Here is a 144,179-nt window from a genome sequence, read left to right as displayed (position 1 = left end):
CTAAGTACGGGATAATCTACATTTAACTTATTTACACTTTGGTTTGTTCATCTGTGAAATGGGTTTATGAAGACTCAAGGAGATAATCCACACAAAATGCTTAGCGCATGGCCTGGCACACACTAAGTGCTTAATAAATGTTAGCTATTTTTAAAGATGATGTGTTATGTTTGTCTTCCCCTCAACTGAAGCTGTAGAATGTCTCTTCTTCAGAGATCCAATTCTACTTAAGTGTTTTGTAGTTTTGAATCCAGGACTGGCAAACTAAAATAGCTTTCGATGTTTGCCAGTAACAAATGATTGAAGCCAATCAGGTCTACATGAGTCAGAACTCTGGAGTGTGTGTTATGCCACCTACACTGAGGGGACTTGCTGTTATTTTCAATGAAAGCAAATCTTCCGATTTTATGAGAGTAGCAGGCGATCAGATTTTTATGTAAACTCTCCTAAATATTGTTGATCCCAACTTTTTAATCAGGGCTATAAATACACACACATATATAATATATACACATATATAAATACATATACATATACATATATCAGGCTATATTTTGAGATCACTGTGTGAGGCCTTCCAAGAAGTGAAGCTACTTTGAGACAGCTGCTGAGTGGGCACCTTCCCCATCTGTCTCCACCAGACTCAAACACATCCTGTCCCAAGACAATGCCTCATCCTTAATGCCATCCACATTCCAATTGCATCCTCACACCTCGCTCCATCAAGTCCTTCCCCCATGTCCACCCAATACAGAGCAACAGAGACCCAGGATCCTTCCCTTCTTCACCATAAGGTACGACGACACAGACAACTAGATGTGTAAAGAGTTGGGGGCTGGGTGCAGTAATCCCTGCACTTTGGGAGGCCAAGGTGTGTGGATCACAATGTCAGGAGTTCAAGACCAGCCTGACCAACATGGTGAAACCCTGTATCTACTAAAAATACAAAAATTAGCCGGGCATGGTGGCGCGCACCTGTAATCCCAGCTACTCAGGAGGCTGAGGCAGGAGAATCACTTGAACCTGGGAGGCGGAGGTTGCAGTGAGCCAAGATCACACCACTGCACTCCTGCCTGGGTGACAGAGCGAGACTCTGTCTCAAAAAATATAAATAATAAATAAATAAGAGTTGGGAAGAAATACATGAGACCATGCACCTTCTTTTGCTTAGTAAAACAGCCAAGCAACTCATCACAATGTAGAATGTGATAGCTGAGGTTTCTGGCCAGAAATGGGTCTCATTTATATTCGGGTGACAACAGTCTAGGTGACAAACTTGCCAATGTTTTTAGTCAGCTGTGGGTAGAGGAGCTAAAGGCTACACTTCCAGGGCTATTTTTCTGGGTAGTTTATGTTCAGCACATATTTTAACACACACCTTGACTGCAGCCAGTGAGCAGGGCATCCCCATGATCACATACTTTAGTACTTTAGGTCCTGCCTTCATCAAGGCACCCTGCTGAAGTAGGGGCCCCATTTGGTAATTCATCTGAGGGAGAAGAAAGGGGATTAGTAACTGGAACAAAGGCACTATATGTGCTAGTGGCAGCTCTAAAACTGAAATTCTCCTATTTAAAAAGAAAGTAAAACTGAAAAACCCTTTAGGTATTCAAACTGCTATATGCAGGCATACTGGAGGAAAGGCTGGAGTGAGAAAAAAAAAACCTGAAAGAGACATGCTCTTTACAAGTTTTATTAAAAAAAAAATCTAAAGACAAATTAAGCCAAAATGTCCAATTCCATTATTTTCCACTTGGCTCTGACAAGCAGTAAGAGAAAAGAACTCAAAAAATCATTTGCCACTTAAATCTGGAGGACATGAAGAGCAAACTGGAATTACTACTTTAGCCTTCTATCATCTCCCTTGTCCAGGAATATGTGATCTTCAAGGACATTTTGTGGGATCTACTCTTGTCAAGTAAATTAAATTCCTACAGAACAATGTTCGCAGGGCCTCTTTACAAGACGATGGCAACTATGCAAAGCTTTCTCCAAGTTTTAAGAAAATGTCACTGACACAAAGTTCACATTTGCTGCCAGCTGGATTTATCCTTTATACAGAATTGCACAAAAAAGGTCTCAATGTGATGATGAAGCAGTGCTAACTAGTAAGTATTAAAAGTGCTTTAGAATTTTTATGCATTCAAACTTCACCTAGACAGGCATGAAGAAAATAGTTGTGGCTAACGTGAGCTCTTAGAAAGGTAGGAAATTTTGTGTCAACTGTCATCAGTTATCTTGGCATCTTGCTGGTTATCTTTGTTGTTGGTTAAGAGCAAGCCTAGCTAATCTATTTCCTGACTTCTAGTGCCTCTAGTTACAGACTGATTTAACGAAATGAGGGGGAAAGAGAAAATACACTTTTGGTGGGCCATAACACAAGCCATGTCCAGCCACCATGTTCACCTTCCCAAAGCTTCACCATCTCACCAGACCATTTGGAAGATTCAGAATACCAGACAAATCCCTGTCAGGTAGGTAATCCTTTCAATACACCCCAAATTATTCATGAAAATATTTTTTACTACTCTATTTCCATAATGCAGACTACTTCTGCCTTCCTCATTTGTCCTAAATCCACACTAAAAATAATTCCTCTCACAGAACCTGCTTACCCAGAACACTACACATGACCTCCCTCCCAAGGTAGAACAACGGTCATCGTACACCTACATCTGAATTTTCTAATACTGTAGAAACTTCAGAACGTCTGAAAATAAAAAATAAGAAGTAATAACCGACTCTTGGTTGCTTTAGTGAAGTGGGTCTGCCCACACCCTCCTGGTCAGGCGAGAGCACCATGCCTGAATAGCAAACAATTTACCATCTTCACTTTAAAACCTGTCCTCAGATGAACTTGGTCCTAGCTTCAGGATCATTAACTACCCAGAGCCTGGAAGCATCCATCTAGTTCTCCTGGGTCAGTGATGATCGTTCTACCAGGCACAATAGCCCTTTGAGATTCTTACACTAAAAGGATGTAAGAAATATGCATGCACACATAGAAGTCTGCACAAAAGTCCAGGGGGTTCAAAGGCCTCTAAAGTTGAACCGTGCTGGATCAAGATTCTATTCCAGGAGATCCCGCACTTCATGCACGACCTTCTGAGTGAATCACCCTCCCCCAAGAAGCCACTGAAAGGCTCAGAGGCCAGGAATTTAAGAGACTATTGTCATTCCTTTCTGCATTGTGGTTAATTCTTCTCCTTGGAGGGGATTCAGCCAGAGCCCATGCAATTAGGCACAGTAAACAGGCCCGGCGACATCGCCATATTAATACAGGGTGTTTGGGTTTGGGCAGGCCGCCCTTCCCGTGGAGGACTGGCTCTAAGCCAGCAGGGTGATGGCTGAGTGACAGGGCTACGTGCGCTGCGTGAGGGTGGCAGCCAGCCCACACCCGAGCACACCGCCAGGCAGCCTAAGCTGGGAACGGACATTGGGAACCATCCCCCTCCCCCATCGCTACCCCAGTCACCAGAGAAATGTTTTCAACCAGGCTTCCTCACAATTATAAAATCAGCAAAGGTCAGTCCAGCCCAGGGATAAGGACATCGAGACGCATTTAACCATTTCCTTTCTGATGCCTTTCCCCAAATATTAACAGCTGCTGTTTCCTGAGAATTCATGTAGCCGGGTGGCATTTTGCACATACCTTGTTTAATTTCCTGGTTACTGGGAAGGTGAGCAGCAGTGTGTGCCCTGAGTCACACTGCTCACAAGTCCTTGGTAGAAGTCATTAACCCTAGAACTTACCCTATGGACCTAGAAGTTATCACAGGTGTTTCTTTAGAGAAACACAATATTCAACTTCCTTTGATATGAGAAAACAGCCTTATCAGAACAATAAAACATCACCTACGGCTCTCTAAAGGCTTTGAGCATAACAGAGACAAGGAATACTTGTGACTGCAGGCCCATCAGAGAATGGAGTATTTGAAATTTTCATCTGAACTTAATCCTAAAATACTTAAAGAAGCCATAACTCAAAATAATTGGTAAGACAAGACTTTATTAATGGATAATGTACCAAAAAATGAAGTTACCAATCAAAACATCATGAAAAATGCCTTGAAACAATCATCTTAAAACAAGAGAAACCTACATATGCATTTCAGCACTTGGAAAAACAGATCTGCTGAATGAAAGAAATGACACACAGCAAGTCAGCGTAGATTAGAACTCATGAAATTCAGTGGCTGTATTTATTTACTAAACAAACATTTGTATAGAGTTTACTATGTGCCCGACACTGTTCTGTGTGCTTCACAAATCGGACCCTCCTTCACACTTCCTAACAACCGCATGAGGTAGGAACATTATCTCCATTTTACAGATGAGGAAATGGAGGCACAGAGAGCTTGGGTAAGTTGCCTTTTTGAACCCAGTCGGTCTGGCTGAAGAGTGTGAGGTCTTAAGAAATGCTTTACCAACTCAGTTTATCTAATGTCTAACATTAGCAAATTCACCCCCACCTCATTTTTGAGGGAACTAAGATCTTTGGTTCTACTTGAAATATTTGACTCCATCTACCTCATCCTTGCCTATCACCCTTCCAGAGTGATAGAAAAATCACAAAATACAAAAAATTGCAAGAATATTTTTTAAAAGAGTATCCTTGGTATTCAGTCTGTAAACTCAAAGGTCCAAAAGGGGGAATTTTAACAAAGGCAAGAGGCCAAGAAAATTGACCCTACTTGTACAAGTTGTCTTGTCTTTGCTTTGGTTACTCCCAGTGCAGATCAACCTCAAGCCCACCAAAAACTCTCTGTAGCCCCTGCAGGGCCCACATGGGCCTCAAATGCAGTTGTCTTGCCAAAGGCCAGACATTCACCTCCATTCACCATAACAGGAGGGAATTGGTTCTAAAATTTGCTTCAATTCTAGTTCTGGAAAATTAAATATATTGGTACAAATAATAGGCTATAAATGTGTGTGTTTCAACATGTAGATTTTTCTCAAAGATTTCCCAAGTGAACTAAAAATCTGTTTTTTGTTTTTTTAGTTTTAGCAATAAATAATCTAAAGTCTGATCAACTGACGTCTGACTTTCTTGTTAACAAGGAAACTGTAGGAAATCCCTATCTAATCTCTTCTTAACGCATTAACTTTACTCAATGGTTTTCAAACTTTAGCATGTATGAGATCAGCTGGAGAACGTGTGAATTTCTAACTCAGGAGGTTTGGGGAGAAGCTGAAGAATTTGATTTTGCTGCATGTTTCCAGATAATGGTGATGCTTCTTATCCAGGGACCACAGAGAACAACGACCCTATATGGCAAAGTCAAGAGTTTTTGTGCAGTGCCTCACCCTAAATGATAAAGGTAAAGAGGAATTAGTCAACTGCACTAATTAATTTGGGGAGCTGAAAGTGGGTGGGTAGAGCAGTAATGAGGAGAATTACTCTGGCAGTTTCTGGCACCAGCTTTGCAGTGTCATTCCTGAAGCTGGCAGGAAACTTTCCAATTGTAACTTTCTAGCATTGCTGTTTTGTGTGGGCCTCTGCCTCTGAGGATTACTGTCATATCAGCGCTGGGGTTGAATGTTGGTACGAGTCTGCTCTCTCCAGGAATCAAATAAGAGGCACTGAAAGCAACTATTTTCCTTCTCAAATGGAAATGTCATCTCAATTTTAATGCCTTATAATCCTAGAGGCAGACATACAGTATTATTGTGCCTATGTCTAGATGATGAAAGTGGGCTCAGAGAACTGACTTGCCCAAGATCATAGGAAGATGAAATAAAATCTGAAGTGTCCATCCTAGTGTCAAGTGGTAGGTGCTGACCAAATTTAAGTTCAAACATGAAAACAGGTATCTAACTCATCCATAAAGAAGTAGAAATGGAAGACCATGAAACTTGCCAGGGGCTGAGCTAGGACCAGAATCTGGGGCCCTAAGCCTCATGGCCCTGGCATCTCCGAGCCAGACCTGTAGGTATGAGCTGCCAGGATCCAGGTGTGACTCAGGTATTTCTAGGGTGAAGCCTAGGATTTTGAAACTGAGGAAAAAAAACTTAACAAAGGTAAGGTCCTCCTTTGAGATGGTCTCATATAACATGTCACTCTAATAAAATATTTAAATACTTAGGCATCAAATTAGAGACCGAGCTGCAGCCACCCATCTTCCCCCATCATTCCCCCCACCACCCCCCCAAAAAAATTCTAGCTTTTTTTTTTAACACTCAAATATCCATCAAAATCAAAGTTCCTTTTGAAGATGAAATTAAGCCAACAAACACTTATGAAGTATAAGGGACTGTTCTAGGCACTAAAAGTATATACAAAGCTTAACAGTCTCTGCATTCAAGGAATTTCTGAGCACACGGTGGGCAGCATAAACAGCCCAACAAACCCGGAACTGGGCAGCCTGGATTGAGCCACCAGAGTTCTGGGGAGCAGAAGGGAAGACTTCAGGGAACAGGTACTAGAAAGCGGTAGAGATGGATTTTTGATGAGTGGGAGACAATGGGGAAGCTCATTATGCCTGGCAAGTTAGTTTCTGGCATTTCAGGGACTGGGAGGAAAGGAAGGCAGTGGTAGGAAAGTAAGTGTAGAAAGGTCAGATGTGGTCAGATATAGAGGGCTGTCAATGCTGGCTAAGTTTACAGTCTTTACAGTGTTGTACAGTAGATAATGAAGAAAGAACATGATTGGATTTTTGGATTATTTTGTTTTAAGCACGGAGACTGCATGCTTAGAATTGGGTTTGGGACTACTACACTCTAGCGAAAGTACATAAAATGGATTACAGGGAGAACAAGAACCAACAGCAAATGATTTATGGTTACAGTAAGTTACTTAAAAAAACTTCCCCCCTCAAGGATTTTTCTACTAAGAAAGGGAAGAAAATTTAGTTTAAAAAAAAAAAAAAGACAACTTGAGGTTCTGTGGTGAACCTAAAAAGCAAAACTAAACAAAAAAAGCACAATAGGCCCTTCACTAGCAATACTGCATGTTCTTGCCTGAGTCTTCAATATTTTGTGTTTAAAAGGGGTTTTGTTGGCCTGGCCTGGTGGCTCGCACCTGTAGTTTCAGCACTTTAGGAGGCCTGGGCAACATGGCAAAACCCCATCTCTATAAAAATAAATAAAAGGGGTTTTATTTATTCCACTCCAGTCATTCAATTTAACCTGCAAAACAATATGAACATTAAAGAAGTCATTTCCCTTCCCAAAAAAAGGACTCATCAGTCATGTGGGTGGCATTGAGATTTCTGAATGATGGTGCCTCAGGTATGACCAGATAGACAAGTAGAAATGAGAAGGAAACTGGAGGGAGGGCATGGGCTGAATCTTTGTTCTCAGTGTCCGGAGAACACAGAGCAAGCTCTTTAAGATGTACAAACTGTCCCAAACAGTATATCCTTACAGCTTCCAAGCAATGCTCAAATGCAATTATCCTGACAACTCAAAAACAACTTCAGGTTCTCATATTAGAATAAAAAAGAGATGTTACTGACACCTGGAATTGAGTTTTTCATTTTGTCTTCTTCCCACCGACAAAGAATTGAGGTTACTATCATATTATTTGATTCTTTGTATTCTGGAATTATTTTTGTATGGCAACAGTAAGTATATTGGCCTCATTTTGGAAAGAAAAAATAATGTTTAATATGAGATAGGCACATGTACTCCAGAACTTGAGAATCATTCATTGTACCTTCTAAAGAATCAAAAATTAGCTTGATCTAATAAGGCGGTATTGACACTGTACTGAACACGGAGAACACTAAGTAACAAGGTACCAAATGAATCCAATACAAGATCTGAAAGCCTGCATTATACACCAGCAAACCCAGGGTCTGTAAGGCTGGGATTGTGTTGGGACCAGGGCAGGAAAACATGTAGTCACTACAGACTCACCAAAAACAGGGACAGAAACTCACTCACAAATCAATATCGAAACAAGATGCAAAATTAAAGTTAGTGTCATACTGGTTTAAGATGGAAATAATGGAGAGAAAGGGGGTACAAATTCTATGTATAATTAACCAAGACAACTAATCTTGCTTGGCAAACAGACACATAGCACTGAATCTGAGCCAAATCAACGGCTCTTGGCAATCTGCCAAAGCTGAACTCCTTCGTCTGGCATCATAAAATGATTTGTCTGTTGTATTTACAATTCCAGTGCCTCTGGATTCAGCTACCCGCTGGGCACCCCTGGCAGATGCCCAGCAAAATACATCTGAACTATCATTACTGTCAGAACATGTGCATTTGACAAACACTAGAGAAAAGCGACATCCGTTTCTTAGAGCAATATTAGTTAACAGCTACAAAGTGCTGCTACCAAGGAATTGTCGAGTCTGTTGCCGTAATAATTAACAAAAAATTAATAACCTTCTCCATAATGTTAACCTGCAAGCTACTCCTTGGTCTTCAGTGGGCACAGATCAAAATGTAATTTAATTTACCTACGGCTGCAAAGTTGGGTCAAAAGCAGAGGCCTTGCCAAACCAAACACGGCCCACAGGTGAGCAACCTTCCAAGCTTTATCCTGAAATGCACAAGATGCTGAGGGTGCTTAAACTCTGCTCATTAGAGGTTGGGTAGAACTGCACCCTGACCTTTAAGCTTCCTCAGTGAAGTCTTTCACACATGGTGTGTTCTTGGGATAGGGTCATAAAATGGAGGGCTATTGTTACTTATGAAGTTACAAGTTTTTCCAGCCAGATTCAGGAATCAGGAAAAATTTTACCAATTTTGCTTAAGCTGAAGCAGAAAGGTTAGAAAGGGAAATAATTCATGATACTCCAAAACCTAATGCAGAGACAGGCTTGCATAAACTCCACCTAAGGGTGTTTATCGATTTGCAGTCAGAATTATATTTAAAATTCCCAAATAAAATGGTGATGCCACTGAATTAACCTACTGACCCTGGGCCCAGTCTATCTGACTCATGGACCAACCCCAGCCAGTGTAGCCCCTTCTCTATTTTTTTAAAATTATTATTATTATTATTATTATTTTTTTTTTTTTTTTTGAGACAGAGTCTTGCTCTGTCACAGAGGCTGGAGTGCAATGGTGCAATCTCGGCTCACTACAAGCTCCACCTCCCGGGTTCAAGCACTTCTCCTGCCTCAGTCTCCTGAGTAGCTGAGATTACAGGCACAAACCACCATGCCTGGCTAGTTTTTGTATTTTCAGTAGAAATGGGGTTTCACCACGTTGGTCAGGCTGGTCTGGAACTCCTGACCTTGTGATCTGCCCGCCTTGACCTCCCAAAGTGCTGGGATTACAGGCATGAGCCACCACACCGGGCCACCCCTTCTCTATTAAAGTACATTTTACCCATCCCTTCCCAAGGACCTGCTCAAGATATCATCTCTCCAAATATGAAAACAACTGCTGAATGACTGAGACATTGGATAGATGTGATTTCCAATATCTCACTAGCCCTAAAATCCCATATTATTAACGTCCTGTATAGTTTTGATCACTTGTTCTGGTTGCTTCATTTTAAGTTAACAGAGAAATTGGAGAAAACCCAAAGAAAAACAATGACTAATGAGTGTAAACGTGCACTTTCTAACCAGAAAAAGAGAAAGAGTTGGTGACAACCACTGCACCCTACACTCAACTCTCAGCTTAGTTCTTCAGGTGGTTTTATAATCACTCGGCACCTCCCTTCCCCCATCCACGGACAGGTCTCCCGCAGTGCACAGCACTGAGCCATCTGGGAATGAATTAAATCGATATCCCTGATTATCCACTTCACTGAAGCAGATAAGGTTATAGTGAAGTGGCCAGTGGCCCAAAATTGAGCAAAAGAAATTACAAATTAAACACACACACCCTCCTGCCTTGTTTCCAATTGTCATTCACAAAGTAGACAAAAAACCCCATGAAAACTTGCCCATTGGAGAGACTTGTTTCACTGTCACTGGGGCTGTATTCTGTAAATTACTGTGGAGTAATTTCCTTCCTCCAGGAGCTAAGTTATTTTTAATACAAAAGCTTTTATAGGAATCCCTTACATCCTTACAGAAAGATGATCCAGAGCTTCAAACTCAGCACTCCTTCTCCCCAAAATACCTTATTCACAGATAGATTTTTAAGATTCGAATTACAGAGATACCATTTATGGTATCCAGCTCTCAAACTCTGTGCTCTAACAACTATAACTCTCATTGGCCCTGGCAACCATCTTTGTGACACATGGTTTCCACATGCCTCCCACCGTGCCTGACCACGGCTGATAGGTCCCTTGAGCCAAGGTGAGACAATCCGACTTTCTCCCAGGCAATGAAAATAGGGATTCGGGAATGTTACTCAAGTCTCTGCTCATCTGGAACTAAAGGCTGAGGTGGCCATTGTGTGGCAGCCATCTTGAGCCCATATGCATGGGAGGGCAGCAAAAGCTGGATTGAAAAGAGGGGAAGAAATGAAGAGCAAAAGCAGGGAAGCAAAGATGGAGGTCATGAGGCTCCTGAGAAAAGAACACACCAGCTGTCCTGGATGTTAAGGGCTTTTTGGTTCCTAGTTCATACCTCTAAGCTTGTGAGAACCCTGGCTGCATTTCTTGCACTTGGGTCCTGAGAGATCACTTCATAGTACATTATCTCATTTTTCCCTTAAAGTAGCTTGCAACCATGATCAGCTCCATTAAATAATGTATATTCCTGACCTCACATGAGAAGGGTGGGCCAAAACTGTTATTGCTCAACAGCAAGGAATAAACATACCACCTTGCAACACATCTTCTTTTATTCATAAATGTTTTGCTGTTTCATCATTCCTCTTTATTGTTTCCAGGGGAGGACCAATCTGTCTGTTCACAATGCAGTCCTTACAATGCCACCTTCCAGAGCTAGTCTGGTCAGGAATCCTACAAACAAACCCTATCAATAAATGTTTTTCTAAAAATAACAGTAGGGGCCGGGCGCGGTGGCTCACACCTGTAATCCCAGCATGTTGGGAGGCACCAAGGCAGGCGGATCACCTGAGGTCGGGAGTTAGAGAACAGCCTGATCAACATGGTGAAACCCCATCTCTACTAAAAATACAAAATTAGCCAGGCATGGTGGTACACGCCTGTAATCCCAGCTACTCAGGAGGCTGAGGCAGGAGAATCGCTTGAACCTGGGAGGCGGAGGTTACGGTGGGCCAAGATTGCACCATTGGACTCCAGCATGTGCAACAGGAGCAAAACTCTGTCTCAAAAAATAAATAAAAATAACAGTAGGAAAACATCAGCACAGCACTCCATTTTCTCTTCAGATGTACTCAACTGACCCACTTCAATGTTTGAGGGTTTTCTTAAGCCTGAGAATTAGTCAAGTGTGAATGAGACGATCCTACAATTCGAAGTATACAAAAGTATAAATTCGTTCATCATTGCACCACCACCCTGCACAGTACCCCACACAGGGTGAACACTCCATAAACATTTGCTGAATAAATGAAAAGTCAGAAGTAGGAGAGAATAAAAGGAAAGAACACAGTCTGTGGAGTTAGACAAATCTAGGTTAGGATCCCTAATTTCCCCTCTGGAGACTTAAAACACTGATGAAGGCTCAGAATGCTGCCAAAAATTTCATATACATCATCTTATTTAATGCTTCTTCCCCCAACAGCTTTAAGGCATTATTTCCCCTCATTTTACACCTGGTGTAAACCAAGCAACTTGCCTAAAGCCACAAGGTTAGTAATACTGAGCCTAAGCTGGTAGCCCCCACTTAAACTGTTTCTTACCACTGACTTTGAAACTTTGGGCAAAGTATTTAATCACTCAATGTGCTTAAGACTGTGTTTCTGAAGATTAAGCAAGATAACATCTGTAAAGTGCTTAGCACAGTGCCAGACAATACAAACTGCTCAATAAAAGGTAGTTCTTATTAGTGTCACTAACTAGTGAGTCTACAGTGAACTGTTTGAAGCAGAGGGACTTTTGGTTCTAAAAATTATACATTCTCTGGAAAACAGCCATTTTTCAAGATCTAGGTAGCCAAAGAAAAAGGAGCAAAATATGACCAATATTTATCTTGGACATGGTCTAAAATCTCCAAAAGGGAGTAGCAGATAAATCCATTGCTAGCCTGAAAGCAATGATCATGCGTGAAGTTAGGGGGCGCCATACTGCTGTACATTACAGCAACCACTTCCCAAGGGGTCTTCAACACCCTTGGAATTTTCTCCAGCAAAGACGAGGTACATAAATTCTGACCATTAACCACTTTCTTGGCAGGAAGCGGAACCATCTAATATTTCTTTCTATATTCTTCCACAATTTCAATTTTAGGTCCAGTGTGTCTTTCTGTTTTACTCCCAATGCCTTTGCTATTGCTTCATTGAGATAAAGGACAACATTACATTATTCAATGACCTTTCGAAATCCAGCAAAAAACCAAAAAAATAAACCAAATTTGGGTAAGTGCATGAATAAGCAAAAACCTCAAGAAATTTAAAGTAGCTAAAAACAATTGGTCTAAAATAAATGTACATATTGGCAATTGTTGAAATTGGATGATGGGAGCTTATTAGCCTCTTATATTTATGTGTGTTTGAAAATATCCTTAATTAAAACTTAAAAATAAAGTTAAGGACCAGGCACAGTGGCTCACACTTGTAATCCCAGAACTTTGGGAGGCCGAGGTGGGCAGATCATGAGGTCAAGAGATGGAGACCAGCCTGGCCAACACGGTGAAACCCCATCTCTACTAAAAATACAAAAACTAGCTGGGTGTGGTGGCGTTCCTGTAGTCGCAGCTATGCGGGAGGCTGAGGCAGGAGAATCGCTTCAACCCAGGAGACGGAGGTTGCGGTGAGCCGAGATCACGCCACTGCACAACATCCTTGGGACAGAGCAAGACTCTGTCTCAAAAAAATAATAATAATAAATAAATTTAAAACTTTAGTTTTTCTTGAAAACATGTGTGAAGGATGCACCAGTAAACTGGGTCTCTGTCACTGCTCTGGAAAGCAGCACAAAATAAGGAGCTCAGTTGAGGGATAAAAAGTGAGTGAAGAAAAAGAAGGAATAAATTAAGGTGAAACCAATATAAATCATGTAGAAACGGAAAGTGTTTCTATGATGACTTTAATAATGAACTTCAAACAAGAAACCCAAGACCACAAGACATCACTAAGGAGACTTCAAGCAAAGCACACTTAAAAAACATTTAGCTACACTAATTGTTTGCTCAAGCCTGGTTTGCATTTGGTTCTAATTGGCCAGGGAATATTCCAATCGAAAAGTGATTTATCTAAAGGGCAGGGAGCTTTGTGACAAACCAGCCAAAGTAAACCTGGAAATCTGGGTGTGGGACAGGATAAATTTTCTTTTCAACTCATGATCACCTTCTGACAGGGTCACCTGAAAAGTTTTTCATTCCACCCAAAAGATAACCTAAAATTGATGAATTATACCTACAAGATCTTTCTTTCCCTTACCCTTACACAGTGTTTTTCATTCCACTTGAGTTAAATTCTAGTCTGAAATCCTATCCCTATCCATTAAGTCAAAGCTAAATAAAAATATTTAACTTTCAATGTCAGTGGCCTCTTTCTATACCAATTAATTCTGACGTCCCTCAGAGCAAATTTGGCTCCTAGAATGATGAAGAAAAAAATTCCTAACACCTGAGTTTACAAGAGATATTCAAAAACCCGGTAAGTCGTCTGCTCTTCAGGTAAAACTACCAGCACCTCAGCAACACTGAGGCTGACCCTTCCCCTCCCCCACCCAGCCTCACCACAGAAGACAGCAAGGTCATTTAATGCAAAAACCAAACTAGTCAAAGACACATGACTAGTCCACCACCAACACAATGGAAGAAGAGTGAAGAAACACTTTAACATCAATCTTCTACAGAGTTCAGCTGACACGTAATTTTTTTCCCCAAAGGAAAATTTAGAAAGCAGTATCTTCTAAGATGTACTTTAGTTGGGTGCATTAATAACGATGCTTTCAGATATTCTATTCATGGCCTCTTGGCTTGGAAGTTGTACAACAAACTATGACTCCCCACTGCACTCATCCATCTCCACCCCTTCACTCCCACACGTTTCCAATTCTCACCACTTAGCTTTTATTCAGAGTGTTCCTCTCCGTGTATTAGAGAAAGGAGACAACAATGGTCTGTTTTGAGACAGGATCAGTCTTGAGACTGATTTGAGAAATACTATATTTATTGTCAAAGAGTGGTACATAGGTGTCAGAGAGTGGTACCTCTCATGCCATGGTATACTCTGCTTCGCGTTTCAGTAAAAGTTTTCCATAGTTCTGAATGTCCCTTGACCACACCATAAGACAAGCGCAAGTCACTCAAAATTGCCACTGGAAAACTGGCTCAACTATCCTTTGAGGAAAGAGGGAGAAAGCCTATCCCAAAGTAATGTACATGCACCAACATCGCGGTACCTACATGTTCCCGTTTTTCTGCCAATCTACTTGTGTTTCCAAGATAAATTACCACCCAGGGAGTCACTTCCTGCTATGTGAACAAAAACACTGTTTCTTTCCGGAGGTGCTTGATTACTCTACTCTCTCGTGAGCACTTAACTGGTTGTTTTGAGTGGACTTTGCCGTCAATTGATAGTTAGGAAAAGGAAGGTGGTGGTGTGGGGCTCAGCACCAGGAGAGAATTTTCAGTCAAGAAGATGGTCTAACAATGTGCTGGGTCCCAGAGGGCAGAAGCAGCATTCAAAAGTAGAGTTTTACCCTTTCACACCTGCCCAACTCCACAAACCAACTGCCACATGGCAAAATCACAACTGCCTCCAGAATTCTGAGTGCTGTTGTAGAAATCTCTTCTGACCACAATGAAGGGCAGTATTAGGTGGCCTTAAAGTACGTATTTAAGATCATAAGGACTCTCAGATGATCCACAGTGTTTCTAATACCCTTTCCCTCCTTTGGATTTTTGAGAACCTCTTGTTTTAAAAGCGGACCAAAGCCACAGCTTGTCTGGCTTTTGTCACCCACAAGAGCCAATATTTCAAAGTCAACAGAAGGTCATCATCATGATTCACCTGAGCCCCTTAACGTGGACTTTCGCTCAGAGGAGCTGGGGCGAGGGCTGGGGGGAAGCAGCAAGTAGAGACAAACCAGGCTGACTTCTTGGTTAAAAAACAAAGTTCGCTTGCAGCCCTGGGAAGGCGACACACAACGGACTCCGAGTGCCTCCCGTCCCCGCGGGGGCAGCTGCGGCAGGGCGCCGAGCGCGTCCTACCTTAGACCTCTCCTTGACGTAGTAGTTGCCCAGCCGGCTCCCGCAGTAGAGGACCAGCCTGTCGATGAGGGACAAGAGGAAGCTGATGGCCTCACAGCCCTCCTCGTTGCCCCCGATCCACGTGATCTGGTCGCCCCGCAGGTGTCGCTTGGAGACGCCGGCGCGTGGCCCCGCCAGCTGGCCGTCCCGCAGGGCCCCGGTGCAGTGCAGCTGCTTGACGCGCTCCAGGACGCAGTCGCCCACCACCTCGCCCAGGAAGTTGTCCAGGTAGCAGAAGCCCACCTCGTGCAGACAGGGCACGATGTACTCCAGGGCAATTTTCTCCAGGTCCAGCCTCATGATGTGTCCCAGGGGCATCTCGCCCGCAGAATCGAGGTCCGGGATCCCCAGCGTGCAACCAGACAGGGAACGATCTACACAAGCGCGAAGCCGAGGCACGGGGAGAGTGGCCCGGGGTTCAGAAACCTGCGGTTGCCACGGTCCCCCAGCCGCTGCAGCGCCAGGGACAAGGGAAAGTTGCTCGCAACTCTCAGAAGAAGGGATCCGCGTTCGGGAACCAGCGGGAGTGGTGCGGGGCTCCACGACCTGTTTCCGGACTGGCCCGGCGAGCAGCGCCGCACGAGGAGTCGGAGGGCGCCTTTTGGAAATGGGAAGCCACCACTGCCGTGACTGCGGCCAGACTCCGGGAGACGCTGAGGTCCGGCCCTTAAGCCGGCCGAGTCAGCGCGTCACGGGCCCCGCCCCGGGACCGCCTCCCAGACCGCCCTTTCCCCCGCCCCCCGGCCCGTCACCCCCGCCTGCTCTGCCCCTCCGCGAAGGATCCCAAAGAGACCGGCGCCAACCTTAGTTGTTTGTGACCAGGGGAACGGCTGGAGAACAGACTGAATTTTTAGAATGCGCTGGATTTGCATGTTGTTTTGCATAAAATCACATAACAAACTTGAAAACCTGGATCCCACACTGAAAATGTAAATGGAATTAACCGCCACATTCTGGGCTGGTCATCTCATAGACTTTTGAGCAAAATAATAACCCCAAAAACAAATATTTATTAAGCAGTGGTCTTGTTCTACCTTTACCTGGTGTCTTTCCTGTTTTACCCCATTCCTCTGCTGTTTGACCCAGTTCAAGCCACTGAGAGATTAGGAGTTATCTACTTTTAACTAAAATTAATGCATTAACAAATATTTCCCTCAGCCCCTACTGTGTGCAAGGCACTATGTGCTTGAGGAGCTGGGGATGAGCACGATGAAGAAATGCTGAGTCATATCTGATTGAACTCTGCAAATGGTGTATTTTGCTTTGCTTGATGTTTTCCTCTACTTATCTTTCAAGCTTCCTATTAAAATATGATGTTCCGAAATTCTACCTTCAAAATTAATCACATGCTTCTGTAACAGAGGTATGTCCCCAAAAAGGTACACTGTATTCTAGGTCTCTTACTTTTCCCACAAGCAGCTGTACTTTCACAAGAGGGACAGACACCACTGAAAAGACTTTGGTTATCTACAGATAAGTCCATTTGCTTTATGGAGTTTTGATTCCCTTTCCTACTGAACACCAGCAATCAGAATCAGGAAAAAAAAGAAAAGAAAAATTCATAAATTGCATGCAAAGCTATTTGCACCTTAAAAAAAAAAAAAAAAGGACCTTTAATTAATTAATTTATTTATTCTGCGACGGAGTTTTGCTCTTGTTGCCCAGGCTGGAGTACAGTGGTGTGATCTCTGCTAACCGCAACCTCCGCCTCCCGTGTTCAAGCGATTCTCCTGCCTGAGCCTCCCAAGTAGCTGGGATTACAGGCATGCGCCACCATGCCCGGCTAATTTTGTATTTTTAGTAGAGATGAGGTTTCTCCATATTGGTCAGGCTGGTCTTGAACTCCTGACTTCAGGTGATCCGCCCACTTGGCCTCCCCAAGTGCTGGGATTATAGGCGTGAGCCACTGTGCCCGGCCTATTTGCACCTTTTTTACTTCATATTAGTGTACACTCGGGTTCTTCATTTAAATTGAAGAAAAGGATGTACAGGTTTTTCGGATATTGTTTATTGTGGACACAAATTTCTACAGCTTTTTCACTTTTCTTCTTCCTCCAGCAGCCCTCTCCTCTCTGCCTCTGAGGGGAGAAAGGGAATGATACCCAGGACAAGAACAAAGAGTAGAAGAGGAAAGGTACTGCTACAAGTTGGAAAGGAGACAGAGGCACATGGTTGAGTAAGAACCTGGGGGATGTTGAGGGGGACAGTCAATGGTGGAGTGCTTGAGAAACTTTGATGAAACATCTAGTTATATTGAGAGAGGTTCTCTGCCAAGTCAGTGATTAGTTGGCACCTTTGGTATTACCTTTGAGCAGGAGGTACCCCTCCTTGGGGTAAAGGCTTGAATAGGCCATCACTGCTCAAAGAGCTCTTGTCTAAATTCCCAAGGCAGCTCCATGATGAGAGGAGACCATCATCCTTGGAACCCCAGTGTTTAGCACATAGTGGATGGCTAATAAATAGTTACTGGGAACTCAATGTCTGACCCTGAGCCATAGCAGCCTCCACTTGGGATTCAGTATGTCTGGGCTTATCTGGAAGGATCTATTTGCAAAAGGGGCTGGGAGCCTCCCCAAAGAGAAGTCACTGGAAAAGAGTCAGGCAAATTAGCCTGGCCCAGCACAAAACAGAGGCTAGTGGAGGGAGCAGTTAGGAGTTCTACAGGGCATTTGTCTCTCGGCTTTGTCTGTCTGAGCGGTGGACATTTGAGTGGTGGGAGCCAGAGACGTAAAGTGAAAGCTGGAGGACTGTTCAATTGCAGCAAGAGGCCAGGTGCAGTGGCTCACGCCTGTAATCCCAGCACTTTGGGAGGCCGAGGCGGGCAGATCGCCTGAGGTCAGGAACTTGAGACCAGCCTAGCTAACGTGGTGAAACCCCGCCTCTACTAAAAATACAAAAATTAGCCACACGTGGTGGCGGGCATCTGTAATCCCAGCTACTCAGGAGGCTGAGGCAGGAGAATCACTTGAACGCGGGAGATGGAGCTTGCAGTGAGCTGAGATTATGCCACTACACTCCAGCCTGGGCAACAAAAGTGAAATTGACCTCAAAAAAAAAGTTGCAGCAAGGAGTGAAATGGAGTGCAGTACCAAAAAGGAGGAAAGCCCTCCTCTCCACTTCTGCTTGAACCCTGCACAGAAGGAACAGATTTGCCTCATGCAGTGATCTCCTCCAGGGGCACTATGGATAATAGGGTGACCAGGAGAAACCTGGTCTAAGGCAGCCTGAATGTAGACCCTGGTTGGCATTGGGTTGTGCGTTTTGCAGCTTTGGGGACTGTGTAAATCTCAGAAGTAGATATCCCTGAAGAGGGATAGAATCAAAAAGGGGGAAGGTGAGAGATAATCCTTAGTAACTGGCTGAAATGTTTCTAGCTGAAGGTTTTTTGTAGATACACCTTATATTCCTAGGAATGAGAAGGAGGGAATTTACAAAGGAATGGAAGCCTACAATCACTGGTAGAGGGGTGGTGGTCAATAAAATACAGAAAATCATACACTCACCTTCCAGAATGAACATGTTGACCCAAGACTTCAAAGTAAAATTGTAACTAGTTATAACTAGAGCAATAGTCTAAGCGAGTTCTAGTGACAACTGTTCTAGATTACATTGGTTGTAAAGCATGGGCAGTTTAGAGAGGAATTCAGTCCCTTGGCACCATCCCTGCTTGGCAAGGGCACTCATTAATCAATCAAGGACCTCCCGATCAGCTCAGGGCTGCCAGCACTGCATTTGGCAGAGGAATCAGAGATACTGTGACTGGCAAAAATCAGAGTGTGTGATTGCACGGAGGAACACAGACAGGCTGGAGCCAGGCACAGGCTCTGGATCTGAGCATCAGAGAGGGAAAACCCAAGCTAATTGTTAAAGTGCATTTGCTTTATTTATTTGTCCACTAATTTGTGTCATAATAATGAATATTAAAATACCTTTCCATAATAACTAAAACAAATTAATTTCCCTGTAATTTAATTATAGCAACATTGTCTTCCAGTGTGCATCTGCAGTACAGATGCAGTCATTTTCAAGCATGTGGAGGAGTAGGCGAGAAAGAAAAATGTTGAGTTTCCTTACCTTTGAATTTGAACTGGAAGGGATATTAGTGGTCACCAAATACAACTTCATTTTCCTACAGATGAGGAAACCGAAGAGTCTCAGTTGAGTGGAAGAGGAAGCCTGGGACGCTTCTGCTTTCTCAACTATAACACTGTCCTATATATGTATGTATGTATGTATGTATGTATGTATGTATGTATTCTTACTTTAATGAGGTAAAATTCACAAAGCATAAAATTTATGATTTTATAATGAACAATCATTAGCATTTAGTACATTCACAATGTTATGCAACCACCACCTCTCTCTAGTTCCAAAACATTTTCACCACCCCAAAAGAAAACTGTACCTATTAAGCGGTTATTCCCCATTGCCTCCTCTCCCAAGCCCCTAGCAACCACCAATCTGCTTTCTCTATGGATTTGCCCATTCTAGATAGTTCCTAATTATGGAATCATATAATCTGCAACCGTTTGTGACTGGCTTCTTTCACTTAGCATGATGTTTTTGTACCATTTACCAGGACTTTCTTTCTTTTTATGACTGAGTGATAATTCCATTGTGTAGATAGACCACAATTGGTTTATCCACTCATCCACTGATGAGTATTTGGGTTGTTTCCATTTTTTGGCTATTATAATAGTGCTGTTATTAACAGGCATGCATAAGTATTTTGAGTACTTGTTTTCAATTCTTTGGGGAATATAACTAGGAGTACAGTTTTGGGGACATACGGCAATTTTATAACTTTTTTTTTTGTAATGGAGGTTTGCTCTTGTCGCCCAGGCTACAGTGCAATGGCGCAATCTTGGCTCACTGCAACCTCCACCTCCTGGATTCAAGCGATTCTCCTGCCTCAGCCTCCCAAGTAGCTGGGATTACAGGCACATACCACCACACCCAGCCAATTGTTTGTTTGTTTGTTTGTTTGTTTTGAGACAGAGTTTCACTCCTGTTGCCCAGGCTGGAGTGCAATTGGTGCCATCTCGGCTCACTGCAACCTCCACCTCCTGGGTTCAAGCAATTCTCCTGCCTCGGCCTCCCAAGTAGCTGGGATTACAGGTGCCTGCCACCATGTCCACCTAATTTTTGTATTCTTAGTAGAGACGAACTTTCACCATGTTGGCTAGGCTGGTCTCAAACTCCTGACCTCAAGTGATCCACCCACCTTGGGCTCTCAAAGTGCTGGGATTACAGGCATGAGCTACTGTGCCCAGCCAATGTTTAACTTTTTAGGAACCACCAAACTGTTTTTCACAATAGGTGTACCATTTTACATTTCCAACAGAAATACGGGAAGGTTCCATCATGTCCTTTTTTATTTCTAATGAATACTGTCTACATATCTTCTTTTCCATCAAAGTACTGCCATACCTGAGGTTCTCTTCCTCCTAGCTGGTACCTGAATATTTTTTGTGTGTGTTTTTGCCATCCTATATCATCAGAAGGTTTATCATTATTTTGCATGACTTCATTGTGAGCAAAGGCAATCTTATTTATTGATCCATTAAACATTTTTGCAACACTTGGTACTGTGCTAAAAGTTTACAAACATTACTTCAATTAATTCTTATAACACCACCAAGAAATGGGTACTATTATTCTTCTCCATTGTGAAGATGACAAAAATGGGAAATAAAGAGGCTAAGGAACTTGCCCAAGGTCACACTGCAAGGGTATAACAATGTAGGGCAAAATTTGAGAGATTCCAAGGTAGTAACATGGGGGTGCGGAGGGAGAATCATTTTGAGCCACCTGTCTGGCATAAAAATGTTTCTGCCCTTAAGTACTCTCTTTCTTGTTGTAACTCCAGTTAGAACACTTTCACCTGTATGACTAGTTTAATTATCGGTTTCTTTACTGATATTTGGTGCAGAAGGGAGACAAGCAAAACTTCCCATAAATTATATAGTACACTACATTAAGAGTCATTTTCCAAACTACAAATTAGGTGTTGCTCCTTGCTCCATTCCAATTATGGCCCAGAATTTCCAGGAATCAACATAGATTTAGTGATGCGCAGGTCTGTGGAGAACAGTTGGTAATGAGCTGCCCCTCAGTGTGGTGGAGTGTGTGGTCCACCCCTCAGGACGCAGGAGTGAATTTATTTTAGAGGAGCTGATGAAATAAGAAGAAAGTGCCTGAAGTAAATTTATGGTCTGGAGCTCACTGGTATAAAGTGGGTTTAGAGAAGGAAGGATCTGATTATGTCCCTCTCTGTCTGAGGAGTTGAGCTATCCTACCCCTTCCCAACTCTAAGAGGATGGCAAAGAAAGTTACTTTATCAGTTCTTGTTTCTCAGCACATAGACAAGTTTCAGCCTCTCTCATCTGCTCTTTGATCATTCTGGCCATGTGCAGATTCTGGGAAGTGTGACAGTATCAGGAATGTTCATTAATATTTTCCAACTCAGCTCTCATTTAAGCTGAAAGTGTCTAAAAAGCCTTTGCATAGATCATTAAAATACTGTCCAAATTGTGTCTTTGTACAGTGTTCATTGTATCTTTTTTGGAGTAATCTTTTTATTTTAGAATACTTTTAGACTTACAGGCAAGTCGGGAAGGTTGATAGACAGAGTGCCTGTCTACCCCACTTCCCCTGTTGTTACCATCTGACATTAGTATAGTACATGTCATAATTTATGAACCAATACTGATACATTGTTAACCAAAGTCCTGATTTTGTTCAGATTTCTTTGTTTTTTACCTAGTGGCCTTTTTCTTTTCCTGGATCCTGTTGAAGTTTGCAGAGGTAGAAATAAGTTTGTAGGGTTTTTAGGGAAGTGTATACCAAATTCTTCTTAGCCCTTTAGCCCTACAGAAACGGTTCCCAAAATCCCCAGCGTCAAAATGAATCGTTACCTACAGAATGTGGCTTCTTCCTTTCCTAACAGTTCATATCAGTGGCTGGAGGTCAGTGGCACCATTGCTGTGGGGCCCTCTTTCTACAGCCAGGGGTCTCTGGGGTTCAGGTAGCTGATCCCGCCCTTTCCTGCTCCTGGCCTGGAAGTGGGAGTAGGCAATGCTAGGCTCCACTGGCCCTGGACTTCCCAGTTCCGACAGAGCTCTCCGCTTTTGGCCATATATTTACCTTCTCCCTCCTTCCAGAGAAAGAGCCTGATTGCTCTAAGGCAGTGGGTCTCAAACTCTAGTGGTCATTAGAATCACCTGGCCAGCTTGTTAAACCACAAAGCGCTATGCCTTACCCCTAGTTTCTGATTCAGTAGATCTGGGATGGGGCCTGATAATTTGCATTTCTGACAAGTTTCCAGGAGCTGCTTCCGCTGGCCTGAGACCGTATTTTGAAAACCACCATTCCAAGCCAATCAGTTTATGTCATTACCCTGGTAACTGTTAGTGGTCTAGAGGTGGGCAGGTGACCTGCACCAGCCAAATCCAGTGACTGAAAACCCTGGTTGTACCCTAGAATCACTTAGGAGCTGCTGAAAAATGACTCTCAGCTGGGCCCCACCCCAGATTAATAAATTAATGTTTTTGAAGATAAAGCTTTAGGTATCTGCAGTTTGAAAAGAAAAAATAAATAATGCTACATACTACGTTATTAAATAAACAAAATAAAAATAAAATAATAGCAATAAACAAGTGCAGTCATGCATTACTTAACAAAGGAGATACATTTGGAGAAATGCATCACTAAGCAATTTCCTTGTTGAGAACATCACAGAGCACTTACACAAACCTAGATGGCATAGCCCACTATATCCCAGGCTCTGTGGTATGGCCTAATGCTCCTAGGCTACCAACCTGTACAGCATGTTACTGTACTGAATACTGTAGGCAACTGTAACACAATAGTACTTGTGTATCTAAACATATGTAAACAGAGAAAAGGTACAGTAACAATACAGTACTATATTATAATCTTATGGGACCACCATCCTACATGTGGTTCGTCGTTGACCAAAATGTCATTTTGTAGAGCATGACTGTAACGAATACAGCTTTAGCACTTTGGTGACTTCAATGTGCAACAGTGCTGAGAACTACTGGCCTGCTTGAACTGAAGAGAATCGATACAAAGGGAGAGGTCTCTCCCTTTCTTTCTCTTTCTTGCTGCACATGAAGAAGGGAAACAGCCCAGTGGCCTCTGGCAGCCGCCACATCCCCGTGAAGGGAGCCAGTCTCCGGATGCAGCCAACATGGAGGAAGGCAGAGCAGAGTACTGAAAGAACTTGGGACCTTGGTGACATCACTGAGCTGCCTATCTTACTGTCCCTGGAGCCTCTCCTACCTCTGGACTTCCAGTTATGTGAGATAATACATTTCCTTATTTGTAAAGCCAAATTAAGTTGTGGCTTTCAGCTACTAGCACTCAAAAGCATTCTAACAGATAACAGCAAAGAAATCTGTGGTCACCCCATAGCCATAATAAACAGTCCCTACCCTTAAAGACACTTTGCCTGGGTGTCTTGCGTTCTGCACATTCCAGAGGACCAGCTTCCCCATCAGAAGTCTGACTCCATGGAAACCAGATGAGGCAATGGGGTGGTTCTAGTGCAGACTATAGCTGCAGCTCCTCTCCACCTCTAGCCTGCTCATTTCCAGCTCAGAAATTCTACTAATGGCGTTTTTTCTTCCTCAAAAAGGAAATGAACAGGATAAGACCTGACGTTTTACCTTATAGTTCAAATAAATAATTTTCTTTCTTTTACCTAAGCAAACAATCACATAATAGTCAAATTGGAGGTTACAATTGTATCAGTCACAAATGGCTTCCTTAAATGGCAAATTTGTTTTCAGACAATTCCTTTCTTAATATTTATATTTAGATAGGAAATTTTTATATTTATAAAATATATTTTTAATAGGAAAATATTTATAATTTATAATAGGAAAATGTTGGTAGAACATAAATAACACTGGAAGCTAGATGGAACAAAGCCAATGTTTTATTGAATGTATCTAGTATAATGGGTTATGAGATGGAATATAAGGTAAGAGTCCATGTGTGAGAGACAGAGAGAGAGAGGTGCCAAGATATTATTAATGATTGTTTCTGAGTAAGTGGGAATATGGACTTTCCTATGTTCTGTTGTTTATGTTTTCTAATATTTGCTAATGGGCACATATTGCTTTTGTAGAAAGAAAGAAAAAGAACTTTTTTAAGGATATGAGATTGTTTTGCTACTTAAAAACAAATCTTTCATTCCTCCATGGGTCATTGGCTTATTTGAGCTAAGTACCATTCCCAACATCCTGTGCACTGCTTTGCTGGAGGTGGCTGAATCCTGTGAACTACATTTCCCAGATTCCCTTGCCAGTCGGCCCAGTTAGATGCTCCAATGGGAAGCACTGGTGAGAAGATACATGAAATGAGAGACTCATTTTTCTTGGTGTTGTTGTTTTGCTTTCAGGCTCTTCTGGAAAGGGGTGCCGCAGTGACTGGCAGCTGCAGGGGCTCCAGTAGCCTTTAGCAGTTCCAGCAGCCGCATAGGTGTCAGTCAGTGGCCAGCTCCAGCAGCATCAGTAGCTTCCTACACTGTCAGATGCCAGACACTCCTGGGCTCTGATAACATCACCCCCTCCCTGGTATTCCTCCTGCCTTTCAAGTGGCAGTGATTTTCTGCAGATACTTATCTCTAGGTTAACACATCTTCCCCTTTTGGTTCCTCCAAACTTCCCAACACTTCTAAGACTGATTTCTTATGTTAAATTCCTTCTGTTTAAAAATACTAGAATGAGGCCAGGCGCAGTGGCTCACACCTGTAATCCCAGCACTTTGGGAGGCCCAGGCAGGTGGATCACGAGGTCAGGAGATCGAGACCATCCTAGCTAACACAGTGAAACCCCGTCTCTACTAAAAATACAAAAAAATTAGCCAGGCTTGATGGCGGGCGCCTGCAGTCCCAGCTACTTGGGAGGCTGAGGCAAGAGAATGCCGTGAACCTGGGAGGCAGAGGTTGCAGTGAGCCGAGATCGCGCCACTGCACTCCAGCCTGGGCAACAGAGCAAGACTCCATCTCAAAAAAAAAGAAAAGAAAAGAAAAAAGTAATGGCAAAAACAGCAACTACTTTTGCACCAACCTAATAGGATGTCAACATTGTCCAGCTCAGCTCCTTGTTTATTTCCTATGTAGTCCCTACTAAAACATGACATTTTTGTTTGTCTGTTTGTTTAAATGGATCTTTTTATGTTTCTCTCCCACAGGAGTATGAGGGCAGGGACCTGTTCACCACAGTATTTCCAGTGCCCAACACAGTGCCTGACGCAAATCAGCTGTTCACTATATGCTGAATGAATGCTCTGCATATTTCTTTACATATTCATGCATAGAAATGAAGAAAATGTGATTTAATTTCAGTACATTCTGTATTTGTTAGATGCTTCGATTGCTGTGCTTCTCTAGAGAATAAGCCACAAGTTAATTAAAATCTTAAAAAGCAGGAATTAAAAAAATAAACATTTTTGGAAAATAGACCAAATGGATAAAAGATAAATAAAGAGCTGAAAACATTTTCTGAAGATGTCATAGCAAAATTTTCTACCAAGTGTAATTTGGCCTAAATCCAAATTCTTCTGTTGACAAATTTGCTTTGACCTAAATTGACTTAATTATATTAGTTAAAGTTGATGCAGTTCTCTAAACTGGTTTCTAAGTCACTTTTAAGGCTCTATGAAGGACAACCAGAGATTTTCACTTATAATCAGATCAAGTTCTAGAAGCAGTTTTAGCTGTTGCTTTCTTCAGTTAGGCATCTGTCCCATTCATTCAGTCAACAAATGTTTTCTTTCATCCTTTCCGTGTGCCAGGCACCGTACTCAGTGCCAGATGCACACACAAAGAAGACAGACAAGATCCCTGTGCTTCTGAGAACCACATGCAAAAGAAAGACAATAAACAAGGAAGGGGCCGGGCATGGTGGCTCACGCCTATAATCCCAGCACTTCGGGAGGCCAAGGCTGGCAGATTATCTGAGGTCAGGAGTTTGAGACCAGAATGACCAACATGGAGAAACCCCGTCTCTACTAAAAATACAAAATGAGCCGGGCATGGTGGCACATGCCTGTCATCCCAGCTACTCGGGAGACTGAGGCAGGAGAATCGCTGGAACCTGGGAGGCGGATGTTGCAGTAAGCCAAGATCATGATGTTGCACTCCAGCCTGGGCAATAAGAGCAAAACTCCATCTCAAATAAATAAATAAATAAATAAACAAGGAAGTACATGAATGAACACAACAATTTCAAGTTTGATTGAATGCTGTGAAAAAGTGAAACAGCTAAATGCAATAGGTGTGGAGGGATACCACCAAGTCTGTAGTGGGAAAAACTTTGCTTGAGAAGGCAACACTTGCTGTGAGGCCAGAGTTACCAGAAGGAGCCAGCAGGGCCACATTGAGACTTTAGAGGTCTTACATGCACACAAATGTTCATTGCAACACTATTCACAATAGCAAGGACATGGAATCAACCTAATTGCCCATCAATGACAGATTGGATAAAGAAAGTGTGGTACATATACACCATGGAATACATATATACCATGATAATGTCTTTTGTGGGAACATGGTTGGAGCTGAAGGCTATTATCCTTAGCAAACTAATGCAGCAACAGAAAACCAAATACCACATGTTCTCACTTATATGTGAGAGCTAAATGATAAGAACTTATGAACACAAGAAGGAAACAACAGACACTGGGGTCTGCTTGATGGGGGAGTGTGGGAGAAGGGAGAGGAGGAGAAAAGACAACTACTGGGTACTGGGCTTAATACCTGGGTATTAAGGACATAATACGTACAACAAATTCCTGTGACATGTGTTTACCTATGTAAAAAAACTTTCACATGTACCTCTAAACCTAAAATAAAAGTTTAAAACAATTATTTTTAAAGAGAGACTTTAGATGTCTTAAACATTGTGATATAGGGTCTTCTCTCTCTTCTACACCAAGTAATTCAAAATAAAAATAATAAACCAAGCCTTAAAATAAACACAAACAGCCGTGCATGGTGGCTCACACCTGTAATCCCAGCACTTTGGGAGGCCAAGGCTGGTGCATCATTTGAGTTCAGGAGTTTAAGACCAGCCTGGCCAACATGGTAGAGAAACCCCATCTCTACCAAAAATACAAAAATTAGCCAGGCGTAGTGGCGTGCCCCTGTAATGCCAATTATTCCGAGGCAGGAGAATCGCTTGAGTCTGGGAGGCAGAGGTTGTGGTGAGCCAAGATTGCACCACTGCACTCCAGTCTGGGTGACAGAGTGAGATCCTGTTTCAAAAAAAAAAAATTGCAAACAAGGTCAACACAGTTCTGCTTTCTTCCCAATGGCAGCTACTTGAATACTTCTATGGTAATATCTAAAAACTCTTTTTAAAATTATTTTCTTGTTTTAGGACCCCGCTGATTCTCCAAATATATGTCTAATCTGTTTACTGAGTTATCTAGCACTTGGAGTCATCCATGCAAAAATCTGTAGAAGAGCATCCAGGAAGAGGGAAGAGCAAATGCAAAGATGGACGCGAGAGCTTGGTGCATACAGCCATGGGCCAAATAAAGTTTCCTTGAAATAGCCTTGCCTGTTCTTTCACATGTTGTCTGTGGCTACTTTCTCACTTGCATGACCCTGAGAGTGATTGATTGCCTCAAACTTTGTTTCTTTTATGGCCTCACTCTACTGTAGTCAATCGCTGCAGCACAACAGTACAGTAGACACGGTATCAGGCAAAACCTAAAATATGTGGTCCATTACAGAAAATATTTGCTTGCTTATTTATGTATTTATGAAGTGGGATTAGGAGCTGTTGGAGACTTTTCAGTTGTGGAGGATGCAGGACTTCATTTTTATTGTTTAAAAAGTGGCATTGGTCGTGGTGTAGAGAATGGATTTGGGGGTAGGCACCACAGAGGCAAAGAGAACAGGATGAAGGTTTGGTGCTAGCTGCTGGGGCTTGGAGTTGAGTGAGAGCTATAAGCATCAAATCTCCTGAAGGGATCAACCCTTATGTAGCTACAACATGGGCTCATTTTTCTCTTGAAAGAGCTCTCAGAGTCCTTCACACAGTGTCCAGCTCTTCTCAGTAGAGGGCTCAGTCCCACAGGACTGCTCCCACTTTGCAAGCAATTGGTTGTCACCTATACTTCTGATCAACTGGCTATAAATCGGGGTTCCCACCAGCCACTCCTCTGGTTTGATTAATTTGCTAGGATGAGCTCACAGAACTCAATGAAGCACACTTTGTGAATAGCCAGAGGAAGAGGTGGAGGGGGCAGGGTATGGGGGAGGTGCTACCAAGCTCCCAAGTGCTCTCCAGGAACACCACCCTCCCAGCACCTATGCATGTTCAGTGACCCGGAAGCTCATTGAGGATTGTTCAAGCGTTTCTACAGAGCTTAATCTCCATCGCCCCTCTCCCTTTCCAGGAAGCTGGAGGGTGGGGCCGAAATATCCTACTCTCTAATCCTCTCCACACTTGGTCTTTCTGGTGACTGGCCCCACCCTGACTTATCTCATCTCAGGTATGATCAAAAGGGGCTCATTATGAATAACAAAAGATGCTCTTATCATTCAGGAAATTCCAAGGGTTTTAGGAGCCTATGATAGGTACTGGGGACAAGGATCAAATATATATACTTTTTCTTTGTACTTGGTATTAGTAAGCAACTTTTATTTGGTGTTCTATAAGAATTTATTTCTTACTATGCCACAAATACCTTTTAAATCTTCCCATTGATTAGCCCTCTTATTTTAGAGGCCTTTGACAGTGTTTCTGCCGACTTCAGGCCTTAGGAAAAGCCTCTGAAACTTTGGTATCCCATTCAGGTACCAGATGTCTTGAAAAGCCCCCTAGAGCCTCTATAAGCCCTCAGAGCCACAAGGAACACACCGTGGCTGCTGGTACTTGTTCTTCAGCTTCTCATGGGGACAAGCTGGTTAAAACTCTGGGGGCTGGTGCTGAGACTACTCCTTGCCACCCCAACCCCACCCCAACCCACACTATGCCCCTGTTCCAAGGTCCTCATGGCAGAGCACACAGCCTTCTGGGCTTGACAGATGCACCTACCCGTGTGGGCTTCCCTGCTCGAGCACTGAGTCCTGATGCGAGGCAGGCCTGTGCCCCTTTAGTGTGATCCCCAGCAACGCAGCCTCTTTTCTCTAACTTGAGTCGACTGCCTTTCTGGTAGCTGGCACCTCATTCTGCCTCTACTTTTTTCTGTCAGTACAGTTGGCCCTCCATACCTGTGGGTTCCACATCCTCAGATTCGACTCATCACAGATCAAAAATGTAGTTACACTTGCAATGGTTGCTACTGTCCTGAACATATGCAGGCTTTTTTCTTGTCATCATTCCCAAAACAATACAACAACTATATACATAGCATTCACTCTGTATTAGGTGTTATAAGTAATCTAGAGGTGACTTAAAGTGTACAGCAGGATGTGCGTAGGTTATGTGAACCCAAAAGTATCTGAGAGAGGTCTCAATCAATTTAGAACATTTACTTTGCCAAGGTTAAAGACACGCCCGTGACAGCCTCAGGAGGTCCTGAGGACATGTGCCCAAGGTGGTGGGGGCACAGCTTGGTTGTATACATTTTAGGAAGACATGAGCCATCAATCAGTACGTGTGAGATGCATTTTGGTCCAGTCTAAAAAGATGGGACATCTCAAAGTGAGGGCTTCTAGGTCATAGGTAGATAAGGGACAAAAGGTTGCAGTCTTTTGAGTCTTTGGTCAGCCTTGCACTGAATACGCAATTTATATTTGAGAGGGGGGTGGCGGAATAGTCACTTATGCCTTAGTCTGGCTCAGTGAATCTGCATTTTTACATAAACAATAGGGAGGAGGAATCAATCAGATATGCAGATATCCGGTGAGCAGAGAAATGACTTTTTAGTTCTGTCCTTTGTCTGTGCCTGTTGAGATAAGTTATCAATTTACATTGCCAGGGTAAAATTCAACAGAACCATTTTAGGGAAAAGAACTTGACTCCCACAAGGAATTTCCTTGTGAAGAAATTGTGAGGGAGGTGTGTAGCTCTTTTATCTTTGTAGCGATCTTATTTAGGAATAAAATGAGAGGCAGGTTTGCCTGACTTCATTTGGCTTTAGTGATTTTGGAGTCCTGAGATATATTTTCCTTTCACAATTATATGCAAATCCTACATGATTTTATAACAGGGTGTATTAGTCTATTCTCATGCTACTATGAAGAAATACCCGAGACTGCATAATTTCTAAAGAAAAGAAGTTTAGCCAGGCGTGATGGCTCACACCTGTAATCCCAGCACTTTGGGAGGCCGACGATGGCAGATCACCTGAGGTCAGGAGTTCAAGAGCCCAGCCAACATAGTGAAACCTCGTCTCTACTAAAAATACAAAAATTAGCCAGGTGTGGTGGCATGTGCCTGTAGTCCCAGCTACTAGGGAGGCTGAGGCAGGAGAATTGCTTGAACAGGGCAGGCGGAGGTTGCAGTGAGTTGAGATCGTGCCCCCGCACTCTGGCCTGGGCGATAGACTGAGACTCCATCTCAAAAAAAAAAAAAAAAAAAGAAAGAAAGAAAGAAAAAGAAAAGAGGCTTAATTGACTCACAGTTCCACATGCCTGGGGAGGGATCAAGACATTTAAAATCATGGCAGAAGACACCCCTTCACAGGGCAGCAGGAGACAAAATGAGTGCCAGCAGGGGAAATGCCAGACCTTTCGAAAACCATCGGATCTCATGAGAAATCACTCACTATCACAAGACCAGCATGGGGAAAACTGCCCCCGGGAATCACTTACCTCCCATTGTGTCCCTCCCACATTATGTGAAGATAATGGGGATTACAATGCAAGATGAAATTTGGGTGGGGACACAGCCAAACCATAGCACAGGGACCTGAGCATCCTCAGAGTTTGGTATCTGCAGGGGTCCTGGAACCAACACCCCACAGATGAAGAGGGAAGACAATTGGGAAAAAAAGTGGAGGGGGCTGCAGAGGGTGATAGAGGTTGAAGGGTCTGACAAAATTCCTTCACTGATCAGGAGTGGCTGGTTTCTGCCATATTTCTTTTGTTCACGCTCAATATAACTATATTCAAGGTGGAATTCAATTTTAAAGGAATAAATCGTTTTCTCCCAAATCATTGTGGATTTGAATTGGAATCTTTAGTGTGGGCACCCCCTGAAGTTGCCTTCACTTTGTAAGTCTGAAGGCAAATCAGATGAAGGCAGAGCCTCAGAAGCACCACAAAATCATATTAATAACAAAGAAAACTTATATAAAACATTTTTAGATATTTTTATTCATTAAAGGTAAGTCAGGAAGGAAGGAAAGCAGGCAGGCAGGAAGGAAGGAAAGAAGGAAGGGCGCTGGGGAGGAAGGAAGGAAGGACTAAAACAAATTTAGCCTAAAGCTGTATCCTTACATATTTAAGTTCGGCCTAAAGGTTTTTCTGTATATCATAAACTATAACAAGAAGAGGTGTAAACAGACTGTAGCCTACATTTGTGCCAATCACCGAGTTTTGGCCAATCAAATGTAGCCAACTGCTCTGACTGTGTTCAAAGAAAGCAAACACTGAACTGTAACCAATTCAGCTGTTTCTGTACCTCACTTCCATTTTCTGTATGTCACTTTACCTTTTTTTGTCCACAATTCTTCTTCCACCACTGGCTGTGCTGGAGTCTCTGAGTCTATTCTGGCTTGGAAGGCTTCCTGATTTGCAAATCGTTCATTGCTCAATTAACATCTTTAAATTGCATTTGGCTGAAGTTTGTTTTGTCTTGTTTTGTTTTGAGATGAAGTCTTGCTCTGTTGCCCAGGCTGGAGTGCAGGGGCGTGATCTTGGCTCACCACAACCTCCACCTCCCAGGTTCAAAAATTCTCTTGCCTCAGCCTCCCAAGTAGCTGGAATTACAGGCACCTGCCACCACACCCAGCTAATTTTTGTATTTTTGTTGGCCAGGCTGGTCTGGAACTCCTGGCTTCAGGTGATCCACCTGCCTTGGCCCCCCAAAGTGCTGGGATTACAGGAGTGAGCCACTGCACCTGAGCAAGCTGAGTTGAAGTTTTTGTTTCATCAGAAGAAAGGAAAGAAGGAAAGAAGGAGGCCGGGCGCGGTGGCTCAAGCCTGTAATCCCAGCACTTTGGGAGGCCGAGACGGGCGGATCACGAGGTCAGGAGATCGAGACCATCCTGGCCAACATGGTGAAACCCCGTCTCTACTAAATATACAAAAAAAAATTAGCCGGGCGATGTGGCGGGCGTCTGTAGTCCCAGCTACTCGGGAGGCTGAGGCAGGAGAATGGCGTAAACCCGGAAGGCGGAGCTTGCAGTGAGCCGAGATCGCGCCACTGCACTCCAGCCTGGGCGACAGAGCAAAGACTCCGTCTCAATTAAAAAAAAAAAAAAAAAAAAAGAAGGAAAGAAGGAAAATTAGAAAAGTAAATGGAATCATGTCTTACTAAACACAGTGGCACTACTCTTAAGCCTGCCTCTCCATTTTTCAAATGTTCCATGCCTCACCTCCCTTGCTTTTTAAAAAAATTGTGGTTAAAAGAACCCGGCATAACTTCACTTCTTGATTTACATGACTGTGATGCTTCCTGCTAGCCTGCTTACTCCCCATTTGGCCTCCTCAACATTTCTCCAAACCTTCCCAGCAGCAGCATCAGTTTTGTCAGACAACTGGCAAAAAGGAAACACATAAAAAGTGAATACTCAGGCCATTTTTAAAACATAAGAACTGTTTAGAGGCTGCTTGCCTCCAAGAAGACTGAGGAGCTTAAAGAATGATCTGGGAATGTCTTCAGCGTATTGCTGTCTTCTTGATAAACATGAGATGAAGAAGAGTAGCTGCATTTCAAATCAGAGATCAGAAAACCCAGGGAAAGGAAACGACTCTGGAGTTAGGATCCACTAGTCTGAGCTCCTTAGGGGCACTTCAAGGGCTGGAAGAACTAGGCTGATAAAGGCAGGGAGTTGTGATTAAATGGATGAAGGACACCTGGACTTTACCTGCAGCGTTTAGTCTTCATGTGAAAATGAGAGTGGTTTTGAAGCCTTAAGGAGAATGGGGTGGAGGGCTATGCAGGATTGGGGACTCATGCATTGAACAGAGAAGTAGTGGATTTCAAAGTGGTGGAGCATATCATAATCACCTGTGGTACGTTTTTCAAACTCTCAGTTTTGTTCCATCCCTGTTCTCTATTGCACCCCACTGCCCATGTTGTCTTTTTTAGTTTTAAACAGATCAGTTTTCCTCAGAAAACTAAAAATAGTACTACCATATCCCCTTCCTATCACTGTGCAATGGAGCCTCTGTTACCCATAGGAGATTATCTATCTCCCAGTTGTGTTAAGGTTAGGAGTGTATCCAAGCTTTGTGGGTCCTGAAACTGATACAATTGTAGGGAGCCACTGTAAGAAAATAAATACAATTTCTATAAAAATTATAAAACATTGATGTGAGAAACTAAAGAGGACACACAGAAATGAAGAAATTTCATGTTCATGGATTGGAAGAATCAATATTATTAAAATGTTCATACTACCAAAGCAATCTAGACATTACAATCCCTATCTAAATACAAATGACATTCTTCACAGAAATAGAAAAAAAAAATCCTGAACTTGATATGGAACCACAAAAGATCCAAAATAGCCAAAACTATCCTAAGCAAAAAGAACAAAACTGGAGGAATCACATTATCTGACTTCAAATTATGGTACAGAATTATAGTAACCAAAACAGCATGGTACTGGCATAAAAACAGACACATAGACCAATGGAACACAATATAGAACACAGAAACGAATTCACACATCTACCGTGAACTCATTTTCAACAAAGGTGCCAAGAACTTACATCAGGGAAAAGACAGTCTCTCAATCAGCAGTGCTGAAAAACTGGATATCCATATTCTGAAGAATGAAGCTAGCCCCCATCTCTTGCCATATGCAAAATCAAATCAAAATGGATTAAATAATTAAATCTAAGACTTTAAACTATGAAACTATTCAAAACAACATTGGGGAAACTCTACAAGACATTGGACTGAGTGAAGATTTCTTAAGTAACACCCCACAAGCACAGGCAAACAAAGCAAAAGTGGACAAATGGGATTACACCAAGTTAAAAAACTTCTGCACAGCAAAGGAAACAATCAACAAAGCAAGCAGACAAGCCACAGAATGGGAGAAAACATTTGCAAACTATCCATTTGACAAGGGATTAATAACCAGAATATATAAGGTGCTCAAATAACTCTATAGGGAAAAACCAAAAATCAGATTTAAAATGGGAAAAAGATCTGAATAGACATTTGTCAAAAGAAGATTTACAAATGCCAAACAGGTATATGAAAAGGTGCTCAACATCACTGACCATCAGAGAAATGCAAATCCAAACTACAATGAGATATCATCTCACTCCAGTTAGAATGGCTTTTATGCAAAAGGTAGACAATGATGAATACTGGTGAAGATGTGGAGTAAAAGGAAACCTTGTACACTGTTGGTGGGAATGTAAATTAGAATAACCACTATGGAGAACAGTTTGGAACAGTTCAGTTTTCTTTTTAGTTTTAGTTAAACAATTTAGTTTTCCTCAGAAAACTAAAAATAGAACTACTATAGGATCCAGCAATCTCATTGTTAGGTATATACCCAAAAGAAAGGAAATCAGTATATTAAGGGATATCTACACCCCCAAATTTATTGAAGCACTATTCACAATAGCCAGGTTTGGAAGCAACCTAAGTGTTGCCTACGGTTGAATGGATAAAGTAAATGTGGTACATAATGGAGTACTATTCAGTCATAAAGAATGAGAGCCCATCATTTGCAACAACATGTATGGAACTGGAACTCCTCATGTTAAGTGAAATAAGCCAGGCACAGAATAACAAACTTTTTATGTTCTCACTTATTCGTGGGAGCTAAACAAAAAAAATTAAAAAAACAATTGAACTCATGGAGACAGAGAGTAGAGTGGGGTAGGGAGAGTCAGAATGGTTAGTGAGTACAAAAATATAGTTAGATGAACAAACCAGAGCTAGTAATTTCATAGCACAACAGGGTGACAGCAGTCAACAATAGCTTATTGTAGATTTTAAAATAGCTAAAAGACTATAATTGTTTGTAACACAAAGAAAGTATAAATGCTTGGCGTGATGGATACCCCATTTACCCTTATGTTTATTATTATACATTGTACGACTATATCAAAATATCTTATGTACCCTGTAAATATATACACCTATATACTTAATGACGTCCAGTTCCATCCATGTTGTTGCAGATGACAGGATCTCATTCTTCTTTATGGCTGAATAGTACTCCACTGTGTACTATTTACCCACAAAAGTTAAAAATAAAAAAAAACTTTAAAAATTAAAAAGAAGATAAATACAATAAATGCCTATAGTCGACATAAAACTCATTCAGAGCACTTCGGGGCCACATAAAGATCTGCATCATTCGTTTTAGTAATGGCATGATGTTTCATCATGTAAATACACTATAATTTACTTGCCCACTCCCGCTGATAGATCTGTATATTGTTTCCAGTTTCTTGCTATTACTGTACATCCAAGGCTGCCATGAGTACTTTGGTACATACATCAATTCCCATACTTAGGAGCATATCTGAAAGGCAAATTTTAGAAGTGAAATCACTGCGTTAAAGGGTTTGTGTATTTCTAATTTTGGTAAATATTACTAAATCACTCTCTATAGAAATTGTTCCAGTTTAAGGCCCGGTGCGGTGGCTCACGCCTGTAATCCCAAGCACTTTGGGAGGCCAAGGCCGGAGGTCAGGAGATTGACACCATCCTGACTAACACGGTAAAACCCCGTCTCTACTAAAAACACAGAAAAATTAGCCAGGCTTGGTGGCGGGCACCTGTAGTCCCAGCTACTCGGGAGGCTGAGGCAGGAGAATGGCGTGAACCCGGGAGGCGGAGCTTGCAGTGAGCCGAGATCGCGCCACTGCACTTCAGCCTGGGAGACAGAGTGAGACTCCGTCTCAAAAAAAAAAAGAAAAGAAATTGTTCCAGTTTATAGTCCCATCAGCATAATATAAGGGAAGCTGTTTCCCACACCCTTGTTGATACAACGTTATTATCAATGTTGTTTTATCTTTGTCACTTTGACAGGTTAAATAAATTATTTCTTTCTCCTTTGTTTTTCACCATCAGTGAGTCTGAGCACTTTTCCTTACGTCTGAGCCGCATATGTAAGGTTCTTCTTGATGTTTTTGTTTTGATGATCCGTTCATACCCTTTGCCGGGTTTTTTTCTATTGGGTTATTGAACTTTTTCTTACTGATTTGCAGAAATCCTTTATATTTTAGGGAATTTAGTCCTTTGCCTATTATGTGAGTTTGAAGTATTTTCCCCAGACTTTCATTGGTCTTTTGAGTTGGCTTATAGGGCCTTTGCCATAAATATATTTTTTTAATGTCATTAAATTTAGCATTCCAGGAGTGGGCTTATTTTAGCTTTGGTGGTCAGTGAAGGCTCCTCTGAAAAGGTAGCATTTGAGTGAAAACCTAAATTTCACGCCACAGGCAGGAGACAAGTGCTCTAGTCAGGAGGCTCTGGGGCAAGAATGTGCTGGGTGTGTGGGGGGACCTGAAAGAGCCCTGGAGAGCACAATACACAATGAAGCAGCGAGTCACACCAGGCCCAAATAGGGAGGTTTGAAAGCCAGGGACAGACATGAGCTAGCTTTTGGACCCCAGAGAGAAACCAAAATCAATGGGGAAAAAAAAATGACGTTAAGGCAATTTTAGGTTCTATGTAACTTTTAGATGAACATTCCAATAATTATCACAGTCCAGTGTGGAGTGGGCTCCAGGGGTATTTGTCAGCTTATTTCCTGTCCCTGAAACTTGTCAGGCAGAAGTGTAAAACACACCTGTGTGGAAGCACTGAAGAGGAACTCAAGCATTACTTGGGGGTTTGACTAGTTGACATCTATCTCCAGTCTAAGCTTACCAAGATTCTGAGATTTTCTGTGATGTGTATGCCCCTGCATTTGTCTTTCCTTGTGGTTTCTCTCATTTTCTCTTCTTAAATATACTTTCTTTCTTTCCATTATCCTCCCCCATGTGATAGTACTGCCAATGGTTTATTCTTGGCTCCACCGATACCACTAACGGCCAAGTTTATATACTGTTTACATGGAAATATCTTTCTATTTTCAGTGACACCTGTTTATATCTATGGCTTTCACATCTTGCACATACCTGACACAGGAACCTTCTTTGACCAGGAGTTTCTGAGGACAGGAACCACATCATTTCCCTCCTGTGTTGTATCCAGGTACAGAGATATGGATCCACTAGGCGCTCAATAATCAGGTGATGCTAATATGCATTTACAGGCTGTTTTTGAAAAATTGCTAATTATAGACAGTATGGTTTCCTCTTAACAGTTGAGATCTAGGAATGGTGAGGCTAAAGAATGCCCTAAGGAATCAGGATAGGAAACTGATTTGGAAGCCTTCCCTACAGATAAGTTAAAGTCACAATTATGGGTGGAATCACTAAGGCAGGATGCAATAGAGAGGATACAAGAAGGCATAAAAATAAAGAAAACATCCACGAGATGTTAGATGCTAGAGAGCACAGGAACAGCTTAAAAACTGGGAGATGCCCAATAAGAAAACAAGTCCTAAAATGCTTTTTAAAAATCCACCCCAGGCCGGGCGCAGTGGCTCACGCCTGTAATCCCAGCACTTTGGGAGGCTGAGGCAGGCGGATCACGAGGTCAGGAAATCGAGACCATCCTGGCTAACACGGTGAAACCTCGTCTCTGCTAAAAACACAAAAATTACCCGGGCGTGGTGGCGGTGCCTGTAGTCCCAGCCGCTTGGGAGGCTGAGGCAGGAGAATGGCGGGAACCCGGGAGGCGGAGCTTGCAGTGAGCCGAGATTGAGCCACTCACTCCAGCCTGGGTGACTGAGCGAGACTCTGTCTCAAAAAATCAATCAATAAATAAATAATCCACCCTGGATTTTGTGGGAGATGGGAGTTGTCCTGCCTCAGACACATTTAGTACAATTAGATACACAAACATAAGAATCCTACGTTTTATGATTTGCTCACTGTTTATGTTTTACAATTTTTTGCATACACGAGCAAAGGAAAACATTAGCAAATGGGGAGGAGGGGTAAGCAGCCCAAAATATCAACAAACAGGAGTTGATTTTCTGCTTTTAAAAAAAATCTGAAAATTCGTTCCACATGACAGCTAATTCATTTTACTCCTTGCTTACCATATATTCTTATCAATGGGTACATTAAAAAATAAGTACAAAATTGTTATTACAGAACAAGGTCAAAGAAAAAGAAAAAAATACAGAACATAATGAATATTTCCTATGTAAATCCTGAATTTAGAGTACCAAAACCCAGTTGAGATCTGACTTATGCTAGGCCCTTGAAAAAGTTTCTACTTTCTTTTTTTTCTTTTTGAGACAGACTTTTGCTCTTGTTGCCCAGGCTGGAGTGCAATGGCATGATCTCGGCTCACTGCAGCCTCTGCTTCCCGGGTTCAAGTGATTCTCCTGCCTCAGCCTCCCAAGTAGCTCAAGTAGCTGGGATTACAGGGATGTGCCACCACACCCGGCTAATTTTTTTTTTTTTTTTTTTTTTTTGTATTTTTGGTAGAGACAGGGTTTCTCCATATTGGTCAGACTGGTCTCAAACTCCTGACCTTAGGTGATCCACCCACCTCAGCCTCCAAAAGTGCTGGGATTACAGGCATGAGCCACCGCACCCGGCCAAAAGTTTCTACTTTCTAAGGCTTTGAATTTAAGACTTCTTTTATTCACTATTTGCCAACAGGACCCCAGTTCTGACTCTCAGTTGGTGAGTATGTGAGACTTGGAGCAAATCACTTCCCCTCTCTGGGTCTCGGGATCCTCTGCTATTGAGGGACACAGGATTTGACGGATTCTCCCAGACCCTGTCTCCTATGGTTCTTTGAAAACTTTACTTTCCACTGCCTTTTTCCATTCATTTCATGGCTTTGGAAAGAGCTGCTGAATTTTCAAGCAATGCTAGGATTCTGTAGAAGGAGATACATCTGGTCTGCTGGTGCTTCTCCGAAAGTAATATACATATGTTCTGTCCATAAAACATCCCAGCAGTACCCAAGCGGTGTCTTTCTGCACCTTCTCCTAGAAGTAGGCACAAATGCTGTCTCTGTGATAAGATCACACAACTCTCCCAGCACTTTGGGAGGCCGAGACGGGTGGATCACGAGGTCAGGAGATCGAGACCATCCTGGCTAACACGGTGAAACCCCGTCTCTACTAAAAAAATACAAAAAATTAGCCGGGCGAGATGGCGGGCGCCCGTAGTCCCAGCTACTCGGGAGGCTGAGGCAGGAGAATGGCGTAAACCCGGGAGGCGGAGCTTGCAGTGAGCCGAGATCGCGCCACTGCACTCCAGCCTGCGTGACAGAGCGAGACTCCGTCTCAAAAAAAAAAAAAAAAAAAAAAGATCACACAACTCAAGAAGCATAAAAGTCATTTATGTTGTGAACCAAAAGGCCATGGCTTGACTTTATTTGCAATCTAATCTAGCCTGATCATAAATGAATCATTTGGAGCAACTAGATTTTGAGTTGCTCCAAATGTTTTTTAGCTCACAATTATTTTTATTTGTTCTTTGACACTAATGGTAATAATAACAGTAAACCATTCACAGAACCTACATTTGTGTAACTTATGTGGTGCTTGTCCATTTGATGAACCTTGATACTTAGGAAATGTGGAATCCCATATGAGCAGGTTTCCTCAAGGCAAACCACTCATGAAGAAAGTCAGAAGTTTGTTTCTAATTCCTGTTTTAGAAATGTTATAAACTTGCAAATTTATTTTCCAGTTGATTCAATCTGCCATCTCTAAATCTTTAGGGAGAATTACAGAAACGGAGATAAAATCTTGGTAATTTATTCAATTTTATCACTTCTACTGATCCCATAAAAAGACTCCATCTGTCAAATTATCTTTTCTCAAAAAAAAAAAAACCTTTTCATAATTTTCTTCACATGGGTATGTTGAAATGAGTAGTTTAAGTATCTGTGTCATGAAAACTATTGACGTTCCAATAAAATCTGTTCTTTCTAAATTATCTGTTCTTTAGCCTCTTTTGAGAGAAAACTTCAGCTTCTATCATTTGTTTATAATTTGCTTGTGCAGCATGGGATTTATTGCTTTGGGTGAATATATTATGGCATATTTGAATAGTGTAGAATAAAATATTCTTATGTTAACATATTCTGTGATTTGGATTCCAATCCATAATCAGTACATCTTTCTTTTTAAAATTTCTGCCTTGGTTTTCTTGAAAGTTAAATTGTAAGAATAAATGGTAAGAATAAAAAGAAGAGAAACCTAGTTGAATCATATCTTCAATCATATATTTTATTTGTTTTCTTATTTATTTATTGTTGCTGTGGTTGTTGTTGTTGTTGTTTTAAAACAGGGCAGGCTGGAATGCAGTGGCTCGACCTCAGCTCACTACAACCTCCACCTCCCAGGCTCAAGCGATCCTCCCACCTCGGGGCTACAGGCACACACTACCACACTTGGCTATTTTTTAAATTTTTTATAGAGATAGGTTCTCACTATATTGTCCAGGCTGGTCTCAAACTCCTGGACTCAAGCAATCCTCCCGCCTCAGCTTTCCAAAGTGCTGGAATTACAAGTGTAAGCTACTACGCCCAGCCTGATCATATGTTTTAAACCTTGTTTCTGTAATCACAGGCTATGTTAATGTCGAGCTACCTGAACATCTAAGCTCCATTGGAGAAACACGCCCACCTGCCCTGAGTTTTCTGATTTCTACTCTTAAGTAGGCCTTCATGATACTAATCTTTGATTAGCTCTTTTATTCTCTCAATGACTATGCCAGAGCTTCTGTTTTCTCTTCAAGGTCCCATCTACAATTGTGAAACAAAATATGGGACACCCAGTTAAATGTGAATTTCTGATAAGTAATAAATAATTTTTAGTGTAAGTATGTCCTATGCAATATTGACCATGTCCTGTATTTATATTTGCTATATCTGGCCACTCTACCTCTAACCTCTCTTCCTCTCATAACTAACTTTATCTTGTAGTAAAATTTGAAGTCATTACCCGGAACTTCCTCATCTTCCCGCCATCTCCTCTACAGCTTTACCTACCTGAAGGCATATCTTCATCTGTCCCTCTCCCACTCTAGTTACTGGCCTGTTCAGGACCACCCACTCCCTGCCTATCTCCTGCATTAGATGTCCTGACACAAAAGTGCAGAGCCAAAGGCTGTATTGCAATATGAATAGATCCTACAGAACTCGGCACTGAATACATGTCTTTAGTGGAGGAGAAAGAGAATTGAAATGTATGAAACCAAAAGCTAGTTTATGGAAAACTCTTCAGAATTTTACAACTCATGTAGAAAGAAACCTCATGCTTTCCCAGGTTTGACAACAATCACTTCCCCAGCTTTGACAACAATCTTAAACAAATTTCATGGCACTGCCAATAATTGTGATGCTGAAAGAAACTTCTTAATTATCCATTTTTAAGTTTAAATAACCATATGGGAGAAAAGACTAAATCACCCTTTTGTTTATTCTATGAAAAATATTATCATTGTCATATGAAGAAGTGATTAACGACTATAAAGTCAAAAATTTAAGGGGAAAAAGTATTTTAGGGATAGTTTTTTAAATTAATGTGATTTTCTAGATTTTGTGATGTTTGTGGTATTTGTTAACTTTTAAAATTTTGTAATTATTATCAATTATTTTCTCATTCTGAATAAATACTTATCTTTGTGCCTAATTTTGTATTTATAAGTTTGTATTCTTTTTCTTAAACGGAGTCCCCACCATTGTGCAAACTCAAGGTCCCATCCAAACCCTGATTCATCCCCATCTGGAAGGAATATCAAAATGAGAAGCACAAACGGAGGCATCAGTCAAAGTGGAAAATGGATAGAGCCCACACCACGTGAGAAGGGGAGTGGACAAAGACGTAGAAAATCTTTTGGAGGAAACAAGAAGCAAACTTGATAAATTCCAGAGATGAAAAACAAATGGGTTTGGCAGTTCTTCACATACTTTTGGAGTTCTCTTGACTGACAAGTCAGTTTCATTTGGGGATAAATGGCTTCTCCGCCTTTGCTCCGTCTTCATATCATATTCTTTAGGATTCTGTCCATGTCCTTCCCTCCTACTTGGCACAACTGAAAATTAACTACATGTAACTTCAATTAGAGACTTAAGCAATTGACTACATGATCTCATCTACTTCCATGTTAATCGACCCCTATAATCTAATGACTTTTAACTATATTTTTAGGACTAACTCTCTCTCAAGCTTCATCTCACAGGGAACTCTCATGAAGCATTTCCCAGCACACACTGATCACTCTAACTGCTTTCCTCCACTACCTTCCACCACCACCCTTTGGCAGAGAGGGCCAAAGTTTCATTGATTTACCTTCTTCAGACAGCTGGGCATGTAAAGGGTGAGGCTGAGCTTTGCGGTGTCGCTATCCCAAAGTGGAGCAGGGAAGCCAGGGTGCACGGAAAGGAAAGAACAAGCAGATGTGCAAGCAGAAGCAGAGACGACCTATAGCCAGAAAGGGCACCCAGCTATCCCATCTTTGTGTCAGAACCTCCCCAAGACCCCAGTGACAAGACACCTCTGTACTCTCATAACAAATTTTTCCTTTGAGTTCAAGTTGGTGTAAGGTGATTTCTGATACTTGTACCCAGAAAAATACTTCTAACTGTTAGATGAAGCCACTAGGTCATATTGCAAACTCAGATAAATCAATCCAAAAGCAGAACAAAGAGAATTCTCTTTTGCAAACAGAGGAAATGTTACAATTAGAACACATTTGGGGAGCATCTGAGAATTTTTTACTAGGTAGAATTTTTGGAGCTCACTTCAACTTAATAATAGAAAACTTTTTTGTTCAGTATCATATCAGCTTCATTACAGTCACTTGGATCACAGTCCAGCTGCTTTTTTATGGATATATAACTTGACATAATTGGGTTTCTTTATAGGAGATTAAGACTATTCCACATTTCCTGAGTGGTAGAATGAGCTGCAAATTGATTAAAAATATATACTTACGGAGTTTACCAACAATAATTGTGAGAAATGTTTTCTAACATAGCATATTATATTGGACTGTATGCAAATAAAGTCTTTATTTAAATATTAAAGCTGCCTTAACCTAATGATCCAAGAACACATTATTGGTTTGTTATTATTTTCTGAAATGACTGTACAACTGCATCTTAAAGAACTTACAAATGTGGAGAAAAATTTCAATAAGTGTAAAATGTATGGTAAAGTTTCAAAAATTCAGGAAAATGAAACTTTTAAAACTCTCTTTACAAGATATATGTGCTAGTATACTCTGCAGCATTATCTAAAGAGTAGAAACAACATAAATGTCCAACAATATAATGTTTTAAAATAAATTACAAGATTCTACGAAGCTATTAAAAATGATGATGTATGTTCTCACTTACAAGTGGGAGACAATCTTTGGTGCACACAGACATAAAAAAATGGGAACAAGAGACACTAGGGACTTCAAAAAGAGGGAGTGGAGCAAGGGCTGAAAAACTTCCCACTGGGTGCTGTGTTCACTATTTTGGTGACAAGATCAAATAGAAGCCCAAACCTCAGCATCGCTAAATACACCCTTGTAACAAACTTGCACACGTGGAAAGCAGCACATTTCAATCCTGTTCTCAGAAAACAAGTAAAATAAATACTATATGAATCTGAGATTTCAAATGATGTATGCCAATTGTAAATACTGGTACTTTTCTTGGGTAAACTATTTGAATTTCTATATTAGCTTGGATAATATAGAAGTTATTTTTATTTTTGGATACTTTTATTATCTGATTTTTAAATAATGCTGAAAAATATCTACTTACAAAGGGTAGAGTCAAAGAGTTTTGAAATAGAAGGGAAAGTAGAAGATTCCCTAATCCAAGTCCCCCACCCCTCCCCTCCAATCCCCTGCAACTAGTACTGCAATGGATTCTAGTACTAGAATCCATTCTGAGGGTTTTTAACAGACTTATTTACTAGGGAACACCCAGACTTAATTAATGAGGAACACGCAGCTTTCAAGTGTAACAATATAATTCTGATGGCAGTAGAATTGCATTTAGAAAAAGAATATAGAATACTTTGTAGTACTCTGGGTATGGTAAGACCCCAAGAGCATGGGTGTAAACCCACGCTAAAGTGCTATGTAAGGGATAAGGAGAATAATGTGTGTTCTTTTGAAATTATTTTTGCACCAACCACTATTTAGGTTAGTGCAAAAGCAATTGTGGTTTTTGCTATTGAAAGTAAGGACGAAAACCGAAATTACTTTTGTACCAGCCTAAAGTGGGAACAAGGCTTGCAGAGGAAGATGAGTGAAGTGGGCATTTAGCAAGATGGAGAGAGGCAGGCTCCAATTCTGCCATCTCTGAGTGAAGCTGGCTGGAAGTCTTTCCACCTAGTGCTCCATGAAACTGCTTTGTTTTGTTTTGTTTCTTTTCTTCGATGCTAACAGCTCCTTGTCTCCTTTGCTTTGTTCTCTCCCACTCTAATGCTTTTTGTGAAAATCAAAATTGGAGATAAGTTTTACATCTGGATTGATGTGCTGCAAAATGGCACAATTGAAATCAGGCACCTGGAATCAGCATTAACCACAAGAAAATAACTTGCCAAACTCTTAGGGACAGCTCTGGACTTTCATCTTGTGAAAACTGAGGGATAGGCTGGGTCTGGTGGCTCACGCCCGTAATCCCAACACTCTGGGAGGCCAGGGGGCATGGATCACTTGAAGTCAGGAGTTTGAGAGCATCCTGGCCAACATAGTGAAACCCCGTCTCTACTAAAAATACAAAAATTAGCCGTTCATGGTGGCACGTGCCTGTAATCTCAGCTACACTGGAGGCTGAGGCAGGAGAATCACTTGAACCCTGGGAGGTGGAGGTTGCAGTGAGTCGAGATTGTGCCACTGCACTGTGGCCTGGGCAACAGAGTAAGACTCCATCAAGAAAGGAAGGAAGGAAGGAAGGAAGGAAGGAAGGAGGGAGGGAGGGAGGGAGGGAAGGAAGGAAGGAAGGAAGGAAGGGAAAGAAAGAAAAGGGAGGGAGGGAGGAAAGAAGGAAGGAAAGGAGGGAACGAAAGAAAGAAAACTGCGGGATAAAAGTGAGTCAATCTGACTTAGGTGTCAATAGACAGAGGCCCCGGGTGACATGTGGGTCACAGAAGACAGATCCCATCATTGTTTCACAGCTCTGCTTCTTCCTCCCTCCCACCAACTCAAAATCGGCTTCTGTATATCCCCATTTCTTTGGTCCTACAGCACAGAATCAGTTTAATCCCTGTTCCAAATGAAAGATAAAAGAAGGATGAGACTCTTGAAATATTAAACCAAAGTAATTTTCATTCCCCTTAAGTGGTGGTGTCCTATGACCCCTCGCTCGTTGAATCAATGAGTTTCACTACTTCAGGGGGAGGCTGAATACCTAACTAGAACAAAGTCATTACTCAGCTTACAGTGTCAAACTAAATTTCTTAAGTTCACAGCAAGATCATTCCAAGCTTTGTTCAGAGAAAAAAGGGTTTTGCTGAAATTCAAAAACCTTTCTTTTCCAACGTTTAGAGCAAAGCTCTGGGGTCTGAGCACAGAGCTTCACTAGAAGGCTGTGGTCTTCCTGTGGTGTGTGCGTGCACCCCTGGAAGTACACGAAGACTTCCTCAGGACTTCTTGGGCACTGGTAGTTTTAAGAAAAAAGTTTTTGACATTGTCAACTTCCATGTGTATTCTTTCCTAAAATTAATTAATTTGCCTTTAGAATTGACTGTGATTGGCTGGTCCTCTTTACCCAACCGGTCTTTTCAAATGGTTTGCTCTCCTAGTTTACAAAAGAAAAATATGCCCCTCACCATCCAGAATCCTAAAATAGTACATGTTCCCAGGGTACAAAAACCTCCAGGGCACCAAATGACAGGACAATTGAAGAATGCATGCCTCTGAAGGAGGTTGTTTCTGAGCAGTGCCAGGTGAGCTCATAGGAAAATCCTGAGGGCCCCAGGGCCTCATTTCATCCAGGTTGCAGAGCCATATGCAGCCCTATGCCTCATCTGCTTATCTTCGGTTCTATGTATTAGAATTCAGAAGTGATATGGTTGCCATGAGGAATGGCAATGGATATGGTTGCATATGGAAACATTAACTTAAATCGAAAAATTAAATCAAGACCTGTCCTGACAGAAAGTACAACTGATTTGGCTAGACGACAAAAACTGACTTTGCCCGTTAGGATCTGTGCAGACATTTTCCGTAATTGAATGAGCAAAATCTAATGTTCTAACAAAAAACATATTTATATAACAGTGAAACAGCAGAAGAACTGACATAACTAACTCCATTTTTGTTTAAAGGGCCTTTACCCGTTCATGCACATAGGCTAGGATAATTTTATGTTATTTATGTATTTATTTTAGTTTTGTTTTCCTTTGTTTTGAGACAGGGACTCACTCTGTCACCCAGGTTGGAGTGTAGTGGTGCAATGACAGCTCACTGCAGCCTCGACCTCCTGGACTCAAGGAATGCTCCCACCTCAGCCCCCATTAGCTGAAACTATAGGCACATGCCAACGCACTCAGCTAAGTTTCTAAAAACTATGTGTAGACACGGGGTCTCCCTATGTTGTCCAGGCTTGTCTCAAACTCCTAGGCTCAAGCAATCCTCCCGCCTCAGCCTCCTAAAGTGCTGAGATTACAGGCCTGAGCCACCATGCCCAGCTTGGGATAATTTTTAAGAGCACTGAGCTAATACACTGAAGCAGCAATCATGTAGTTTTTGAAACTAACTCTGGGATTAAAGAAGTATGTAAACAATAACTATGTTTTGTTAAAGATTTATAGGAGGATTGTGACCTGACCAAGAACAAAGAAGTCCCCAATCTCCTGGGACCCTTGCTGGTACCCAGATGTCTGTGGCCATCAATTACCTCGATTCCAACCATTTCCTCTTCCCCCAGCCCTAAATGTAAAAAGAGCCCGAAATTTGTACTGACTTAAGATGTACCTTAGAATGCTAGTTCACTACCTTCTTGGTTTTGCTGGCTTTCCAAATGAACCTACTTTTCCTCCCACCAACCCTCATCTCTTGTGTCTGGTTTTCGAGCAGCCAGCAGCTGCACCTGGATTTGGTTACATTTACAGGACATATACAATATAAAATACAGCAGAGATTATGTCTTTTGCAACTACTAAACTTATGATAAAAAATTTTTAGATGTCAACCTAAAAAAAGTGCACATGTTTCAGAATTCCTTAAGAGAGAAGGAAAAGAAAACGTGCTAAAAACCAGTATAGACAGGTGCGGTGGCTCATGCCTGTAATCCTAGCACTTTGGGAGGCCAAGGTGGGTGGGTCACCTGAGGTCAGGAGTCTGAGACCCGCCTGACCAACATGAAGAAACCCCGTCTCTACTAAAAATATAAAACTGGCCAGGCGTGGTGGTGCATGCCTGTAATCCCAGCTACTAGGGAGGCTGAGGCAGGAGAATCACTGGAACCCAGGAGGTGGAGGTTGTAGTGAGCTGAGATCGCGCCATTGTACTCTAGCCTGGGCAACGAGAGCAAAGCTCCATCTCAAAAAAAAAACAAAACAAAAAAACCCCACAAAAACCAGTATAGGGAAGCAGGTTAGGGTGGAGAGGCATTTGGGGTTAAACATGAAAGTGAAGTAGGAAGGGGAGAAGTGGAGGGCAACAGATTTCCCCACTCTCGGGAAAGCTTAAGGGTCAAAAAGCCAGTGGGGAGTAGGGAATATTAGGAAGGAACAGATATACTTGGGAGAATCCAGAGCACAGGAACTTGTTTCTTGCCCTCTAGGAGCTCTGGAAAATTTCAAGCCACTGCAATATGGGCTTAACCAAAAGGCAGTGGAAATTGTGCCAAAATATTGTCAGGTACAGAAAGCACTGAGAGACCACCAGGCCTGACTCCCCACGGCTGCCCTGTGGTGGAGGGGAAATTTCCAAGAGCCCAAGTGACCTGAGGAGTGTCACAGTCCACAATCAAGAAATAAATCTGGTTGGGCGCAGTGGTTCACGCCTGTAATCCCAGAACTCTGGGAGCCTGAGGCAGGTGGATTGCTTCAGGCCAGGAGTTTGAGACCAGCTTGGCCAACATGGCAAAACCTTGTCTCTACTAAAAATACGAAAATTAGCTGGGCGTAGTGGTAGGCATGTGGAATCGGGAGGCTGAGGCAGGAGAATCTCTTGAACCTGGGAGGTGGAGGTTGCAGTGAGCTGAGATGGCGCCATTGCACTCCAGCCTGTGCGACAGAGCACAGGACTCTGCCAAAAATAAACAAACAAATAAATAAAAAGAAATTCTTATCTCACAGTTTTTTAAATCATATGCTAATGGCTAATTTTCAGGAACAATCCAGGAAGTATCATAATTTCTCATTATACAGAAGGCTGCCAAGGATTTCACAGGACAGAGTGTGGATAGTCTAAAAGACTCTGCCATTGTTAGCATGTTCTAATTCCAGGTAAACCATCATTTAAGACAGCTTCTTGGGGAGGTGAAAGAGTAGTACTACCCAACCACAGGACCCCTACCCTGCATCAGAGAGTCGTAAGTAATTTAGACATGCAACAACTCTTTCATCAGAGTAACATATAGAGAAGGTCATTGAGTTTTAGAGCTTGAAAGTACCTAAAAGATTGTTTGGCCCTCTGCCCCCATTTGACAAATATGGAAACTGAAGTCCAGGGCAGTAAAGGGAGTTGGCCTATGTTGGGAGCTGGTATCAGAAGCAGTGATTGCCACTGGCTCACTTTAAGACTGGGTTCTTTGTAGTGCTTTCTGGTACCAGCCTTCTCATACTTTAGATTCTCCCCTCTCAGTGAGGATGCTCTGCAATGTGCTCAGAATATCTTTAGGTTCACTGAGCTGTTGATGTCTACAACGTATTCAGGAGTACTTGCCTTTTTTTTTTTTTTTTTTTGAGATGGAGACTTGCTCTGTTGCCAGGTTGGAGTGCAGTGGCGCGACCTTGGCTCACTGCAACCTCCGCTTCCCAGGTTCAAGTGATTCTCCTGCCTCAGCCTCCCGAGTAGCTGGGACTACAGGCACGTGCCACCACGCCCAGCTAATTTTTGGATTTTTAGTAGAGATGGGGTTTCACCATGTTGGCCAGGATGGTCTCGAGCTCTTGACCTCGTGATCCACCCACCTCAGCCTCCCAAAGTGCTGGGATTACAGGCGTGAGCCACCACGCCTGGCCAAGCACTTGCCATTTTAAACTGGTTGTATATGAAAGAACAGCAGAAGGAGACAACAGGGTTAGAAATTGTGGAAATGCTTTATAGGGGGCTGCCCAATAGGACCTTGTGCAATTTTGGAAATGTTCTATATCTGCTATCGTGACCACTAGTGAGTAAGGCTATTGAGTACTTGAAATATAGCTAATGTGATTGAGGAACTGAATTTTAAATTTTGTTTAATTTTCATTAATTTTACCTTAAATTTAAATCACCACATGTGGCTAATAGCTACTGCACTGGATAGCACCGCTGTATCATACTCACAAAAAGGAAGTTTCTCTTCTTTTTCATCACCGCTGTTAGGAAATTGGTTCAAACTGACCATTTTCTGCCTACACACCAATGTTTTCTTCAGTTCTTTTACCTTCCAGTTCTTGAGGAGACAGGCTTTTATACTGTGCCAATACAATCATTCTCTGGAAAACCAAATGTGCTCCTTTGCAGGCGGAAGTTTGAGAATCAATCTTAGTCTTTTGGGTATTTGTTTTTTCTTCAACTCTTAAGTTTCAGGGTACATGTGTAGGATGTGCAGGTTTGTTACATAGGGAAATGTGTGCCATGATGGTTTGCTGCACAGATCAACCCATCACCTAGGTATTAAGCTAATAATAATTAACTATTAATAATAATTAATGGTAATAATAGCTAATTAATGTGTAAGTTATTCTTCCTGATGCTTTCCCTCCTCCCACCTCCTGACAGGCCCCAGTGTGTGTTGTGTCCCAACCTGTGTCCATGTGCTCTTGTCTTTCAGCTCCCACTTACAAGTGAGAACATGTGGCATTTGGTTTTCTGTTCCTGTGTTAGTTTGCTGAGGATAATGGCTTCCAGCTCTATCCATGTCCCTGCAAAGGACATGATCTCATTCCTTTTTATGGCTGCACAGTATTTCCTGGTGTATATATACCACATTTTATTTATTTAGTCTATCATTGATGGGCATTTGGGTTGATTCCATGTCTGGGCATTATTTATTTAAACCTTTAATTTTCTTTTATTGTACATGTGATTTTCCAAACTAAATTCAGTTCAGAAGTCACCTTCTCAGCTTTAATAGCTTTAACTTCTAAATAATATTTTCCTTAAGGTCCCTCCTTTTCAGATGGTGTTTGATCTTTAGCACTTCTGTACTTGTTATCTATTGCTGTGTAACAAATTATCCCAAAATGTAGTGGCTTAAAACATCGACATTTATTGCCTCACAGTTTCTGCTGGTCAGGAAGCTGGGCAGCTTAGCTGGGTCCCCCACCTCAGGATCTCCCAGAAGGCAACACTCAAGGTGTCAGCCAGACTGCAGTCATCTCAAGGCTCCACTGGGAGAAGATCTGCTTCCAAGCTTCCTCATGTGGCTATTGGCGGCCATTAAGTCCTCACCGGCTGTTGACCAAGGATGTCAGTTCCTTGCTCTGTGGGCCCCTCCACAGGGCTACTCACAACATGGCAGCTGGCTGTTGCCTGCTGGCTACCCTCAGTTCCTTGCCACAGGTCCCTCTCCACAGAGCAACTCACAACATGGCATCTTGCCTCATTAGGGAGAGAGCAAGAAGGGCCAGAAAGAGAGAATGTGAGCAAAAAGCCTAGTCTTTTGCAACCTAATCTCAGAGGTGACATCCCATCACTTTTGCTGTATTTTATTTGTTAGAAGCCAGTCACTACATGCAGTTCACACTCAAGGTGAGGGGATTATGCAAGACCAGAGGGCAAACACCAGGAGATGGGCACCACTGAGGGTTATCAGAGGAGCTGCTTTCCACAACTACTCTAAGCGGCCTTCCTTAAGCTCCTCTCTTAGCTGGTCTGTCTGGAACCTTAGCTTCAGGGCCAGCTCTACTCAAAGTCAGAATGTGGAGGAGTCCAATGTGCCCCAACTAGACAGTGGCAGGATGAGAACTAGAATCCAAGACTCCTGGGTTCCTGGTCAGCCCTGTTTTCTGCTGCATGTGATGCTTGGTTAGCCTCCAGCACAGGCACAAGGAGCCTCACAATCCCAAGAAAAGCATTTTAACTTCAAATAATAGGTACTAAGGTTTTTGAGCAGAACAATGCTGTGACAAAAGTGATTTATTTTTTATTTTTTTGAAACAGTTTCACTCTTGTTACCCAGGCTGGAGTGCAATGGCACGACCTTGGCTCACTGCAACCTCCACCTCCCAGGTTCAAGTGATTCTCCTACCGCAGTCTCCCAAGTAGCTGGAATTACAGGTGTGCACCACCACGCCTGGCTAATTTTTGTATTTTTAGTAGAGATGGTGTGTCACCATGCTGGTCAGGCTGGTCTCAAACTCCTGACCTCAGGTGATCCACCCACCTCGGCCTCCCGAAGTTTTAGGATTACAGGCGTGAGCAACCGTGCCCAGCCTCACAAAAGTGATTTTTAAGAAAGATTAATGTGATGACTATGTGTAAAATGACTAGAAATTATATTAACTCCTATTTATTTATAATTAGCATATGTTTGTAGCCTAGAGTTTTGTATTCTGTTGTTATAAAAATATCCAATGTATTTTTTTAAGTACTAATAAAATGATCTGTGAAAACATTACTTGGGCCAAAGATATATTTAGTAATATATTACAAGGTCTGTGACCAGATTCTCTGTTTAACACATGATATTTTCAGGTATATGTTGAATTAAACTCTCAAACCTATTTCTAACGAATATATAGGGATTTCCAGAAAAGGATATTTTCTACTAACATAGGAGGCTCCTGGAAACTCAGGACCCATAAGCCCTGAGAAACCACTGTAGACTGAAAAATGTTTTAAAGTATCAGACTGTGAAGTCTCCACCCCTAGTGATATCGACACACAAACTTGCATCTAAATGAGTAAGATGGTGTGGCAGTCTTCTAGTTCCATCAGTACTCACCCTCACCTCATTTTCGTAATACATTTACTAAAGTTTAGCTGGGCACATTGCCCCATAAAGACTACCTTTCCCAGCAACCTTTACAGTTGGGTCAGCCACAAGACTAAAGTCTGGTCAACTGGGTAATAATGGAAGTGATGTGAGTCATACCTAGTTGTGTCCTTTAAAGGAAAGGTATGTGCTCCCCTTGCTCCTTCTCCTCTTCTTACTGGTTGGTATGCAGATATGAAGACTGGAGCTGGGAGTAGCAACCTGGTAGTCAGTGATGGACGCTCCCATATCAGCCTTGTATCATTTATCTCTGGAAATTTCCATGAGAGTTTTAAACTTATTTATTGAATAAACCACTCAACCTTGGAGTCCGTATATCAGAACAGACTTTATACTACTATAATAACATGTCCACCTTTCCTTTTTCTTGGTTCTCTAGTGCCCCTACCCCCCAAAAATAATGGGCAGGTGCCTAGGCAAAGTGACAAGAGGGATGTATCAGTCCATATTAAATTCATATTGTCTTCTCCTGCTTACCTGTAATATCACCAGGATCATAATATCAGCAGCAAACTTCTATTGTTTTCTTGTTTTTGTTTTGTTTTGTTTTTGCTATTTGGCTTTATTCCCCCTCTTTATTTGCCAATAATTAGATAAGCAATAGTATCTTTTTTTTTTTTTTTTTTTTTTTTTTGAGATGGAGTCTTGTTCATCATCCAGGCTGGAGTGCAGTGGCGCGATCTTGGCTCACTGCAAGCTCCGCCTCCCGGGTTCACGCCATTCTCCTGCCTCAGCCTCCCGAGTAGCTGGGACTACTGGCACCCGTCACCGCGCCCGGCTAAATTTTTACATTTTTCGTAGAGACGGGGTTTTACCGTGTTAGCCAGGATGGTCTCGATCTCCTGAGTTCGTGATCCACCCACCTCGGCCCCCCAAAGTACTGGGATTATAGGTGTGAGCCACCGCGCCGGCCAGCAATAGTATCTGAAGTTCAGACTTGCTAATAATGAGCCAAGAGCGATTTTACATTTTCCTCTCTCAAGTTCCACCAGGGTCAGGGTCTAGGGATCCATCCAGTAATGTGCCAATGAATGTTTAACAATTGACTCTCTAGGGGAAAACCAGCCCTGATTTGTACTGTTTGCCAGTTTCTATAATGTAAATACTCCTGCCAGTGGTCAATTTCCGGCCAGCAATATCATGTCACTGAACATAAAGTCGGAAAGAAATGTTCACAATCACCTCTTGCAAGCTAGTACTATTTAGCTACCAAACATCACTGAGATCTAGCTATCTATCTCAGCCTGGGACTGCTTCCGATTTCTCTCTTGGTTATACTCCAAGAGGAGGATGCTAAGTTTACTGTGATGTGCAGCAGGAACAGTAAAGACAATGTTTGGGATGGCTCTGATGATCTTTGAACTACCCCTGTGGCCTTACCGTCATCTGATCTATGATGCTCTTGTAATAACATTTCATCCTTTTGGTTAAAGGTAGTGGTTGAAAAATTACCTGCATATTGGAAACACCTGTGTAGTTTTAAAAACTAGCAATCCCTGAATTCCAGCACCAGCAATTCTGATTCCACTGACCTGGGTTTGAGAGTGTTGAAAGCAGATGATTTTAATGTGTAGCCAAAGTCGAGAACTATTGGCTTAAAGTAATACATCTCTTATTTATGTGACAGATGGTTGGTGTTATTATTTTTGCTTTAAGCATAAAGAAGTAAAAATGTACATGGCCTGGTGAAAAGTGAACAAGTAAAATGAATGGCAACGCTAGGATGATTCCCTTAGTGAAAGGGAAGGTCGAAAAGAAGAGGTCTGTATTCTGCCATGTCTATGGGTCCTGAAAAGAACTTTAAATATTATTTTTTGAATCCTTAGAAAGCACTAGTGATTCTTCCTTTTTTTTTTTTTTTTTTTTTTGAGACAGAGTCTCGCTCTGTCGCCCAGGCTGGAGTGCAGTGGCCAGATCTCAGCTCTGCAAGCTCCGCCTCCCGGTTTACGCCATTCTCCTGCCTCAGCCTCCCAAGTAGCTGGGACTACAGGCGCCCGCCACCTCGCCCGGCTAGTTTTTTGTAATTTTTAGCAGAGACGGGGTTTCACCGTATTAGCCAGGATGGTCTCGATCTCCTGACCTCGTGCTCCGCCCGTCTCGGCCTCCCAAAGTGCTGGGATTACAGGCTTGAGCCACGGTGCCCGGCCGATTCTTCCTTTTTAATTAGAAAGTTTAGCGAGCATAGGAAATGCTGAAATTCTAGAAAACGGTCACAGACAATTTAATCATCTCTGCTATATTTTGCATCTATATAAACTGGTATTATTCATTGTGAAATCTAGTTCAATTTCTTTCCCTCTCTATTAAACTTGCATTTATTCTTAGAGGCAGATGCTAAATTTTACTTTATTCAAAAATCTCTAGACAACTACCTCTTGTATTTTTTGAACATTAAGTTAACCTCTGAGGTTGTGACTTGAATTTTCCATATTGATAAAGGTCCTAGTTTACTAGTGAATCATTTTCATGTAGTAACATTTCATACAGTACTCCATATGTCTATATGCAGAAACACAGATGATATAATCAAGATGATAAAGATTTGTTGAGCCTAGCGTATGATCAGTAGAGCAGAAGAGGGTCAGCATGGACGAATATCGGAGCAGGAAGACCTGGAAGCCTAGGTTCTAAGCTTGACAATGTATATAAGTCTGAAGCAGTTTCCTGACCTATAAAACGAGGGCATAGAACAAGATGAGTCTCGTCCCTTTAACTTTAATATCTTGATAAAGTGTCTCAAGACTGAAACCATTAGTAGTGTCAATGAACCCAATATCTAATGGGTTATTTCCTCGAGTTATGGCAGATATTGACAAACTCTGAGGATGAGTGTGTATTTCTAGACTATCTTTTTCTGAGTTTATATTCCTTCTAGATCAGAGGTTGCAAATAAGTTTCATTTTCAGGTAGTAGCCTCCCAAAGCACTGTGTTGAGGTTTCTGAAGCCAGGACCAAGCTTGATGGGAGTTAATAGTGCCATGATAAATAAGTGGTGATTGTCTTGGGCCTGAAAAGATGGAAAAACAGTATGTGTGTCCTGTACCTCATCCCTGTTGCCAACCTTTTCATTTAGGTCAATATTTCCTTTATCACCTATTAGGTAGTTTGGAGCTGAAGGAATTTGGGGGGGTTCTGTATTCTGCTACTTTCCACCAGGAAAATTGAATTCATTGTCAAAGTGGTATTGGATCTGAATGTAGTTCAGCAAAGAAAATTTAGTTACTGCATCTTTGATAAGCAGCTTCACTTTAGGTTACAAGTTTATAATGTTTAAAACAACCATCAGTGGATTCACTTAAACAACTTAATATATTTAAAGATTTTAAAACCCTGTTATTTAATATTGTTTTGGCTAAAACAACAACAACAAAAAATGCTTTTTGATTCTTTTGCTTTTAAGCCAGTCCCATCAGACACAGCCTAAAAGATAGAAATCGTGACCTTCCTTTACTTCCACCTCCTTAGGTCTGGATGGCTGCAGTTTTCTCTTTAGGCCATGTGACACCACAGCATGATCTGGAAAGTAATTAACTACTTTAGAAGTTAATCCAGCATATACTTTGAAGCACAAGCAATTCCATCCCCAATCGTTGCTTGGCAGATTGATTCTTCCTTCTGGCTCTTGAAACTGTACGTAGTAATTGCCCTGGAATTTAAAAATCATCTGGGGAATTCCTTGTTCCACATTTAGGGCACAAACAGCTAATGACTTAGACACGTTGCAGTCTGTGTGTGTGTGTGTGTGTGTGTGTGTGTGTGTGTGTGTGAGAGAGAGAGAGAGAGAATATATTTTCAGGGGGTGGAAAGGCAATGTCACTGTGTGAATAGAAAATGTGTCTCTTCCTCTCACTGTAAGATCTGAAAATCTCTTACCTGACCAGATTGTAACACTGAGTTGCCAAACTAGCAAATTGATAGTGTTGGAATGTGTTTGCAGAGAGGAATCTCTACAGGAAGGGCTTCTTAGTTGCTCTTGTACATAGGAGCTCTGGTTGCAGAACTGCCTACTTTCACGTTGGTTCTGATGATGCTGTTATGTTTGCAAAACAGTGCTGTGACTACTGTCTTCAGATCAGCAGTTAGCCAGCTTGTGAACTAACCATTCATTTTCTTTCTTTCTGTCCTCCATTTTTTTTTTTTTTTACAATATCTTTGTGACACTCAAACATTCTTTTTTTTTTTTTAATCAGAAGATTTTACTTTCACTCTGTCTTCATATGATTGATTTCCTTTTGTGTCTGTTATCTTGGTTTGATTGTTTGACTGTGTTGGGCACACCATCCTCCCTAAACTTACCAAGTTCCCTGACATTGAGGGTGTGGGTCAGGTCCTCTTCCATTTTCTCCCATCTTCTCCAAATTGACAGTCTCATCTAGCACTTGATTCACAAAGAAGTCCTCGCTAAATGGTGTGCGAATTGACTATCATAATGGTTGTGTTTTGTTTAGATTAGTTATTTATACCGCATCTCTTCAAAAATTGGGGTTTTCAACTGGGGTTTTCAGTTACCAGCTCTCTGTCAATCAATATAAATCCCTGAATTGTCAAGCAGACCTCAATGTTTTACTAGTTTGAAATAATTAAAGGTAATTGAACCAGTAAATTACTCCCAAACCAGAATTGAGCCTCCATTTTTTAAAATGTAAACTTAGCATAATAAGCACCAGTGCAAAGAGAATATGTTGTAGTAACATCTCAATGTTTGCTTCCAAAGGTGTTTCTCTGTCAAACACTTCCACTCACTGAAAGAAAATAGCTTATCTTTAAGAGAGTACGCTTGCATTTGCCTTATTTATTTATTTAATTTGAGACAGAGTCTCACTCTGTTGCAAACTCCTCCTGGGTTCAAGCCATCCTCATGAACCTGAGTAGCTGGGATTACACGCATGTTCCACCATACCCAGATAATTTTTGTATTTTTAGTAGAGATGGAGTTTCACCATGTTGGCCAGGCTCATCTCAAACTCCTGACCTCAAGTGATCCACCTGCCTTGGCCTCCCAAGATTCTAGGATTACAGGTGTGAGCCACTGCTCCTGGCTGCATTTGCCTTTTAAATCTGTATATGCAAACTTGCCATAATATGTACCAATGCAGAAAGAAATATGATTTGGGAATAATTCAAGAAATCAGTCAAGAAGAATTTATTATTTACTTGTAGTAAGAAGAAAACAGAAAACTTGAGCTTTGCTCTCAAGTTGGTTGTGGTTTAGTTGGAGGAGACAACACTAAGGTGCATGAAACAACGCTTACAACGTGAGCATTTTATTATGAGGCCCTAACCATGCTCTGTAATTTCAGAGAGGAATAGGAACCCTAAGGACTGGTTGAAGGATTCAGTGATGACGGTATTGAACCAGGTTAAAGGAGAACAAGGTTTGGAAAGGCAGATGTGGGATGGTAAGCATTCTCAGTGAGGCATCTACAGGGACACAGCCATGGAAGGAATAACCAGAGTGGTGGTCAGTGGGGCAGCCAGCCCACCCAGAGCATGAGGCTGGAAAACTGTGGGAATTATGTAAACTTCATAGGAAGGGATCAAATTATGGAGGGCCCTTAAAGCCACACAGAGAGGCTCCAGGTTGATGTAACGGAAAATAAGGAGCCACTAAAGGATTTTGACCTAGGGAGTGATTATATAAAAGTGGTTTACACACTCTATTTTGGGCAGTGATACATAGGATGAAGTAAGATGTGGGAAAGGCAGCTGAACTGACCTAGCAGTGAGATAAAATAGGACATTTTGGCTATGCAGGGGACTGTGAGGACGGCAGCAAGAACTAGGAGGTCAAAAGAAATTCAGCCAGTCTTGGTGTCTGGCTAGATGTGAGGATAGGGATAGAGTAAATCAACAGTAAATTTGAAGGTGGGTGAAGGGGGTGGGGAGGAGACTGATGACAGGACCAGTAAGTTATAGGAAGATCTGTCTCTGAACATGTGGAATTTGAAATGACAGTGAGCACTGTAACGAGGTAACGCTGAAGGAGACTAATTTAAGGAGGTAATGAGACCTTTTTTCAAAACCTGAGTCTGCAGTTCAAGGCTGCAGTGAGCTATGATTACACCATTGCACTCCAGCCTGCAACAGAATGAGACTTGTCTCTAAACACAAAAATCACCTGAGTCTAAGTTGTCTAACCTCACTAAGTAGGATAATAGTACCTGGTTCACATGGCTATGGAGCTGATTAACTGTGGTAAGAATGTAAAGATGTTTCATAATATGCTATGCAAATGCAAGCCTTTGGTATTGTACTGTGTGTGTATCTCCTCCCCAGTTGCATATGCTACTGAGTAGATATTAAAAACATAAACCTCTTGATCATAAATTTCACACTAGTGTGTTTTGAGCTGTATCTCTTCCAGTAGCAGGTAGACTGGTAGCAGTAAAATAGGTAAGAGACAATGATGAGGGTCTGGCCCAGAGCAGTGACCACGTAAGTAGAGCTAAGTAGACTTATTTGCTTTTTAGGAGGTTAAAAAAAAAAAAGACAGATTTTAATGATTAATTAGATGTGGGAAATGTGTAAGAGGGAGGATTCTAGGATGATGTCCAGGCTTCTTGTGTGGGCAACTGATGGATTGTAGTTTAAATCTTTGAGACAGAAAAGACTGGAGAAAGAGCAAATTTGAACAGGGAGGAATATCAGGAATTTAGTTTTGGACATTGTGGTAGGCAGAATAATGAACCCCTCCCAAAGTTATTCACATCCTAATTCCCAGAACTTGTGAATATGTTCCTTACAGAAAAAGTGACTCTGCAGACCCGATTACATTAAGTTTTTTGAGATGAGGAGATTATCCTGGACTGTCCAGGTGGGCGCAATGTAACCACATACATCCTAAGTGAAATAGGAGGCAGGAGAGTAAGATTCAGAGTCATGTGATATAAGAAGGAAGGCCGGGCGCGGTGGCTCAAGCCTGTAATCCCAGCACTTTGGGAGGCCGAGACGGGCGGATCACGAGGTCAGGAGATCGAGACCATCCTGGCTAACATGGTGAAACCCCGTCTCTACTAAAAAAAATACAAAAAACTAGCCGGACGAGGTGGCGGGCGCCTGTAGTCCCAGCTACTCGGGAGGCTGAGGCAGGAGAATGGCGTAAACCCAGGAGGCGGAGCTTGCAGTGAGCTGAGATCCGGCCACTGCACTCCAGCCCGGGCGACAGAGTGAGACTCCGTCTCAAAAAAAAAAAAAAAAAAAAAAGAAAGAGAGGCCATTGCTGGCTTTGAAGATGGAAGAAGTCACAAGGTAGTGCAGGCAGCCCCTACAAACTGGAAAAGACAAGAAAATGGATTCTACCCTAGAGCTTCCAGGAGGAATGTAGCCCTGTTGATCCCTTGATTTTAGTCTAGTGAAACCTATATTGGACTCCTAACCTCCAAAACTTTCAGACAATACATTTACATTGTTTTAAGTCACTACATTTCTGGAAAGGTTTCTAACAGCAACAGGAAGCTGTTTGAGGTATGTGGGCATTGCCCAAATAGAGATCTGGAGGACAGTTTACATAGCAGTCTGGAATAGAATTATAGATTTTGGAATCATTGGCACATGTTATCCATCTATTATATCTATATCTATATATGTTGCAAGACACATTCTGATTTCAGAGATGTTAAAATGCAATATATATAATACATTATATATTATATATAATGTAATACATATATAACGCAATACACATATATTATATATATTATATATATATATTGTATTTTAACATCTCTGAAATCAGAATGTATCTTGCAACTGATAAGGATTATAATCATTACAGGCAACTTACACATAGTTATGTATGTCCAGGTGACTGGACCGGACAAATGTAACACTTTGCACATTTCAGTCAACAAAACACTTAAGCACTATTCGAGAAAGCCACCTGAGTCCTGGTTGTCTGAAGACTTTCTATTAGTAAGTTTTAGAAAGATCAAACAAGAGCCAACATCAAAACTTTCAGAGTGGGTGTCAATGACTTGGAAGAAACTCTTTTGGACATTAGTAGAGGTCTCTTGCCCTGTTGCCCAGCCTAGAATGCAGTGGCAAGATCATAGCTCACTGAAACCTTGACTGCTAGGCTCAAGGGATCCTCCCACCTCAGCCTCCCAAGGAACTGGGACTGCAGGTGCACATCACCACACCTGGCTAATTTTTACTTTTTCGTTTCTTGTAAAGACAAGGTCTCGCTATATTGCTCAGGCTTGGTCTTGAACTCCTGGACTCAAGCGATCCTCCCACCTCAGCCTCCCAAAGTGTTGGGATTACAGGTGAGAATTCTTTTAAGAATTCTCACACCCAGCTGAGAATTCTTTTAAGTAATGGTGATTTATCAATACTTTAGATGGAATAAGACACAATACTGTGATGGGAAAATAAGGATAAAGATAGTTTGAGTTAAAAGGTAACTCTGAAAAGTTAAACTCTGAAAAATGTCAGATATATAGTATTTTGCTTGTATTTCCTTTTCTATATGCACAAAAGTCTAAAAGAACTTTTTCAATAATTATGAAATAAACATTTTAAGTGATAAGAAAGCATTATGTCAACCTCATTGACCACATGTTTTCCTCTGTCATTCATAAAATAATGGTGCATTTTACAATTGAATGGTGTCTCAAATTCGATGGTCTTTGTAGCTGTGGAGAAGGGCGAGATGATTAAAAGAGCATAGAACAAGTGGAGCAAAAGATCCAGAGGAAAATCTTTAGAAACATTACCAGGTAATTTGAAAATAAATACCTGAACCATAAAAATATTTATACTTCTTTACCCTGTTTTGGGTAATTCATTCCAAGGAAGTCATCTAAGAGGAGAAAAGAAAATAATTATATTAGGGGATGGTGGCTTACTTCCACGGGGAAGTAAGATGGGCAGGGACAGCAGTCTCAGAAGCTGGACTATGACCCTGAGTCTCAGCCCTCCACCACTGGCAAGGACACAAGGCTTGTGCCAAACTAGAGACATGGTCCATTGTCATTCAGAATGTAGTAGCAGCTCTGGTGAGCCAACAGCTTTGGTGTCCTGGTCATCTTTTTCTCTCTCCAAAAGAGTATGCAGAGCATCCTGACTGCTCTGTGTATTTCGCATTTATTCTCACTGAGAGAGAGGAGGAAACTGGATCCGTTTGATACCATCCAATGTGGTGCTCTGCTATTGGGCAGTCTCCTGTAGAACCTCTGCATGGGCCTTTCTCATGGACATGGCTGCCCTTTGGCCCAGGCACAGACCCCCTGGCTCAGTAGTCATCATAGGAATGGCAGAGTCACATGCATGGAGCATAACTGACTACGAAGAAAGACTTGGCTTCTTTCCCCAGAAACAGGTTATGGGCATGGTGGGCACTTTGAATTTAGGGATTACCCAAACTACACAATTTGAGAAGAAGGGAAAGTGTGTGCTTTTTATTGTAAAAAAAGAAAGAAAGAAAGAAAGGAGTCTAAATATCTGAAAATAGTGAAATGGTTATTCCATTACTTTAGCACATTCACTCAATAGAATTGTATTCACATTTTAGAAGGGATAATTACAATTAACAATAATAACAAGTAGCAAAATGGAAAAAGGAGACTATGGTATTGAACATAGCTATGACTGAAATTTTATAAAAATATACATTATATGGAAAACTATAATCATTGTGAAGCAAATGGGATTATGAGTGACTATTTTCTCTATAGTTTGAATTTTGTGCAAGATTATTACATTATTTGATAATCATGATAGAAGTAGGAGAAAGCATGATTTAAACAATTGTAGTTCATGAAATAAAGCCATTAGTCCAACTTCCTAAAAGATGGACAACCCAGAGTTGCAAATTGCTAAAATATGAAATGATTGATAGAAACTATAGACAAGTGACCAATCAAAAGGTCTGACCTAAGTAAGTGGTGCTTACAAATGGACTAAAAAAGATTCAAGGCAAAATAATTCATTTCCCCTCATGTTTCTTTCATTAAAAGCAAATTTGTTTCCAGTGCAATCGTTCTTACAAAAACCAAAATAGATTTTAATATCACTAATACTTTAAAACACCTCGACTTCTTCAAAGATCTCAAAGGATTTTCACACATAGTGGGCTTTTCTACCCTGGCAATTGGGTACAATTATCAGTCCCATTTTACAGAGAAGAAATTGACAAAGACCTGTCTAAGATCTAGCATTGCCGAACAATGATTTTCCAGCTAGCTAAAAACTCATCAGGTTTTATCAATAATTTTCCAGCTAGCTAAAGCTTAGATATCAAGTATCCCTGTACTTCTACCTTTACCATTACTCTCTTTCATCAATGCATTAAAATTTTCTCTGTCTTCTTAAACAGGATATATTCAACATAATTTCACTTTTAAAATGGAGGGTTCTGGTTATTAAAATAAATATCAATAATTATATGCTAACTTACTTTATTACTTCACAGGTTATTTACATTTCTAATAATTGGCATGGAAAAATGGCCCCCGATATGATTTTTGCCTTTTGCATTGCTGAATCATTATTCCTGAATTTACGTATCAGGGTGTGTGTGTGTGTGTGTGTGTGTGTGTGTGTATGAAACTATATACCCACTTCACCCATGTGGTCAGAATGGAAAAAGCCATAATTGGGAAATACGGTCTGCTCCTGCATAGGACCATCAATGTTTGTTTGGTACAGGAGTGGGCACATAACTGAAGATGTGCACGCATGAGCGCTCACACACACACACTCACATACACACTCACACACACTCATACACACACACTCACACACACGCTCACATACACACACACACTCACACACACACACTCACACACACACTCTTACACTCATATGCCATCCAGGCTCAGTGAGCCTGACTTTCTTACCCCTCCTCCTTAATTCTACTTCTGATTTGCCTTGGACGTAGAGCCTAATAAACAAGTTATGTAAAATAAGAGTTTAAAACTTTTGTGTTAGGTGCTTTTCTATGTGCAATTCTTTACGCAAAATTATAAGCTTTGGTATATGGCCATTCAGAGACTCTTTCATGGAGAGTTAAGATTGTTGGATAAAGAAGCCCCAATTAAAGGAAGGTTGAGGGATAGCTACGTGCTAGGCAGAGACATAATTATATTTGTGCTCCACTCCATAATTTCTGGACAAGCTCCCTCATTTTATGTGGAATTATTCACCCCACCCCGCATTCGTATGATTAAAATTGGAAAAGCCATGGTTGGGCAATGTGATCCCCTCTTCCCATAGGGTCATAGAGTTTTGGTACAGGGATGGACACATGACTGGCATTCAGTTTCTTCCTTGGACATTTGAAATAGGAAGGGAGGGAGGGAAGAAGAGCGAGAGATCATTCTTTCTCTAAGTGGCCAGATCTGTCGAATGGCAATTCTGAGAGCTGTAAGTCATATTTCTGTCATGTGAACTTCAAGGCAGAGAAGGCAGTAAGAGAGGATGGAGCAGACGCACAGGGATGAGAAATAGGGAGAAGCCTGACAGCCACCGAGAGTCTGGGTCTAGTCCCTTCAGGAGGCCCAGCTAAATCTTTGCCCTTGGATTCCATGAGATACCCATGTATTCTGAGGGTGATATTCAAAATAGTTAATATGAAACTGGGGGAGAAAATTAGAACAGACAGGGTCAGACACCTGGTACATGGTTCTGGAAGTCCACTGCCATTCCACACATTCCCTCTTTTGCTGTGAAGTACAGAGAATCCTGAGAAATCCCCAAGTGACTGAGGCAGACAGGAGGCATTTGGGGGTGTCAGAGTAATAGGAACGGAGGTATTTTACAATATAAACAGCCAGTGTCCCCAGGCAAGTGCAACCAGCCAACTATCAGCCCTGTCTGTATTCTTATAAGAAATGTTGCTAAGCTAGTTTTAGTGATTTCTGATACAATTTTAAGAATCCTAAAGAATATGATTTTTGCTGTGTCATGGTTTGCCCTCTATTTTGCTGACCAAATTTGATGGCAACCTCATAAAGCCTCAGGAGCTGGAACAAACCTTGAAATAATTGTCTAGTTTCTGACCCAAATTTATTCTTCATTTTAATAATTTATTGCAAGGTAGAAAAAAAACTGTCTTGTAATTCTGTATCAGAAATACAACTTACAAATTAACTTTTTCTTATTATAATGTAATACATGTTCATTGTAGAAAAAAGTTAAAATATAGGTGAAGAAAGCAAAAAAACTGACACTCACTTATTCAACCACCAGTTAAGGAATAAAAATCACTACTAACTCCTTTGTGTGTATATATTCTGATTTCATGTATTTATATAATTCCTAGTTTTTGAAAGAATAATTTTACATGGGAACCATATTTTACTTAATGTATTATGATCTTTCTTTCTACAAAATCCAGGTTATTTTAGAAAATCTCTAGTCCTATATTTCATTTATTGGGTGTTTAGGCATTAGAGGGAACAAGGAGGACAGAGCTTCAGAGTTATTTGAGGTGCAAGGTTTATGTAGCTCTTTGCTCCTTGCTCACAGCCCAGATCTCATGAGAAAAGGCTGAAAAGGTTGACCTTATTTCCCGGCAGAATTATTCATGTTATCACTTTTACTTAGGATGCTACCAGCTAGTCATGTCTGACTATCTGAGAAAGGATGAATTAATACATTCAGCAGCAGATACACTGAAATCAAAAAAGTCCATTATTTAATCTCCAATATTAGCTCCTCATTGCAGAATGAGAGGAAGATGAATGAGTTATGGAATTTCCTATATTGCTTAGCTTCCTTCACTTTTATCCATTGGGAAGTCAAGTTTTTTCAATAAGAAAAGCAGTTTGCATTTAATCACCAAGACATATATCGAGAGTATTGTGAAAATGATACAAATTGCTGGCGTTACAGAGGATCTGCCAGGTCAAAGGAAGTGGTGGAATGGAGAAGAAATGGAGATGCCTGAGGATTCCGATGGAGAGGTCACAAACCAAGAGTCACAGTCACAGTAACAAACGTTGGTGAAGATGTTGAGAAATTGGAACCTTCATAGACTGCTGGTGGGAATGTAAAATGATGCAACCACTCTAGAAAATAGTCTGGCAGTTCCTCAAAGTGTTAAACATGGGGTTATCATATGGCCTGGCTATTCCACTCCTAGGTATATACCCAAAAGAAGGAAAGCTTACATCTATACAAAAGCATGTACACAAGTATTCATAGTACCATTATTCATATAGCCAAACAGTAGAAATAATCCAAATGTTCATCAACTGATCAATGGATAAACAAAAATGTAATTTAAACAGTGAAATATTATTAAGCTACAAAAAGGAATGAAGTGGCCAGGCACAGTGGCTCACACTTGTAATCCCAGTACTTTGGGAGGCTGAGGCGGGTAGATCACCTGAGGTTGGGAGGTTGAGACCAACCTGACCAACATGCAAAAACCCCGTCTCTACTAAAAATACAAAATTAGCCAGGCATAGTGGCACATGCCTGTAATCCCAGCTATACTCAGGAGGCTGAGGCAGGAGAATCATTTGAACCCAGGAAGCAGAGGTTGCAGTGAGCTGAGATCGCGCCATTGCACTCCAGCCTGGGCAACAAGAGCAAAACTCCGTCTCAAAGAGAAAAAAAAAAAAAAGGAAAGAAGTGTTGACACAGGCTACAATATGGATGAACCTTGAAAACATTATGCAAGTGAAAAAAGTCACGAAAAACTGCATGACTTCATTTATATGAAATGCCCAGAATGGGCAAATTTATAGAGATAGAAAATAGATTAATGGGCTGGGAAAATAGAAGAGGGGAAGTGGGATTGACTGCTAGTAGGTACAAGATTTATTTTGGGGATAATGAAATGTTCTAAAATTAATCGTGGTGATAATTACACGACTCTTATCTGTTGTATTGTATACCCTAAACAGGTGAATTGTATGGCATGTAAATTTATTTCAATAAAGATTTTTTAAAACAAGAGAGAAAATTATACTTCCACAAGTCCATTTCACCTTCCTCAACTTCTCTGGCTGAAATCAAGCCTGTTGTACCAAGATACCACTATAGAAATAGTGTGTGGTCTTTCAGTACAATGTTCAACTGTAAGTCAGGGCTTTAAAACAAAGCCCAGATGATAGACCAATATAGCAAACCAAATTTAGGCCTTGTTAAAAAACACCACAAATGGAAATGTTAGCTTTAGGGCCTCATGAGCTATTGCAACATAGTTAAAATTACTATAGATAGGAGATCTGTCAAATGGATCAAATGACAGTCCCTGATTTGAGTTAAACTCTTCCAAAGATCGTAAGAGAATACAAGAGTAATTTTTTAAGGCCTCAGAAAACAAAAGAAAGGAAGGAAGAAAGGAATGAACGAGAGAAGGAAAGACAAATGAAGATGTTCACTAAAAAAATAAGTTCATCAAAGAGCTCAAATCCCTTCTTCTTCCTCCTCCTCCTCCTCCTCCTCCTCTTCTTCTTCTTCTTCTTCTTCTTCTTCCTCTTCTTCCTCTTCTTCCTCTTCTTCTTCTTCTCTCCTCCTCCTCCTCTTCTTCTTCTTCCTTTTTTCTGCTTGCCTTGTCTTTCTAAAAGGATTGAATGGTTCTGGTGTTCAGGGTCCATGGGCCCCCTTTTGAGTTCTTCCACAGCATTTATACAGCCCTATGCGAGTGAATTCGAATGACCCAAGGCCCTGCATAATCCAGCTTGTGCTCACAACTTGCTTCATCTCACTCTACAGCTGCCTGTGCACACCCCGCTCCCACACAGTGGCTCCTTCCATTCCTCACATCTGCCAGGATCCCCTGACCTCAGGGTCTCTGACCACACTGGTCCCTCTGCCTGAATGCTCTTCCACACTCTTTTTTATGGTTCTCTTGTTTTCATCCTTTAGGTCTTAGCTTAAATGTTATCTGTCAGAGAGGCCCTCCCTCACCACTGCATATGAATTAAGTAGGTTCCCTTGAGACTCTATCACCTCATCCAATCAGCTTACCTCACAGTATTTATTGCAACAACATTCCACAAATAATCATGCAGTCCCTGCTTATGCACTGGGTACTGTTTTAGGTGTTGGGGATACAGCAGTGTACAAAACAACTCAATTCTAATGTGTTGTTTCTTGCTTCTTCGTTGTCTTCCCCATGAATCTAGAACTTCTTTGTAAGCAGGCACTGGCTGCAAGGGGAGGCAACATGGTGAAGTAATCTTGAGCAACAACTCCAAGCCGGAGACTTGGTTAGAATCCTGGCTCTTATTATTTGGCCAAATGAATTAATTGCTCTGGACCTCAGTTTCCCCATCTGTAAAACAGGCATAGTGACAGTACCTTCTTCTTGGGGTTGTTACGAGGACTGCACAAGTTAGCATGGTTTAGTCACTTGGAATAATACTTGTTAATGTTTTTTGATTGTTGGACCAATATAGTACCTAACAAATAGTTGCTTTTTAGTTAAATGAATTAATAAATTGTGGTGTCTACAGTTAAGCCTATGTTTATAAACAAGCCAAAACAAGAAGACAGAGCAGATCAGCAAAAATAAAAGGCTCCCTTTCATCTTGGAACTATTTGTTGGAAGAAAGCCTTTGGTTTTATAGATAGAATTGACATTTTTGGTCAATTCCAAAGCAGTGGCAGGATTTTCTTTGGAATCTGCTGGAAATATTGTGGTTGTTTTCTACTGAAAGAGGTTCTGGGGCTTTCCAGGGAGGAAGGGCTGTCAGCATCCAGCTGAGTCTGTCGTCTGGCTTCCATTGTCACATGAAAGAAACTCTCTGTCTCCAGGAGCTGGTGGAAGAATCACAAAGACACTTCCGTACTTATCCTCCATTTCTCCCGTCCTCTTCTCACTGCATACATCTACAATGTCTAATTTGATATATTTATCCACTAGAAAATCAAAGTTGAGTTGTGAAGGCGCTAAATGCAAACTATTCTGATGGCATTCCCAGTAGCTCCTTCCAATGAACGTTAGCTATCACATATATGAAATGCAGCGCGTCAGCACCTGAATGTTCTGCATGTGCAAACTGCCAGGAAACACAAAATAAAATAAAAGAATGATGATTCAAGCAATCAAAGCCATTGGGAGCCATTGGCAGGTATTTACCAGGATCCTACTAAGCTCTGGCCATTTTTGAAGATGCCATGGGAAAGACCAAAAATACAAGAAAACAACACATTTTGTCACATATTTGCCTTGGAGAAGTCAACAGTCTGTTTGGATCAAAATTTTCATACATCAAAATGGGGGAAACTTTATAAAGACATATATATATGTGTGTGATAGGCAGAATAATGCCCCTCCCACCCCCGCAATCCTAAGGACCTGTGAATATGTTAGGTTACATGGCAAAGGGGAAATTAAAGTTGCAAATGCAGTTAAAATTTCTGCATCTGGCTTCCATTGACCGTAACATGGGGAGATTATCATGGATTATCCAGTGAGCCCACTCTAATCACAAGAATCCTTAAAAGTGGAAGAGGGAGGCAGAGGAAGAGAGCTAGAGAAAGAGATATGACAGTGGAAGTGGGATAGAGACGTTATGTTGCTGGCTTTGAAGATGGAGGAAGGGGACCTCAGCAAAGGAGACCAGGCCACCTCCAAAAAGCAGAGAAAGAAAGGAAACAGATTCTTCTTTAGAGCTTCCGGAGGGAACGAAGGCCTGCCATCTGGATTTTAGCCCTGTTCAACTTCTGACCTGCAGAACTGCAAGATAATAAATTTGTGTTGTTTTGAGCTACAAAGTTTGTGACAATTTGTTAAAGCAGCAATAAAAAACTAATACAACATATCATAAAATCCTAAATTGAGTAGTATGACAAAATAAATTAGGAAGCAGAAAGAGAGCAATGCTGACTATAGTTAAAGAAAATGACGGTGAGTGGGGTTTGAGATTGTTGTTTTCACAGCTTGTAGGACAAATGTGGAAAGACAAAAGCTGAGAAGGGATATGTATCAAATCCACAGTATCATGAAGGGAGCAGAGATTTTTTTTTTTTTCTTGCTAAACCCCAGATTATCAGAATCAGGAAGCACTTCCCTGAAACTTGAAAGAGGGAGCTTTAGGATGGTTGGAGAGGAGGGAAAGAGAAAGGAAGAGAGTGGGGAAGGAAAGAAGCAAGGAGAGAAAAAAAAGAGAGAGAGAGAGAAGGGAGGAAGGAAGGAATTGCTTTGTGCAATTTAAGACCCTTTTATCCTTTAACAGAACAGAAGCTGAAAATATTAAAAGCTTTAAACTTTTCAGATAAATGTAGGGATACCAGATCCAAAATGAATTCTGGGAAACCAAAATGTTTGGGGTAAAAATCAATCCTTTGTTGGATAATTTGCCCTCCCCTGGCCTGAGACACTAAATCCTGTCAGAGACAGACCCAGCTTTGAGCGACTTAGAGCTGACACAGTGTGACCATTTTTGTTCTTATCTCTGGTTCAAAGATTCCTGGGAAAATAACAAAGTTGGCTTAAGTGTTCCTCTGCCTCCAACCTATAATGTGCCTGTTTTTCTGGTCTAAAAAAAGCAAACAAGAAAGGTCCTCATGTGCTCTTTTAGGGATGAAATTGAAACCTGAGGTCTTGACCAGCTCAGAGCTTCTTTCATAACTGTGGGGGCGTTAGTCACACAGTTGTTCTCTTGCTGCACAGATACATAATTACTCTTCTACAGAAATTCTTCTTCCCCCTCAGACTGTATTCTCTGCTTCTTACTGGAGTGCCTTCCTCTGAGCTATTGAACAGCATTCTACTCTTCAGGATGCTACAAAATAACGGGAGGTGAAGTGATGCTGTGGAACTTGCCAGGCCTCAATGGTTGTTGCCTCCTGCAGCACAACCCACATTTGCACAGATGGAATATGTGGGATTGGTTTGGATGCGTTGCAGGAGAAAACTGACCCTGCCAGCCCATGAAGCTGGACACTTGGGCGTTGAGGAAGGAAGCATTGGTGGGGGCATTACTGCAACTGTTTTCACAGTCATGGGACGAGACCCAGAGGCCAGACGCTCAGCATTACTCACCCTTGGAGTCTCCTGGGCTGACAGGTGATAATTTCCTAAAAGCCTGTGAGTCCAGTTAGGTCTTCAAACCAGTAAGGTTTGGGAACTGGATATGGTGGACACCTTCTGATCCATAGTTTGACAAGACTCAAAAAAAAAAAAAAAAAAAGAAGAACTTAACTTACCAGTCTCATCCATTTGCTTTCCCATGGAAAGGGTCACAGTGACTACAAAATCAGCTATAATTCATTTTTAAAGCCAAGTATGTACCTGTCATGTTTCCTTCTAAAATGATGGACTTAAAAATGTTTTAGGTTCCCAGCAGTTGTTCAAAACCAGATAGGAACTATAACTGATACACATAGACTGCTAAAATAAAACCATTTAAACCATGACGTGACCATTAGATAAGGCAGGTCTGCCTCTTTTCACTTAAAGATGTCACTGGACATTTATAAAATTTGGGAAGTGGAGGGCTTCTTTGACCAACATTATTGACTGTCACTCTTGCAGGAAGTAGCCTTATTAACACCAAAGGAAAACCTTGGAACTAGTTCAGTACATATTTTATTTTATTCTATTTTTTTGAGACAGAGCCGTTCTCTGTCATGCAGGTGGGAGTGCAAGTGGCTCAATCTCAGTTCACTGCAGCCTCCATCTCCCAGGTTCAAGTGATTCTTGTGCCTCAGCCTCCCTGGTAGCTGGAATTATAGGCACAAGCCACCACGCCCAGATAATTTTCGTGTTTTCAGTAGAAATGGGGGTTTCTCCATGTTGCCCAGGCTGGTCTCGAACTCTTGACCTCAGGTGATTTGCCTGCTGGCCTCCCAAAGTGCTGGGATTACAGGCATGAGCCACCACACCCGACCTAGCAGGCATTTTAAATGGACTGCGTTATCAACTGAAGGCCAAAAGAGCAGTCGGAAACAAATGACCTTAAAGTGAATTTTCTGCTGTTGAAAAAAAAAGCCCTAGGAATTAGCATCTCTGCCCTGCTATTCCATTGATAGAGATTTCCGCTGATATTCAAAGAACTTTGCTTTTTTATCCCTGCCACACCTCTTGTTCTTTCCAATGTTTATTTCTATATCAACCGCCAATATATGAGGTGATTTTGTGCATAAGGTCTTTCCTAAAGCTCGGTTCAGTTCTATTAACCTTTATGCAGTCATTTATAGTTAAGGTCTAAATGGCACTGGTGCATGTAAATAGTGTCTGCGGGCTCTGCCGCCGTGAGGAAAGTACTGTGCTTAAGTGGCTCCAACACATTTGCTCAGAAAATTGTGGAAGGCACTGCTGCGATCTCTGTAGGAAATTCTTTAGTGAAATTCTACAGGAGATTAATGTTGCCTTGTAACAGATTCTTTGATGTGTTGAGTCTACAAGTTTTAGTGTGGAATCTAAGGCTTTTTTTTTTTTTTTTTCTCCTTAACATCAGTCTCTGAGCTGCATCTAAAAAGAAGAAATTTTGGAAAACAGAAATCTGAGGGACTTTCACATTTCCTTGTGATTTGTCTTCAAGGATGAGTGGATTTGAGAACTCTTTCTACATTTTAATAGTGCATGCACAGAAAGTAGAGATCCCCTTGGCCAAGCTGATAGCATGGAACAGATTCTTCAAATTTCTTTACAACCTTCCTTTTACCTCTCTCATCCGAAAGCAGTCTCTGTCTCTGGCCATTCTCCAGACCTGACTCTGCAGACTTATGGAGACCCTACAATATTCACCTGGCCCAGTGAATCCACTGCTCAAAGGTCCTCAGCACAGCCAACAAGGGCCAGAAGGTCAGTATGGCCAGAGCATGGCAAATGGGGTAGGGAAGTGGAAGATCAGGCCAAACTCCACCCTTGGAAGGGCTTAGGAAGAAAGAATTGGGTCATCTCAGCTTGTCTGCAGAGCAGCCAAAATTCTGAACCTGTGGCCCTCTTGGGGGGGCCTCAGCCTGGGTGTGCCCTGAACGCTGCCAGACCTGCATTCCTGGGACCTGGCTAAACAACACTGTTCCAAAGTATGAGTGATGTACAGTCAATGAGGAGCATCAACACCGAATACAGTGTGTGGACCTGGCTTGAATCCTCATTTGAATAAACCAACTTCAAGTAGACATTCTTGGGACCTTGAGGAAATAGGACTCAGACTAAGTAAAGATGAAATAAAGAAATTACTGTTAATTTGTAGGTTAAAATGGTATTGTAATTAAGTAAGGAAAGTTCATCATTTTCTGAGTATTTACGAGGGAAATATCATCATATCTATGATTCAAATTAAGTTAATTCAGCAAAATGTACAAGAGACATGGCAAAATGTACTAATTGTTCTGCTAGATGATATGTATATGGAAGCTTATTATACTATTTATTTTTACAGTGTTTGGAAATACTCATAATAAAAAGTTTAGAACATAAAAAGAAAAAAAAATGCCATTAGTTATTAAACTACATACTTCAAGCCAGGGAGGAAGGACTGAGGGTTTGTAACCAAAGAAGTAAAAACATGAGGTGGTTCTTTGTGAACAGAGGGAGGCTTCCTCCATCATTTTCTCCCTGAGGCACTGGTTTCTAATTATTAATGTATTAAACATTAGTTAGAAACTACTGGGAGTGAGTCCCTGGGGAGATAAAAACATGAAGGATAAGACACCCCCACCGCCCTCAAAGAGTAAGAGTCTAGGAGCAGAGCAAGTATGCAGATTCCATAGTTGCACTCTGGAGCCCGACCACCTGGGTTCAGTTTCCAGCTATGACACATACTAGGTGTTTATCCGTACCAGTTATTTAAGCTTTCTGTGAATACTAAGTGGATTTATCTTGTAGGCTATCATAATCATTAAATGAACTAATGTATGAAAAGTTCTTAAAATTAGTACTTTGTTTATATTTTTAAAAAAACAAGCAATATACAAAATATACAGTGAAAGTTTTTCTAGAAAGAGATTTTGATATAATCCCAATGGGGAGAATTCATTCCAGGATCCAGGGCACAATATGAGCAAAGATTCAGAGAGTAAAGCATAAAGAGTGCTTTGGAAATAGCAACCAATCCATTGCAGCTAAGACTTCTGGGTCTGTTAAAAGGAGTGCTGAGAAATGAAACCAGAAAGGCAAGATGGGCCCAGATCCCCAAAGGGCCAGGAATACCAAGACAAAGAGTTGTTGCTCTGTCCTGCAGGCACCAGAGGACCACCAAGAGTGTTTGAGCCGGGGAGAAGCATGAATGTTGGAGAAACACTAATTATTCCCTGTGTTTTAAATAAACACTGTGTTCATAGCAAGTGCCAGACATTGTGGGCCAAATGGTCCCTGCCTTCATGGAAGCTTCAGTTTAGAGGAGGAAGGAGATGTTAAACAACCGAACAAATAAGAGTTATGAAGGAAAAGTGCAGAGTGTTCTGAGAGCTCCTAAGAAACCTAATGTAGCTGGAGGGGTGAGGAAGTCAGGTTGAAGAGGTGACACCTGGCTGAGATCTAAAGATATGCAGGAGTGGGCCAAGTGGACTTGGAGAGAAGAGCTTGCTGGGCAGAAGAACAGGACAAGCATGGGCTCTGTGGCAAGAGGGGAAATGACACTCCAGACCTTCTGGAAAAAGGCCAGTGGAGGTAGAACCAGGGGCCTGGGAGATTGTGGTTTGAGATAAGAAAGTGTTAGGCAGGGTTAAATTACCCACCACCTTGGCCACACTGATTGAGCCAGGTATCAACACCTGACCAAAAGACAGGCTCCTTTAGACTCCTCCACCAAGTCACCATGAGGTGACCTCAAGTGACACCAGATAGTTATTGCCGGAACCAATCAATGTCTCTCTCTTGGGGAGTTTGAATGTGAGACAGAGAGGGAGAAAAAGACTCAGAAATAGAGAAAAACAGACTGACAGATAAATAGAATACAGTGGCAATGCAGAAACAGAAATGACATGAACCCCATAGGCCATATTAAGGATCTTGGTCTTTATGTTAAGCACAAATACTGGTAAGAAATAATGGGGACTGGATGAGGATTACAGAAGCAGATACGAAGAAGAGGAGGTGGTAGTTTCAAAAATATGTCCACAATGACACTTCTGCCTTAATTCCTTCCTCTTGAGTGTGGGCTGGACTTAGTTGTTTGCTTTTAACAAACAGAATATGGTAAAAGTAATAGTATGTGACTTCCAAGACTAGGTTCTAAAGAGGACTGCAGCTACCACCTTGAGCACATACATTCTCCCCCAACCCACTCCTCCTCTTCTCCCGCAACCCCTCCCCAAGTTGGGGAAGTAAACTGTCATGTGGTGAGAAGCCCTGTAGAGAAGTCCATGGTGAGGAACTGAAACCTCCAGCCAATAGCCAGCAAGGAACTGAGATCTGCTTATAATAATGAGTGACTTTTTTTTAAATTTCCATTTTAACTTTAGATTCAGAGGGTACACGTGCAGATTTGTTACAAGGATATATTGCTTGGTGCTGAGGTTTGGGCTTCTACTAGTCTTGTCACCCAAATAGCAAACATAGTACCTAATAGAAAGTTTTTCAGCCCTTACCCCCCAACGTTTGAAGTCCCCAGTGTCTATTGTTGCCATCTTACGTCTGCGTGTAACCAAGATTTAGCTCCCACTTATGAGCAAAGACATGAGATATTTCGTTTTCTGTTTCTATGTTAATTCGCTTAGGATAATGGCCTCCAACTGCATCCATATTGCTGCAGAGGACATCATTTCATTATTTTTATGGCTGTGTAGTTTTCCATGATGTATATGTACCATATTTTCTTCATCTAATCTGCCATTGATTGGCACCTAGGTTGATTCCACGTCTTTGCTATTGTGGATAGTGCCATGATGAACATACGAGTACATGTGTCTTTTTGGTAGAACGATTTGTTTTCTTTGGGGTATATACCCAGTAATGGGATTGCACAGTTGAATGGTAGTTTAGTTTTAAGTTCTGTGAGAAATCTCCAAACTGCTTTCCACAGTGGCTGAAGTAATTTATGTTCCCATTCGGCAGCCTCACCAGAATCTGCTGGGGTTTGTTTGTTTTTGTTTTTTGTTTTTTTTTTTTACTTTTTTATAATAGCCATTCTGGCTAATGTGAGATGGTATCTCATTGTGGTTTTGATCTGCATTTATCTGATAATTAGTGATGTTGAGCCTTTTTTCATATTTTTTGGTCACTTGTACATCTTCTTTAGAGAAGTGTCTGCTCATGACCTTTGCTCACTTCTTTTTTTTTTTTTTTTTTTTTTAATTAAACAGGGTCTTGCTCTGTCATCCAGGCTGGAATGCAGTGGTATGATCATGGCTCACTGCAACCTCAAACTCCCGATTTGCCCACTTTGTAATGGAGTTATTTATTCCTTGTTGATTTGTTTAAGTTCCTCATAGATTCTGGATATTAATTCTTGGTCAGATGCATAGTTTATGAATATTTTCTTCCATTCTATAGGTTCTCTATTTACTCTGTTGATGGTTTATTTTGCTGTGCAGAAGCTTTAGTTTAATTAGGTCCCACTTGTCAATTTTTGTTTTTGTTGCAATTGGCTTTTGAGAACTTGATCATAAATTCTTTGCCAAGGCCAATGTCCAGAAGAGTATTTCTTAGGTTTTCTTCTAGGATTTTAATAGTTTGAGGTCTTACAAAGTCTTTAATCCATTTGAGTTAATTTTGTATATGGTGAAACATAAGGGTTCCAGTATCATTCTTCTGCATGTGGCTAGCCAGTTTTCCCATCACTATTTCTTGACTAGGAGTCCTTTCCTCATTGCTTTTTCTTGTGGACTTTGTTGAAGATCAGTTGGTTGCAGGTATGCTGCATTATTTCTAGCTTCTCTATTCTGATCCATTGGTCTATGTCTCTATTTTTCTACCAGTACCATGCTGTTTTGGTTACTGTGGCCTTGTAGTGTAGCCTAAAGTTGAATAATGTGATGCCGCTGGCTTTGTTCTTTCTGTTTAGGATTGCTTTGACTATCTGGGCTCTTGTTGTTGTTGTTGTTGTTGTTGTTGTTGTTGTTGTTCCATATGAATTTTAAGACAGTTTTTAAAATTTTTAAAATAATATTAGAGATAGGGTCTTGCCATGTTGCCCAGGTTGGTCTTAAACTCCTGGGCTCAAGCAATCCACTCACCTCAGCCTCCCAAAGTGCTGAGATTACAGGCATGAGCCACCAGGCCTGGCCAGTTTTTCTAATTCTATAAAAAATGACATTGAGGCCGGGCGCGGTGGCTCAAGCCTGTAATCCCAGCACTTTGGGAGGCCGAGACCGGCGGATCACGAGGTCAGGAGCTCGAGACCATCCTGGCTAACACGGTGAAACCCCGTCTCTACTAAAAAAATACAAAAAAATTAGCCGGGCATGGTGGCGGGCGCCTGTAGTCCCAGCTGCTCGGGAGGCTGAGGCAGGAGAATGGCATGAACCTGGGAGGTGGAGCTTGCAGTGAGCCAAGATCCAGCCACTGCACTCCAGCCTGGGCGACAGAGCAAGACCCCGTCTCAAAAAAAAAATAAAATAAAATAAAAATGACATTGATCACGAGTGATCTTAAAAGTGGCTCTGGGCCGGGCGCGGTGGCTCAAGCCTGTAATCCCAGCACTTTGGGAGGCCGAGATGGGCGGATCACGAGGTCAGGAGATCAAGACCATCCTGGCTAACACGGTGAAACCCCGTCTCTACTAAAAATACAAAAACTAGCCGGGCGAGGTGGCGGGCGCCTGTAGTCCCAGCTACTCGGGAGGCTGAGGCAGGAGAATGGCGTGAACCCGGGAGGCGGAGCTTGCAGTGAGCTGAGATCTGGCCACTGCACTCCAGTCCGGGCGACAGAGCGAGACTCCGCCTCAAAAAAAAAAAAAAAAAAAGTGGCTCTCCTTCCATAATCAACCTTCGAGATGACTGCAGCCCCAGATAACAACTTGCCTACAACTTCATGAGAGATCAGCTAAGCTAAGCCACTCTCAGATTCCCAGCCTTCACAAACTGCATGAAATAATGAGCATATTTTAAGCTGCTAAGTTTTGGCACAATTTGCTATGCACATTGTGTAATGAATACAGAGGGAGATGAGTGAAATTCATATTACATAGGTGGAATTGCTAGGACTTTCCGATCATAGCTATTGGGTATGGAGGTGCAAAACAAGTAAAAATAATTCGAAGCTTTGGACCTAGCTCACTGAGGTTCTATTTTTAAAGAAGGGATTGGAACACAGGAGGAAGAATTTTGGGGGAGAAAGAAAATAATTTCCATTTTGAACTCATTAAATCTGAGAGGCTGATGAGATTTTCAGGTGAATATGTTCCCTGAAAATTTGAAAATATGGCAGGGTGTTAGAGTGGAGAGGGCTATATGGATAGAAATCATTGGGGTATAAGAGAACCATGGCAGTGGAGGGCATTTCCAAGGAGAACAAGGAGATAATAAAGGCAGATGAAGGACAAACAGCAAGAATTAGATGCATTTTTGGTCCCAAAAGTGGAAAAAGAGAAGTAATGCTAAAAAAAAAGAAAAAGGGTAAAAACTCTAAAGAGAGTTTTGATAAAGAGATATTCAACAGTATCAAAAACTATAGAAAGAGATCCCTATCTCTGGAAAGTTCGACCTCACATACGTCTGCATATTAGATTATCTATAAATCTTCTAGTTGGGGTAAGTCAACACTGGCTGTACGGATTAAATCAAATTTCAACAGCTACAATATAAAAAATAAGAACTGAATTGTGGTCACCCCAGCAAAGCACTGGCCACCATGTGAAGCTCCCCACAGGTGGTCTATGTGTCTTTTTACAACACTCGTCTCAAATTGCAACAGAAGGGATGCTCATGGTTCTCTCTAGACAACCTGCTCTTTTTACAATGGGGGTTTTTCAAGTTGCAAAATATGGAGACCTTCTCATTTACCTCAGGATAAGGATACTTAGGAGGCTTGAGGAAGCAAATAAAATGGTTTCCAGGGCTGCATGCAAGACCTCATGGAGAACTGGAACATGGTTCAGGATGAAGCACCAGTTTCTCCAGCAGCTTGCCATTCCTGAAGCATCTCCTGCACTGATTCCTGTCTCTACTTGCTTCTTCTTGTTAATCTTCTGCTAGCAGATGCCTTTCTATGCTTCCATTCATATTCTCCTCTACTGAAGTCATTACTTGCTTCGTAGTGTCTGCTCACTGCCTTCTTTCCACGTCTCTCGGTTTCTGTGTCAACACTGACCTGGTGTCTGTTTATCAGTCATCTGCTTTTCTCCAACTCTCTGTTCATCTGTCTCTAGTTCAAATTCCCCCAAGAGAGGCTTTGATTGATTCGGAAAGTCCCTATCCAGTGCCACCCTAGGCCACCTCCTAGGGGCTTTAGCTTTTAAGCCTAAAGCAGTGTGTCTTTTAGTCAGTTGTTAACTCCCGGTTCAACCATTCGTCGCCAAAATGGTGGGGGAAGTGGATATTGAAGGCTAGAGAATTCCCTGTGGTCCCTTTTCCCCAAAAGGAGGCAGTGGGCCTGGAAGCTACTTTGTCTTAATGCCGTTTCAAGTAGCATCCCCCAGTGAGCTAATGGTTTAAAACTTCCTCTTCTGAGTACAGATTCCTTCTAGAAGGGTTTTCATCTTTAACATTAGCTCAATTTATAACAACTACTACTTGTGGTACTAACCCTCAAAGCAGCACATGCTGGCTGCTTACTGATTAAAAATCACAGGTAAAGACAGAAAATACCAGCTTAACAAAGCTTTGATAAACTGAAAAAGCCTAAAATTATTTCCATGAACTCTACTAACAGTAGCCAGTTAGTTCCTGCTCTTCATTTATATTCATTCATTCGGCACCACCTAGTTAGTAGGTATTCTAGTGTGAAGAAGAAGCTGGTTAAGATAGAAACCCTACCCTCAAGGAGCTGACTCCCCAAGACAGAAGAAAGCAGGTACGTCTTTCTTCTCATCTCTCTCTTCCCCAGTTCAGCTCTCTCTTTCCTCCCTTCCCCTTTACTTCATGAATTTTTTTTTGGAAATGTGCCCATTCATAGTCAGTTCCTTCCTTACCTGTGTTTCTTTTATTTATTTATTTATTTATTTTTTATGTTTTAGAAACAGGGTCTCACTCTGTCACCCAGGCTAGAGATTACTTATTATACTAGAAAAGTAAGTTAGAAGTAAAAATTTTCTATTAAAAAAAGGAAAAGAAATGAGAAGGAATGAGCAACTATGAACAAATGAAGTGGGTAAAATTTCCATGGCCCAACTGTCAAGGTTGTTTTGGTTTCTTTTTTGTTTTTTGACAATCTCTAAGGAAGCTCTGTGGAGTGAAGGACGAACATAATAATCTGCAAGTGACTAAAAAAAAATTTCTTTTGATTTGCTTGATTCATGTAAATTGCTTTCTTATTCTTGAAATTCAAGTGACCATATTCTTACTTTACTATAGAAAAGCAATTGACATGATAAAAATAAGCAAGTCATTTGGGAAGTTGGGACTTTTGAGGTAGGTGATGGAAGATTTGGTGGTGAGGGGCCAAGAAGGGATGATTTTTCCTAGACGTGGGAGCTTCCTGTCTATGTGGAATGTGTACGTGTGAAATCACCAGTCTCTATATTTGCAATAACTTAATAACATGACGGCTCCTCCACCCGTCCTCTTTCCCCACACTGAGTTCCAGTTTCACGCCGGGATACTCATTGTGAAGCTTTACAAAGAAAGGAGGAAGTAAACCGACCAACAAGGCAGCAATGTGTTTCAAATACCACATTCGTAACAGATGAAAGTTTTCTTAATCACATTAATTAGCAAGGCCACATGAGTCAAAGTGGATGATCCAAATCTTGTATTTAATTTTCTTCTTGTGTCCTGGGCCTTTCAAATTTATTAATTATTGTTTACAAGGCCTTGCCTTGCTGGTGTACCTTTAGCAGACACTACAATCTTAGCAAGAGTCAGCTTCATTTTGCTGTAGGGTTGCACCTGCTCCCTCATCTGAACTAAAAAGGAAGTAAAAACATGGTATTTAAGTGGCCACAGCCTTTTGTCTGATGCAGGAAAGCAATGAGAGCTCCTGTTTCTTCACTGTTGTTCACGTTAAAGGGTCTCCAAGTGTATAACACTTAGAGGAATTAGTTCCCTGCTCCCTAAAAGCAAAGAGCTCCACAGAGAAGAGACAGCAGCTGACCAGTGAGGCCCAGTAATTCGCAGCAGCACACCAGGGGCTAACAGAGGAGACTACTGTGTTTGAGGAAACTGATGGGATCTAGAGAGAAACCAATGCTTAATGTTTGTCTATCATTCCTCCTAAAAATTAGGTAAGAGCAAAAATAGGCAAATTGCTGCTTGAGGAATAACTAATTTAGTAATAGTTCAGAATAATGCATTGCCCTTAGATTCAAAGTGGTGTTTTAAGTGACATTCTATGAGCAGAGCTTGCCAGCTGACAAAACTTAGGTAGTATTTGGCTCCCTAAGAGACAGCAAACCATAAGCATGTGGATTTTGTTTTGTTTCGTTTTTTTGGAGACGGAATCTCGCTCCGTTGCCCAGGCTGGAGTGTAGTGGTGCCATCTTGGCTCACTTCATCCTCCGCCGCCTGGGTTCAAGTGATTCTCCTGCCTCAGCCTCCCAAGTAGCTGGGATTACAGGCTCGTACAACCACGTCCAGCTAATTTTTTTTTTTTTTTTTTTTTTGTATTTTTAGTAGAGAAAGGGTTTTACCATGTTGGACAGGCTGGTCTCCAACTTCTAACCTCAGGTGATCCACCTGCCTCAGCCTCCCAAAGTACTGGGATTACAGGCATGAGCCACCGCGCCCCGCTGCAGGTGGATATTTTAATTAAAGTTGAATACAGATCTCATTGTGCTTGATATTGAACTTCCTGGGACTACTGTGGCCCATTGCTTGAATCTTAGCCCTTGCATTGTTAAATGCAAGCAGCTCGGGAGAATGTGGGGGCTTGCTTCAGAGAAAGAAAAAAAGCACTTCTGACAAAACCCCAGAAGCTAAGGTTATTCACGATTATAAAAGCAGTAACAAAAGTGTTGAATGTTGGTTCTACTGTTGACAATTTTAGGAAAAGTTTGTTCGTCTGTCCTCTGATTTTATGAGGCAATTTTGAAAAACATCAATCAAAGACCTGCCTGAATCTCCAGGTGTGAAAACAGGGGATGACGGGAAATTCAGATGGTCAAACTATGGGCAGAGGTTTTATATTTGTGATTGGTAGAGAGAAGGAGGCCTGTATCTGAGGCACAATAGATGGGAAACACCAACTTCATCACTTAAAGTGTTATCCTCACTCTCACCCCACAACTGGAAACAAGTGACAGTGTTGCTCTACATAAAGATAGCAGACCTCTTCCAGTTTAGGGGGACTTGACAGAGCCATTTAACTACTTTTTGGGTTAAGAAGTTGCCATCATTATCTCCATTAGTTAATAAGAAGAGTTACTGCCGGTGACTAAAAAGAAGTAATTACTATTAGAATTTTTAAAAATTACACATACATTTCACAAGTTTTTTTTTTTTTTATTGAGATGAAGTCTCACTCTATCACTCAGGCTGGAGTGCAGTGGCACAATTTTGGCTCACTGCAACCTCCACCTCCCAGGTTCAAGTGATTCTCCTGCCTCATGGTCCCAAGTAGCTGGGATTACAGGTGCCCACCACGACGCCCAGCTAATTTTTGTATTTTTAGTAGAGATGAGGTTTTACTATGTTGGACCAGGCTGGTCTCGAACTCCTGACATCAGGTGATCTGCCGGCCTCGTCCTCACAAAGTGTTGGGATTACAGGCGTGAGCCACCGCTCTTGGCCACATTTCACAATTCTGAAAGGCAATAAGTGTTTTTAATAATGAATGATTCCAGGCAGGGCTTGATAGCTCACACCTGTAATCCCAGCATTTTAGGGGGCCGAGGCGGGCAGGTTACTTGAGGCCAGGAGTTCAAGACCAGCCTGGCCAACATGGTGAACTTCCGTCTCTACTAAAAATACAAAAAAAATTAGCTGGGCATGGTAGTATGCGCCTGTAATGCCAGCTACTCATGAGGCTGAGGCAGGAGAATCACTTGAACCTGGGAGGTGGAGGTTGCAGTGAGCCGAGATTGCACCACTACACTCCAGCCTGGGTGACAGAGCAAGACTCCATCTCAAAAAAAAAAAAAAGATTCCAAATAGACATACAAACTGATACACACATGTGTGTATGCACATCTTAAGCATAATTGCATTTTTAAGTAGCAGGACAAAACATACTTTGAAATGATTAAGCATCTTCCTTTGGAAAATACCACATGCTTAAGAGATCTCACTGGCAGCTCAAACATTTCCCCCCGATCCCCTACCTCAGGCAGGTGCTATTGTTTGGGGTAGAAGCAAAGAGGGAGACTCATCTAAGACCATGAAGCCAATATGTGAGAATGAAAAGGAGAGAGGAATATGGTACCAAACATCAAAATGTACTCAGTCTAGCAGATCATTCAGTCTTTGGGATTCCTTTTATTTATCTTGGAGTTCAAAATTCTGACCTATGTTTGTCTCAATTTAGATTACTGCTAAAACGGGGAAAAAATATCCTACCCATGAAGCAGCTGAATTAAAAGAAAACATAAACTGACCTTTAAAAATAGCTTGAATTAAGCTTCTTTGGAAAGGAAGACTATAAGATTGACTAATGCTCAAAAATGGTAATTTTCCTTTATTTAACTAAAAGTAATAATTTATCTCAAAATAAAATCACAGTTCCTTGTAAAGATGATGGTATCTGGCTTTTCATTTGGAAGAGTTTTCCAGAAAGCAACTCAGGAATGTACAAAGTTAAACCTATATACACACCAGGTGTATGCAGTCAGGGGTATGCTTTATTTACCTGTAACTGATTTTAACTGAATTACTCTTCTTTTAAAGAAAAATGTGCATCGCTTTCATTTCAGTAGAGTTTTTTTGTTTAACTCAAATCAAAAAGAGGCCAAAGAATTAATAGCCTTATTCAATTTTTGAAAATCTTACAAATTAATGAAAAGATAAACAAGAAAAAATTATGTCAAAGGACATAAATAATCCTTTATGTCCTTAATGGTCAATAATCATTTGAAACAACATTTAACTTCATTAAGAATCTAAAGAGTACAAATTATAACAAGTATAAGATACCATTTGTCACAAATGCAACTGGAAAGAAAAATTTTAAATACTTAATGTTGGGGAATGTATATAAAAATAAGTGCAATGGTATATACACTGCTAGTATAAATGTAGTGTGAGTGTTTGTGCATATGTATACATCTACATATATACCTTCTAAAAGGTATTGATTCAAATTGATTATATATACACATATATAAGTATATATTTATATGAACATATACAAATATATGTATATGAATTTATCTATATACATAATAAATATTATAAATATATTATATTCAGTGGACAATAATCATTTCAAACAATGTTTAGCTTCATTAAGAATCTAAGGAAGAATCTTCCTGAAGGTTCTTCATGGAATGAAGAAATGGAATGAACCATGAAGAAATGGTCTTCACGGAATTCCCAGCATACCTCACACCAGAGAGAGAGAATATAACATCCATTGTTCTCCATTACTATTCTCGTTACGTTAAGGATGAACAACAACCAGGAAGTGCAAAACTCTGGCAGCCATGAGCATATCTGAATATGTGATTCCTAATATTCATTTCCTATGTGTTACACACACACTCACACACACACAGAGTCATGTGTGTTTTAAAGCCTTAGAAGAGTGCATATTCTTTGAGTCAATGACTAGATATCTAGAAATTTATTCAGAAATAATCACAGATATGCTCAAAGATATAACTACAAGGATGCTCATTAGACAGCTATCAAAAACATCAAAAATTTGGAGACAGCCTAGATATCCAACAGTAGTGGGTTGCTTAAGTATGTTATACAACATTTATACAGCAGAACACTATGCGGAGGCAGAAGAATATTTAATGTTTATAATACATTAAATGAAAAGGGAGCCAGGCATGGTGGCATGCACCTGTAATCTCAGCACTTTGGGAGGCTGAGGTGGGAGGGTAGCATGAGCCCAGGAGTTCAAGGTTGCAGTGAGCCACGATTGTGCCACTGCACTCTAGCCTGGGTGACAGAGTGAGACCATGTCTCAAAACAAAGAAAAAAAAAAGAAAGAAAGAAAGACAGAATCAATGAAAGAAAGAAAAGCAAAGGGAGATTTCAACACTATTTATTGCATTACTTCAGTTTTGTATTTACATAGTGAAAATTATAGTAAAACAAATCATGCTACTGGTGGTTTATCTCTGGAGCTGGGATTATTGGTGATTTTGATCTTATTCCCATTGTTTACCTGTCTTTTCTATAATTTCATTTAAAAAAACAGCTTTGTTGTCATTCACATATCATACAACTATTATTATTATTTTTTTTTTTTTTTAAGACGGAGTCTTGCTCTATCACCCAGGCTGGAGTGCAGTGGCGCAATCTCAGCTCACTGCAACCTCCACCTCCCAGGTTCAAGCAGTTCTCCTGCCTCAGTCTCCCAAGTAGCTGGGATTACAGGTGTGCACCACCACGCCTGGCTAATTGTTTTGTATTTTTAGTAGAGATGGGCTTTCACCATGTTGGCCAGGCTGGTTTCAAACTCCTGAACTCAAGTGATCTGCCCACCTCCACCTTCCAAAGTGCTAGGATTACAGATGTGAGCCACCACGCCCAGCTATTACTTTTATAATTAAGAAAAAAAGCAATAAAATTATTCTTACTGATTGAGGTAAACCTCTTTTGGACAAATAATTAATCAACATTTCATCTCAAATATTTTAATATTGGGTTCTTAGCTAGTGTTTATCCAGCACTTTGCATGTTGCAATGCACCTTTACTTTTATACAAGGTTCTTCTAGCCAAGTAGACTTCATTGCACATAAACAACTAATGACCCAAACCTGCTAACGTGCAAGCACTTAAGTCTTGTTGGGGGTCGTTGTTCCCTTTTAATGGAAATTACACTGTGAATAAGACAACAGAAATATATGTCATGTCTGCCTTTCTGACACACTGTGGGTTTTCATAGGATTCTCAGCATGACTCATACCAGAGAGAGAAAGAGAATATAACATCCATTGTTCTCTGTTACTATTCTCCTTACATTAAAGATGAACAACCACACAGGAAATGCAAAACTCTGGCAGCCACAAGCATATCTGAATATGTGATCTTTAACATCCATTTCATTTTCCATTAACACACAAAACTATCTTATTAAACGTGAATAAAACCTGCATCCAGAGACACTTAAAATGTTGGCCAATTCCTCACTGAAAGGACCTTAATGATGGTGGGAAACTTGAAGAGGAGCTTGGAGAGAGGTTTGCAGGCTTCGGGTTGCCAGGGACACTTACCTTCTTGGCTTGAGCACCTCACACAGTCTCAGACGACAGAAAGAGCCAACGTGTTGAAAAACAAGGGTCAGTACAAGGGTTAAATGAAAGCGAAATCATGCTGACCCAGAAATGCAAATCAGTGTGCCTTAGTTCTCTGTAGAACTTGTGTTGCCTGAACACTCTATTCTTTCTTCAGATTACCTAGTGTCCCAAGAGAGGCTTCAGTGATTTGGAGAACAGTGATGCAATGTGGAGAGACGCGGCAGGCAGCGACAGAATCTAATTGCATCTGAGAAGCATCTCCACAATTTATAGTGGTCTTCTCACAGGGAAAAGCGGGGGGCCAGTTTTGAAGTTGATTTCCCTTTCTTTATATTGCTTTTACTATCCTTCCCAGCTCAAATTCAAAGCTCAAAATCGGAGGTGATTTTTAAACTGTCTCTTAACCCATCATAAAAGTAAGAACATGCGCACTTAGAGATTTATAATTCTCATCTGCATTTTGTTCTCTAAAGTTGCAAAGTGTGCAGGAAGCTCCTGGTTGCTGATAGAAATCTGCCTGAAATATAAATTTCAGGTACACAATCTGGCTGTCATCACTAAAGGAATTAGAAGGGAGAGAAGAAGGGAAATGGAGGGAGAGAATAGGGGCAGGGGGACAGAAGAGAGGTGATAAATCAGAGATGAGTGCTGATTTTAAAGAAAAAACAAAAGCTAAGAACTTGTTAGAGGGTCTCAGGAAAGAAAATTGAACAAGGTAAGCCAAGAATAGATGGCAAAGTGATTATGAATGTGGATCTAGAGCCAAATAGCTTGGATCTGAACCATCACTTAATTTCTGGACAACTTTAAGCAACCTACTTATTTGCCTGTGCAAATCAGGCTGGGCGTGGTGTGAGCCACTGCACCCAGCCTGGTTTGCCTTTGTTTTAAGAAATAATTATGAGAAGTCAGGTTCTGAAACTTGCATACATGGAACTTGCTCTTTTTCACTCCTTGTACAGGGAAATCTACATCTGATGGTCCAATGCATAAACTTTTAGGATAAGAATGAAATACAGATTTTGCGAATAATTCTTAAAGACCTCCTTTACGTAATGAACCATGGAAGACAAAGGTAAGTGAGACACTTTCCTTGTTCTTAAGGAGTTCGAGATCTAGAAGGAATGACAGGTCTGTACTAAAGTCCCAAGAGGCGGTATCTAATAGCTGGTCAGGAGGAAAACTCCCAAGTCTGGAAAGAGCAGTTCCTAAGTTTCAAATTGGAAACTGAAACATGGGTACTGCCTTCAAACGTGAGGCCAGCCCCATGTTTTGCAGGTAAAGGATCCCACTTAAGTTTTGGGCTGGAAAACCAGCTGAATAGATACTGTCTCAACTCCATGACAGAAGATAAATGTACTATCAGGATCCAGATATAATAAACATAGACAGACAAAAATCATTATTAAATTGAACTGTTTTTTTTTTTTCAGGGGGAGGGGTGTGCCTGAAGTGTTAAGTCTAAAAAAGAGTATTTGCCAAGGAAAAAAGATGTCCTATTATTAGCATCAAATTAGAGAACTATTTGTACAGCCAGGAAAGTCATGGATATTGTGTCACATAGTTGACATCCATGGGTTTGTCTCATAAAAGTAACACGAAAAAAATCCACAGAATTCCACCTGGCCCTAGGAAGGCTATGAGCTTTCAGCGTCAGCTCTCCAAGGAACTGCAAACTCAAGGAGCCAGCTTACCTCACGTGTTCCTGCACTTTATAAAATTTCTTCAGAAATTTAAATTAAAACCAGTTCTTCAGTAATGATCCTTGTTTTCATCTTTGCTTTCATCTTTGCAACAATTTAAACATGTTGTTCATTTTCTGAGTGTCTGCCATGAGACTGGGAAATTAGGTATATTGAACATAAAGCAAAGCTGATTCTAGGAATTTCCAAAGTCAAAGACAATTCCTAGAATGTCGTTACATCAGGGAAACTTCAGGGTAAGTTCCAGAGAGTCCACTTTCCAGATGGCACTGTCCTCCAATAACTGAAATGATTAAGGCCTGAATATTTGTTGAATTGCTTGAAATAAGAGTCTAGCCTTTAGCTAATAGGTTCTGTCAGTCAGTCTCCTGAGTTAACCAAAATGAATTATTGGCTTCTACTTCTCTTTCTAGCAGGCTAGTGCTACTAAGTAGAAAAAGTAATTATATTAATGGAAAAAACAGTGTCCAACACATTCTCTAAGACCTGACTCAAATGTCACCTCCATTACTGCTTCCCTGGTTACATGGCTCTTTTGAAGAGTGCTTTCAGAACTCTTTACAAGCAGAACTTTACAAGCCTGCTTACATGGTTCTTTTGGAGTCTTTGTCACATTGAATGGAAACTGTTTCCAGTGCCCATGTGCTCTTCTATATCATTAGCTCCTCAAGGGCAAGTATGGGAACATACCCATTTTGGGGACATAATGCCTGATACATAGTAGGCATCCAATCTGAATTAAATGAATAAAAGTCAAACAGGGAGAAAACAGCATACAAACGCAATCAGTGAGACAGGTGGCCCAGAGAAGCAACAAAATCCCACCCGCCCTTCACAAGGGCATACACAAAACGAAAAGCAATGAGAGCTACTTGAGATTGTGGTGACACATCCAGTAGGCTGCTGAAGAAGTTGGATGTCACCCAGGAATGGGTGTGAAAACCAGTCCTTTCTCCCTGCAGCTCGCCACTTCTCTTTGCAGGTGACCTTGCCTTGCTATTTCCCCTTGGCCCTGGCCCTACTGGTCAAGGCAATGAACAACTCCAGAGGCTGGATGTGTTATCTGGGGCAAGTCTCAGGCTCATGCCCAGGGAATACATATATGGCTGGGGTATGTACATATTATCCCATACATAATTAGGTATGTATTGGAGGTCCTTGTTGTTTTTTGTTGAGTTTTAATGGAGAAGGGAGAGGAATGGGTTTTACAGACAAAAGCATCTGTGAATGAACAATGTCGCCTCTGAATGGGCTATATTTTTGAATTAATAAATCTAGTTGCACAGCCTCTCAAAGATACACTATGAAGTTTCATCACCTCATTATACAAGCCTTTATCAAGCAAGAAGGAGGGGCTGTAAATTCTATACCAAACCAGAGTTTCAAGAAAATCTCACATCTTTTACTTTGATGCTTTTCGAAGAAAATTTGTGTCTTTGTAAACACTCCTGGTGGTTGTTTCTATAAACATAATTTTTTAAAGCAATCTTTTAGACTAGACATGGATAAACAGTGCCAGAAATGGTATATAATGTTTTAATTTCTAACTTTAGTATTCATTTTAGTATTTCTGATTCTAGGAACAGACGTTCTTGAAAACTTTTCTTCATTTTTTGAATTGGGAATCAAAAATTTGAGAGCTAGCAAGGGCCTCGTCAGTTATCTAGTCCAGTGTACACAGACTGGACTTTCTCCTGCTGCACAGAAGTAAAAAGAAACAAGTTCACCAACCTTTGCACTGTCATGAATCGAATAAACAGGATTTGGCCAGGCGCAGTGGCTCACGCCTATAATTCCAGCACTTTGGGAGGCCGAGGAGGTGGATCATCTGAGGTCAGAAGTTCGAGACCAGCTTGGCCAACATGGTGAAGCCCCATCTCTACTAAAACAAAAAATTAGCCAAGCGTGGTAGTGGGCGCCTGTAGTCCCAGCTACTTGGGAGGCTGAGGCAGGAGAATCACTTGAACCTGGGAGGCGGAGGTTGCAAGGAGCCAAGATCATGCTATTGCACTCCAGCCTGGGCAACAAGAGTAAAACTCCATCTCAAAAAAAAAGAATAATAATAATAAACAGGATTTGATTACAGATTACTAAAAGGTAGTATTTTCCAAAATGTATTTCATATAAAACTAGAAATTTCTGAGATAATATTTTTAAAGATTATGTAATCAAGAAAGTTTTACAACTACAAGGCTGAACAAAATTTTTAAAGCTCTTTTGATTTATTTAAAACTGTCAGACTTCTCAGAACCTTCAAGACACTAATGTGTACACCATGAATATCCATGAAAAAGGTAAAGCATGCAATGGAAAGGGCCCCCAAACTCCCTTTTTTAATAGATCAAAGTTTAGGAAAACTGGCTACAAGGTGTTCAGCTCTAATATGTAGCTGCAATTTGCAGTAGCTATTAGCTTCTAACCATAAACATAGAATGTAAATTCAACCTTAAGCTTCCTAGTAGCCATTGCAAAGATGTGATACATTAATAGATTAAAAGTTCATGGTGTTCATCCAATGAAAACAAACTGGTTATGTATATAACTATGATTTGGTAATTAAAATAATATTAATAATACTTTTTTTAAATAACAAAAAAATTTAAAGAAAAAAGACAGTTGTTTCTGAAGCAATAATTATTTTCGATACTGTTCCTCAAGGGTGTTCATAAAGAGGATCAGGATGGCAACCTTCGCAACACCCCTCTTCAGCTCTTAAAATAATCAGTTTGCAGACAGTCTGATCCTTTTCCGGCATATTGCCACAGGGCAATTCAGTGGAAACAGGTGTACAAGAAGTCACTCCAGCTGCCACATGTTCATAGCTCTTAGTTGTCTAACTTAACCCAATACTCTGGTCCCACTCTGCCACTAACCAGTCATGCCTGTCTCTAAGAATAAATCATTTGCCTACTGTGGAGTTGAATTAGATGTTCCCTGAAATTCAGTTTCAAAGTTCTAGAAGTCTATAGGATCTATTTCTTATTTTTTTCCAGAAAAAAAAATTCAAGCTTCCAGTGTCCTTTAAAAGTATAAATTGAACCCTGTATTTATGTGTGACTTAAGTAGTGACACTCCTAGGGCATATGTTTAACACATTGCTAATTTTTTTAAGAGAGATGGAGTCTCACTGTGTTGTCCAGGCTGGTCTCAAACTCCTGGGCTCAAGCCATCCTCCCGCCTCAGCCTCCCAAAATGCTAGGATTACAGACATGAGCCACTGTGCCCAGCCACATCACTATAACCTTGAGTACACTGTCAAAAATTTGGAAAAACTAAAAGAAAAAGAGAGAAACTAAGAACAGAAGTAGGAGAGCCCCCAAAATGATTCTATCCTCTTGAGCATTTTGCTTTAAATCAACCTTAGTTTCTTTAGGAGGCTTTATTCATAATAATGACAGAAATAATTATAATAATTTGCTTTAAATCAGCCTATAGTTTCTTAGAAGATAATATAATGATGACAGAAGCAGCAGCAAGCACTTATACGGTGCTTCTTATGTATCACGTCCTCTTGTAAGCATTATATGTAATTATACTTTTAATTCTCACACTAACACAGAAAGGTAGATACTATTCCTATCCAATTTCACAGATAAGAAAGTTGTGATTCTGAGCAGGTGAATAACTTGCCTAAAGTCATGTGAGTGGGAGCAGCAGATCAGGAATTCAAGCTGGATCCAGAGTCTGAGGTTTAACTAGCACACGCTGCTGCCTCCCGGTCAGTTCCTGCGGTAGGTGACTGCTTGCTGCTGGTGTAAGAGGTGCCCGCGCTCCAGCTAGACATTAGATATTAGAGAGAGCACCTCCTCTCAAAATAAGACTTTGTTGAAAAATAAAGGCGGACTTTCTAAGAAGAGCAACTCCATAAATGCAGAGAATAACAAAGATTTTAATGGTTGATGATGATGATTATTCCAATAATATTAATAATAGAAGAGAAAACAATTCTGCAGTTCTCTTGAAAAATTAAAGGTAGCTTCCACCACAACAATGCAGTAGTTATTAACTCCTTTGGTAAAGCTTGAACCAACAGACCGCACCAAAAGTCAACAGACTTCAGATTGCAAGGTGAAGAGAACAAACTTCACAGGGAGCAAACTGTTGGGGAACAAAGGAAGCCTTTGTTTCACTCTCAGATGTGCAACTGATGTGCAACTTTTGCACAGACACTGGGGTGCCCACGCTGTCTTTCCTCCAGGTTAACACAAGACATTAGTCTTTTCTCCAACACCTCCTCTTTCCTTCCAGCCCTTCTCCCTTCTCTTCTCCTGCCCTCTGCTCCCCGGTCAGCATGTTCTTTCCTATTCAGGGACATAGAAGAGGGGTATATTTGACAGTCTAGCACCATTCTAACATAGAATCACATGTTGTAACCACACATTCAGGAAACATGCTTCATACTTCTAAAACCCTTCATTAGAGGATCTCAAAGCACTCTTCAAACAGTAATTAATCATCTACTTGGATGAATGTTTTCCTCCTAAAAGCTAGAAGTAGAAACACAACAATTATACGACTTACTCCTCAAACTACTACCAGCATATTCACTGAAATCCTTAAGCCACCTCCCCAACACACACACCCACACTCACATGTCCACCCACATGCAGAAAGTAGAGGAAGGGGGAGAGAGAAACAAAGAAACCATTTAGTGGCAAGGCCCTGAAATTCTTCACTCTTATCTTCACAGTAGAGGTGGGGCCCAGCTCATCTGTACACTATAAGTGTCAACAAGGACCTAAAGTTTTCTGGCACACCATTAATAGAATGAATGGGAATCTATTTCCATTTGTGAGGTTGTCTGTCTTCTCATATTAACCCCTCTTCTTTAAGCCATCCACACCCTGACTAGTATAGGCTTCTTAGCCAAACCAGGCTTTTCTTATCTCCTACTCCATTTTGTAGTCCTGAAGTGCTGAGTTTCTCCCATAAAGAACTGTCTGTGCATTTCAGAACTGGGTAAATTGGTTCTTCAAAGTGGGTTGTTTTCAAAATTAATGAAACGTGTTTGGCTTATTGGAGTGAGCTACAAAATCTAGGAAATTTTCTTTTTCTTTTCTTTCTTTCTTTTTTTTTTTTTTTGAGACGGAGTTTCACTCTTATCACCCAGGCTGGAGCGCAATGGCACGATCTCAGCTCACTGCAACCTCCACCTCCGGAGTTCAAGTGATTTTCCTGCCTCAGCCTCCCTAGTAGCTGTGATTACAGGTGCCCACCATCATGCCCAGCTAATTTTTGTATTTTTAGTAGAGACGGGGTTTCACCATGTTGGCCAGGCTTGTCTCGAACTCCTAACCTCAGGTGATCCACCTGCCTCCGCCTCCCAAAGTTATAGCTTATAGGCATGAGCCACTGCGCTCAGCCAGGAAATTTTCTTAATGAGTATGGACAATCTGTGTCTTCAGCTAACTTTTGCTTACCTTGTGCTACCTCCCTTTGGTTTCTCTCCTACCTGGAGTGCTGAGTCAAAACAAGACCATGGAGAAGCCTGGGAGCTACTGTTCCCTGAATGTTCCCTGTGGCTTCCTCCTCAGGGTCCTTTCTCTAGTTCCAACATCCAGCCCCAATGGCCCAGCCTGGCCACAGGGGCAATCTCTGGCCATTTCAAGTTGGTCCCTAAGGGAAGAAGCTGTGTTTCATTCCAGGGCAGACTGTAAGGGTCATGAGCCCCTTGAGGCCCATGACTTCACATCACCCATCATTCAGACGCTTCGCATCTCAAGAACCATCACCTATACAGGCATACCTTAGAGATACTGTTCAATTCCAGCCATTGCAACAAACTGACTATCACAATAAAGCAAGTCACACAAATATTTTGGTTTCCCAATATATATAAAATTTATGTTTATACTATACTGTAGTCTATTAAGAATGTAATAGTGCCTGGCCAACATGGTGAAACCCCATCTCTACTAAAAATACAAAAATTAGATGGGCATGGTGGTAGGCACCTGTAATCCCAGCTACTCAGGAGGCTGAGGCAGGAGAATCGCTTGAACTCGGGAGACGGAGGTTGCAGTGAGCCAAGATCGTGCCACTACACTCCAGCCTGGGCAGCAGAGCAAGACTCCATCTCAAAAAAAAAAAAAAAAGAATTGCAATAGCATAATGTCTAAAAAAACAATATACACACTTTAACTAAAAAACACTTTATTGCTCAAAAATGTTAACTATCATCTGAGCCTTCAGCAAGTCATAATCTTTTTGCTGGTGGAGGGTCCTGCCTCGATGTTGATAGCTGCTGACCAATCAGGCTGGTGGTTGCCAAAGGTTGGTGTGATTGTGGCAATTCCTTAAAATAAGACAATGAAGTTGCAACAACAATGGACTCTTCCTGTCATGAAAGATTTTTCTGTAGCATGTAATGCTGTCTGATAACACTTTACCCACAGCAGACCTTCTTTCAAAATTAGAGTTAATCCTCTCAAACCCTGCTGCTGCTTTATCAATTCAGCTTATGGAATACTCTAAATCCTTTGTTGTCATTTTAACAATGTTTCTAGCACCTTAATAAGGAGCACATGTTATCTCAAGAAACCACTTTCAGTTGGGCACAGTGGCTCACACCTGTAATCTCAGCACTTTAGGAGGCCAAGGTGGGTGGGTTGCTTGAGCCCAGGAGTTCAGGATCAGCCTAGGCAATGTGGTGAAACTCTGTCTCCACAAAACATACAAAAATTAGCCAGGTGTGGTGGCACATGTCTGTAGTCCCTGCTACTTGAAAGGTTGAGATGGGAGGATCACCTGAGCCTGAGCCCAGGACGTGGAGGTTGAAGTGGGGTAAGATCAAGCCACTGCACTCCAGCCTGGGCAACAAAGCAAGACCCTGTCTTGAAAAAAAAAGAAAGAAAAGAAAGGAAAAGGAGGGGAGGGGGAGGGGAGGGGGTAGGAGCAGAATGGGGAGGGAGAAGGAGGGGGAGAGATGAGGGAGGGGAGGGGGAGGAAGGGGAGGAAGAGGGATGAGGGAGGGGAGAGGAGGGGAGGGGAAGGGGAAGGGAGTGGGAAGGGGAGGGAAGGGAGAAATTTTCTTTGCTCATCCATAAGAAGCAACTGCTCATCTGTCCAGGTTTTACCACGAGCTTGCAGCAATTCTGTCACATCTTCAAGCTTCATTTCTAATTTTAGTTCTCTCGCTATTTTCACCACATCTGCAGTTACTTCATCCACTAAAGTCTTAAACCCCTCAAAGTCATCCATGAGGGTTAGAATCAACTTCTTCCAAACTCCTGTTAATGTTGATCTTTTGACTTCCTCCTGTCCATTGAAAATGTTCTGAATGACATCTAGAACGGTGAATCTTTTCGAAAAAGGTTTTAATTGACTTTGCCAAGATGCATCAGAGAAATTACTATGGCAGTTATAGCCTTATGAAATGCATTTCTTTCTTTTTTTTTTTTTTGAGACGGAGTCTCGCTGTATCGCCAGGCTGGAGTGCAGTGATGTGATCTCGGCTCACTGTAACCCCTGCCTCCCGGGTTCAAGTGATTCTCGTGCCTCAGCCTCCCGAGTAGCTGGGATTACAGGCATGCGCCACCACACCCAGCTAATTTTTGCAATTTTAGTAGAGATGGGGTTTCACCACGTTGAGCAGGATGGTCTCGATGGCCTGAACTCATGATCCACCCACCTGAGCCTCCCAAAGTGCTGGGATTACAGGTGTCAGCCACCACACCCAGCCATGAAATGCATTTCTTAAATAATAAGACATGAAAGTTGAAATTAATCCTTGATCTATGGGCTTCAGAATGGATGTTGTGTTAGCAGACATGAAAACAACATTCATCTCCCTGTACATCTCCATCAGAGCTGTTGATCGACTAAGTCACTGAACATTGTCACTAAGCAGTAATATTTTGAAAGGAATCTTTTTTTCTCAGAAGTAGGTCTCAACAATAGGCTTAGACTACTCGTAAACCAGCTGGGCACGGTGGCTCACGCCTGTAATCCCAGCACTTTGGAAGGCTGAGGCAGGGATTCCTTGAGCTCAGGAGTTTGAGACCAACCTGGGCAACATGGCAAGACCCCGTCTCTACTAAAAATACAAAACAAAAACAAAAAAAAACTCAGTAAACCACACTGTCAACATCGTGATGTCATCCAGGCTTTGTTGTTCTATTTCTAGAGCACAGGCAGAGTAGATCTAGCATAATTCTTAAGGGCCCTAGGATTTTAAGAATGGTTAATGTACACTGGCTTCAACTTTAAAGTTACCAGCTGCATTAGGCCCTATCAAGAGAGTCAGCCTGTCCTTTGAAGCTTTGAAGCCAGGCATTGACTTACTCAGCTATGAAAGTCTTAGATGGCATCTTTTACCAATATAAGGGTGTTTCATCAACACTGAAACTCTGTTATTTCATGTAGCTCCCTTCATCAATAATCTTAGCTAGATCTTCTGGAAAACTTGCTGCAGCTTCGATAACAGCACTTTGTTCACCTTGTACTTTTATGTTATGGAGACGTCTTCTTTCCTTAAACCTCATGAACCAACTGCTGGCTTCCAACTTCTGCAGCTTTCTCACCTCTCTCAGCCTTCAGAGAATTAAAGAGAATTAGGACCTTGCTCTCAATTAGGCTTTGGTTTAAGGGAATTGGTTTGTTCTTTCATCCAGACCATTCAAACTTTCCCCATATCAGCAACAAGTCTGTTTTACTTTCTTAAAATTTATGTGTTCACTGGAGTAGTACTTTTAATTTCCTTCCAGAATTTTTCTTTTGCAATCACAAGTTAACTGTTTGGTGCAAGAGACCTAGCTTTCAGCCCATCTTAGTTTTCGACATGCCTCCCTCACTAAGCACTGTCATCTCTAACTTTTAACTTAAAGTGAGAGACACGTGACTCTTCCCTTCACTTGTACACTTAGAGGCAATTGTAGGGTTATTCATTGGCTCAGTTTTAAGATTGGGAGGGAATAGGGATTTTCTCAGAGAATAGGGAGGCCCGAGGAAAGGGAGAAAGATGGAGAAATGGCCGGTCCATAGAACAGTCAGAATATACACATTTGTCTTGTATGGGTGTGGTTCATGGCACCTCAAAACAATTACAATAGTAACATCAAAGATCACTAATCACAGATCACCATAACAGATAATAATTATAATGAAAAAATTTGAAATATTGTGAGAATTACCAAATGTAACGAAAAGACATAAAGTGAGCACATGCTATTGGAAAAATGGCACACAATGTTGCCAAAACCTTTAATTTGCAAAAAATGCAATATCTGCAAAACACAACAAAGCGAAGCACAATCAAAAAGATATGCCAGGCCGGGCGCGGCGGCTCACAGCTGTAATCCCAGCACTTTGGGAGACCAAGGCAGGCGGATCACGAGCTCAGGAGATGGAGACCATCCTGGCTAACACAGTGAAACCCCGTCTCTACTAACAATACCAAAAAAATTAGCCGGGCATGGTGGTGTGTGCCTGTAGTCCCAGCTACTTGGGAGGCTGAGGCAGGAGAATGATGTGAACCCAGGAGGTGGAGCTTGCAGTGAGCCGAGATGGCGCCACTGCACTCCAGCCTGGGCGACAGAGCAAGACTCCATCTCAAAAAAAAAAAAAAAAAAAAGGTATGCCTATAGCTTGTTGTCCTCCACAGTGAGCAGAATACTCTTAAAAGCAGATTTTGACTCCATCAGCTGTGATCTGTAAGATTTAGGGTCTCACCTGTATCTCACCATTTTCTAGGAATGGCATGAGTTAATGTCATTCCTACCCTGCTTCAAGTATCATATTAGAATTCTTGCCCTCAACCTTTCAGGGAAGGGGAGTGGGACATTGAGACCCTCCTCAGCCTTGCCTTTTGACCTTCTGGGTGTCTCTCCACTCATTTGGACATGCATTATATCCCATTGTTTTTCTTTCATTCATCCATCTTAGTAATCATTATTGAGCACCTAGTGTATACAGACACAGTAATGAACAAAATAAACATGGGTCCTGTCCTCTGGGAGTTATACTCCTGAGGGCAGACAAATGGTAAACAATCAGACAAATAGCTGCATCATTACAGAGTCATGATACATGCTTTCTGAGAGTACAGGACACCATGAAGGAATATAACAGGCTGATCTAATGAAGGACACTTGTGCAACAGCATTTGTCAGGCCATCTGTCCTGAATGCTTGGCTTGGTGGGTGCCACAGCCACAACATGCTTCTCATAGTTGCCTTCCATGTCTGGTGAAGATTCCTTAAAAGAAAAGCAGCTGTCATTCAGGGTTGCCTCGGAAAGAAATCAGGATTGGCATCCTCCTTCGTTTGCTTTGATTTGTAGAGTTTGAAGAGACTTCAAGAAGCCAGATCACCTGCCTTGCAACTCTGGGGCATCATTCACATCACAATCTATGAATGGAGCTTCCAGAATTGCACACGCAGTCAGTTAATGACAAGCCCTGAATTTGTAAGTAAAAGTTTTAATTCCATGGAAGGATAATTGAGCAACTGTGACCTTACAGAACATTTGTTACCACTCCTCTCCCATTCTGCCTTTAAGATGACATTGGCAGAGATTTCAGCTATCCTCAGTAACTCTCTCCAGGAAGCATGAAAATCACTCTAGTGAATTCTATACTTCCTTGCTTTCCTTTGTGATAGTGGGCACTGGCCTGAACGGAAACCTTTGGTCTGGTGGCTTAACCATTCCACTATAAAGGAAGGAAGGCAGAAGGAGAAAACAAGGAGGCAAGGAAGGAAAGAAAAGAAAGAAGAGGAGATGGAGTAAAAGGAAAAGAATGAGAAGGAGGAGGAGAGACTGAGGTGGGAAGATCACTTGAGACCAAAGTTCAAGACCAGCCTGGGCAACATCGTAAGATCTCATCTCTATAAAAAATAAAAAACTAGCCAGCCATGATGGTGTGCACCTGTAGTCTTAGCTACTCAGAAGGCTGAGGCAGGAGGATTGCTTGAGCCCAGTAGTTAGAGTGCAATGAGGTAGGATTGCACCACTATGCTCCAGCCTAGGCAACAGAGTAGGACCCTGTTTAAAAAAAAATAGAGGAGGAAGACAAAAATGAGGAGAAATAAAAATAAAACAAATATTTGCTGCAATATTTTACATTAATGTAAAAAAATCCATGATGAACAAACTATCAAAATTTTCAATGAAGACAGGCTCAATATCACTGATTTTTCCTTTTGCCTAAGGTTCCAATATGGCTCAGCATGACACTGACACCCACATTCATTTGTGGGAGCATGTAGGCTTTGTTTGTTCTTACTAAGATTTGAGAATCCATGGGACCAGGTGAATATCTGGAGCTGGTGTTAGTAGCTAGCGAGAGCCTATTCTATGCAACTCTTTCGAACTCCATGTTAAGAACATGGTATTGATATCAAACATGGTGAGAGTGTTTAATCAGGGAAATTTGCTAAGGCTATAAATTAGGGGCTTTTTCTCCCCAGAGAGCTGGTTTACCAACATCTACCTACTGGAAGGCTTATTTACTCTCTGTTTAGGAACAAACACTGGTAAGGGTAGGTTTTAGTTAAAGCTGTCTCTACTATGGGTACAACTGACATTTGGGCCTGGCTAGTTCTTTGTTACTGAGGCTGCCCTGTGCATTGTAGGAGGTTTAGCAGCATCCCTGGCTTCTACCTTCTAGATGCTGATAACACACCCCTGTTACCCCAGTGGTGACAACCGAAAGTCTGCAAACACTGCCAAATGTTCCAGGGGGTGGGGAGGGGCTGGGAAGGGGATGTCAATTTGTTTGGTTCGAGAACCAACAGTGATCAGGACAGCCCCAAACTGAAGAAGCCAGAATGCTGTGCAAAGCAGTTACTTCCTGCGCTTTCTAGCATAAGGAGGCAGCAGTTATAGCCCTACTGACCTTGGAATGATCCTACTGGGCGGTGGGGTTGGGGAGGTGGGGGAACAACTTTCCCAGTTCCTTGGTGGAGGTTTGTCAAGCTTCTCTGCCTGAGGATTGGCTTCCTTAGACAAACAAACATTTGGTTAGTTTGACGGGTAATCCAAATTATGATTAGAAACAGATTACCTAGCTGGAGACTTGTTTGGCCAGGAACAAAACCACACACACAAATCCCTAATCACTTTCCAGGAAGAGGCCTCTCTTTAACTGGGACTGGGGACAAAAGCCTTTTCTTGAACTTTTAATCTTTTCATATATTCTTAGATCCTTGTGCCTCTCCTTGAAAAAAGGAGGCAGCCTCTAGCCAAGTCGAGTCTCTGAGCATACTCCACTGCCAGTGCGGGGTCAGGCTACAGTGTGTGTACAAAGGGTGGCCACTTGCAATCAGAACTTGCATGCTAGATTTCTGATTTTCTCATCACCAAGATTTTGAATGAAATATAAAAGGAAATAATCTTTGTAACAGCATTCAAACTTTTTTTTTCTTTTTGGAGACAGAGTCTCACTCTGTCACCCAGGCTGGAGTGCAGTGGGGACGATCTCCGCTCACTGCACTCTCCGCCTCCCAGGTTCAACTGATTCTCCTGCTTCAGCTTCCCGAGTAGCTGGGATTGCAGGCACGCACCATCACACCCAACTAATTTGTGTATTTTTAGTAGAGACAGGGTTTCACCACGTTGGCCAGGGTGGTCTCAATCTCCTGTCCTTGTGATCTGCCCACCTCAGCCTCACAAAGCGCTGGGATTACAGGCGTGAGCCACTGCGCCCAGCCAGCGTTCAACTATTTTTAAAGAATATTTAATTTACCATGTTTAAAAATAGTTTGCAAGAAATTTTTAGCCACTCCATCCTATGTCATACTCACATATGCACACACACCCACACACCCACACACACACACACACACACACACTCATTTTGGTAGCAGCTGTAGCCAGATGGTATCTTCATCCTGGATGCCTCCTGATTCCCAACACACAGCTGTTGAGTCGGCCCTCATGTTTTCCAGCTGTTCTTTGCAGAATTAGAAGCTGGACAACTGAGGGAGAAGAGACAAAGTCGGGCTAAGTGAAAGAGGACAGAACCAACGTATTCCCTTCTTGGAATCTCAAAGATCCAAAGATTGTGTTGGGAGAATCAGGACCGGTCATCTAGACACCAGGAAACACTCATCTACCTTCTGTCATCCATGCAACCAGAAACCCAAGCCTTTCTTTAGGTGAATAAGGAAACTAAACAATTTGCCATTTCAACTAGTATCCCTGGGATGACAACTCCCAAATCTTTATCTTTAGCCTTACCACATACTTGAGCTCCAGATCTGAATTTCCAGTGCCTATTGGCCAGGTGCAGATGTACACCCCGCCAGCCCCTCAAATGCAATGCTAGCTATATAGGGATCACCATTCCCAGCCTAGCAGCCCCTCTTCTGGGGCTCCCCCTCTCAGTAGTATCTCTCCCCATTCACACAGGGGCTTGAAGCCTTGGGTCACCTTCAAAGCCACCTTCTCCACTCTGATACCCACTCTCTCTCTCATATCTGCCTCTTATTTTCATTTCTACGGAAACAATTCTCTCTCCTGCCTAAATGACTGCACCACTCTGGCACCAGTTGCTCTGTCTCACCCAGACACTGTTTCCTAAATAGCTCAAACATTGCCTTCTAGGTATCAAACATCAGTGGCTCTTCTTGACCTATAGTGCTCTTAAACAAGTTTTTCAAGGGCAGCCATGGTTTACCTGCAACCCCATTTTGCTATTCTCATCTGTCCTTGGGTCCTTCCCTGTCTTCCAGCCCTTACAAATTACTTGTCTAATGTATGAGATGGCAAACACACCCTACCCTTGCTAAAGCTACTTCCTCATCCCTTTTTCTGACTATTAACATTAGTCCTAGATCAAATGCTGCCTCCTTACCCTGGAAAACCTGTTTCCTCTTCATTCCCGTGATACTTTGTAATACATAATATATATTTTAATAGGCTTTATTCTTTAGAGCAATTTACATTTCACATATACATTTTATGCTCTAGCCAGTCCTCCCCCCGCACTGAGGGAGGAGGCACAACACCTACATCTACTAGTTAATTGCTTGGGAAATAGTTGTTGAAAGAAAACCAATTCCTAGAAAAAGACAGCCCAATGAGACAGGTAAGATCACAATAAGACTAACTTCAGGTGCAAGTGTATCCAAAGCATAATATATAATAACAGGGGTGTGTGGGGAGGTGGGAAGAACAGGGGCAGAACCACACCCACTTTTTGGCATTGAGAAAAGGGAAGAGGCCCACCCCACATTAAAACTGCAATTCCCTCAGGGATCCACCTCCTTCATCTACGGGAAGGATGGCAACTAAGCAATGTCCCAATGACTGTGCCATCACAGAGGACAACCTGAACACTCCCCTAGGGCTAAGGGTTCAGAAACCAGCCACCCGGAAGTTTGCTGTGTCAAGCACACACTACTGAGCTTTGCTCCAAAGAGTTCTTTAAATGTGGTAACTTGATACCAAATCTTCCCTTCGTGCTGATCACATATTTAAACTGTGGTTCTTCTACTTGAAATGATCTTTTTTAAAAAAGCCTCAGAGGACTACTGATTAGAATAATTACAAGGAAAACACACTTCCTAACCCAAACATCACTTTAAAAGCTGTCAACCCTGTTGAAGTGACTAGAAAAACTGAAAAAGTGGAGAGGCCAATGCGTTATTATTTTTTTAAACTCACATTCAAATCTTATTTGTTGAGCACCTACCCTATTCACAGAAGTTACTGGATCTGTCACATGTCACACGAGGTAAGTGGTGTTATCTCCTTTTCAGAAACGAGAAAACTGAGATTCGGGAGCATGTATGTGGTCTACTTTATCTCTTAATTAGCTCATAAGTTTTCTGAAGTGAGCCCATGTGTGCTCAAACCCATAGCGTCTCCCACAGTGTCAGAATGCTACGTGTTTGACAAATACTTACTGAGCCTCAAAAGTAAGATGTCCTACCCTTTTACGGAAGACATGCCTTTGGTAATTTTTCTCCTTCCTATACACCAGAAGCCACTTCCTCTGGCATGTCAAAACCCCCACATGGCAGCCAGGAGAATACGCCCCCAGCCTTCCATCCACAAGGAGTGCGTAATTAACAGAGTGCCTCAGGTGCTGAGCTCTGAAAGCCCAGGGCCAGGTCCCACCTCCTATGGGCTCCCAACCTTCAGTTGACTTTGGCCTAAAGTCCTCCACAGCCTTGCCAAACTTTTCTCAGACTGCAAAGGAAGATATAGAGCACTCCACCCAGGCCGGGCACAGTGGCTCACACCTGTAATCCCAGCACTTTGAAAGGCTGAGGCGGGCAGATCACCTGAGCTCAGGAGTTCGAGACCAGCCTAGCCAACATGGCAAAACCCCATCTCTACTAAAAATACGAAAATTAGCCAGGTATGATGGTGTGTGCCTGTAGTCCCAGCTACTTGGGAGGCCGAAGCAGGAGAATCACTTGAACCTGGGAGGCAGAGGTTGCAATGAGCCGAGATCACTCCACTAAACCGCAGCCTGGGCGACAGAGTGAGACTTTGTCTCAAGAAAAAAAAAAACCCACACACACACACTCCACTCACCCTTTCTTCACTCTAGGATCAGACTTACAGTGTGACGACTATCTTAGCTTCCTCTAGCTCCCTTGCCACTTTCTCATAGACTTTCACACTACTAAAATCTTGCCATGTTTGATCCTGTCTTGAGGTCTGCTTCTTGGGGGACTAGGGACTAACATGCCCCAGTTTTTGCTTGAATAAAAGATCATTCCCTTAGGAGTATTTAGCAAACACCTATTATGTGCTGGGAATACAGGGGTGAACAACAAAAGCATCTGTGCCCTCATCAGTAACAGACTCATCAAATAATTACAAAAATTAAAAGTAGAGGGAGCTGTGATGAGATGTGAGGGGAGAACCTGACCTATTCTGTGGGAGTGGGAGGGAATTCCCTGAAGGATGAGGAGTTAACCAGACAAAGGTGTGGAGTATTTCAGGCTGATGAACAGAAGGCACAAGGCCCTGGGCTAGTAGGGAGCTCCCCAAACAAAAGGACTTGGAGGAGACTTCAGACAAAGGAGAGGAATGCAGAACAATGTGACTGAAGAGGACGGCCCTTAAGAGAATGAAGAATATGGCCTTGTAAGCCATCTTGGGAATTTGGAAAGGTGACTTATCTTTCTAGAGTGCAAGCTCTTTGAAAGCAATTACCTTGTAGCAGCCTTCTTTGCTAGTTCTGGTATAATACCTTGCACAATACAAATGCTCACTAAATATTTGTTGAATCCAAGTAACAGAAATCAGTAAGGAAATAACTTGATTTTTTTTTTTTTTTTTTTTTTTTTTTTTTTGCGTTATTCTCCCTATCACCAAGGGCACAGCAAATTAGCCAAATGCGTCAACCATGTAGAAGCTTCTGGCCCCTGCTGGCTGATAAAACTGATGATGACAATGAGGATGATAATTCCCAGGCACTGGTCTAATTGTTGGAGAGATACAAGCAGAGAGATACTGCGGAACATGCTCTGGATCAAACTGTCTTGTCCAAATACTGGCCCAGCCGGTGCGGTGGCTCACACTTGTAATCCCAGAACTTTGGGAGACCAAGTCAAGCAGATCACCTGAGGCCAGGAGTTCGAGACCAGACTGGCCAACACAGTGAACCCCATCTCTAATAAAAATACAAAAATTAGCTAGTCATGGTGGCACATGGCTGTAATCCCGGATACTCCAACTGAGGCAGGAGAATCGCTTAAACCTAGGAGATGGAGGTTGCAGTGAGCCCACACCACCCCCCACTGCACTCCAGCCCGGGAGACAGAGCAAGATTCTGTCTCAAAAAAAAAAAACAATTGGCCTTGCCACTTCCTACTTGGGTGATCTTAAGTTACCTAATGTCACTGCATCTCCGTGTCCTCATCTGTAAAGCAGAATTGATCACACTACCTCCACTGGAGCACTGGGGATGGGAGATGGGTACAGGAAATTGTTACAGAAAGCACCTTCAGCATACTGTCTGGTGCAGAGCAAGCGTCCAATAAATGGTACCAATTGTTAATATTCACACGTGGTCCCCTCGGCTGAGATAGGAGAACATGCACAGGGAGATTTCCCAGACCAGAGGGAATTGTCATAAACTGTCATCAGAACTGCATGGGATCACTTGTGATGCAAGAGGCCAGCTTTGAGGACCCACTGGGTAGGCTGCAAATCTTGAAGCCTGGCCAAGCCCAGGCTTGCACTTTATACACTTGGACTCTGAATCCCACAGTAGTATTTAAATATAGATCTGAACATCAGACTAGACAGTGCACCACTAATGTGCGGGTATATGCAACATGCTCACAAGGCAAACAGCGGCCGGGGAAGGGACACACAGCTTCTAGTTTTTCTGTCCTAGAGGACAGAGGCTGTGCCTTTTTTGGCTCCATTTCAGAGCCGCAAAAGGCAGCATCATGAGCAGACATGGCCTAGTTCCTGCCTCTCGGGTTTGTTTTCCCATGTGGGACATTGTAGTTAGATCCTGAGCTTAGAAGAAAATGCCTACGGAATCAAAAAGGATAAAAGGAGGAAAAATACCTGGCTTCTGCCCCAAACGCTGTGCCCTAGCTGGCTCCAGCTGCCTTGGAATGGGGCAGGGTGGTTGGGTTGTAATTGCCCAGGCAGAGATATGAGGTATGCAGGCCTACGTGCACTGCCTCACACATCACGAGGCTGGGAGGGGCTCTGTTTAGTCAGTGTCCAGCTGATAACGACCTGAATCCTTAGGATGCCAGCTGCCTGCCAAGCTGGACATGTCCAGACAGTGGGACCCAGAGGTCCAGGAGACAAAACAAAGGGCCTGTTACTGAGTCAGTTCTGCTTAAGTGTGTCATCCTTACTGAAAAAGGTTTTGGGCAGGCTGGCAGAGAGGCTATGTCCCAGGAAGCCCAGAATTCTGGAGTGGAGACAGTCAAATTCTAAAGGGGCTCTCTGCTGGCAGATTCCTGTCAATGATTCAACCTGGGCTCTCTCAGTAGGATCTGGCAGTTGGGCCATACCTTCCTAAGAGTATTCTTTTCCCTGCCTCCCACTGTTGCCAGGCCCAGCTGGTGCTGGCTCTCTTAGTACCCTCTTTTTTAGGGGGACCGCATCCATCAAGGCCTAAAACCTTCCCACTCCCCTTTTCACCAGAACATAATGATATTAATGATGGCTAACACGTATTTAGGACTTACATCAGCCACTTACTGCTCTAAGCACTTTATATATATGTTGACTAATTTACTCATCACAACCACCCTATGAGATATGTACCACTATTTTCCCATTTAACAGATCAGTAAACTAAGGCACAGAGAGTAAATACCTTACCCCAAATCATGTAGCTAGTAAGGTGGCAGAGCCAGGAAGCAAGTCCAGGTGGTCTGAACCCAGAGTCCCTGCTCCTAACCACTATGCTATATTTCTTCTCCATTTATGACCAATTTCTTACTGATTAAAATTAGTTTAAAATCATCCGATTCCTAGGCCTGCTTTTCCAGAATGAACAGCACTCAGGCTCAGAGTTGGGATTTCATAACTTCCTATTTTGTGTATAGGAAAACTGAAAAATGTTTACAAATTAGGAGAGGCTAGGAAGGGAGGCCAAGCAGCTCAAACATGTGGTGTCAGCTTTATGATGAAAACTCTGGTCTTCTTAGCCAAGTGCGGACTTGGACAAAATATCCCTCTTAATGCAAGCTATGCCTTAGATTTTCTAGTTTAAGAGACACTTGTAATGCAAAAATTATCCAGGCGTGGTGGTGGGCGCCTGTAATCCCAGCTACTCGGGAGGCTGAGGCAGAAGAATCACTTGAACCTGAGAGGTGGAGGTTGCAGTGAGCCAAGATCACGCCATTGCACTCCAGCCTGGGTGACAGAGTGAGACTCTGTCTCCAAAAAAAAAAAAAAAAAAGAGACACTTGTAATTCAGTTAGGGGAACTGGGTACATAGTTCGGAAAAGCAGCTCACGGTTTGTTTATAGCATGCCCCACACCCACCACCAACTAGGCACCTCACCCAAGGGAGAAATAGCAGCCTTACAAATTGGAATGTTGTGGCTAGATTGGTGAGCCATTCCCAGAAAGAGGGAATTCTTTGTAGCCATGGAAGTGATGGATGATCTAACATTACTGATCACTTAATCACTAGGTACTTTATGTCATTTAATGCTTGCAGAAAGCCTAGGACATTTTTACTACTTTCCCCATCTTGTAGATGAGAATACTGATGCTCAGAGATCTTATATACTTACCTAAAGTAAGTCCTGATGAACCTAGGACTCAAACCCCATCTGAATCTAAACAAGGGAAGCACTCAGTGCCAGTCCAAGCCCAACTTTCCCAGGAGCCTTCACTGTCTCCTCTGAACCATGTCAGCCCCTATATCTTGACACAACTCTATTCCCTGCCATCTTTGCCACAATCTGCACTTATTACCATTGTTTCATGCTGGGCCAGTCTTATTAGCTAATCAGATTGGAAATTCTGGGGAGCAGCGATACTGGCTTGAACTTTGTTTCAGGCTATTTCAGGACAGACAAACTGGGAAAGCTAAACACCTAGAACCACAGCCTGGTCTCCCTAGTCGGGGTAGGTCCGTCACTTCATCCCTAGAAAGTGCCAGTTTGGCTTTACAAGTTTCTAAACCATTCGTTGGCAATAGCTTACGTGTTATTCTTGCCCTCCTTTGTCAATCTCTTTATGGCTACTGCAGTTGGGTCCAGATATTGCAAATCCTCCCTGAAAGTAACTAACTCTGACTGCATTGTCACTAACTTGGGTTTGGCACAAGAGGAAAAGGTAGCTGAGTTTCCAATTCTGCTTCTCTTTGACTATAGCTCACCATGCTGCAGGCCCTTCCTCCTATGCTAGTACTAACCAACATGAGCCCTAAGCTCTAATCTCAACCCTCTCCCAAATCCCAACACGTCAGACTAAATAATAATAAGGCCACAGGGCAGGCACACTGAGGCATGTGTGTGTCACTACCCAAGTCAAAGTCAAGATACATTCCAGGGCAGTTTATGATGCAGAAGGCGCCCTCTAATTTAACAAAAAAGCAAGAGGGCTGGGTGTTTCCTTTATTTCCCAAAGTAAAGAACAAAAGCTTTTCTCATAGTAAAAAGCCTGAACCCACTCAACCTGATCCTGTCCTCCCAGTCAACAAACACATTAATGTCAGTAAGAGTGTCCAGACATATATAATCATGTATGAAAGTCAACAAAAGGAAGGTGTCATCTCTTTCTGCCACCTCTCCAGAAGATGTGATAGTGAGGGTGTTGTCAGCTAACTGCTTCAAAGGCAAGCTGGGCAGTAGGCTGTTCCATATCCCCTAGGAACATGGACATTACTTCACACCATGATTTACTAAAACAAAAGCAAACAGGGACCAGCAGAGACAGCAGTGAAATGAGATGGTGACATCTTCCTGATGCTTTTCAGCTGCTTGGATCTCTCCATTTTAAGACAGATAATGAGGCCATCTTAGGCTCAACCCTTTTCTGATTCCATCTCTTTTCACTGCAATGTACCTGTCCAGTGTGCCGATCCCTCCATGTTTTTAAAGGGAAGTTCCTCTGATCAGTGACCCCATAGGAATATGTCAATGTCTAGCCTCACACTACAGGGTGATGACAGCCAGTCTTTGTTTTTCCTCCTCTAGGTTATACGAGCATCTTAAACATAGTGGAACTCACAATTCCAGCTTTATTCCAAACTAGTGAGATATTTCTCAGCTGCTTCCTCCACCTGCTCCTCAGGTCCAGAGTACAGGGCATTTGCCTAAGTCAGCATGCTAGGTGATAACCACAAAGCTTTTCCTACCACGCCTGCCATTTCCAAGCCCTTCTCTAATTGCAGTCTCCTCTATTCTAGTCTCAACTCTACTTGCTATTGGTGGAGTGCTTCTCCAGGGATGCATGTGGAGGAAAAGAAAAAGGAACCAGAGATGAAGGGGACATCCCCCTCCCTGGCACTGTCTCCATCTCTCCACAGTACACCCATCATCTCCATTGGAAGGAAGGTACTCATGATCTTCCTTGGAAGGAAGGCACCCAGACCTGCCCTGCAGAGACCATGAAATTAGTTCAGTACTTCTCAATAAATCTGTGGTAAAGGACCTGCTGATTTTTTCTAAAATTCTCAATCTATTATGAATCATCAATTTTGTAAAATAAACAAAAATGAATTATTAGAAAAGAGTTGAAAATAAAAGGCATATAAAATACAAGCTCAATTTTTTTGTTATTGTGTCATAAAACTATTCCATCATATTGCTATGAACGTTTCTAAACAATTGCTCTCCATTTCTTCCCTTGTCCACAAACCAGCACAGGTTTGAGTCTCCCTGCTCTAGCTCAAGGTCTTAGCTATTTACTTAACCACTTAGAGCCTAGACCTGTTGTTTCTGCAAGATGGAAGAACAGTCACTATCTCAGCTGGTCAATGATGCCCCACATCTATATATTCCAGGGACTCATTCCTGATTCTCCCTTAAGTTCTAAAAATATTTCAAAGACAATAAAATAATGCTGAACTTCTGAGGAGGGTATTTGTTTGCATTTCTTACTGCTGATCTGGAACCACCTAATACTAAAGCACCTTGGAGAGTAATGAAAGAAATACACAAGAGAAGAAGATGCAAACACTGGTAGGTCACTCACCGTCTTAGGGCTTCCTTTGTGGAACCAATAGAGAAAAGCATCCTGAAAACATGTCAAAGGTCTAAGGATTGTTATCATTGGGGCTGGTGAGTTATGGCCCAGAGCGACAGTAATACAGGTGCCCTACTGGCTGTTATCTATTCAAAACATGCCACTGGACTGTGAGGGAGGCAACCCTTAAAAGGGTGTGAAATAGAAAAAGAGGACAAACTTGTCCACAGCACTCAGGAGGCTCTGGGAATGAACCAGGAGGAAATAGTAGCCCAGTTAACATAGTTTCTGTACCTCCAGAGCAAGCAATTAAATCTCAGTGTCTACCATAGCAAAAGACCTATTGCACTTGAGGAACAAAATTGGGGATGATCATCCTTTAGTGGGAGGAAGTTGGGAAATGAGGTAGGACATATAGGGTGAGGGGCAGGACTCTGCTATGGACTGCATATTTGTATCTCCCCACCTCCAAATTTATAAGTTGAAACCTAAATCCCCAATGTCATGGTATTTGGAGGTGGGGCCTCCAGAAGTTTTATATCGTGATGGTGGAGCCCTCATGAATGGGATTAGTGCCCTTGAAAGAAGAGACATGAAGAGATGCTCTCTCTCTAGTTTCTGCCATGTGGGGATACAAAGAGAAGATGCTGTTTCTAATCCAGGAAGAGGCCCTCACTAGACACTGGATCTACTGACTTCTGAGCCTCCAGAACTGTGAGAGATCAATTTCTGTTATTGAAGCCACCCAGTCCATAGTAGTTTGTTATAGCAGCCTAAACTAAGACTCTATTCCCCCAGAAGCAATTTTTAAAATAGCTTTATTGACATATAATTGCCATCCAATACACTTCATGTGTTTAAAATACAAAATTTGATATGCGTTGACACAGGCACACACCTACAAAATGGTCACAACAATCAACCATCACTGGCACATCCATCACCACCAAAAAGTTTCCCAGTGCCCCTTTATCATCCCTGCCTCCCTGCTCTTCCTTCCCTACCCAGAAGATAAGCACTGACCTCCTTTCTGTCATTATATATTCGTTTGCATTTTCTATAATTTTATATAAATGGAAACATGCAGTATATATGCTTTTTGAGGATGGGGGGGTCTGGCTTCTTTAATTCAACATAATTATTTTGAGAATCATTCATGTTGTGGTATGTATCAATTGTTCATTCTTTTATATTGCTGAGTAGGTAGTTTTTCACTTATAAGCAACTTTACGTCTCAAACAAGGTTACCCTGGGACTAAAATTTTGAGGGATTAAGGAAAGTTTATTAAAAATTTGGGCTTTCCCTTAGAGCAGAGCTTGCTGCTGCTATCTTGGGAAATAAACCTTTTTTTTTTGGTCTCAAAATTAAGGACAGTTAATTAAAGAAAAAATAGCCATTTAATATTCTTTAATGATAAAAAGAATTTTGTAATATCCAGGGACTGTGGGCTGTGAGGAGGGAGAAAGAGGCTTGAGAAACCAGGAACCATCATTTGCATCCAAGGTAAATCTCAACCCATTCTGATTCTCAATTTCCTATTGTTTCTTTCTGCACTTGTGGTAGTAAATGCACTGAAGAGAATGTTACTATTCCAGTTTTGATTTTGTTTTTGGAATCACTAGAAGGGAAGACTACTCTGCAACTGCAATTATGTCATTCATTCATTCAGTCAGTCAGTCACCATACATGTATCAGTGTCTTCTCTATGCTTGACATCACACTGGGGATAAACAGACAGATCTAAGGCTTATAGGAAGACTCAGTTCCTGCTTTCACAGAGTTATGGGGGTATGCAGGCATCAAGGCTGCACAGTTTCACAACAGACTGACAGTAAATGAGAGATCAAAGAGATGGCAGACAGGTCAAGATGGTGGTTAAGGCTCTCAAGTTCCCATCATGGAGACTAGAAGACAGCATTGAATATGGATGTGGTGACAGAGGAAGGATTCTGACTCATAGACTCTCAGAAAACACAGGCCCCATTGAAAATAACAGAGAATACAACCCCCAACTCCCTCAAAGGAGAGGTGGGGAAGACTGGAAGACATAGTGGCATACGGAGGATGGCTCCCGTCTCCAAACACTAGCCTTGAATGTGCACATTGTTGTGCTACCAAAAAGTAAATAAACCTATTTTCCTTTTTTTTTTTTTTTCTTTTTTTAAGACAAGGTCTCACTCTGTTGCCCAGGCTGGGGTGCAGTGGCGTGATCACAGCTCACTGCAGCTTCAACCTCCCATATTCAAGTCATCCTCCCACCTCAGCCTCCTAAGTAGTTGGGACCACAGGTGTGTGCCACCACTCCTAGCTAATTTTTTAAGTTTTTTGTCTATAGAGCTGGAGTCTCCCTGTGTTGCCCAGGCTAATCTTGAACTCCTGGCCTCAAGTGATCCTCCCACCTTGGCCTCCTAAAGTGCTGGGATAAAACCTGGAACCAATTTTTATAAATAGGTGGCAGTAGTCTACAGAAGTTTCCTTTTAAAAAGTGTATTTGTTCCCAATCCGTCATAAAGTTTCACTAAAAGAGCACAAAGGGAAAATAGCAGGACACAAAACTGAATGAGTAAGGTGAGGATTATAATAAAAAAACACAACCTATTGCTTAGGAGGAAGGGGATCTAGTGGGAAAATGTCCAAAGAAATACCAGAAAAGCTAGACATCACCTTTTTGTGTCTTCTTCAAAATTTCTTTAGTGAGCATTTTCCTATTTGATTTTTGAAGAATTATTTTGAAACATGTCTTTCATGGGAAGTCCTGGATTCTCAGCAGAAGGAAATCAAAGTTACCAGTCTGAATTTGCCTGCAGTCTAGAGAGAAGCCTAGAACCAGGGAGGGGCTTCAGGGAAGCCAGCGGCAAAGGAAGCGTGAGACTTTGCCCAGGGCTTTTTGCAGCCTGAGAACTATATACTGAGGTGCAGAGTGAAGAAGTGCAGACGAAAGGAGGGACTGGCAGGTGTGAGTAGTAGCCTTAGAAGGGCCAGGACCAATGAGGCCAAGGACATGGCTGGGCGGCCATGAGAAAGCAATTTCTTTAGAGCTCAGGATCCTTGTCTTCCAAACGGAAAGCAGTGCTGGATGATCTTTGAGATCCCTTTCAACATACAGGCATTTGAACTGTATAATTCATGCCAATATATATCCACTGAAGACCTTGGCTGACATTCTCCAACCTCAGCCTCCAAACTGGCTGGGACTACAGGCGTGTCCCACCACACCCAGCTAATGTTTTTTACTTTTTGTAGAGATGAGGTCTCACTGTGTTGCCCAGGCTAGCCCCAAACTCCTTGGCTATGTCTGAAGCACAGTGGGTCGACAACTACGAACCTCCTCTCCAGTTGGCTCACATAATCCAAAAATATTGAATATCTGTTACTCAATATACAGTGATGTATATTTTCTGGAAAAAGAGTTGTGTTGTGCAAAAGCAATTCCACATTAAAGCAAGGGCTAAGAGGACAAACCTGTGGGGTGTTTTGTTTTGTTTTGATGGAGGAGTCCCCAGGCTGGAGTGCAGTGGCGCTATCTCGGCTCACTACAACCTTTGCCTCCCGGGTTCAAGCGATTCTCCTGCCTCAGCCTCCCAAGTAGCAGGAACTACAGGCGCCTGCCACCACACCACACAAAAATACAAATAATTTTTTGTATTTTTAGTAGAGATGGGGTTTCACCATGTTGGCCAGGGTGTTCTCCATCTCCTGATCTCATGATCCTCCTGCCTCAGCCTCCCAAAGTGCTGGGATTATAGGTGTGAGCCACCGCACCCAGCCAAACCTGTGTCTTATAAAGTTCCAATCTACTCGGATTAAGGACGTTGGAAAAGGGATTCTCTAAGGGTCATGGAATGGAAACTGACACACGCCTCAAAGGGGAGATGCCAAGATATCAAGAAAAAAACTATTACCCTCATGGACATTACTGTCAGAAGCGGTGTCTTTATTACTCCCAGAACTGTCTCCAGTCACCACTGTTGACTAAAGTTAGAGGTGAGCAGCTGTCTCTTAGTGAGGAATGTAAAAACTCACGCACAGATAGGTGGAGCAGGAAGTTGGGGGAAGGTCAGAAAGAAAATAAAAGGGTTTCCTGTGATGAGTCACTGCCTTTCTGGGAAACCATTTCAGAAGCCACCATGAAGTCCCGAACACCTGTCCAAGCCCTGTACTTCGTGCTGAAATGAAGTGTGGCAAACAAAGTTCTGAGCCACATCCGACAGCTCACAGGCCACATGCAGAGCAGAGGTTTGAAAAAGAGCTGTGTGAGGCCAGCACACGTGACAATCTGCACATCACCTGCCAGAGTCTCCAGAGCTCACCTTTGGGTGAACTGAAGACACTCAGTTCAAATTATCCTCTTCTTTAAATGGAGCACACTTTATGCTATTGTTTCCTGCAATGGTCACAGCTTGGATCTTCAGATAAAGTGTTTAAGTGTAGAAAGTTTACTGAATCTAGAGGAAAAAAACAAATCTGACCATAATCCTGAGTCTACAAAGTAAAATGGGAATTGGTGGATCCCACATGAGATGAATTCCGTTTGTTAATTTATGTTGTTCTGGAAACAAAACCAACTTTTATCACTTCATCCACTAAAAGGGATCTGTCCAACAAACTAGAGAAAGTCAACCAAGACACAGGAAGACACAGGTGCCAGAACACAGGGCATCCAACCCAGGAGAGCAGGACAGAGGAATTCCAGAATGATGGCAAGGAGAACACAGTGACCCTGGAGAACCACCTTTCCCAAATACGGGCAGGACAAGAGCCTTCAGCAGGGCTGTCTCAATAAAAGAGGGAATAATGTTTGCACATGGATCAGGATGTGATGCACAGTTCTGTCACGGAGCTTTGTATGCAAAACCAACCAACTAAGCCAATTAAACCAAAAATAAATCAATTATTCACTCCAGAGGTAAAGAGTTAAATAAGAGAGAACGAGTAATCTTAGCACAGTACATGGCTCAGTGTGAATGACAGTCACATACTTACAGAAATGTGACCACTGAAATATTTGTTTCATCCACATCATAAAACAGTGCTATAACCATATCTTGAGCAAGGGAGGAAAGGGAGAGTGACAGAAAGGGGGATGTAAACACAAGAAAACTAACTCCTCATCTGACTTAGCAGGGAGTCAGTGCATAATATCCAAACCCGCAAAATCAAGAAATAGCAGCATAAGCACATTGTTTAGAAGGTTTTCGGATTTGGAAGCAGTTGCCTCAGGGGTATGGAATCAGGTATGAAACAGGGTAGCCTCGGCAAATGTTTCTTGATGTAACATTTGTAGTGCTGTTTTGACTTTTTCTTTTTCTTTCTTTCAAGAGAAAGTTTCTCTCGGTCGCTCAGGCTGGAGTGCAGTAGTGCAATCATAACTCACTTCAGTCTCCACCTCCCAGGCCTTTAAGAGATTCTCCTGCCTCACCCTCTTCAGTGGCTGGGACTACCAGTGTGTACCACCATACCCAGCTAATATTTTGATTTTTTATAGAGACTGTGTCTCACTACATTGCCTAGGTTGGTTGCAAACTCCTGGGCTCAAGCAATCCTCTTGCCTCAGCCTCCCAAAGTGCTGATTACACGAGTTACTGCACTGGACTGTTTTGACTTTTTAAACTATGTACATATATTGTTATAGCTGTTAAGGCTATAGTCGAGAAGATCTTTGTTTCTCCCCCCTCTTTGAACCAATGAAAAAAAAAAAAAAAAAGCATGTTACCAAAATTGTAAGTTGTATGAAACCACATTTGTATCTATTACATACATAGAAAAATATCTAAAATGACATATGCCAAGGTGTTAACAATGACTACCTCTAAGTGATAGAATTATGATTTTTTTCTTTTTAAAAAATGTATCTTTATTTTATTCCTTTTTTTTTTCTTCAAGATGGAGTCTTGGTCTGTCTCCCAGGCTGCAGTTCAGTGGCAGGATCTCAGCTCACTGCAACCTCTGCCTCCTGGGTTTAAGTGATTCTCTTACCTCAGCCTCCCTAGTAGCTGGGATTACAGGCACCCGCCACCATGCCCGGCTAATTTTTGTACTTTTAGTAGAGATGGGATTTCACCGTGTTGGCCAGGCTGGTCTTGAACTCCTGACCTCAAGCAATCTACCCGCCTCAACCTCCCAAAGAGCTGGGATTACAGGTGTGAGCCACTGTACCCAGCCTATTCTATTTTTTGATACATATATTAACTCTGTGAAAAACAAGAAAATTAATAAAGCTTTTAAAATGAAAAGGAAGAGTGAGAACAGCAGAAGAAAATAAATGATAGGGGATCTGAGTCCAGAAATCAGGCCCTGCTACTTCCTAGTTTTTTATACTTGGCAGATTCTTCTCTTGGGACTTTAGATTCCTCAGTTTTAAAGTGGCAATACTGTTATCTATTCTCTCTCCTGTGAGGGGTTATTGCAGTATTGCACAAACCTGCCCAGATATAAACATACTAGGCCAGACGCAGTGGCTCACGCCTGTAATCCCAGCACTTCGGGAGGCCAAGGCAGGTGGATTGCTCTAGCCTAGGGGTTCAAGCCCAGGAGTTGAAGACCAGCCTGGACAACATGGCAAAACCCTGTCTCTACAAAAAATTTTAAAAATTAACTGGGCATAGTGGCACACACTTGTGTCCCAGCTACCGGGGAGGCTGAGGTGAGAGGATCGCTTGAGCCCGGGATACAGAGGTTCCAGTGAGCTGTGATTGTGCCACTGTACTCCAACCTGGGCAACAGAGTGGGACCCTGTCTCAAAAGCAAACAAACAAAACAGATATAAACACACTAGATAGGACAAGGGGCATGAGAAGAACATGCAAAATGGGGGAGTCTCTGTACCTCGTATGCCTTCAACGGCATCATGGCCTTTCTTCCCCAGGGATGTTCACTCACTGGTCACACTCCCTCAGCCCACCTTAGGGAAATTCCTCCAAAGCTCCTTTATGCACAAGCTGGCTAGAGATTGAAATTCAAGGACTGTTCCCTTGTGCCTCCTCTTATTTCTTGACTTTCAAAGGCAGCCTTGCTGAATCAGATCTTCTATACCCACCTTACGCAGAAACGTTGCATTTACCAGGATGCGCTGACTTGCCCCTACCTCCTCCCAGGCCCATTCCTCTCAACGACAGTCACCTGCCAAGCTACCATTTTTGGGATTTTGCACAGGGCCTGGTGGGGAGAGAGAAAGAGAGAGAGAGAGAGAGAGAGAGAGCCTCAAAGGTGTATTTCTCCAAAGACATCTCCAAGAATGAGAGACCTTAGTCCTGAGGACAGTTTCCTTAGAACCAGGTTGCTTTGAAAGGCTGAAGATTCACAGTCAGAATCCAGGAGAGACTTGAAAGTTTGCAGGGGGAGGTGAGTGTATTTAAAAATTAATCAACTTTCATCCAAAGCTTTGGAATGCAGCAGTGTCCCCTCAGCCAAATTGTAAAGCCTGAACCACCAGCTGGTGCTCTGACTTCATTCTCACCATCAAAGCCACTTGCCCTGACAAAGTGCTCCAAGAAGAATCCTGAACTGGGAGTTATTAGAGTACGTAACCCACAGCCTTATCTCTAACTCTGCTAGCCATGCAATCTTGCCAAGTCATTTAACTTCTTTGTGTCTTTTCCTTATCTACAAAATAAGGCAGTCATTATGCTGGTTTCATGCTAAAGGACTCGTTCTCTTCTGCAGGCATGCTCACAGCTTCTGCCATCTGTGGTTCCTCTGATGTTTTCGAGAGTTTCTCTTCATTCTCCTGTCTATTCTCATTTTTTCCTTTCTCAATTGTCTCTGTATCTCTCAGTCCTTTGGCCCAATTTTAAAGGCACAGGATCAACATGTCCCTGAACAAAATGAGAGGAGAGCTGCCTCTGCCTCCCCAGTTATCAAACCCCACAGCTCTCGTCTTCCCCCATGGATTGCTGGTCTTCCAGCTGTCCCCCAGCAGTAAGCTTCCTGGAGGTACAAGCCACTGACACTTATGGAGTAAAAGATGCCCAGGGGCTGCCCATGGGGTCCTTGATAGAGTAACAGGATTTTTTGGGGGGAATGGGGGGCAGATAATTGTGTTAGTCTGTTTTGCACTGGTGTAAAGGAATACCTGAGACTGTGTAATTTATAATGAAAAGAGATTTATTTGGCTCACAGTTCTGCAGACTGTACAGGAAGCATGGCACAAGCATGTGTTTCTGGTGAGGTCTCAGGAAGCTTCCAATCATGGCGGAAGAGAAGACGTGTTATACGATGAGAGAGGGAGCAAGAGAGAGAGGAGAAGGTGCCAGGCTGTTTTAAACAACCAGCTCTCCTGTGAACTCCTAGAGTGGGAACACTCTCAATACCACGGGGAGGGCGCCAAGCCATTCATGAGGGATCACACGCCTCCCTCCAGGCCCTACCTCTAACACTGGGATCACATCTCAACACGAGATCTGGAGGGGACAAGCATCCAAACCATATCCAATCTCAAGGCCCCTTTTTGCCCAGAAAAGATTATTAAGAGCTACTTTAATTTTTAAAACTTAACCTTCAATCTGTTTAAATTACTAATTTAAAATCTTAGGTCTGCCTTAAGATTTTAAGTTTAATATAGAGATATTATTACTCTTCATAAATATAAAAAATGTTAACCCTTTTTTTTTTTTTTTTTTTTTTTTGAGACGGAGTCTCTCTCTTGCCCAGGCTGGAGTGCAGTGGCACAATCTCGGCTCACTGCAATCTCCACTGCAATCTCCACCTCCCAGGTTCTAAGCAATTCTCCTGCCTCAGTCTCTGGAGTAACTGGGATTACAGGTGCACACCACTACACCCGGTTAATTTTGTATTGTTAGTAGAGACGGGATTTCACCATGTTGGCCAGGCTGCTCTCAAATTCCTGACCTTAGGTGATTCACCCTCCTCGGCCTCCCAAAGTGCTGGGATTACAGGTGTGAGCCACCGTGCCCGGCCAACAATCACTTTTACAGGGGCTTTTTAATTAAATGCTGGGTCCCATTTATAAATTTAGTTTGTAAAACTCATTCAAATATTTTATATCATGCTTATATATTTAATATATTTTATTTCTCTCATGTCGGTTGTCTAAAAACTTCTTAATAGCTCTAACAAATTAAACTTTAAAATGTGAAAAACCATATTCTCTCAAGTATTCCAATACCGATCGCAATTTTAGAATGTCTTTTAATTTAAAATTAGAAAACTAAATCAATTTCTTAATTACATATTTTGTTTGTTATCAAAAGGATGATTGTTATTCTAATGGGTCAGTTTCCTTTAAATATTACAAATACTTAAAAAACCGAATGTGTATAACAAAAACATTATGATTTTGATTCTCTTAAACATTTCTTCATTTTTTCCTAAATTTTTGCAGGATTAAAAATGCTTACCCCATAAGGTAAAAAATCATGTCATTTTAAACACGCTTGGGTTACCTTCCCAGGCAATTTTGTGGGTTCCATCTCAGCTATATAAGGTTTGCTACCAATCTCAGATCCCTGCCTCCATCCCGCTGTTGTGTTCAGGCCTGTTTCTGAGTTGCCTTTTCTCACACCCTTCCTCCCATCCATTCAGGTAACTCCTTACCGGATGCTTTTCTCCCAAATCACCACTTGGTTGATTTCAACTAATGTATAATATATGCTGCTCCATTCTGTTCTGATTTTTCTTTCTCTCTCTCTCTTTTTTTTTTTTTTGAAACAGAGTTTCGCTCTGGTTGCCCAGACTGGAGTGCAGTGGCGCAATCTTGGCTCACTGCAACCTCTGCCTCCCAAGTTTAAACAATTTTCATGCCTTAGCCTCCCGAGTAGCTGGGATTACAACCATGCACCACCATGTCCAGCTAATTTTGTATTTTTAGTAGAGATTGGGTTTCACCATGTTGGTCAGGCTGCTGTCGAACTCCTGACCTCAGTTGATCCACCTGCCTTGGCCTCCCAAAGTGCTGGGATTCTGATTTATTTTTCTATTCATCCTGTTGGCACCACAGCGCTTACAGACATTTCAATGCCATCCTAAGGAATTCCTCACTGAGATTTGTCTAACTCAGTTTTGTTTTCGCAGTTCCAAGTTCATGCCACTGTTGGGTAGAAGAAGGCAGGGAGAGAAGACAGAGCAGGTAAAGAGCATTTCCATTGCTGAATGGCTTTCCCCATGGCACCCTCCTGTCGATAAGGATCAGGGAATCAAGCACAGAATGTATCATTGCCCCTGCACTCTTTCTCCATCATGGGGTCATCGCAGTCGCCTCTCATCTGCCTGACCTCAGGATTTTCCCTACAGAGTCCTGAAGACTTACCAAGGACCAGGCAACCCAAGAAACAGTTTACCAAGCCAAAGGTCAGTGAGTGATTTTGCTCATGCTCTCACATTCTCTCCATCATTCTCTCTCTCTCTCTCTCACATACACACACACCACACACACACACACACACACACACACACACCCCTAATCCTCTGTGGCTCCAAACACAGGCTCAAAATTATTCCTGTCAACCTTTGTGAGGTCAGGCACTTCCTAAGCAGATGCTGCTAATTCTATCACATCCTTCAGCTGTTGGCTATGACGTTGCCTAGCCTATTTCCTTTTTGGTTTGCTTTTATAGCACTCTTACTTGAATATCAAATAACTTTTTGTACCAAGGCAGCCAAGTTGAATGTCTAGTTTAAAACAGACAATTGGCCGGGCGCGGTGGCTCAAGCCTGTAATCCCAGCACTTTGGGAGGCCGAGACGAGCGGATCACGAGGTCAGGAGATCGAGACCATCCTGGCTAACACAGTGAAACCCCGTCTCTACTAAAAAAAAAAAATACAAAAAAACTAGCCGGGCGAGGTGGCGGGCGCCTGTAGTCCCAGCTACTTGGGAGGCTGAGGCAGGAGAATGGCATAAACCCGGGAGGCAGAGCTTGCAGTGAGCTGAGATCCGGCCACTGCACTCCAGCCTGGGCGACAGAGCGAGACTCCGTCTCAACAAAAAATAAAAATTAAAAAAAAAAACAGACAATTTTGGGGTGAGGGAATAATTTTGTATAAACAAAATAGCCTTAGGCAAGTCTCCTTCTTCCAACCAGAGGCTGTTGTGGTGCAGTGAAAGAGCACTGGACGCGGAGGGTGAGGGTGTGGGCTCCATTTCAATAGCTGCTACAAACTCTACAACTTGGGCCTAATTCTGTGAGCATCAGTTCCTTCACCCGTGATATCACTGACATGGACATGGGAGCCATTGCTAAGGTCATTGTCAAGAATAGATTTAAAAGCACATGAAACATTAGAAGTCTTTTCTTCCGTGGCCTCCAGTATCTCACATGCTCCTGATTTCCTTTAGTCTCATTGCCTGGTCCTCCTCAGTCTCTTTGCTGGTTCCTCTCTTCTCCCCAGCCTCGGAATATTGGGCTTAACCGGACTTCTGCTTTCCTTCTCTCCTTGCTCCACTGGTGATCTTAACCAGTCGCATGGGTTTTAATATCCTCTATAGGCTGATGACTCCCACATTCACATCTCCAGCCCAGGATTCTCTGAATTCCAAGCTCATACTTCTACCAGTCTATTCACCATTGCAACTTGGGTGCCAAATATTCACCTCAAACTATACATTCTAAACCTGCTTGCCTGCAGTCTTCCTAGTTTAGCTTACGGCAATTTCATCCTTCTGGTTGATTGGATCCAAAATCATAGAGTCATTCATGACTCATCTCTTTCATACCTCCCATCCTTCCATTCCATCAGCAAACTTTGACTTCTATCTTCAAAAGATAACGCAAATTGGATTGTTTTTGCATCACCAACTACTGCCCTGAGGCAAGGCAGTAAGAAATCTCACCTGGATTCTTGCTGGAGTTTCCTAAATGGTATCCTTGGTTCTGCCCTCACTCCCTTCCATTCTCCTCAGTCTGTTTTCAAATAGCAGATGCAGTGATCTTGTTATACTATACATTGGATCATGTCACTCCTCTCCTCAAAACCCTCCAATTTCTACCCATCACATTCAAGGAAAATTACTGTTATGTATCACTTACTATAAAATGGGGATCATGGTAACACCTACTTCATAGAGTTGTTGTGAGGATTTAAAAAATCAATATATGTGACCAGGCACGGTGGCTCATACCTGTAATCCCAGCACTTTGGGAGGCCGAGGCGGGCGGATCACGAGGTCAGGAGATCAAGACCATCCTGGTTAACATGGTGAAACCCCGTCTCTACTAAAAAGACAAAAAAAATTAGCCAGGCATGGTGGTGGGTGCCTGTAGTCCCAGCTACTCGGGAGGCTGAGGAAGGAGAATGGTGTGAACCCAGGAGGCAGAGCTTGCAATGAGCCGACATCGCACCACTGCACTCCAGCCTAGGGTGACAGAGCGAGACTCCATCTCAAAAAAAAAAAAAAGACTTTGGAGGTATGCACTATTATACCCATTTTACAGTTGAGGAAACTGCATTACAGAGAGATTAAATAAATAAGCTCCCTAAAGTCACGTAGCTAGGGAGTGGCAGAACCAGGCTTCTGCTGCAGGTACTTGGCCTCCACGCCCTGTACTTTCACTACACTCCTCATCAGTAAGCCTTCTTCCATGACACGCTCTAGATGCTGAATAGTACCCCCATCATATGATGGGAAAATTCATTTACTTAACCAATTCCTCACAAAGTCCTGTGATCATTCCAAAGGCTCTAACTTAGGCTAACAAATTCATTTACTCAACAAATACTATTGAACAACAATGTACTAGGTATTGAAGACACACCAATGAACAACCAAAAACTGGACACAAAGTTCTGTCTTCATGGAGTTTATATTCTGTTAGAAGTACTTTTAATAATGTACTGTTAGAAGTACTTTTTATAATGGAAGCATCACTAGAGACCTGACTTGCCTACCGACTCATTGCTTTTCTCTCCTGAGGCGACCAGGCTCAGCTTCATTCATTTGGCACATCTTGTGGGCAAGGCACTTGGCTAACATCTGTAGGAGGAACAGAAATGATTCAGACATGGACTTTGCTCAGGGAAGGTTGTATATTACCATGTGCCTAGGTATCTCAGCAGCAGTACTTGTTGAACATGTTCCTGGGTCTGTCCTGTGCTCTCTCATTTAACATCTAAGCTCCCTAAGGGGGAAGAACATTCTTGTGGTTTCGTTTTTCTCTGCCCACAGAGCCTAGAAGAGTGCTTTAAATACACTGGCTTTGCAGTTTATGTTCTTTATTGAGTACCAACTTCTAGAAAGATTCCTCAAAAATCTATTTGGCCATCAATTTTGCTCCCCACTCTTCTGTCCTTAATACCACATTTATTCCATCAGCAGACAGAAGAAAACTAAGACTATAAGAGCTACCTTTTATAATTGTTAATATTTTCATTGTCCTTTCCCTAATTAATTTTAACTATTTTAACCATTTAGCCACTCGGATGGAGGAACCCTGGTAGTCTACGGAACGGTCACATCAAAGACTGATTGCCCCCCGCCACCCCCAACCAACACACACACACTTTAAACCCTTCAGTGATTTCTCACCGTTCTTAGGAAAAACAGTCAAATCTTCAGCAAGGTCTCCAATGCACAAGGCCCTGAGTGGCCTGGCTGTGTCTGCCCCTCGGCCTTTCCCTGCAGCGTCATGAGTTATCTTGCTCTGGGCACTGCAATCACAGGGCCTGCTTGTGGTTTCCAAACACTCCTGCTCCATCCTGCTGCAGGGCATTTGCATGTGCAGTTCCTGCTTCCTAGAAAGCATTTTCTTCTTCATCCTTTAGACTCAACTCAATCACTACTTCCTTAGACAAGCCTTCACTGGCCCCAGGGCCCCGACTCCACCCAGCATCTTATCTTCTCATAGCATCAGCCCCTCTCCTTCAGGCCCCTCTTCAACCATTCCTTCATCCCAGGTATAATTTTACTTGTGTAGGTGGAAATATTTATTAATGTATTTCTCCTCCACTATGCTTCATAAGTACAAAGACCATTTCTGATTTTTCTCACCATTGTATATCCAGAGATGAGCACAGCACTTGAAATTAAAAAAAAAAAAAAATTACTCACTCAACAACTATATAATGAGCACCTTCTGTGTGCATGGCCCTGTTCTATGCACTGGGAATACAATCGTGAAAAGCCAAAGTCCCTGCCTTCCTGGAGCTTATATTCTAGTTTTGGATAAGAGATAATAAACAAATAAGCAAGATGACTGCAAGGAAGGATAAGTGTTATGGAGAACTCTGAAGGGAACAGGATGTGAGCACTGGGGACGGGGTAGGAGAGTATCTCAGATAATGGTCAGGAAAGGCCTTTACGGGGATCTGGCGTATGAGCCAAGTCCTGGGTACTCTGAAGGCGGGACTGAATTTTATTGCAAAAGTTAGGACAGTCCCAGGCAAATCAGGACAGTTGATTACCTTAGCATAGTATGCTGCCTGCTTCAACCACTCACCCAGAAAATGATTCTCCCACATCTTCTAAATCTCATTTCCAGAAACACTCCTTCATGAGAAATTAATACAGCTTAGAACACAGTAAATGCTTTGTAATGATGAGGCGACTTCCCAGGAATCCACACCCACTAACTTTAGGAGCAGCCCTGGCTTTGGGATTCCCAGTCAAAAGCACGCCCTCTCCCACATGCCTCCCACTCTTAGAGACCCATACGTGGATTTTCATGTATGGAAATTTCATGGATGGAATCCACCCAACAGGAAAAGCTCATTTCCTCCCTCCATCTGGCTCACTCTCCCAACCTGGAACCTTCCCCGACAATATCCCTTGGCAGACTCCTCTTCTGCATTCCCTCCTGACTGGCTGAGCTTCCGGCCAGTTCTATCCAATAATAAACTACCTGTAATGAACCACACAGCAGCAGATCCCTCCAGTGGTCCCCTGCTCCTCCGGGCACACACTTGAGCAGGCCCTGCTTCAACAATTGGCAGCTGCCCGCTTGGCACAGGCACTCACACAAATTCTTCCCTACTCTCCTTAGTCTAAACTATGTCTTTATTTAATGGATTTAGAAACAGTTCACTGGCTAACCTGATTTTTTGTTACATCTCCAGTCAAATTCCTAAGCCACTGTTAAAAGCTTTCCCTTTTCTCTTAGTCCCTTTCCCAGCCCCAACTCTCCCCTCACCAACTATATGAGCAACATTAGTGCTTACCTCATTAGGATATTAGAAGGATTAACCAAATTAAAATATACAAAGCACCTAGAACAGTCATCAGTACACAGTAGCCCTTCACATGAATGTATTCAGTGAATGAAATGCTAGCCCTTATTATTGTCCCTGAGATCTGAGAGTCATTTGTAGCTACGATTTTATTTGAAGAGACAAATTATCCTGTTGCCCAAATGCTCTCCTAGCAAACTTAAAAGTCCTACAACCAGCATCTATATTTAAAAAGAGCACATGGGGTCAGGCACGGTGGCTCAGCCTGATTTCCTAGCACTTTGGGAGGCCAAAGCTGATGGATTACTTGAGGCCAAGAGTTCAAGACCAGCCTGGGCAACATGCTGAAACCCCATCTCTACTAAAAATACACAATTTAACCAGGCGTGGTGGTGCATGCCTGTAATCCCAGCTACTTGGGAGGCTGAGGCACAAGAATTACTTGAACTGAGATTGCATCACTGCACTCCAGCCTGGGTGACAGAGCAAGATTCTGTGTCAAAAAAAGAAAAGAAAATAAAAAAGCACATGAGGAGGATGGGAAACATTACAACAATTATCCCATTTTTCTCTCCAGAAGAGTTTATCAGATTAAATAGAAGTAGAATACTAGGGACTATAGCTAGACAGGGAGGACAGAGTTTGACGCTTGTTTAGAAAAGAAGGTCAGAAGCTCACACTGTAAGAAGGGGAAGCATCATGAGAGCACTGGACTCTTGATGGGGTAAAGGGAGCAAAGCTGAGGGCATGGAGAAGTGGAAAGGGTGTGGAGAAGAGTGATTACGATGAGAAAATTCAACTAAGTTGATGGAGCCAGATCCTTTCGTAACGCCACATCTTCCCTCCCCAACTCTGCCCCAGTCAAGACTAGACTGCATACTGCAGGCATCCTACTCAAGAGAAAAGAGCCTGGATTTTCAAGCCAGCATAAACTCAGAGCAAGTCCCAGTCCTACCATTTACCAGTTGACTAAGTCCATTGACCTTTCTGAACCATGGATTCCTCCTCTGTAAAAACAAAACAGAAACAGAAAAACTCTCAAAGCAAAGTTGTGAGGATTCAATAAGAGAAGGCATGTGATAGGCCAGCTAAGTGCACAGCTTCTAGGAGGTGCTCAGATCATTTAGTTTTTCAGCCAGCTTTCTGACCTCATACTAAGTCCACAGCCTCTTGCACTTTTTTCTATCTAGTTTTTACATGTAATTTATTACATTCAATTCAATTCAACAGAGATTTTATAGAATGCCAAGCACTAAACTCTGGGGATACCAGAGGATCAGGTCCCCTTGCTCCCCATGGTCCCCCAAAACTTGTAGCCTATAGGGGAGACTAAAGATTAAATATGCAGTTACAAATGAACAATGAACATTCCAATAAGGGAAATACAGAAACTGTCAGAACACAGATAGCTCTCACATTACACAATAGATGTAAAATGAGCTCTATGTAATTTATGCTAAGTGTCAAGACATAGGAATCAAGCACTTCCACAACAAAACTCTAGGCGGATACCTCAATGGAGCAGATTTTTATGTTGGTGGTAGTTTCTAAGGTTAGCACATAACTGAAAGCAGTCACTTAAAAAACAATCCCTTAAATTATCCATAAAATAGAGTGTACATGGTTTTGGTGTACAAGTATGTATTGCTGTGTGCATGTAAATACGTAATAATCTACAACAGATACTTAATAAGGAATAAATATGCAAAACATAAGTTTACAGATTTTACTACACAGAATAAACCAAAAGTGAAATCAGAAAGTTTGCAAAATCAATGTTCTAAAAACTTCCAGTGGAAATGCATGTTTTGTTTTGATAACAAATTCTAAAGGGCCGGGATACAGCTGCAAGGCAAAGCACATTCACACTCGTCAACTACGCTGGGCTTTTTAAAAGTGTAAATAAAGGCAGTAGCTTCAAAAATCATCCTTTGGTTCTCTTAGTTGTCAGACTTCTGTAGGAGCCTGTTAATCTTACAGAGTATTAATAGAAAGAAAATTACCACCCCCCAAAAAACCTTATTAGCCTTTTATTTTTGAACAGGTTATGGCATCACAAAATCTCAAAGTTGTAAGGGAACCGAAAGAGCACTGGCCCAACCTCTCATCATATGTTCCAATCTCTCCCAAGGGATCAAACAGCCTCTACATAGATGTTTCCAGTAGCTAGAAACTACTCATTCCATCTTAGAACACCTCCAGCAGTAATTTAAATGTCCAATTGCTTCAAAAATTTAATACATCAAAATTATGTGTTGCAGGAAGATCTTCCTGGCAGGGATTCACTTTGAAAGTATTATGAAGAATTTACTCTGCAAAATTCTTAGTGTATAAAAGGCTCATACAAACTAATAAGAAAATCACTAAGATCTCAATAGATAAGTAAAAATGTAAATCATCACATTTGTATTTAAAAGTTCAGTAAGCCGGACGCAGTGGCTCACTCCTGTAATCTCAGTACTTTGGGAGGCCGAGGTGGGCGGATCACCTGAGGTTGGGAGTTTGAGACCAGCCTGACTAACATGGAGAAACCCTGTCTCTACTGAAAATACAAAATTAGCTGGGTGTGGTGGTGGTGGGCACCTGTAATCCCAGCTACTCGGGAGGCTGAGGCAGGAGAATCACTTGAACCCGGGTGGCAGAGGTTGTGGTGAGCCGAGATTGCACCATTGCACTCCAGCCTGGGCAATGAAAGCGAAACTCTGCCTCAAAGTTCAGTCTACCTCATTTAATAGGTAAAAAAATTATCCCACATTTTCATCCATTAAATAACAAAGGTTAAGATAAGACACTTTGCACCAAAAGAGCAGTGAGATATAAACTGATGGTAGAGGCCGGGCACAGTGGCTCAAGCCTGTAATCCCAGCACTTTGGGAGGCCGAGACGGGTGGATCACAAGGTCAGGAGTTCGAGACCATCCTGGCTAACACGGTGAAACCCTGTCTCTACTAAAAAATACAAAAAAAGCTAGCCGGGCGAGGTGGCGGGCGCCTGTAGTCCCAGCTACTTGGGAGGCTGAGGCAGGAGAATGGCGTAAACCCGGGAGGCGGAGCTTTCAGTGAGCTGAGATCCGGCCACTGCACTCCAGCCCGGGCGACAGAGCGAGACTCCATCTCAAAAAAAAAAAAAAAAAAAAAAAAAAACTGATGGTAGAACTGTAGATTGCTACAACTTTTATGTATTTCATTTTGGCAATATTCATTTGTCCAAGAATAAAACTAGAGGTTTGTTGTTGTTGTTGTTGTTGTTTCATCACAGCTGAGTCTACTAATTTACCAGGCAAGCAAACACAAACCAAAACAGAAATTTGCAATGTATCCCTGTTAGGGAAATGTCAGGGGTTGCTTTTTAAGTGCTGGAGAGAAGTGCCTGATGATTACTCTAATTAAGCATTGACAACTAGCATTCTAGACAATCAGTCATTTAAAGAAGTGTCACTGTCATTGGTCAGGAAAGAGTTTTCAATCAGGTCCTGTGTGTAGGTGGGGCCCGGCGGGGGGGATGGGTTCCTTAAAGTTCATGGCCAGCTTCAGCAGGTTAGAACCAGCTGGGATAAAGCACAGTCTTTAGTTTTGATATTTCCTAGGCAAGAAGGGAAATTTCTTCCTTGTTTTCTTCACTCATTCAACAATGCACATTAAGGCTGGGCACGGTGGCTCACACCTGTAATCCAGTACTTTGGGAGGCCCAGGTGGGCAGATCACTTGAGATCAGGAGTTCGTGACCAGCCTGGCCAATATGGTGAAATCCTGTCTCTACTAAAAATATTTAAAAAAAATTAGCCAGGCATGGTTGTATGAGCCTGTAATCCCAGCTACTCAGGAGGCTGAGGCAGTAAAATCTCTTGAATCCAGGAAGCAGAGGTTGCAGCGAGCTGAGATCACGCCACCGCACTCCAGCCTGGGCAACAGAGTGAGACTCCGTCTCAAAAAACAAACAAAAAAAAATGCACACTAAGAACCATCTCCATGCTGGACACTGGTGATACAGCATAAAGCAGGCAGAGATAGTTTCTGTTTTCATGGAAATTGCCACCAAGGAATGTGATCTTGTCATGAAAACGTTTGTATTATTAAACCTAAACATTTCACTTTAGGCAACTTATGTTAAGGAGATAATAAGCTGGTCAAATATTTATACACAAATATATTTATTGGAGTATTGCTTAAGCCAGAAAATAGAGACAACCTAAATTTCCAACAGTATGGGAATTGTTTAAAAAATTCATAAAACATTCATAAATTGACTATAAAAGGTTTCATGACATGGGAAATGTGTACGACATAATATTAAGCAAGGAAAATAATATTTTCAAGACATAGAATGTTGCCTCAATTATATTAGACATTGTATAAAATAAACTTTTAAAATACTTGGTGGCTGATCATGGTGGCTCACATCTGTAATCCCAGCTCTTTGGGAGGCTGAGGCGGGCAGATTGCTTGGGACCAGGAGTTTCAGACTGGCTGGCTAACATAGTGAAACCCTGTCTCTACAAAAAATACAAAAAGTAGCTGGGCATGTTGATATGTACCCGTAGTCCCAGCTACAGGTCTGGCTAACATGGTGAAACCCTGTCTCTACGAAAAATACAAAAATTAGCTGGGCATGATGATATGCGCCTGTAGTCCCAGCTTCTCTGGAGGCTGAGGTGAGAGGATGACTTGAGCCCAGGAGGTCGAGGCTGCAGCGAGCTGTAATCACACCATTGCACTCCAGCCTGGGCAACAAAGCAAGATCCTGTCTCAAAATAAAATAAAATAAAACAAAACAAAATGAAATATTTGGAAAGAAATATACCTCAAATGCTAACATTTTATTGGTGTATGAATGTTGGATTACAGGATTTTTTTTCTTATTTATATTTTAGTTTATTCACTTTTATGAGAGTTTGTATTAATTTTATAATCTAGAAAGAATTTGGCAAACATCCCCTCTGAAAAAACAAAAATCAGAACAAAAACTACCCCCTAATAGGAAAAACTCTACAAATGGCTTAACTGTGTATACAGTCAAGATCCTATAACTTAGGTCTCTGTATCTAAAGGCAGAATTTACATGTGAATTAATCTCATTTTTGTTTCTGCTGACTCCATAGAAACTGTGCTCTCCATGGCTTCCTCAAGATAAGCAAACAAGAGTGATACAGATTTTTCTGAGGTGGACAGTGTCTCTCACTGGCCGCGTCCCCAGTATCCTACGACCAAGGAAAAGAATCTCATGTGTCATTTCTGTGGGCCACGGTAGTTAAGGAAACTGGAGGCTCACAGCAACCCTGATAAGTGGCTAAGTGGGGACGATGTGAAGCTTGGCTGCCCTTCCCTAAGACCCTGCCCTTGACAGTCCTCAGGGGCTGGAGGCCCCCCTCATCCATGTCCCCACAAGATTTCTGTCCATGGCACCCAAGGACCCACTCAAATGGTCTTGAATGGACCTGAGGAAGGCTGGCCAGTTACTGATTTTGTAAGCACAGTTGTGCCTATTTAAATCTACCAGAAGGTACAGGGATATGGCGAGTGGGAAGACGTGACACCTGTTAATACAAACTCTCCCCTTTAACTTGTTCTTTCCAGAGAACACAGTATGGGAGAGACTGCTAAAACAGGCCACGTTAGCACTAGAACTGATAAACTGAGAGCTAAGTTCTAGATAGAAAAGTTATGATGAAACATCCTCATCATTGTCAACAGATGAATACCTAAACCTCAGCGTTGATTTCCTCTGCCAAAGGGATTGAATGGTGCCTGCCCTTGCCACTCCACGGTGTTCTTTGGGGATGAACTGAGCTACAACGGTGAGGGAGCAGTGGGATTCTAACTGGCCCTTCCCCTAGATAGGAGGCCATCAAGTGCAGAGACAGAGATCTGACCTGGGCCTCTGCGGGCTCCCCCAGGAGTCAAAGAGAGGCCTAACCGAAGCGCCCTGCCCAAGGCCGCCCTAACGCCACTCTGGCCGCTCTTGCCTAGCAGATACTGGCTGGTGCCCTCGCTTCGGAATCAAGATCCCAGCTCTGCTGCAGCTTTCGAGCCGGTGGGACAATCGAAATGATCAAAAACGCCCGGCGGGCAGCCTTGGCGAGCGCGCGGCGGGGAGCGGGGTGAAGTCCTGCCAGGGCGCGCCGCGGCAGACACCGAGCCACACGCACTGTGCCTGCGCCCGCGGCCTCCCCGAAGGTAGTCTGCAACTCACCGCGCGGCGGGCGGTGGCGGGGGCTGGACAGCTCGCCCCGCCCGGCAGGCTCGCAGCTCACGTAGCGCAAGCATGAGTCAGCGCGTTCCAGCGCAGCCCAGGGCCGGGGGAGGGCTCCCGCGCGCAGCGCCGGACGCCCGCACGTATCAGCCCCGGGAGGGGGCGCCTAGGTGATTTCACTCGCGGGCAATCTCTGCCCTGCAGTGTCCCCACGCCCCGGGTTGTCCCCCTCGAAAGCCACGTGGGCGTGGGGGCTCGCCTTCCCTCTGCGGAGTCCGCATGGGTGCCTGCCCGCCCGGAAGGAGGGGCGCGAGGGGTGAGGGGCAGGACTGAGCCCTGCCCGTGGTTCTTCCTCAGCGGGAGCTCGACCTTCTCCTTGTCCGTTGCGTTTTGCTTCTTTGAGCCACACACTCGCACGCTCACGTTTGTCCCGACTTAGCTGCCCCCGGCCCCCGCAGCTGTCATGCAGGTAGATGGAAATGTAGTTGCGAGAGTCCAGCCTCAGCGGGTGGCGCCCAGGCGGACTGGGGAGACTAAAGTCAGTAAAGGGTGGGTGGGGAGTCCTCTATCAACCTAATCTCACATGCAGTGGGACTTATCATTCCAGTCGGTCTGCATTTCCTCAAATCTGCACCTGTTTAGTTACGACAACCAGCTTATAAAAGGAAGTGGCCTACGTGCCTCACAGCTGAATGACGGAATTAGAAGTACTCTCTACTAAATGTGTGAACATAGCAGGACCTCCGCTTAAGTTCTAGACCTACAAGGTTGCAAGTGTGGGCCTCCTGGGGGCAGGAAAAAATTCCAAGTCCTCCTTTGCCCCTTGATAAAATGTTCTTTCACAAATTAGAGCCAAAGGCACATCTGTGATGTGCCTATGTCACTTTTCCAAAACCTTGCTCAGGCGCTGGAATGTCATGGGGAGGGAGACGAGGTGGGTGCTTATTAAGGGAAAGAGATACGTGGGGAAGGGGCAGAGGAAACGTTGATTAGGAAAGGACCATGCAGTAATGAGTAAAATGACTGACGGAATGTTACTGAGCCTGTCATGGAGATCAGGCACTGTTTGGGCACCAGTGTTGCAAAATAAGTGGCTCCCCGTGGTCCCTGCTCTCAGGGTTACAGATGGGTGGGAGACATTAACTAAGTAGACAGTTATATATAAGGAAGACTTAGTATAGTGGTTCAGCACCCAGACTTGGGAACCAGACTGTGCAGGTTCTGATGCTGGCTCTGCAGTTTACAGACTGTGTGATCTTAGCCAAGTGAGCACCCTATCTGCCCTCGCTTTCTTCTTTTGGAAAATAAAAATGGTAAAAATGACTTACTTTTTAGGACATTTCAGAGGTCTAAATACATTAATACAAGCAGAGCACTGGAATTCAGTAGGCACTGAATAAATATTGTTAAAAGAATAAATGGAGGAGATATAGGCATGGGCTGCCAAGCATAGCAGAGCAGGCTGTATGCTGTACAACTCCAGAAGACACGTTCATAGACGTGAATGGAGCTTTCTGGAACTGTGCAGTGTGGTGGTCCTGAGTGAGTGATGTCTAGTTCAGCACAGTTCATAATAGGAAAAAATGGAAAATTCAAATGCACTTATCTATAAATGTGGTACATTCATACAGTGGAGTACTATTAGAGATATTAAAAGGGATAAGCTGCATCTATGTGTATCAAAATCTCAAAAGTATATTGAATGAAAAACAGCAAGTTGCAAAATGGTACATGTAGCATGATGCCATTTATAGAAAGAAAATGTACATACACACAAAAAATCCCATATATATATATGCTGGCATGTCCGGAGCCGTGAGGCCCGGAAATTGCTGCAGCCTCTGTTGCTTAAGCTCCGCATTGCGGAGACAAGATGGCGCACTTCCTGGTTCTTCATCATCAACTTTTCCCGCGCGCGCAAACTTTTCCCGTGCGCGCGTAGATAACTTCCCGTGCCCGGGAAAAGACTAAGTCTACCGAGCATGTGCCTGGTGACGTCTCTCATTATTCTCCTCCCTGCCTGCTCTGCCGCACTTCCTCTTTCTTACCATCCTATATAAGTTGTACCAACGCCCTCAATAAACGAGACTTGATCAGGCTATTTGTCTTGTCTCCATTTCTCGTGTTTTCTTGTCTCCTCCATTCCCACTCCCCCTTCCAGGGTCTGTTCGACTGTCCTGCAGGTCGGGACACCTGGCGCCCGAACAGGGACCTGGACATGGGGGAAAAAGTGAGGAAGAAGGCACTAAAGTCGGCCGAAAGTAAAAGTGGAAGAAATTCCTCCGGACGTCGTGGGAACCTGCCGCGTTGGAACCAGAGGTGAGTAACAGTGTCTGATTATGGGACAAGAATTAAGCCAGCATCAGATCTATGTAGGGCAGTTAAAAGAGGCTCTAAAAGCACGAGGAGTAAGGGTTAAAAGTAATGATTTATTTAAATTTTTTGATTTTGTAAAAGATACCTGCCCTTGGTTTCCACAAGAGGGAACCATTGACATAAAGAGGTGGCGTAGGGTGGGAGATTGTTTTCAGGATTATTATAGTACTTTTGGACCAGAGAAGGTTCTGGTGACAGCCTTTTCCTATTGGAACTTAATCAGAGATATAATAGATAAAAAGGAAAAAGAAAAAGATCCTGAGGTAATGGCGGTGGTTACTCAGACTGAGGAAATATTAAGAGGCAGCTCCCAAACTGACTTCGAAAAATCCACACCTAACAAAGAAATAGATCTTATATCGCTACAAAGCGACGAGGAAGAGGCTGGGGTCCCCTCAATAACAAATATAGAAACATCAAATAAGGAGAAGGCCAAAAAATACCCAGTTTTACCTACAACTAATGAAAACAAAAGTAGGCCGGGCGCGGTGGCTCAAGCCTGTAATCCCAGCACTTTGGGAGGCCGAGACGGGCGGATCACGAGGTCAGGAGATCAAGACCACCCTGGCTAACACGGTGAAACCCCGTCTCTACTAAAAAAAAAATACAGAAAACTAGCCGGCGAGGTGGCGGGCGCCTGTAGTCCCAGCTACTCGGGAGGCTGAGGCAGGAGAATGGCGTAAACCCGGGAGGCGGAGCTTGCAGTGAGCTGAGATCCGGCCACTGCACTCCAGCCTGGGCGACAGAGCGAAACTCCGTCTCAACAAAAAAAAAAAAAAAAAAAAAAAAAAAAAGAAAACAAAAGTAAAAATAACCTTAACTCTTCAGAAGTAGACTGGGATAATTTAGAGGAAGAGGCAGCAAAATATCATAATTCTGACTGGCCACAAACTTTTACTTATCCCCCTCCTTATATAAGGCTTCTGCCCCCGCAGTTATGGTAGTAATAGACCCAAAAGAGGAGCTTAGAGAAAAAATTGCACAGCTTGAAGAGCAAATAAAGCTCGAAGAACAACATCAGTCTTTAATCACTAGATTGCAGAAATTAAGGACAGGAAGTGAGAGCGTTCAATACCCTAAAGGAATAGAGAAACACTCTCACCCTCAGAGACCCGGACAGCATGTCCCAAAAGGAAGGTCACTTGGTAGTAGGGATAGGGAGGATTCCTCTCCTCGAGATGTTTTTCCAGTAACGGAAACTACAGATGTACAGGGCCGAGCCTGGAGACACCACAATGGGTTTGAATTTACTGTAATAAAAGAACTAAAAACTGCTGTCTCGCAATACGGAGCTACTGCCCTGTACACCCTGGCCATAGTCGAATCTGTGGCCAAAAATTGGCTCATTCCCATAGATTGGAATACCTTAGGTAGAGCAGTTCTTTCCGGAGGCGACCATCTGATTTGGAAGTCAGAATTTTATGAAAATTGTAGAGATACGGCCAAGAGAAACCAACAAGCCGGAAATGGTTGGGATTTTGATATGCTAACTGGCTCGGGTAACTACACAGAAACCAATGTTCAGATGCAGTACGATCCCGGACTGTTTTCTCAGATCCAAGCAGCGGCTACCAAAGCCTGGCGAAAACTTCCTGTTAAGGGGGATCCAGGAGCCTCGCTCACGGGGGTCAAACAGGGGCCTGATGAGCCCTTTGCAGACTTTGTACATAGACTTTTAACCACGGCCAGCAGAATATTTGGAAATGCCGAGGCAGGGGTGGATTATGTAAAACAGCTAGCTTATGAAAACGCTAACCCGGCTTGTCAGGCAGCAATCAGACCTTATAGAAAGAAAACAGACTTAACAGGCTACATCCGCCTCTGTTCAGACATAGGGCCCTCATATCAACAGGGCTTGGCTATGGCTGCTGCCTTTAGTGGACAAACCGTAAAAGACTTCCTCGCTAGTAAAAATAAGAATAGCAAGGGGTGCTTCAAGTGCGGAAAAATGGGACACTTCGCTAGGGATTGTAAGGGAGAGCTAGCTAAGACTTTAGAGGCAAAAGCCCCAGGCCTCTGCCCTAGGTATAAAAGAGGAAAACATTGGGCCAACAAATGTAAATCTAAAATTGACAATCAAGGAAATCCCCTAACACCTCAACAGGGAAACGGATTGAGGGGCCGGCCCCAGGCCCCGAAATAAGCTTATGGGGCGGTCAGTTTTGTACCAACCAACCACAGTCCATTTCACAACTTAGTAGAGCAACCCCAGGAAGCACAGGATTGGACCTCTGTTCCACCTCCCAGACAGTATTAACCCCTGAAATGGGACCCCAAGCCTTGGGTACTGGGGTATATGGACCCCTACCCTCAAACATGTTTGGATTAATCCTAGGGAGAAGCAGCATCACCATGAAAGGCCTACAGGTCTTTCTGGGAATAGTTGATAGTGATTATATAGGAGAAATCAAAATCATGGCCAAGGCTATTGACAACATCATTATTATTCCTCAAGGGGATAGAATAGCGCAGTTACTCCTGTTACCATCGCTAAAAACAGCTAATAAAGTCCAATCGCCCCTAAGGGGAAAGGGAGGATTCGGATCCTCAGACATCCACTGGGTACAGTCCATTACTAATCAAAAACTCTCTCTCACCTTGTGGCTGGACGGAAAGTTATTTACAGGACTGATAGACACAGGGGCAGATGTAACAATATTAAACAACAAGATTGGCCCGCCAGTTGGCCCACTTCAGAGACCTTAACAAATTTACGAGGAATCGGGCAAAGTAATAACCCTATACAAAGTTCCAAATATCTCACCTGGAGAGATCAAGAAAGTAATTCTGGTCTCATTAAGCCATTTGTTATCCCTGATTTGCCTGTTAACCTTTGGGGTAGAGATCTTCTCTCCCAAATGAGGGTCATGATGTGTAGCCCAAATGATATAGTCACTGCACAAATGTTGGCTCAGGGCTACCACCCTGGGAAAGGGTTAGGAAAAAGAGAAGATGGCATTTTACAGCCAATCCCAGCCATAGGAAAATTGGATAAAAGGGGGCTTGGAAATTTTTAACCGTGGCCATTGACATGCCTGCAGCCCAAAAAAGTGCTGACCCAATCACTTGGAAGTCAGATGAACCCGTTTGGGTTGATCAATGGCCACTAACCAATGAGAAGCTTGCCGCTGCCCAACAGTTAGTGCAGGAACAATTAGAGGCAGGACACATTATAGAAAGCAACTCTCCTCGGAACACCCCCATATTTGTCATAAAAAAGAAATCCAGAAAGTGGAGACTCTTACAAGATCTAAGAACAATAAATACTACCATGATACTTATGGGTGCTCTGCAGCCCGGACTACCCTCTCCGGTTGCAATCCCTCAAAGATATTTTAAAATTATCATAGACCTTAAAGATTGTTTTTTTACAATTCCCCTTCATCCTGCTGACCAAAAACGATTCGCCTTTAGCTTACCATCTATAAATTTTAAAGAACCCATGAAGCGATACCAATGGAAAGTGTTACCTCAAGGTATGGCCAACAGTCCCACCTTGTGTCAAAAATATGTGGCTACAGCCATACACTCAGTTAGAGAGACATGGAAACAAATGTATATTATACATTATATGGATGACATTCTTATAGCAGGACAAGTAGGAGAACAAGTCTTACAGTGTTTTGCTCAACTCAAGCAAGAACTAAGCACAGCAGGGTTACAAATAGCTCCAGAAAAAATACAATTACAAGACCCATATACTTACCTTGGTTTTCAAATAAATGGACCTAAAATTACCAATCAAAAAGCCGTTATCCGTAAAGATCAGTTACAAACACTTAATGATTTCCAAAGGCTCCTTGGAGACATAAATCGGCTCTGGCCATACTTAAAACTCACCACGGGAGACTTAAAACCTTTATTCGACACCCTGAGAGGTGACCCCAACCCTAAGTCCCTTAGGTCGTTATCAAAAGAAGCTCTTTTATCACTTAATAGAGGCGGCCATTGCTGAGCAATTTGTTACTAACATAGACTATTCACAGCCATTAACTCTTTTAATATTTAACACAACACTAACACCTACTGGTTTATTCTGGCAAAATAACCCTATTATGTGGGTCCACTTGCCTTCATCACCCAAAAAGGTATTACTCCCCTATTATGATGCCATAGCAGATTTAATTATTCTAGGGAGAGACAATAGCAAAAAATATTTTGGAATTGAACCCTCTACGATCATACAACCTTATTCTAAGCCACAAATCCATTGGCTAATGCAAAACACTGAAACGTGGCCGATTGCTTGCGCCTCTTATGCCGGTAACTTAGATAACCATTACCTGCCAAACAAGCTTATTCAATTTTGTAAACTACATGCTTTTGTCTTCCCTCATGTCATCAGTAAAACACCTTTAGACAATGCATTATTAATATTCACTGATGGGTCATCCACAGGAACTGCTGCATATACCTTTGCTGACACCACTGTTAAATTCAAAACCAGCCATACCTCGGCTCAGTTAGTAGAATTACAGGCCCTAATCGCGGTGCTGTCAGCCTTCCCTAATCAGGCTCTTAATATTTATACCGACAGTGCATACTTAGCTCACTCAATACCTCTACTTGAGACCGTAGCACAAATCAAACATGTGTCAGACACAGCCAAGTTATTTTTACAATGCCAACAATTAATACATGACAGATCAACTCCCTTCTTTCTTGGACATATTAGAGCTCACTCTGGATTGCCAGGACCCCTATCCCAGGGCAACCAAATGGCTGACATGGCAACCAAAACAATAGCCATAGCTACAAACACAAACCTAACCCAAGCACAAGCCACTCATGCCTTACATCATCTTAATGCTCAAACTCTAAGACTAATGTTTAAAATAACTAGAGAACAAGCAAGACAAATAGTCAAACAATGTCAGACCTGTGTAACACACCTACCAGTCCCTCACTTAGGAATTAACCCAAGAGGACTAGTTCCCAACATGATTTGGCAAATGGATGTCACCCATTATTCAAAATTCGGTAACTTAAAATGCGTCCATGTATGTATAGATACATTTAGTGGATTTATACTAGCCACCCTACAAACAGGAGAAGCTACCAAACATGTCATAGCTCATTTACTACACTGTTTTTCCATAGTTGGAAAGCCTAAACAACTAAAAACAGACAATGGTCCTGGCTATACATCCAAAGCCTTTCAAGACTTCTGTCTTAAATTACAAATAAAACACATTACTGGAATTCCCTATAACCCCCAAGGACAAGGAATAGTTGAAAGAGCACACCTATCCTTAAAAACCACCATTGACAAAATAAAAAAGGGAGAATGGTACCCTACTAAGGGCACCCCTAGAAATATCCTTAATCACACACTTTGTATTTTAAATTTTTAAAATTTGGATAACCTGAACAGATCAGCAGCCGATCGATTTTGGCATTCCGAGTCCAAAAAACAATTTGCCATGGTTAAGTGGAAAGACCCCTTAGACAACACATGGCATGGTCCAGACCCAGTGTTAATCTGGGGAAGAGGTTCAGTTTGTGTTTTTTCTCAAACTCATGATGCAGCCAGATGGCTACCAGAGCGACTGGTAAGACAGGTACCTAACAATAGCCAATCCAGGGAGTAATTTTCTCCCTGAGAGTACTCTTTTCCTCTATTGCAGAGATGAACTCCAACTACAAGTCCCTCTGGACCATGGTGCTGATTTGCCAAGCATTCCAGGTTTATGCCGGCTTCGGTAATCCCCATGAGGCCCGTACATATACACAACAATGATACGGTAAGCCCTGTGATTGTTATGGGGGATATGTGACCTCCCCTCCAATTAAGTACTTCTCAACTGTGTCCTGCTCCACTTACACAGCATACCTGCCTAGTAACTCCCTTAAGTGGAGGTGTGTGTCAACCCCAAGAATATCTAGTGGAGGGGGTACCACAACCTGCCCTTGTGACACATTTAAGGCTGCTATGCATAGTTCCTGCTACACTACTTATCAAGAATGTACCTCTGGTGGTAAAACATACTATACTGCTATCTTAACAAGAACTAGAAATCCCACTATAGGGGCCAGCAATGTCCCTACAGTTTTAGGAAATACCAATAACCTTATATCAGCTGGCTGTACTGGAATTGTAGGACAGCCTGTCTGCTGGAATATTCACCCCCCTCTTCATATCTCTGACGGAGGAGGACCACAAGACAAGGTCCGAGAAATTATGGTATATAAAAAACTTGAGGAGTTGCAAAGGTCCCTGCACCCGGAAATTCACTACCACCCCTTGGCCTTGCCCAAAGCCCGAGGGAAAGAGAAAATTGATGCCCAGACCTTTGACCTCCTCACTGCTACTCATAACCTGCTTAACAATTCCAACTCTAGTCTAGCTAATGACTGCTGGCTGTGTCTGCAATCAGGAGATCCCATTCCTCTTGCCATACCCAGCAATGACTTAAATTATACATCCAATACCCTTTGCACCATAATTCCTCCCCTTAAAGTACAACCTTTAGAATTTCCTGGTTCCTCTTGCATCTACTCCCCTCCCCTTAATAACACTTATGACCTCGATGTAGGATTCAATGAGTTCAATAATTATTCCACCATAGCAAATATTTCCCAACCGTTGTGTGCCCCAAACAGCTCGGCTTTTATATGTGGCAATAATAGGGCTTATACCTATTTACCTACTAACTGGACAGGACGCTGTGTCTTAGCCACACTTTTGCCAGACATAGACATTATCCCTGGAGATGAACCTGTACCTATCCCAGCTATAGATCACTTTTTAGGAAGAAACAAAAGCGCAATACAATTTATCCCCTTACTTGTAGGATTAGGCGTAACTACTGCCGTAACAACTGGGGCTACAGGCCTAGGGGTTTCTGTTACTCAATACACCAAATTGTCTCGCCAATTGATCTCAGATATGCAGGCCATTTCAAGTACTATACAAGATTTGCAAGATCAGGTAGATTCTCTGGCAGAAGTAGTGCTCCAAAATAGAAGAGGCCTAGATTTACTAACTGCAGAACAGGGAGGCATCTGCCTGGCTTTACAGGAGAAGTGCTGTTTTTATGCCAACAAGTCCGGGATCGTCAGAGATAAAATCAAGCGTCTACAAGAAGACCTAGAAAAACGATACAAAGAAATGACTGATAACCCGTTTTGGACTGGGTTCCATGGACTCCTCCCCTATATTATACCATTCTTGGGCCCCCTGCTTTGCCTATTGCTCTTACTCTCTTTGGGACCCATAATCTTCAATAAGCTCATGACATTCATTAAGCAACAAATCGAGGCTATCCAAGCCAAACCCATACAGGTCCATTATCATCGCCTTGAACAAGAAGATCATGGTGGTCCATACTTAACGCTTGCCGTAAACCACCTTCCCTGTGTGCTGAACTGGACAGCCAATGATGGGTAAGAGAGTGTCATCTCTCACTAACCTAAGACAGGAGGGCCGTCATAGCTACTGCCTAATTCCATGACGGGTACCAGTGAAGAGATGTGTCACTCCAACCTAAGACAGGCGCAGTTCCCGAGGGATATCTTCTAGTCACTAATAATATAAAAAAGGAGGACCTGTCCGGAGCCATGAGGCCCGGAAATTGCCGCGGCCTCTGTTGCTTAAGCTCCGCATTGTGGAGACAAGATGGCACACTTCCTGGTTCTTCATCATCAACTTTTCCCGCGCGCGCGAACTTTTCCCGCGTGCGCGTAGATAACTTCCCGCGCCCGGGAAAGACTAAGTCTACCGAGCATGCGCCTGGTGACGTCTCTCATTATTCTCCTCCCCGCCTGCTCTGCCGCACTTCCTCTTTCTTACCATCCTATATAAGCTGTACCAACACCCTCAATAAACGACACTTGATCAGGATATTGTCTTGTCTCCATTTCTTGTGTCTCTTGTCTCTCTAAATTCCTACCCCCTCCTCCAAGGTCTGTGTTATCGATCCCGCTGGATGGGACACTGGAAAAATACACACCAAACTTAAAGCTGTCTTTGAATGGAAGGGGAGGAATTCAGATTTGAAATGGTAGTCATAGGAATTTAGCTTATTCTCATATTGTAATAATTGTTTCAAAGAACAATGTGCTTATATATCATACAGTTTTTTATTTTAAGGAATAGATATAAAACTAGAAGCAAATATGTCAACACTGGCTAATTGTGGATTGCTGGAATATGAGTAATCATTATTTTTTCATTTGTACTTTTCTGGATATTCAAATTAAAAATAATTATAACCTCGCAGATTAAGTGCTATGATAAAGGTATAAAAGGGGTGGGCCTGGAGAGCATGTCTCGGGTGAGGCTACGCTTGTACACCCACAGTCTTTGGTCACAACAGAGAATGGAGCAAGCTCCCCAAGACCCCTCTGCTCTAACCCCACCCTGGGGCGGGCCAGGTGCCTCTGGAATGCCATGGCTGGCCAGGGTTTCCAGACCAGGGCTGTCCTGAGCATGATGCTGCTGGCGCCCATGTTTTGCAGGTTCTTCTTTCAACCCTTACCCTCCCTAAAATATGGCATTCTGGTTGGTGCCTGAGGGGGAAACACCAGATGATAGTAGAACCCTTGAGGACAGGGAACCATCCATGCTTTCCAAGGGGGTCACCTACAATTCTGAAAATTAACTGAGTCATTGAATGCAATGCAGCAAGTAATGGTAAAGGTGAAAATGGAAACCATATCCACCTTATATCTATGAATGTCTACTATTCTCAGCCTCTGTGGAGGACCCTTTCACAGGTGTTGCCCTCTTTTGGAGCAGTTCAACGGATTGCTCAAGATTCCAGGCTTTGTAGTTACTCAGACCTAGGCTCGAGTAGCCAATGACTACAATTTGGGGCAAATTACTCAGTTTCTCTGACTCTCTGTTTCCTCTTCTGTGAAATGGGGATAAGAGTAGTGCTGGGAGAACAGAATAGACAATATATGCAAAGCACTTAGTAGAGTGGCCCCCCCAGGGAGCCCCCAGTAAATGGTGGTTAAATGTCGATCAGGAAGTAGGCTCTTTTGATAACAGATGGATCCTGTTTTAAAGAGGAGATTTTTTTTTTCTTATCCTATGACTATCCTTTACCTTAGTAAAGGGATAAATAGCTGTGTAGGAAAAGAATGAAAGCCTGTGTCTGTCAGTGAGGTGGGACTGAGCTTGAAATTGACATTCTACAAGAGTTTGACTAGGAACTGTTGTTTGGAGAAGCCCACTCTCCCCCACTTAAAAAAAAAAAAACAGTGGTGTTTTTGTTTCTTAATAGCTAAAACTACCCACTGAAAGCCCCAAACAGGATTCTCTTACATTTAAAAAATTAGTCTGACACCAGTGCCTTCTGAAAGATACCGACTGAGCTTTTGATTAAGTCAAACACACTAAGAATTTCTTCTTTCTCTCTTGTTTGCTTTCTCTCCCTGGCACCCATAGACAAAAAATGTCTCAGGGATTTTTAACTCAGTTATGCTGAAAATCCAAGATTTAAACCTGATTCCCAGCTGCTCCTTTAGAACGTGTTGCACGAGAGATGTTGTTCAGTTCAACTAGCCGTGGGGAGGGGTAAACACACACTGCTGGATGATGGGACGTGCAGAACGTCAGGGGAACATAACCAAACAGAGTTAAGCATGTGCTGTGACTAATAGAGGACAGCCTGGGGTGTGTCTGTCATGAGAGAAATCACCTCCCCACTGGGCCCTAGTACCTGAGAGAGGCCAGGAAAATAGCATCTGATTCCCAAAGAGTGTTTATCCTGCCAGGCTGCATGTGGCTTCAGTTTTCACAGCCATGCTCTTCCGAGTTGCCTCCCGTGTTGGTTCAGGAAGGGGTGCTGCCACAGAGGGTCTATGCAGTCTCTCCGGGTGAGCCCCATATCAAGGACGCCAGCAGCCCACCGCAGAGCAAGACAGAACACTCCCCGATCCCTAGCCCTGGCCTGAGCAGAGATGCCCAGACACTTCCCCAAGCACCTGCAACCCAGCAGTCCTCCCTGTCCTTTCAACACAGTTTTTCTGGGAGTATAGGGAGGCTCCCAGCAAAGTCACCATGACTGGCACAAGTAACCTTACCCGCATGTTCTGGGACAGCACTAACCCCTTCAACAAATGCAGTTTGTTGTATTTTTCAAAGGAGAAGAAATTTGATTGGTGGTGAAGATTGCATTTTTCATGTGTGTTTTAGAAACACACATGGTATATAAATAATACATATAGTTTTCAAAAAAGAAACTTGGATTAAATAGAAATATATGAAGAAGGAAATATCATCACTCCTGTATTGAATAGTGCTCCCCTACAACTTATGTCCATCCAGAACCTGTGAATGGAACCTGTGAATGGAAATAGGATTATTGCAGATGTATCAAATTAACATGAACCCTGAATCCAGTATTACTGGCGTTCTTATGAGAAGAGGAAAATTTGGACACAGGCACACAGGCAGAATGCCAGGTGATGACAGAGGCAAAGAATGGAATACTGCAGCTACAAACCAAGGAGCAGCAGGGACTGCTGCAAACCACCAAAAGCTAGGAAGAAGCAAGGAAGGATCCTCCCCTGGAGGCTTCAGAGGGAAAATGACCCTGCCAACACCTTGATTTCAGACTTCTAGCCTGCAGAACTGTGAGATAAATTTCTGTAATTCTAAGTTACCCAGCTTGTGGTAATTTATTAACCAGCCCTAGAAAACTGATACAGCCCCTAAATCCACCAACCAAAGTTACACACTGTTTACATTTTAATGTATGTCCTTCAATTCTTTCTATAGCCAAACGCATCTTATGAAATCAGTGTTGTTTCGGGGTGGGCAAGTCTATGCAAACCTATCCCAAAGTCAGAGGAAGCTGAGAGGCTAAACACAGGCTGACAAATCCAGTTTCTTTTTTTTTTTTTTTTTTTTTTTTTGAGACTGAGTCTTGCTCTGTCGCCCAGGCTGGAGTGAAGTGGTATACAATCTTGGCTCACTGCAAGCTCCGCCTCCCGGGTTCACGCCATTCTCCTGCCTCAGCCTCCCGTGTAGCTGGGACTACAGGTGCCCGCCACCGCACCCAGCTAATTTTTTGTATTTTTAGTAGAGACGGGGTTTCACCGTGTTAGCCAGGATGGTCTCGATCTCCTGACCTTGTGATCCTCCCATCTTGGCCTCTCAAAGTGCTGGGATTACAGGCGTGAGCCACCGCGCCCGGCCAGACAAATCCAGTTTCTTAGGAAGAAACATTTAATAAGAACTTTTTTTTCTTTTGAGATGGAGTCTCACTCTATTGCCCATGGTGGAGTGCAATAGCGCCATCTTGGCTCACTGCGACCTCTGCCTGCTGGGTTCAAGCAATTCTCCTGCCTAAGCCTTCCGAGTACCTGGGATTATAGGCATGCGCCACCATGCCTGACTAATTTTTGTATTTTTAGTAGAGACAGGGTTTTGCCATGTTGGTCATG

The 144,179-nt window shown here is 42.3% G+C and overlaps 1 protein-coding gene and 1 long non-coding RNA gene across 11 annotated transcripts in view; both read right to left on the bottom strand.

Annotated features, from left to right (window-relative positions):
- The window catches only part of EGLN3 (egl-9 family hypoxia inducible factor 3), a 361,817-nt gene extending 345,939 nt beyond the window's left edge, over positions 1-15,878 (bottom strand). For all 3 annotated transcript variants that reach the window (XR_004431686.1, XM_033188310.1, XM_033188309.1), the window contains exon 1: positions 15,174-15,878. Coding sequence is in view for 2 of the 3 variants with exons in the window: in XM_033188310.1 (XP_033044201.1) it covers positions 15,174-15,530 (357 nt within the window). In the remaining variant the exon portion in view is untranslated. The remainder of the gene's footprint in view (positions 1-15,173) is intronic.
- Positions 15,879-54,681: 38,803 nt separating this feature from the next.
- LOC117069834 lies at positions 54,682-109,242 on the bottom strand. Of its 8 annotated transcripts, none has more exons than XR_004431681.1 (4): positions 109,111-109,242; positions 100,314-100,439; positions 99,359-99,462; positions 66,998-68,242 (listed from the first exon to the last, which is right to left on the bottom strand). It is a non-coding gene; the product is annotated as an uncharacterized LOC117069834 (long non-coding RNA). The 8 variants fall into 8 exon arrangements; XR_004431680.1 differs by lacking the exon at positions 66,998-68,242 and adding an exon at positions 80,157-80,382; XR_004431682.1 differs by lacking the exon at positions 66,998-68,242 and adding an exon at positions 80,157-80,382 and having other exon boundaries at positions 99,359-99,458.
- Between the last annotated feature and the right edge of the window lie 34,937 nt (positions 109,243-144,179).

This window comes from Trachypithecus francoisi, unplaced genomic scaffold (genome assembly GCF_009764315.1).
Source record: "Trachypithecus francoisi isolate TF-2019V2 unplaced genomic scaffold, Tfra_2.0 Lachesis_group3, whole genome shotgun sequence".
NCBI lineage: Eukaryota > Metazoa > Chordata > Mammalia > Primates > Cercopithecidae > Trachypithecus > Trachypithecus francoisi.
Note: the sequence above shows the minus strand (reverse complement) of the source record. Positions and strands in the feature narration are given on the sequence as shown.